Source organism: Falco cherrug, chromosome 1 (assembly GCF_023634085.1).
Source record: "Falco cherrug isolate bFalChe1 chromosome 1, bFalChe1.pri, whole genome shotgun sequence".
In the NCBI taxonomy this organism is placed as follows: Eukaryota; Metazoa; Chordata; class Aves; order Falconiformes; family Falconidae; genus Falco; species Falco cherrug.
In genome coordinates, this window is record NC_073697.1 from 67,441,836 (window position 1) to 67,586,014 (window position 144,179).

Below are 144,179 nucleotides of genomic sequence, written 5' to 3' on the forward strand. Positions count from 1 at the left end.
GGAAGTACTTTCACTGAATGCATGGAATTTAATTATAACTTTTGAAGAATATTTCCCAATATATTCAAATCAAAAATATTTTGAAGATTCTGCCCCCTCCAATGACATGAATTTTAACTTCAACAAATTTCACATTATTTGCTGAAAAAGACAGATCCTCGGCACCTCACATTTGAAAACATAAATCTTTTCACATTGTTTAAATAAAAACTATTATCTAGAGTCTTAGAAAGTCTGTAAAATTAATGCACCTCTGGGCAACAGCCACTGAAGCATTGTATAACATGAGACTAAATAAGCAAAAGGTTATCTCAAGTGGAAGGAAGGGGAATGCGGTGGGTGACTTATACTCACTTTTGGTAAGCTGGCCTCTAAAGAGTGAAATACTGTACGGGCAAACATTTGAGCAGGTCTGATATCCTTCAGCAGTGGGTAAGGGCACTAATCAGATGCTAGAAAGATTCTCCCTTATTTATATTTTAGTCCTACATGCATAAACACTGATCATTACATTTGAGAATTTGGTCATATTTGTTTGATCTGACCTACGGATGGGACGTATTCAGCTAAGGCAAAGATACTGGTTACTTTCTTAATTACAATATATCATTCTTTTTTCCTTCTAAGGAAGAAATAAAGCACTATTATTAACTTGAAATCTAAGAAAAGTCTGTAAGAATATTATAGAAGCTATTTTCAGTCTTATATATCAAGTCAAATCAGCCAAATAACTTTTGTTAATTTCCAGACACTTTCTAGCTGTCAGATTCCCCTTCCCACTGTGTCCCTCAAGAGAAAAGGGAGAAACTCACATTAAATCTAGAAAAACTGAATAGCCAAAGTGTTACCAAACACAGAAATCTGGAAAACTGAGCAGCTGAAAAAGATTCTAGCCCAAGGGTGCATTTCCATGAATGCCTCTTTTGACAGCAAAGCTAGTTTAACCCCTACATTCACCATCGTGTTCACAGAGCAGCCCTACAAACAGCACGTCAGCTTAACAGAGAATGAAATTACACATTACAGACAACATTAATACCTTGCAGACACCAGTACAGGAAGATCTGCCTTCCCTTCTTACTTTCAACTACCGTTCCTCCTCCAGGCTTGACCTGACCCTTCCCATGAGCCAGCAGGAGCATGTCTCTGCTGAGCCAGTTCAGCCCAATACTCCCTACAAAAACACACAGACACTTTTTGGTAGGATTACTTTTCTGCCAGCTTAGTGAGTTGAATCAGCTCAAGTTCCCCTGAGAAGGGGAGGGCTGTGTGGCCGTCAGAGGGGAGATGGGGGAAGGAGGGGTACAAGCTTTCCCTTCTGGAGACACTGCAACAGATTTAGCCAAGCTCAAAGAATAATGTGCAACTTCATCCTGAAAGGCAGTTGCAGAGAGAGCATTGCCAAGAAAGGACATACAGAGCACTGTATCCTCAGTTAGGGTATGTTTCATTGTCATTGTTTCAAGATTTTTCATTAACATAAATGACATTAAGTATTTATTATTTTTAAAGTAAGTAACAAAGGAGCCTGTGCCTTATTTTTAGAAATTATGATCTTCACAACCACATACAATCCTTCAGTGACTCCTAACGGGTCTTCAGTAACTTTGAACACATTTACCTGCTCAGAAGTGATCATAAATGAGAAGTGGATTTGTGCTCTTTCAAATCTCTTGATAGAAAAAGAGACCCAGACTGTCTCCTGCAGACCCTCAACTTAATGTTGCTTCCTAGATAGCAGTTCATGGTTTAAGATATACTGACATATCTAGAAAAACATTTAGACTACATAACTTTATGAATAGAATTGAATGAGGCAGAAGTTGTAGTAACATAACATCACGACAGAGGAAAGATATTTATTAAGGCTTCTTCTTGACATTATCAGTTTAGTCCAATTCTGGCTGTTGCAACTCAGGTGCTTTCACTTTGCAACGCACTCTATCATTTAAGAATAAATGGGATGCTGGTGCATGAGCCTGGAGCTCAGCCTAGCTTTAAGCAGCAAAGTTTTGCACTGGTGCAGCTTCTCAACAGCGGTTAGAATTGAGGAAAAGAGTAAAATTCACATCTCCTACAGCTTGCACACTGGTAAGGCCAAACTTCTCAGCCATGTAACATGAAAATTAGTGACAAACTATGTAGGGAAGACCAAAACTGGTGGTTTTTCTGACTTAAAATTATGAGCAGAAAAGAATCTGACAGGAGAATAACCATGAATATTCAACTGCTCCTGAAGCCTTTGTGATCAGAGAAAGCAAATAACAAGAAACCCCCCATCATTGATAACATTTTCTAATATGTTCATCAGTAAACCATATATGCCCCTACATGCCTCACTCTAGATGGTTTCAAATGAGTTCCCTCTTGATCCAGATTTCACTTTCTAAAAAAGCCATTTTTTAAAAAATATCCCCTACTATGTCTTTCCATTGATAACACAACTGACTATCAAATTAGGAAAAAGAAAATCAGAAACAGTTATAAAGCAAATCGAGATAGAAAGTTCTATTTCTCACCTTTCTCATTAACCAAAATCTTGTGCTTTGTTGCTTGTATTTAGACTCATATATCTGTAAATGGGCCTCTAATTTTCTGATCACTACATGAGTGTGTGATAGTAAATTAATTAAGAATTTAATAGCACCTTTGAAAAAAATGGCGTTCTTAGGAAACTAAACCTGATTCAAGTCTCTAATGTCAGGCAAATCTTTCTGTCTCTGCATTATTGCTTGAGAGAACATAAACAAACTATTACACACAACTGTTTGACAAGGACACACTCTAAATTGCTACCTGCTTAATAAGCCTCTGTGGAGATCCTAAGCTGTTTCAGATGAGAGTAGATGTTTGATCAGATGCATGAAGGTTATTTTAAGTAAGCATGCAACTATCTTGTCCAGTCTTTCAACAGCTAGATACTTCTACAAAGATCCATGGGAATAGGGGGAATTCTATTTTAGTAGACTTTGCAAGGGTCCTGGAGGACTTGCTAAGAATGCTAAATAAACAAGGACTCTCATTCCACCCAGCCACAAAGAGCTAACAAGCCCCCGCGCCCCCCTCCCTGTCCTCTGGCAGGCTATACCTCCCACCGGCAGCCCACACTCATCAATACGCAGGAGCCCCAGATATCACACACCAGACCCTGCTGTGATGAGCAAACACCAATCAACAGCCCCATTAGCCTCCAGAGGACAGTATAGTTTGTTTACAGTAAATACTAGAGCACTGCCAGCGGAGGGCTGCGCTGAGGCGGCTTCTCCTCCTGTTTCAGACCCATTTGGGTCTGCATGCAGGGGAGCCCTGGGTGTCCTTTTCTTCTCAAAAAAACAAAAACAAAAAACAAAAAACAACTGACGAAAATGCAATCATTGAAAATTAACAGCAATTTAGGATTGTTTTTTTGTTGTTGTTAAAGAGCCTTCAATCAAAATGACTATATTTTCAAAAGCAAGTAACTTATGATGAACAATATATAGCATTTGATACAGGATTTCCAGTGGAGAGTGCTAACCTTCATTAACTAACCACTACCCAGCTTTCATCAGGGGCTTGGTATTGTTCTCCAGCACTTCAGCACTTTGCTGTAACCTGTACTAAGAGCATGGAATGACCAAGTTTTGCTTCCAAAGCTGGCAGACAGTGGAAGGGATTTGAGCGAATGCTACAGCTTACCAAAAAGAGCAAGGCGTTCAGAGAGGTTTAGGAAGAAGATCCAAGAAAGTCTGAAATCCACCCTGTGTGTAGTTACCAGCTTGCTGGCACATCAGGGTGACTGCTTCTCTGCAAGATACCAAGGGGGAAAGACTGCTTCCTCCTCTGCATACGCTTTGCATACAGCCTAGTGACTCTGCTCTGTTTGGAGACTAGATTCGCTTCTGACCCTTTGTTAACAAAGACAATATAATTTATTATTCATACATATCTGTAGTCGGAAGACGTGCGCTGCAAGTAGCTGATCTCATTCTTTGCTCAAGCAACACGTGACTCGGACATCGTTCTGAATGTTGCTCTTTTCCTTGGAAGCAAGGATTGAATCAAGAGGAAAGTCTTAGTAGCCTGGCAGACATTAACTTGAGCTTGAGCTTGTGGGGAGAAATGAGGTTTTTATCTGGTGGGGCTGAGGTGAGCTGTAACACCATAGTTGAAGAATGACTACTAAAGCAATCTCTAGAGTGGTTAAGTACCTGGGGAAAGGTAAGGGGAAGCAATTAGTTAGGGCAATGGAAATTAAGCTGTATGTTTTGTTAGTTGTTTTTCAGAATAAAGAACAAGCAAATAATTTGTGCAAAGTGTCCATCATGAGTCATATTTATCTTACTAACACGCTGACAAAATTCTTCCTAGCATGACTCAATGAAGTTTCTGTGCAGGACATGCATCAATTTCTTCTGAAATCCCTAAAAGCTCTGAATCAACTGCCAGGCGTGTTTGCAACACTTCAGATGAGCCCCTCTCATCACCTCAAAAGAATGCCTAATTTCCAATGGCAGGGGGAGGGCGGGGTGGGAGGGAAGTCTGTTACTACAGTTAACCAAACAACAAATTACATGTCAGCAACTACGTGACCACAGCATTCAGATGTCAGAAAATAACTGAGTAAAAGCATTCAAATTTCAAAACTAATTTTCAAGATGCTTCAGCATTCTCGTATGTATTTCTTTCTATAACCCCTGGCTGCTGGACACTTTTCCAAGTCACATCTACAATACGTTCAAAATCCTGTGTGTTCAAGTACACCAGCAGAAGCAGTTTTACTACACAGCAACACAATGATAAACGGACAAATGTTACATAGTAAAATGTTTATAGAAACTGGATTGAAAGAGCTTCTCAGTGGTTACACCTCTTCATCCACCCTTCCATTAACTTAATTAAGCTAACCCGTAGGCTTACAAGCCTGGGGGACTTAGAGAACTTGATCTGAAAAGAAAAATAAAAGGTTTAATCACCAGGCCAGGTTTTCCAAGTTGTCATGGCTCTAGTGTTTATACCCTGCACACTTACATAAACCCAAACTTCCATTACTTGCCTGAGAGTCTCAGATCAATATTATAGATAAAGGTAAAGCTTAAGGTAAACGATTACCCTATAAGATGATGGGAATAGTAATTTTAGTGAACATCAAACACATTAGGATACAGTAAGCTTGCACAGACATAATAAATTCATCAGCTATTTCTGCTGATTGATTTGTATTCCAGTTTAATTAGCCATGAAAGAGTCAATTTTTTTCTGAAACCTTCCCTCCCCCTCTTTTTTGTTACAGATCACTGCCACAAAGGATAATCCCCAGCTGTCAAGTTAAGGAAATTTAAAAGGTAGGTGGAAAAAAAATCGTTACCAATCATGAATTCATTTTCATATAGACCAGTTATACTTATTTCCCAATGACTTTGGTTGGAAAATCACATCTGAAAATAAACTGATGCCCTTAAACTATTGTTTTAAAATTGGCTTTAAAATACTTTGCAAGCAGAGTACCTTGATATAGTGGAGATAATGACATGCAAAAAGGCAGAGGTGCTGTGCAGTGGCACAAAACCTTTAATCTTGCTGTTGCTTAACTTTCAGCAAACAATTTTAGACAACGCAAAATAAGCACTGCAGATATGTTTGGCAGAAGAAAGAAAAAAATCATTTGTCATAAAGAGGATACTTTGTGCCTGAGAAGGAAAGAGATAAACAAACTAGTGCCACAAATACGTTCAGAAAATTCACAAAGACCATCCATATTTGTTTCAACTTGCCACTACAAAAGAAGAGGCAGGGAACAATAGTGAGGTCCAGCTGTTGTTTTTCTTGAAGAAGTCCCAGCTCCCCATGCAAAGAAACTACACTTGAGATGAGCAGGCTGAGACAAATGTTCTGTCTACACTTTAAATGGCAGCTGGTTATTAAATGACTCCCAATAGGATGAACACTTGCTATTGACAATAAGGTAATATAAGGACCATGCAGAGCAATCAGGATGGGAATGTGAATGAAAAATCTTTAATCTGAAATTACAGCTGTCAGGGTTATATTATAAAACATGAAAGTTGCATCTGCACTTAGAATTAATGTGTCCCAAAAGCCGAGTTTCTCATAAAGTGCATCTTGCAGATACATCTTTTATAAATAGACTACTGGTCTTCCATAAATCAAACCAAACTGTAGCCTATCCTAAGGAATTAAAAGGGTCATCTCTTCTGGGGTTGGTATGTGTTGAACAGTATTTGGGAAAAATGAACATTGATTTACAAAGTCCAACAGACACTGGTAGTAGTATTACTTTCTAAAGATATTCACTGACGGCAATGTGTCAAACAAATTACTTCAGTTATTTTATTACCAGCCTTAATGTGTAAAAGCATCCTCTTCAAAATAAAAAAGCATTTTCAAAAGAGCCACTATTTAACAATCTGAGTTAACAGTGATGAACAAACAAATATAGTTCTCTTAATTTGCACATAGTTCAAATAAACGGGGTAAGCTCCATGTGCATGCACACTAAGCCTAGTTTGATGGAACCAGTTTAGGATCAGACATAGGGCAATATTAGTTACTTGCTTTATTCCCTGGCCTCACAGCTCACGAGGATCACTTTAGTTCATTTCCCATGAAAGGGCAGAGCCATTTCTGTAAACTGAATCTTTGCATATGTTTTGTGACAGCTCATCAGGTGATCGAGCGTGACTCAAGTATTTAGTGATACCTGTATTTTGATTATTTCAACAAGGCAGTATCAGAAGGTCTCCAATGCCAAATTGCCACTCAGAAATTCTTTAATGATTTGTGAGGGAAAAAAACATCTTTGATACTAGTCCCATGTATACAGTAACAGGTGACAAATTATCTGGGAAGATGGGCTACAGCCAACAAAAGCTTTAAAACCAGTAACTGTAATGATGCATGTTATGAAAAAGATGTACACCCACTCCTTCAGTCTTCATACAAACAAATTTTCAAACAAAAACTCTGTAACAAATATGGACCTAAAAGTAGAATTGCAGCATACCTATATTCTCTCCCTCTTAATTGGGGTTTGGCCAATGGTTTGGTGGAGAATGAGAGACCACGAGCTTCCTAGTCCATTCTTGGTTCTTGTTAACCAAGTCCTCCGCGCTCCTGAGGAAGCTAAGGGGCTCAAGTCTAAACATCTGACTCAACTTCCACCTAAAAGCCAATTTATTACTGTGTGAGTTCTTCCTGTCTTATTATGCTCCACCCAAAGTGCTGTCAAGATGCAAAAGCTAAATCCCTTGCAAGAAATCTGCTTCTTCCCCTAGAAGGAAGGAGCCAGCATACTGCATGCCAGCGCTAACAGACCATTGGGTAATTGAGATTAAAAAAAAAAGCTCAAAAAGCATTTCACTGACAATAAATTACAAATCACCCATAAAAATTATGATCAGCTATATTTGTCATGAAGGGATTATAGCAAAGAATTAGTTAACCTTACATAAACAATTCTTTGTACTCAGATATCAGGTATATGTTATTTTCCCTCAATAGAAATACAGTAGATACTTTCAAATTGACTGATGAACTTTTAGAACATAATTGCAGAAATCAGTTGCCTGGCTGCAAACCAGGAGGTCCACCATTTCTGTGATATCACAATACCAAAAATCAGGTTCTGTAAGCCAGAAAGTAATGATTAACAGAAAAACATAATGAAAACATTTTGGAACAGCAAATTAAAAGTTACTTGTGTCTTCACTGAAGCCTGATTGAGAGTAAGCATATCATTCTGAAATTAACTCTGAATTCAATTAAGAGCTTGTTTTCCCCTCTACTTCACTGCATTCAGAAGGTAACTTACATGTTTTCTGGCATTATCCAGAAATCCCAAGCCTTTTAGATATGGCAGGCAAAATTCTGAAAAAGTATCCCAAAGAAAAAAGCGACAGAAGGCTCCAAAATTACATTTTTTTCAGAAATTAATTTGCTCATACAGTTTCAAAGCTACAATATTTTTCTCTTTACATTACGAATTATTTTATAGTGTCTCTCAGCTTTGTTAAACTTACCACGTTTCACCCTTGAAGTGTCTCAGACCAGGGTGTTGAGTTCCCTCTAGGTATCAGCTGAAAAGGATATTAGCATCTGTACTGCAGGTGCATATAACCATTTTCATTTGCTAAACATTTCTCTGATAACTCTCCCTCAGACTTATCAAATACAAGAGTAACTCAGCCTGGAATAATGCAGAACACCATCTGTGAATCTAACTTTGAAGGAAGAAATCATGTTTGATAAAGAAATTAAACTGCCTCAAAAACACAAGGAAACAATTTCAGGTATATGATAGAGATTGACAGAGATCGATGAAGAAAGACAAAAATATTGTTAAAGAGTTCCAACCAAACAAATGAAGATATTAAGTTACCAAAGTCAGTAAATTAACACAGTCTTCCTAAAAACAGGTACCAAAAAAATCTATATAATTTCATTGTTCAGTCAGTTCCCTATGAAATGTGGCTGAGGAAATCAACAAAGTTATTAATTCATTATCAGATCTGTGGGTAAGGATTTATTCAAGGACAGGCAAACTCAAGCATCCTTCCTATTTACAATGAACAAACCCCCCCCCCCAAAAAAAAAAAATTCACAAAATCGAAGATGAAAAGCAGAGAAGGCACATGTGCATTTCAGTTTTGTTACCTGGCCCATTTATTTGTCTTATCTATCTGGGAGGTCTTGTCTTTTAAAGATTTTAAGCTCTTCAGAGTGGAGGCCATCATTAGCTTATATGTTTGCTCAGTGTCTAGCATAGGAGAGTAAGACTGGCTGACAGCTCTAGACCACAAATACAATTAGGATTTAAATAAAGAGCCAATTTGGGTTTGCAACCAAATTCATTCAAAAGAGCACTGCAGTAGTGATGCCTCTATAACAGACAGTGAAGCAGAGTCTTTCATACTTTTAGAATAGCTTAGGAACTATTTGCAATAGCAAACAAACAAAAAAAAGGAACAGAAAAAACCTTAAGGCAGCTAAAACAAGCAAGCAAACAAACAAGCTTGAGGCTCTGTGAATGAATACAATTTTTTCACCTAGGCAGTTTCTTCAGGTCACAAGCACAGCTGTGTTCAGCATGGTCAGAAGTCCATGAACCAGTTAAATAAAAAATGTAGCATCATTTTCTTAAGAGGAGAATCAACTGCCTGAAAATTAAAAATCTTATCCATATGGAAAAAAAAACAAAGCCAAACAACCAAAACCTCCAGGGTGTAGCCTCCTGTATCTCCATTAAAGCGGAATGAATATCTCAGATTATGGCATCTTGCATCACATATTCCCTTTCTGAGATGCTCTGTGAATGCTACTTTGGGCCATTAGGTCACGTTTTCAAAGCTTCATCCTGTTGCTCCTTTTAGATGATGATAAAGCTTTGTTCTACCAACATTTTAAGCACTGGATTTATCTTCCAAGAACTTTGAAGCACAAAGAGAAAGGCATGTAACTCTAATTTGTAAATCTCTCGACAGTAGGATATGTAACTGAGCACTTCCAACCAGAAGAAGTGGTCCCACATGCATTTAAGATCTCAGACAAACCTTACTGAGTACCCAGTGATACTTGAATATTTTTTATTCCACTTGAAGGAAAACTGCAGACAATTTGTTTGCTCTCTAACAAATGCTACCACACAGTTGAAATATCAAAGTGCTCTTTGTATCTGAGACATAGCTTCTTTGGACACCATGTTTCCCACTCAAACGAGTGGCCACATGTTTTCTTCTTAATTGTAAAATGAGGGCCAGAAGTCCCACAGTGGGAGATGTACCAGGCAAATAAATTACACAGCAAATGCAAACAAGCTCTTCCCTGTCTACCACCTAAAGGCTGGCTGTTGTCTAATAGTAGTAGTTTCAGCCAGTCTTTGACGTGAGGAAAAGGAACAGAAAAGAGGCAGGAATAAGGGCTGATGCCCCAGAGATGGGCATGACATTGTACCATTCATTGAATGAAAAAGCCAGTCACTTTATAAAATAAATTAGTTTGATAAAATGAAATTCCTTGTGAACTGAGAGGCACATCCTCAAAATGAGATCTCGCTCTGAAGTAGAGCAAATGGATACAACAGAATAGATTTTGCCATGATAAGTTTGGACTTTGAAGATGAACCTCCAGCCAGAGAAAACATTGTTCCCTGCCTTATTCATGTTATCCCTTTTGTCCAGGAAAATAAGTCTTCCTTTAAGCAATATTGCACAATTCTGGCAAGAAATACTTCCTAAAAGAACGGATTTTCAGCTTTAAAGAGCTTCTATTATTCTTCAAGGTGAACATTTTTGAAACAACATTTCCAACTTTTCCTTAGTCTCAGACTAAATAAGTCAAAAGCTAAAACTTTTAGCACACCTGGTAAATCTGCAGCTCTTAAATCTGACTGACTGCCCCCAGCATCTTCTCTTTCTTCTTTGACCACAGTGGAACCAGAAACAGAGGCTGCAGCTGCCTCTGGGGCTGCTCAGCACCTCCAGAGAACCCCAGCCAGGCGATTTTTTTTCAGATTCCCAGAGCGTTTAGTAAGGGACTCCGTGGCCCCGAGCACTGTCATGGGAAAAAGGAGAGCAGTTGTCCCGCTTGCAGACGAGCCCAGACGACCGACACAGCGGCACCCCACTAGATCCACTCTAGAAGGGGAAGCGGGGCTCTGTTTTCTCCCTCTTGCCTCTCCCACTGTTCAGGAGGTGCTCACATGGGAGCACACGCAGGAAGAGGGGCTGCTAGGGCAGAGCAGGAGAGGGAAGATCCCACCATAGTTTTGCTTCAAATATTTTGAAAACGACCTAAGAAAAGGGTTCCTGCTCAGGTTGATGTTTATAAATAAAGTTGTTCAGCCCTGCCTGGTGCACTAACCGTATTTTCCACACTGGCATATATTTCATTTGGAAAGTAATTTTTCTGGATAGCTTGTTTCCAAGAAAAGTATGCCAAAAATCTTAAATACATTCAATGTCATCTTACTGTGGACCAAATTAATCCTGTGAAGTTATTGTTATTGTTATTGTTTCAATTATATGAAACAAACCACTGTATGGGACTAAATTACCAAGAAAATCAATTACAATCCAATCAATACCATCAAATTTGTATTACAATTCATACTTTGAATCATGAAAAGTTCTTGCATGAGCTTCAGCTTATTTTCTAGAAAGGGTTGACATGGCATTTTGTCTTGTATTCGAAAGCTATTTTTTCCTATTAATATGCTTTGAACAAACAAGCAAAAGACGAAGAAAATCAAAAGGAAGTTCTTGTTCATGCTTCTCCCACACATCTTCAGCTGTGTGCGCAAGCAGTTAAAACATGCAAATGCAGTTTGGAGGAAATTCGACATCTCTATTATAGATGAAAGGTAAACAAAAGCAGATGAAGGATTAGTGCAATTCCAAATTTAAGATATTGCTCTCAGTGACTTATAATAAAGTGGTGTTGCATACGGTGGCATGTTTTAGATGACATTTCAATTGTACAAGCAATTTGCATTCTATCTGACATTAAATAACGTTCTCATTATTATGAATTCTGGCAGCATCCCCGTCTCCACAGCATAAAGATATGAACTACGAGGCACATCTTAATGAAGGGAGTAAGTTTTCCCGTCAATCTGAAATGCGAGACAAGGCTGTACCTGGGCTAAACCTCTGGCAACATTATTGTGAGTTGCCCACTTCTGACATAGTACAAATCTTCAGCTAAAGCATTCTTCTTATTAAATAAAGATCTATAACTGAACACATGTATCTGTAATATCACTACAATCCAAAGAAAATTAAAAGACAGATTATGTCCAGGATATTACATGCACCACCACAGAGCACTGCGAGAATCTGGTATGATCCTGTTGCTAAGATACCTGGCTAATGCCACGGAAACAAGCCCTTCGTACTAATCTAGCACAATCCATGCATGCTTCCACATATTTTGGCAGGGGAAAGTAGGAGTCCACTGACAATGGCTTGGGATATTGCTAGCCAGCGCTCCTGAATTTATACATTTTTTTTATCTCTTGCTGGTAAGCTTCAGCAATCTGAGTGAAATAAGAAATGTAACACTCTGTTAATGGCATTTGGTTGCTTTATGCCATTTAAAACAAGTAAGATTACTTTTTATCCTCCTGCATAGTCAATAAAAGTTGCTTAAAAAGGTAATTATTTAAGTGCTTTTGGTTGCAAAATTGCAGTGCTCCCAAAAATGACTGCCCTTAATCTTTGTGATTTATACTGTAATATGCACATAAATGACAAACTGCATTTACTTTCTCCATCGCTGCCTTCAAGGAGACTCTAATAGAACAGTTTCTTTGGGTGCACACTGAATAAGCAATCAGAAGAATAAAGTGGAATTATTTTAACACAAATAACTCACAAGTCTGTACTATTTAAAACTGCTTTGCGGCTCTAAGCCTACCAGTAGCTCTTTGCCCAACAGACTAAAAAATGAGTGAGGAAAAAGGAGAGGGGAAGCAAAAAAAGAAAAAAAAGACTAATCATTCCACAGTATGTGTAAAAATCTTACATAAAAGAAAACTGCTTCAACAGCCCAGCTAAACTGCAAACTTATGGTCAAGCAATGCAAGTGTTACACCTATCCTCTTTAAATACGAGACGCGACTTCACTGATGAAAAAGTACACTAATAAAACGTTCCTACTGTAAATCCAACAAGAATTTATAAAAAAAAAAAAGATAAAGTCAACGCACTCCCTATCTTTTTTGCAATGTGATCTCTCCTAAGCATCAGTGACAGTAGCTCTGTTGAGCTCAAGTTATGATAACAATAACTTTTGCAGATGTTCATAGCTGTCAAGTGTTATTCACTAAAATGTCAGAAGATGTGATAAAAAGTAAAAACAGAAGAATTCCTCTGTAGTAACCAGTTGAAGTCAGGAAGGCAGAGGTCACACATTAATCTCTAACTATGAAACAGTGAGCTGCAGAGGAATAATGGAAATATTATATTAAAACAAGCAAGCAATTGTGCATGTGTGTGCATGCCTACATGTACATGAATAAGTGAAAGAAAGATGCTTATATTTCCACACTGCATTTGCTTCCAATTCATTCATAGTACAGACCCAATGTACTTTTTTCTAAAAGGAGCACACACCTCTCAGATAGCAGCACCTAAAAATTGTGTTCTTTTTATTAAGTTTTTAAAAATTTTGATTCTGTTTTGGTTTATTTTTTTAAATTGTTTTCCGCTCCACGGACTCGCAAGGGCATTTTGCAAGCTTTCTCTGGCATGGGACCTTATGGATTCCCCACATCATTTACAGGGTTATGACAATTGCATGTCATGCCGTACTCTATTACTGTTGGAAAAAATATTACTCTCATTGATATAGGCCACATAAGATGCAAAAAATGGACAAATGCCGTTCCTTTATTTAGAATGCCTTATATATTTTTAAGTCCTCTGGGAATTTGTTGTAGTAAAACTATTTCTGAATATCTACCTTAGGGCAGCATACAAGGGTAACTGTATTATAAAACAGGAGATTGTTCATGACAAAGAAGAAATAAATCAATAACAGGTGCAAGTATCTCAGAAACTGTTACTTCAACATCAATTGTCCCTGTAAGAAGGACAGAAAAATGTTTTTACAAACCTTTTACTTTTTTCAATTCTCACTGGAATCCAAGTCAGAAGAGAAAATGGCTGTTTGCTTAGAATATAGTGTCTGAGCTATCTATGTGAACCTGACTGTAATGGCAAAGGATGGTGTGGATCAATATCCATCTTCTTCATTCCTGAAGTAATAACTTTCAATAGGAAAATCTATTTACTTTTACTTACCTTTATTTTATTTCATTTTGCTTTAAAGAAGTCCATTCCAGAGGGAGGGTTTAGATTGCAAACAGCAGTTAACAAACTGATGATTTAACTAAGGACTATAGGCCAGTAGGTATGTTACCATTCTCTGTAGCCATTGGTTAGGGTTAAGAAGAAACACTTTTACTTGGAAAACATATTTATTACATAGACAATGAGTAATAAAAGCCATTTAATGTATACAACCTCCATACGTAGACCACATATTGGAAAGGTCAATCAGAACCAAAGGGTAATTTGTCTAATCCTTATTCACAATGTGCTCAGAACTGGCCAGGCCTCTCTTCTACAGAAGTGGACGTTCCCAGCAGCGACATGGCCCCAGACAGCTTCCTTCCCACCCCGCGCCCACGGCAGCCTACCCCACCTCAGGCACTGACACAGCCTTTCCCAGGAGCTGCTGGCCACCAAAGCCAGCTCGTATCATTACACGAGAGGTCTGTGGCATGCACCTGGCCAGCATGAAATCATTTTTTCCCTCCTCAAAATGATGGGATGGATCCCACTGTTCCTCTGGACAAAGGTCTCAGGTCCACATATTTTCAAAAAAGGCAAATGAAACAAATTGAAATGGGAAGGGAGAGACAGAAAGATAAAGCAAACGTGTATTTCCACTTACATGAACTCTCAGCAAATTTGCATTCTCAACATAAATCATATAGCTGATGTGACCTTTAATTTTGTATTTTTCCTATCAATCAAAACAGTATATTTGTTTACTTTTCTCTCTACCTTCCAACTGACTGTCAGAAATAAAACAAAACTTTATGGCAGCGCTTCTGGCATCACTTGATATTCCCTATTATTAGGGGGGTTTATTTTAATTATGCACTAAAATGGTGTATCAGATAACATGGCACCTTTCTAGTAAATACTGTTTTCAAGCTTCATTATCTAGAGCACAGTGAAAGGCTTACTCATTTTAAATTCAGTTGAGAAGCTGAAGCTCATTAGAAATTTAAAATATTTAAAAGTACATTTGTGTTTTCTGCAGTCACTGCTTTCACTCCCTACTGCTAAAATCACCTCAACCAAAATTAAATCAAGACTGCAATTTACCCCTTGCTTAATATTTACCAGCAACCATCTGTCTTTCCATAATACAAATTTTTGTGACTGTGGTAGCAACAGCATCCCTCTCTATTCACAACCGTGTCAATATTGAAGTCCAAATAAAAGACACTGCAAGAGAGACTGGAAAGACAACACTTTATTCACACTGCGAATTTTATTAATAATAATTGCTAATTAATCTTAACTGAAGAAGCAGTGCAAAACCCCATGTCTGAATTCCAGGTTCTTACATAAATCTCAGAGCACTCAGAGTGTGTATTTGTAACTAAGAAAGAGATCACCAGCATTAAAACCCTGCTTCTATCAACAGCAGGATGGGAAATAAATTAGACACTCTACTCTCTTTAGAATTTGAGGGGAAATATGTACTAATATAGATGTAACCTGGTAAGACAATTAATTGCAAAGTAAAATTTGGAGAATACTAAGGATAAGCAAGATTTCATTGTCACTAATGTCTGCATATTTATTGGAAAGCAGATAGTGTGTGAGTGTGTGTGCGATGAATAAATGAACCCTTAATTGTACAAATTTCCATGTAGGTTATACAAGTAGAGCCTTCATTTTTACATCTTCATTTTCTCTGTTATTCGAATAACAGGGGGGGTGAAAAAAAAAAATACAACCACGTACAGAAGTATTACTGCATATATCGCTGGAACACAGAAGACAACTATTGAAGCTAAACAGAAGCCCCAATAAATCTGAAGAAAAGGCATTGACAATTTTATAAAAAATAAAAAATAGTTCCAGTTGTTAAAAGGCACCCAGGGATTAGAAAAAATATTCAGGGTCTTAAAGGTTTTAGAAGGTTGGTGGGTTTGGGTCTTGAAGATAGTAATTTTTATTCATTGGTTTTTACCTGCAACAAATTTTGTTATGAAATTTCATCCACCATTTTATTTCTCTTAATATTGAGCTGAAACTCAAAATAATTGAAACAAGGTGGAAGCATCAGGAATTAATTAAGGTTATTGCAGGAAGATCACAATATGTAATCAATGTTTCTGAGCTTAAGTAGCCCAGGTAAAGGATTAGTGCTGCTATACAGAAGGAGCTGTGTTACAGTAAAACACAGATGAAATACCTACTAGGGTAAGTAGTAAGTTAGAGGCTTTAGACATAATTATGCTATATATTATTTAAAGCTCAACTTCAAAGCAAGTTAATTGCTATTAATTATCCTCTACCCAACACAGCTCTTAAAACGTCAAATTAAAAAAGACTATTGGTAATTGTATAAGTTATGGCAAACTAGCTCCCTCCAGCAGTGACAGGAGACAGCAGGAAAAAGAAAGCAAGATATACCTTTCTTTTCTGATATTTACAGCTACTCGTTCTTCATGCAGATCAAGAAATAATGTTTGTACTGAATTTCCTCAGCCCCCTTTCAGGGACTGATCCTGCAAGTAATCCCTCCTGTGAATAACAGCTGCCAGGTCAGGTTTTTATTTGGGAATTCACCAAATGCTGCTAAACTGACTTTTCTCCACCACATCACGTGTGGGACATTCGTACCTGTGTGAGGGGGCAGGTGCAGGCGGACAGCGTGGCCCCCCGCTCCCAACATGTAGCCCAACTGTGCTCCCAGCTCCGCCACTGATGCCGAGGTAAGGGATTTAACTTGTTCCTATGCCGCAGTTTCTTAACTTTCTGACTCAGTTTCTCCTGCAGGTGGGCAGAGCAGGAGGCAGAGCAGGGAATGTGCTCTTTGGGTTCACCGCTCACGTCCCTTTCCCTGCAGTTCAGAAGTTTTACTGAGGTCCTTTTGCAGCGTGAGTTTGGCCAGATCTCAATGCCCCATGTAAAGGGCTAAATATGATAGGCAACTATAAACACATGGGTTAATGTGCATAGGAAGATTGAATTCTATAAGCATTTGCTTAAAACAGAAACACTTGCATATAATTAAATATCAAAGGAAAGAGGAAAAAAAAAAGTTTGAAATTATGTATTTAACCTGTGCATTTTTTCCCTTCTGAGGCCTGTGTTAAAATTTGGGTTGCATGCAAAGTGAAAAGATTTAAAGGAGCTCTCAAGCCTTGACTATACACATATTTATACGTATAAAATCAGCGTCAAGTTTTGTAACCTCAAGTTGTGGGGAAAAAATTTGTCATGACAGAGGAAATAATGTGCTGGGCAGGGAAGGTTGTGCACTATATTCATCTTGGCTCTTAGCCATTGCTCACTCATAACCTCTATAATTCACCAAAATTATGTATTAAAAGCACGTAATGAATGTTGAGTTATTTTGAGTTGAATTGCGGAGTTAATACATGGTTGTCATCATGCCAGATTACTGGTATGGAGTAATTACATTAAAGAGCTAGCAGATCCTTATCCAAGAATGAATCTTTTAAGACCTGCTTTCTGAGTAAAGCTGAGATGCACAGTAACTTGCAGATATCCTCCCAATTCAGATCAATTGGGTCTTTCGTGCATTAATATTCCAGGAGGCACTTCTTCAAGAATACCGTCCTGGGAAATAAGATCATTTGATGTAACTTTTGTTTGATTTCAGGGGGAGCCCAGTACCTAAGGATCTTTAAGAATCTGGCCCTTAGGCACTTTTGAAACTGAGAATTAGACATTCCAATTTTGGATTAATGCCTAAATACCTTTAAAAGTGTGGGCTTTGGAAAATCCCTCTGGGTGCCTATCAGCACCCGTAGGCACCTGGATACCTTTAAAAATGGCCCCAAATGCCACTTTAATAGTTCACCCTTTGCAAGAGGGGCTGACACCCCTTCTCTTTCTTCCACGTTCCCACAGGTGACTTTTTTCCACCTCAATGGCTGCTGCAGGTGTTTGGACTGAGCACAGCGATAAACCCACTTGCACATGCAGTCAGATAGGAAGCTGTCTCCAAGGTGTGAGGAAGGGACAAAGCAGCGATTCTCAAATGCCACAGGCTGCACAGCCAAATGAGTGCAATGGAAGGCACACGTTAGTTGTCCCTGGCCTTCAATAGTAGCAGGCAAGGTAGAAGGAGAAAGAGGAAATGTCTCTCAAAGTCACAGCTCTTCCCCAGGCTTCCCTTCACCATGGCACAGTTCCAGTTTTTGGCCTTATAATTAAAGGTGCTTGTAGAGCACAGCTCCACCAAAATGCAGCATTCAGGTTATTAAGCATACCCAGCATGGCTACACTGAGTCTTTGCTTAGAGGGAGCATCTCACCAAAGCAATCATGAATCTTCACTTGCAATTACAAGCCTTTTTAAGGGAAAACCAGGGATGCAGAAGGTCACGCAGTCAGTGAAGTCAGAAGCAGTCAGGGAATGGCACCTAAACCCCTTCTCAGACCCTCATAATTCAGTGGCTACCTGCAAGAGCTCCTGCAAAAAAAATCCTCGCAGCAGCCTCCGAGGATCAAGAGTAAAGATGTCATAGAAAAGCATGTGCGCAGGTATAAACAGTTGCAGGACCCAGCCCTGTACACACGGCAGTCCATCACATTTTGTGTGGTTCCCACTTGTGTCACACTTCCTAGCTATGCGCAGTCAGAATTTTCACATGCAGCTCAGTCACCTTTGAAGCTTCATCTAGCCCTAAAAAGTGAATATTCATTATCAGTTTCCACTGCTTTACCTTTGATAAATGTTTCTGATGTAGATGTTGACAGCTAGCAAAGAAAACACATGTGAGGATTTTAATACATGATCAGGTCATAGAAATTGCCACATAACCACAACCATCCCCTGATCCCAGACCTAGCACTCCTTAACAGTGGCTGGACGTGTCTGAGCATTAGTCTGGTTTAGACGTATTTTCAATATCTTTACTTCCAATGCGAATCCCTTAGACTTCCTCACACTGCTTTCTGCACTTGTAACTCTTTAGCATTACATCTACTGAAAATTCTGGAAGAACAATGAGTTAAGCAAGTGGTGAAGAGAAAGTGAATGGTACAAGGGCTGTTACATTACCCTGCCCTTCTCACATAAAGCAGCTCTGAACATGTTGTCAGACACAGCACTTTATTCGAAGGGGTTTCACACATGCATTTTTAATCAGGGTTATATTTCACACACATCTATCATCGCTCACAAATGCAGCAGGCTAGTCCTCCTTGAAAACATATCAGCTCTCTGTGTTTGCCATCAACCTTTTTTTTTCTTTTTTTTAAATAAATCTACTGTTTGGTGACCCACTAGACTATAACTGATGTATTAGGGAAAAGAAAAAAAACCTGCTTAGGATCAACAATGAAAGCAGCTATACAACTCCCTTAATACAGCACATTTTCTGAGATCATCTTTATTGCCTCACAAACAGTCTTAGTAACTGACCTTAAATTATTCACTAAAATAAAAATATGACAGGTTATCCTACATGCAATCATGTCAGAACTAGTTTGTAAGCTATATGGTTTTACTGAGCCTACCAATTTTGTACTTCACCTTTTTTACTCACTCCCATGACTATTCCCTACATAGAACAGAGAAGATGCAAAACATTTGCTCTCTGGTACTAGGAAACACAGAAGAAATTCCCAGGTACCTGATGTCAATGAACCTGAAGCCAGTGGGGAGCAAATATATAAACACATGCAAACGCTTAAATCCTTCCTGCTCCATTTAAGGTGGAGAGAATTTACCTGAATCCTTTAAGCAAAGATGCTTGCCCATGACAGAAATCCTTAGATTTAAAGGAAATTAACCAGGACTTGAAAACTAGAAAATTGCTGTAATATTTACATTTGGGGCTTTCCAGAGTTAGTTCCCTGTACAAAAATTCTGCCATTCTTTGGTAATAGCCCAAAACAATAAACACTCAGTACTGAGAACAGCAGCATGCACAAACTTCTTCTATAGACTAATGTACTTATTTCTATTTTAAAGTATTTGTGACTAATCCCTGTTATGAAAACTGTAAAAAACTACAGGCAAACATGACAATACAAAACTAAAAAAAAAAAAAAATACCACACCAAAAACCCTACTGCAGTCACTCTTACTTATTGTCCACTCAGTGGGGGAAAAAGGTTAAAACAATAATCTCAAATTCCTCATGAAAAAGGAATACAGTAAGCATAAAATTGACAGAGTTCTACAGAAATTAAGTGGGATTTTGTAGAAATTAGTCCAAAAAAAGTAGCATTTACTGTGTAATCATATACTTTCTATAGGCTCCCCACCTCCTCACAACTATCGTATGGCATGCAGTGAGGATATTTTCCTAAAAGATGATCCCAAATTCCCATAGAACAAAATAATTTTTCAAAGAAATATCTTTTGGAAAGAATACCATCAATTTTATCACATGAAGTAAACCTATAAAGATTTTTAACATTTCTGTTGACACTTTTCACTTTTATTTTTCTTTCTTTATGCTAGATTTCCCCTTTCACCAATACAGCCTTCTTAGCAAAAGAAGCTTTCTAATTTTTTTGATCGTTTCCTTTTTTTGTTTGCTTTCATTTTTATTGTGAAACCACAATAACATCCTGTAAAAGATGCTTTAAGCATTAAAATGCTGCACTACTAGGCCCTGGCATACCTCAGATTAATAAAACTTGTATCTTAAAATAGATGCAACCTAGAGAGGATGTCATGGAAGAGTTTCAATGAAAACATCACTTCACCATGTAAAAATGCACTGCAGCAAAGCCCTTTAAAAAAAAACTCCCTCAGCTGGGAACTACTGTATATCAACATATGCCCTGAAAAATACATACCAACACCAATTGCACAGGGGCATTGTTCACATGAAGTAACTATATCTATACGTTGTCAAGCAACTGGTCATAAAAGCACAGAATAAAAAGGCATTTGAAATATGAGATGACTGAAAATACCACAGCTGATTTTTTTTATATTCTCTGATGGTTAAGAACAAAAAGACTTTCAGACAAAGAATTCAGACTCTATACCATGGTGTTTGACTTCCAAAATGTAATGTAAAATATTGCCAAATGTCTGAAAGAACAAAAAATCACTGTAAAATAAATCCTTTTTAACAGTGTAAAGACAGTATTTTGGAGTGAACCTCTTGTTCCGGTAGAGTCACAGGATTTTTAATTACACTGTATCTTATCAACTCAATCACAACATCCTTATGAAACTCTCTGGAATCACACACCACTAGCAGGAAAAAGAGTAATAATATTTTTCCAGTGTTATCTCTGTTTCTAAAAAACAAATAAGTAACTTCAAAATGGCAGGATTTTACACTTATCGAATGCTACATAAAGACAGGTCTTTCTGAGTACTTGCACTTGTAACACCTAGATTAAAATCTCCTCAGAGCTTCCCTGAATTCTTATCTTTAGCATCATTACTCACAAGTGCCTCTACAAATTCTCTTCTTCAGTAATTTAAAACTCCATTTAGACAACTCTGGTCTGGACTTTCCTTCTAGGAGGTCGAAGCCTGGGAAGGAAAGGTTCTCACTCTTTCTCTGTGTTCTTTGAACAATAGCAATGTATGGTTATTAAAACAGACACCCAAATCATCTCCAGTCCTTTGCAAGCGAGAAGGGGTGATGGTCATGGTGGGACCCCTGAGGCTCCCTAGGTATGGGGAGCTCCCAGAGGAGAGCTGTCAGCCTCTGCCTTGCACCAGCTTGGACAAGATAAATCTTGTAGTGAGCAACAGCTCAGAGGAGGACAGAGGGGATGGGCGGCTGTGTAAAGAGATGGGAGAAAAGAGCCCTCACTTCTATTTCAGAAATGGTGGTGGGAGGGAGACTGGCAAAATTTACAATACATACCCAGGTACTTTAGCCCTGAGAGGAAATTGCCTGCGTAGCTCTTCAGTGCTCAGCAATACAGTTCCTAACGGGTTTCAGATTTAAGGCAAAGGGTATAAATTTGGCTGGCAGCTCTGTCCTGGAAAGTTATGGCCAAAAAGAAACATGAAGCAGAATATTCTTTCATCAGAAATGCAACTTCTTTCCAAACTGTCATGGCCTTTTCCACTGGCCTTATCAGACAGGAACTCAAAGTATTTCAAGGGCAGGGGAAGGAGGAGGAATAGTTTTGCTCTAGCTGTACCACACTTACTTCTCCAGAGACTGGGCAAAAGGCATCGCAGCATTTGACACAGGCTGTATGTAGGACTACATCCTGACACAGGTTAACTGCCACCCAAATTCCTGGCTCAGGCTCTTAAAGTTATAGAAGTTTTGCAGTTTCAAGCTTTCCTTTAGCATCACCCTTCTTGCTCTAGAGACATTGAACTGGAAGTTGACCATCTAGCAGCATTAGAGTGGGTAATAAAAACTTTTTTTTTTTCAAAGGTAAACAAAACCAAACCCAGAATTTACCTAACTCTTTCCAAATCCACTCAAAGACCTTTTTGGGGCAGTATGAAGTCAAAAGAAGAATGAAAAATCTATTGATAAAATAGACAACATTAGGTTAAAAACTAACTGCTACCAACAGTGACAGTTGTGCAAAATACAGAAGGAGCTTAATACAGCCTACTGCTTAAAAAGGAGTATTTTGTTAATAGTAAGGAAATTTCACATGTCAAATGGAGTTGATGTGTCCTGAATAGTAAGGAAAGCTTAAAAGTTTCTGGAAGACAGTAAGCAAGAAGGAGATTGCTCAACACTGTTACAAAACAATAATGAAATATGGCATAGAAGTCCTCCTCCAACAAGAATTTTGTGCTATTCAGAGAGAGCAGGGGAGAGGGGCACCCAGCAGGGGCAGGAAGAGTGCCATCATGTCAAGAAGAGCAAAGTGAGTAAAATGAAGTCATAACTGACACTGAAAGGAGACTGCAGTAGCAGTCAACCTGGATGGGTGAAGTGGAGACTGTAAGGGAGATCCATCAGCAACAGAAATGGTAGTCACTTCATCTGGCATGCAACAGCCCGCAGCAAACCAACTTGTTTGATTTTCTTCAGTCTCCACTGGGAAGAGTGGATATGGTTTAGGAAAGGCTCCTTTACAAGTTTGTCTGGTTTGATTTGAGCTGTCACTCGTGATCAGAATTATCAAGAAAATACAAGTGACAACTACTGGCAACTGAGCAATGGACAAAAGATTGGGATGTAGGGGTTAATATCTTTCTTCTCCACATCCCTTCCCACTCCAATTTCTCTTGACCCCATCTCTCACAACCCTCAGAGTTTAAACTAATGATGAAGTGGTCTGTATAGAAACTACCAAGTTGAAATACCTGCTGAGACTGGAAGAAAGCTTTATTCTGCTGAGGAAAATAAGAGTTCTGTTATGAATAAAGTGTGGACCCAGGTTTTCCCCTCTGTTTTCCCAGAAAACACATAGGTTTGTCTAAGACTTTTCTTTTTGTGCCTCTAAGCCTCATCCCAAGTCCTCTCCTTTTGTATGAGGTTGTCACTTGAATTTGAGAATGGATGTTCTTGAAGGAAAAAAAAAAAAAAAAAGAGAAAAGAAAAAAAAAAGATGTGAAAATCTCCATCTGTCCAAGATGAACTGAAGTAATTAAAGTTCATTACCGCAATACTGAAGTGATTCAGTCTGCGTGACCCTACCATACTTGTTACAGATTTTCAATGGTGGTTTTGGAGGGGAAAAGATGAAAAGGTAAATATAACTCCTCTATATTCAACTAGTTGTCATGTGGAGGTATGACATTGCACATCATCTGCTGCCAACAAGATATTATCCTGCTCCATTCTCATCTGTATTATATGAAGTTCCACCTCTGCTGGAATAGCAAAACCACCTCTGAGCTCTTTATCTCACAGAAAGATGAACACAAACGCACACATCTAGTACAAAGAGCTCAGCTCATTCCCAGCTAGTCTAAATTTAAAGTGCTACTTTAAAAATCAGTCAATTTTCTTTCCTAGTGGTAAAAAGTAACTTTAAAAAGTTGCTTTGAAAACTCTTTATGAGAAAAAATAAATAATTCTCATTGAGGAAACAGTATCTCCAGGTATCACACAAATTTCAGAGAAAAGAAAAATATGCTGTTGAAATTGATCTTTACAATGGAAACAACTGTATTAACATTTGAGATGAAATCCCAACCCTGTTGAAGCTTACAGGGGTTTTGTCAATGATTTCAGCAGTGTGTGGAATTCATCCCGTATACAGCTTTGTTCTGCACTGAGAAGAACTGTGAAATATGATCGCATAATACAAATGACTGATTGCAGTCAGAGTACCGCGATGCACGCCCATATGCATATTACTTATGGATGCACCTCAACAGGTTTGGAGGATGGGTTCTGAGAAGAAATGCCGAGACAGCAAGTGATTATGAGAATACTTCTGAATTTTCATTATAAAAATGGGGCTGTTTTCTTTCATTAGAACAGATTATAAAGTTTTCCTGATACCAACTTAATCAATAATACCAGAACACTAATTATAGCCCAGCTCTTAATGACCATATACCTTGCTGTTCTCACTGACGATAAAGAATATATAGTATTCTAGCTCAGCATACTAGCCACTCCTAAAAGCAGGCTTCATTTACACTTTAATTTACTTCTGAATGCTCACATGTTTCTTCGTTCTGACTTTGAGTCTCCCACCAGCTCAGAGTAAATAGCTCTCATGGAGAGACAGGGAAGGTGGAACAAGTATGTAGAAGAGAAATCCATTAGGAAGCATTAGATACACAATCTGTAACAAGCTCTGGATATCTCCTAAAATGATCAGAGGCCAAGATGACATTAGAGTGAAGTGTTGTTATAGACACTACTTCTGTTCCTGCTTTTTGCTTGGTACACACATAAGGCCATCATCAGAGACAGAGCACAAGGCGAAGCAGATGTTCTTGAGGTAGTATGGTCATTCTTGTTATCTGCTAGTACATGTCCAGTCCATTTTGCTGGGAAGTTGGACCCACATCATCACTATGATCATTGCAGTCTCTAATTGAGGTTGTTTATTACCAATTCCATCGCTTCACTGATCTGAGTATTCTTTTATACCAGCACTCAAAATGTAACTGCCTGCTCTCAACCCTCTCAAGATCCCAACTGAAAAAAATTAAATGACTGCTTATGCCAACAATTTATTAATTTTAAGAGAGAGAAAGGCCACAGATCTAAAAGTCATTCATTTGAATTCATATTCAATATATACAGCTTTTTACATATATGTATTCAGAATTTTACATTTGGATCTTAACTTTTGTCTGAGGAAGTAAAGATACGAAAAAGCAAAGCTTTAGAAAGACTATGAGGTGCCTCACTGAAGTGAACATGCATCTATTTGCAAAAGGTATCAAATTCAGCGAACCTTTAAGTAGATGGCCTTTGTTATTCTGAAATTTTCTGCTCTCACCATTGTAATGCAAAAAGACTTAAAAAATCCAATATATTTCAAGATTCATTGAGCTGCAATGAGCATAGTGATTTAATAGCTGATAGCTTTAAAAATTCTTCCAGAGGATTAATAGAGAACTTAAAGTATTCTGATAGTCCTGGCAGGAAGCAACCTCCAAATGGTCATATAAAATGATCTGAATTAACAAGGCAACACCATGTAGATCTCCCCTACCTCAGCACAGTGCTACTTATACTGCACCTTCTGATGTTCAGAAAACTGCTCTCAAGGCATCTTCTGTTGCATACACTGTTGCACATCCTGATAAGTTAAGTAAGGTGCAATATGCCACTTTCATAGCCAAAGCAACAGTAATAAAACTAACCCAACCAGGAAAATATAACAGTAAATCAACAGCTGTCACATAAGGAAGAGCAGACAAAGTTGATTTGTGCCGGATTTTTAAGGTATGGCTAACAAAAGTTTTACTTTGTTGTAACCCTCTTTTTACCCCATAAAGGTACTTTTCTTTAAAATACTTCATCAATTCAATAAGGGAAAAATATTATACAACTCACTTCTGGGATCATTTATTAACTTCCATTCAATTCCTTTGCTTCCCTATACCCATATACCTACATACTCCAAATCCCTAACCACATTTTTTTGGCATGCTTTTTATTTAAAACAAGTACCATGTTTCTAATCCAGACACTACAATTTGTACGGTTTACTCAGAGACTTAAGTAACAAATTTCAAAGTCTGGGCCAAAAAAAGGAAACAGAAGAGGAGTAAGATCCATTTGTTACAGCAATGGAAACACGCAGCCTGTCTATACTATTATGTGCTACCACTAAAATGTACACCTTGCTGAGTCACAGTTTCCCAGTTCATAGCAGTAATAACTGACCTCAACCACTTGACTGATATCAAGGAATTTCGGTTTTAAGACTTGCTTCTTTTAGCTGAACAAAGATGGTGTATAAACTGACATCCAATTCATTTTGCCAAGTGCTACTATATGTTAATTGTCAAACAGATCCTTTAAATTCATTGCTGATAAGGTTTCTACTTGGAAAAGGTGGGGGGAGGGGGGGGGGAACGATACATGGGACAGGACACACGGACAAACAACCCACAAAGAACTCAAAACCACACAACTATTCCCCATTTCCTAGTGTTCTACCTCAGATATTTGTCTTGGATCTAGACCTTACCCAGCTACGTCTCTTCCCACTTACTGTTACGTAACATATAGAAGGACAGACATGGGGGACGAGTATTTTGTATTTCTGAAGTATCCCAAATTTACAAAAGAAGTATCTGAGTGCACCACAGGCCTTGCACTGAATGACTGGGAATGATCAAGGCTGCCATTTGCAGCTCTGAAATATTTTGATCATCTTTGTGTTTGAGGTCCCAATGCTTTAGTTTTATACTGATACAAACATGCAAGGTTCTTGATGCAAGCTATGAAGAATTTGTTCCACAAAATAGGATCTGACAAGACTGTACAGTGTCCCTGACACCAACAACCACAAGACCAAACAGAAATACTGAGTTATCCTTTCCCTGCTTTTCCAAATTCAGGCAATCCACAGCCTCTTGCTCTTCAAATCCAAGAATAAATTGTTGCTGCTTCAATTCATCTGACTCTCTCTCCCCTCTGAATTCATAAAATAGACAACAACAGTCATCCAACATTATTGTGCACTTAGTTTGCAGGAAACCTCTCCCTCTAGAAGTGTTTCTTTCTCTCAATGTGCCAATGAGCAGATATTCCAGTAAGAAACATGAGTGGTTTCTACACATATAGTGCCTTCTGCAGTTGAGAACCAAGTTTATCTGCCTGCTTGCACAGGAACAGCCATGTTTCTCTTATCATCCTGAGTTAGGTTTAGTTTTCAGCCACTGAAGAAAAAAAAAAAAATGCACAAGGTTTTGTTTTGTTGTTTGGGGTTTTTTATTAAACTAAGCCTCAAGAAGTTTTCACTTTGTTGCTAACAAACGCCTATTTTAATCAAGCCCCAGACAAAGCAGCCAGCAAATGCATTTATTATTAAAACAAACCTCTTTAAAAATTCAAATCTTGGCTTATTAAAAAATATAATAAAGACTTTTATGTAGTTTAGTATGCAAGAGTTAGATTGCTTGACCTCTCTTTTAATGACTTAATTAGCTGTACTAAAGCCCAGCTGGGCCTCTGCTGACAACATAGCTAGATATTTCAATCAGGCAGTGTTATGGAGAATAAGTAATAAATGCTACCTTGTCGCCATACAGTCCCAAACCAGAGTGCATGCTGGTAATGCTAAATTTGATCAGTATGCCTCATATTTCAATTAGTCGTGGTCTGAATCACTAAAACTGTGTAATGTGTATGAATTCCTGATATCAGATACAGAGCTACAGGCTCCCACAGTTAGAACTCATTGAGTTTGCTTTTATTAGCAGCCAATTAATGGCCCAAATCTACATTGCTTTTAAAATTTATAACCTCTATTCCAGCTGCATCCATGGCTCCTAGTATACTGTATACAATCAGATCCATATCACTGTCGCAAGTCAAACAGCTGCAAACTGTATTCTGTCTGCAGAACTGAAAAATCCTTCTATACAGAAGCTTTTTTTTAACCTCTTAGAAGTTCTTTTCAAAGCCCAGCAGCACTAGTCACTTTGCGACAATGAGCGATTCAATACAGAAAGAAAGAAATCTACACCAAGGTAACCTCTTGGGATGTGCTAGGTTTTCAAACGAATGAAACCCTATCACTTTGGCACAGCACAAGGGCAAGCAAAGCCACTTCTCCTGACCAAGGCTAAGAAAATATAAACATATAAAACCCGACCCTCGTTGAAAATTAACCCATTGAAGTCTAGAGAGTCATTAAAAGATCCTGCCAATGCAGAGATTAATATTTTAAACTAACTTTCACAAATTACTAACACTGGAAATTGTAATATGGAGTCTAGTGATCCTTAAGAGATTACTGCAGAGAAAGAGGCTCATGCATGCTTCCCCCAAAAATGGTTTAATGAATACTTGAAGATTTCTAGACATTATTTTTAGGAACAAATCTCTATTTCTGTTACACGAGATGGCAGGAAATTTTGATGTGATCCGATTCAGACATAAAATATAGTAGCTTTATGTACTGGTAATATCATGTCATAAAGCCATATGATAAAGGCATATTTGACATCTGAAATTATGCTATTATTTTTAAAAAGTAATTTACCATATGTAAAAATGTGCAGGCCTAGAACATTTTTAGACATCTGATCTTCCAGTGTTATCCGAGACAAACGCTGAATGTTTCTGTTCTTTCCCCCCCTATAAGGCACCGACCAAGAAAAGAAGGGAGAAGGAAAACAACAAAAATAAGGAAAGAAAGATAAAGGCCGTATTATTTAAAATTCAGCAATGTGACAGTGAACAACAGACAAAAAGTATTCACCTGTTTAAGTGCCTCTTTTATACATGGGAGTGTGAAAAAGCACTTCTCAAACAGTAATACATGGCAATAAAAATGTTGTGCTTGGATAATACAAACTGCTGTCATGGCTATTTAAAAGACAATAAAATCCTATTTTACAAAATTCAACCACTAATAACCAGCATTCTTTCTAACTGCTTAAATACTGCAGTAAGACTCCTAATGCCACTGTGAAATCATAAGCTAGTACTTCAAAGGTGTTCTATCTGTTACAAATTTAATCTTCACTGGTATGTCACAACTCATTTCATCCCAGAAGCTTTGAGATGCAGCATAGCGGCATTTTTGTTGTCCTAGGCAACCTGAACCAAACTGTTAAATACCTGTCTGATGCCCCCCAAAATGATCGCAATAATATTTCTTACAGGATTTACAATAATGGCTGTCTTGAAAAATTACAATTATTCTGCTCCACTCAGTTAAGAAAAGAATCATCTTGTTTGGTTCTTAACAATGCAGATTAAATCTGTTGGAAACGTTCTAGTTTTTAATGAGATTTAAAAAAAAAAAACATTTCTTATCAAATATAGTAATCACACAGCAGGATGTTTATTCCGTAGCTCACTTGGCTCCTGCTGAAGCTAGGAGAGATGAGCAGAATGTATGCAATAAGAAAAGGCATCATATAGGTGTAAAACTGGTGCAAAAAGGGGGAAGAGTCACACCTGGGCATAACAACGGATCATTCTTCCTACATTACATACACTATTACACATAAGCACATGTGTGATATACATCCCTAGACAGGCACCTTTTTGGTTTTCCCCTGGGAATGCATCACTTGTATTTTTGGATTATTAATTTGAAATTATAGTAGCAGAACAGACTAATAAAAATATGCAAGTAAATTAAGGTATGATTTCATGTGATTGGCTTCATTATCTTCCCTGTATGCTCGTATTACAGCTTTCTGAAAATCTGAACAAAATAGGTTGTTGGAAGACTTGAAAGAAGCTGTTTTACGTAAAATATGATGAGGCAGTACACAGATATCTCCCAAAATACATGGATCCTCTTACATTGCGTACACACAGAAGGAAGGACCTCCCTAAAACACAGATTTTACTTAGAAATGAACTTCAATTTTACTTAGAAATGAACTGTTTACCTCAGACCTCAAAGATAGGTGCTGCTTGCCGAAATGGAAATTAATAATTTCCTTGCCCCCCCACCCCACCAAAAAAAAACCCAAAAAAAACCAACACAACCAAACCCAAACCAACCCCCCCCCCCAAAAAAAAAAACCACACAAAAAGAAAATAAATCACAAAAAAACCCACCAAACAAAAAAAACCCACACACACACAGAACCACAGTACTCTACCAAGTTTAGGTAGGATAAATATATGTGATTGAGACTACTTAGCTGTAACCAACAGGGATCCCTTTGACTTTTGAATTTTTACACATATTTCGGATAAAATCAGGGAGGAAAAAAAATCCTGCACTCAAGAACATCAAGTGGATTTGTGACTCTCTCTGGAGGACTCTGGGCCCTTACAAACATATGAATGGATTATGCTGATTTTATACATATTTAATCATTGTAATCTGTATGTTTTGATACATATAATCTGTAACCCATATTACAAAGGGAATAATTCTATTCGTATTATAACACCTGTGTTATATACAACAAAATATTCCATATAGTAAATTAGTTAATTCAATAAAATTAAGGTGAAAAAAATTTACTTAACATTTTACAATTACTTTACTCTTTCAGAATTTCAGAGACAATGAAGAAAAAAAAATTAGACTGAAAATTGTTTTTATGGTTATATATTGATGAAAGTAACATGACATTGCTGATTTTCTTACATTTTTATTGTCTTTGTTTGAAGTACTATATACATATTTAATAAAAACCGACGCTGATCTCTTTGTTTCTGTATCTAAACCTTTGAAATATATTTCATTACACAGTTGATCACACTCAAGATTATCTACATGTTTGGACCCTACTTATTCTCCAGAAGACTGCTACTGTACAAGGAATAATCAATTACTGTTTTTCTACTCATCTGTATACAATTAATGAACTTATAAAAAGCTCATTATAGGTTGCACAATAATACATATGGAAGCTACAAAACCCAAACCAACCAACCAACTAACAACCCCAAAAGACTGAAATTAACGGCCACACATAAGAACAAATACAGGTAAAACTTTTGGCATATTGGCAGTATGAGCCAAAAGACACAAATGTGAAGTCAAAATACAGATGTGCACAAAAGTACTCATGAAAATCTAAAAGCAGAGTGCCAAATACGCTCTGCTGCCTTATCTACAAAGGGATTTGAGTGAGAATGAGGAATCCCTACACACTGTCCTCTGAGAAATGCAAAACCCCCCAACCTTTATAAACATATTATTGGAAAATCACTTTGACAACTGAAAATGAAGGAGAAGGGAATGCCCACATAAAATATCTGATTTAAGTATAACCTGATGGGCAGTAGGTAGTTTGCACATTCATTACACGATGTCCACGTGCAAGTCCTGGCTTGACTTTGTTCTGCCATTCATGAATTATGCAGTCATCTCTATAGCAGGGAAATGAGAGTGAATTATGCTGCCCACTATCACATATTATCTCTCTGGACACACACACTTTAAAACTCAGGTTTCAACATGTTTAAATGCTGTTGTGACCACCCTGAACATAAACTTGCTCTGCGATTTTCATTGTCGTGTATGTTGTGTGTACACACACAAATGAGCTCACATACATGTAAGCAAACAAATCACACAGATGTTTGTAAATATAAGAAAGACAAAAATGTAATAGAATGAGGCATTTCCTTGAAGATTTGTAAATCTGGAAATATGGTCCAGTTTAAGTGCTAACCATAAAAAGATAATGGGAACTCCTTTAAATACAGAACAGTTCCTGGTCAGCTTTGTGATCATTAAACCTTTTTTTTTTTCCCCCTACCAAAGATTAAAACCTTCCTAGCATATTTTTTCTGCATCTTTTTGCATTTTTAATGGCACCTAGCCTTTCCTAGCACAGTCCTAACACTGGCAAGGAGTATTTTATTATGCATGTTGTTATATCTGCTCTTACAAGGCTGACTCTATTATCATTTTGCAAGCGACTTTTTAATTACTGTTACATCTAATCTGAGATTTGGAATTTAAAAACATGCACACATGGGGTTAGGCTGGTCTTTGATTATTAAAACCTTAAGGTTCATAGACTACAAGGGTCAGATGGGACCACAGTAATCCTCTGAGGACTGCAGGGCTGGAATCCACAGTCATTGCTCAGAGAGAGATCCCATGGAGTCAGGGCACAATCCTCCTTGGGCAGTCAGGCAAGACCCCCAAATTCTGGGAAGGAACTTTAAAATGGAAATCTCTCGATCTGTATATTTTCTGATAGGTCTTGTCCATTAAAATGCAACTCTAGTATGCATTATGGATAATTACTTTTTATTTGCCATACAATAGGGATTCTTGGTGTTTAAATTATCCCCAGAATGTACCGAATTGCGCTTTTTGAAGTAATCCTTTGTAATAAAACAGAATGCATTTTGTCAGATAGCTGGGTTTTTATCTGTGCTGTAATAAAGGTGCTTAAAAATGTAGCCTCAGGCAACTAAAGCAGGATTTCGCTTCTTGAGGAAAACCAAAGTAAAATAAAAATTTTCCCACACTGCACAATGTAGTCATTAATTTTACTGTAGGCAGCCAGACATGCATGCCAATGTTTTCACTGAGTAAATGTGTGGTTTAACCATTATATTCTCTATAACTGAAGATAACTCCTACCAAATATTTGATTTTTGTTTCCAGGTTTTTGTATCAAATTAAAATATAGTATCATTTCATACCTCTTAAACCTGTTATGATAAAGCTAGTATACAGTGATAAATATTTTCCTTAATTTTGACAGACATGCAGTCTAATATATATAAATTCACATTACACTTTTTATCATTTATGCATGCTTAAGGAAACAGAAAATGCTTCTTACAGCACTAATTCTTTTTTTAAAGTAAATATGTGTTTGACATGCTAGTAAGTAAAACAGAAACCATGTTCAAAATCCTGTATTTTTCCTCTAAGGAGTAATTATCATAATATATGTGTGTATTTTGAACGACCAACTGAGGAATAACTTAGTAACAAAAAGTGCAGCTTATGCAAACACTTGTTTAAATGTATACATAAACACATATATCTAACAGTCTCCTAACTTCCATTACATTCAGACATTTGTTATGAAACAGAAAATTTTCTGCAGATGTCTTGCTTGGTATATGCTCTCTGACACCAAAAGCCCTCCAACTGAAAGAACAGAAAGGAGCAGAAATTCTAACTCTACAGAAATATCGAAAGTAGGAATCAATTTAACAACAAAGTGAAAGGATTTAATAATTCTCTGGTATGCTCTACATGACATTTTTTCTCTCAGCTGTGGTTAAAAAAAAAATCAAAGTAAGAGCTATAAGCATATAGCATAGATGCAACGTGTTTATCATAGTGTACATCTATCAAATATGTATACATAAATTTCCATATAAATATTTTCTACACACCAAATATCTCAAATTGAGAATAATTTCAGACAAACACAACATCCCATTATTATCCAGCACTTTCACTTACATCATAAATGAGGTGTGACCAGCAGAAGGCAGTGTTACAATAAATATATACGCAACTGCTCATTTACAAGCCGGTTTGATATCGAGATTTAGAGTTTTCCTAACTTTTCACAATACAACTACTGTTTTCCCTAGGCACTTAATACCAAAACCATTTTCTCAATGTAAATAAGCTTAGAGAAGTACTTAAAATACTTTGGAAAAAAACATTTCTTTTGTACTACCTTTATTTTACTTTAAAAGTTAGCCTCCTTAACTTTTATTACATTGCATCTTTAGCTTTTTAAGTTCATCAGAGAATTGTGTTCACACTTACCATTTCAACACAGCATTATGCTGAGCTGTCCCCTCATGAAACAGGACTCACACACTGTTGAGAAGATGGGCATTGCTTCCACAGCAGTTTAGCTTACATAATTCAGTCCAAAAAAAGAGCTTCTAACATCATTTCATATTAACCTTTAGTGGTTTGCTCATCATCTGGTAGAATAGTATCTGGCATACTCTTAGTGGAGCTACTGTAGGCATAATAGAACATACCTTTAATTAAATCTCCATCAAATGTTTAAGTAATAATTTCGTTTAGTATGTGTTAGTATACAAAATCTGTTGGATACCTCTCCAAGTTTACAAAATCCATGTTAAAGGAACCAGCATTGCAAAAAAAATGTTACAGCATATGTTTGGATTTTTGTATTTCAAAGTCCTGACTACTTTATCTGAATTACAGATTTAGAGCTTTGTTATGTGTGATAGTTATGATAATATGATCACTAAAGGCACAGAGACAGGGAGACTCAAATCCCTTTGAAAATCCCTTTCTCCATTTCCTACAGCTGCTGCTGGAGTTTAATATCTGATAGAATGATGAAAAAGAACAGGCCGAACTCCAGTTTTAATAAAAATTTTAACAGGTCTACATATAGTTATGAAAAATGTTATTTGCAATGCCAATCTTTAATAAAATTTTCTTAAACCAAAGAAAATTCCCTATGGGGAATCTGTTATGAATGTGTTTTTCATATGTACTATTTAAGGCTGTTTAAAGGTTATGAAAGTGACTGGTAAAATAAGTTCTATCACAGCACAACAAAATCCTATGTGCGGTCTCGCTTTTGCATTTAATCAAATCGGTAAGCAGGTCCTTCATTTTTTTGTGTTTGCTCTAAAACAAATATTTTCAGTTTGCATTAAAACTTTTCTCTGAGTGAACGGTAATAATTCTTAGTATGGATGTTAGCTCCAAAGAGAGGTCAGCTTGGCTCAAAATTACCTCACTGCCAAGAACGTATTGATTTTGAATACTCTTTTCAGCCGGAATCCTTGCAACTCACACACTTCCTAATGCAATATTCTCTGCCATAATCAGTTTGGTTTAATAACTGCTTCAATACTATTTGAATAATTACATCTAGATAAAGTTAAAGTTAAAATACTTGCAGAATATCACTTCCAAACTTTGCAACTTGTGTGATCACTATGTGTCTCAAGTAGGTGCATAGTGACATATTCCAACCGTACTATATCCTTGCTTCTTGCAGTAATACTATTGAACATAAATTCCAACTTGTCACTTATGATGCTAATTCAAACGAGAACTTTTCTGGATGATAGTTTAAATGCACCAGAGATCAAATTATTCTTCCATAAAGCATCTATACAACATTAAAAATGACACATTTCCTCTAACAAATATATTAAACACTAGCCATAAACTATATCGCAATCCTTTTCAACGTGACTCCTACCATCACCACCAATGTGCATATTTAAGGTGACTGTCTAAGGGTCTATATTTACTCCACCAACTTTCTGCTCCTAAATCTTTTATCCTCTCCCCCAAAACCTCATTTGCATCTCTATGACCACCTTAGAATATACTATGAGAGCATGATGTGTGTACAATATTGACTTCCTTAAAAAGATGGTAATTTGTGCAAAATTATTTCTTTTACAAACAAATGTCAGTTATCATACATGTACAGAAGACAGAATGTGCATCTGACGTAAAGAGATGATCTTTTATTTCTAACTCCAGACTAACCAAAGTAAGGAGAGGGGGGAAGGGGGGGGGGGGCTGTCACAGAAACATGCTTATGAGGTTCAGTCTCCCCCACCTTAAAAATCTAACTGCAGAACTTCGTTCACAGTTTGGTCTGTGCCCATCTGTCTACAAGAGCACACGTTTTTGTACAGATTGACGTGAAATGACTGAAGCCAACTTTAAACTTCCTGGAATATTTTAAAGCTCTATCTAATAAACAAAATCTGAGAATGTCCAGGTTATGGAGATAGAGTAAAAAAATTTGACTACTCTAAATATGACTAGCAAATTCAGAGAATAGTTAACTATGGTAATTAAAGTTTAATGTTATTTAAAATAATCTACCATTGCTGGTTTATGTATTATCAACCTCTTCATTTTAAGGTTTTGGTGAGGTTCATATTTCCTGTAACGTTAAGCAGGGGATTTGGAAAATTTTGGAGGAATCAAGGTAACAAGAATGTATAAAAGAATAATTTATTGCTGTGACCATTTTGTCCTCTGATTTCTGTTTTGGGATTTAGTGGATTATCTCTGTCTAAAACCTATTTTTCATATCCCTGTGGAAATTAATTGACAAGTTCACAAACAGGAAAGCAAAATGAAGAGATCTAATCAATATTTAAATTCAAACGGTTATGTTATAACTTTGAACATAAATTTTATAAAGTATTAACTGCTGCCTCAACCACAAAGCCTCCAGATGAGATTTTAAACTAGCAATAGAAAAACTTCAAAAGGATATATGAAATAATTAGTTTAAAACAAAATAATTTTATTACAATGAAGCAATCTTGGAAAAATTTCAGTACCTTGAAGCGATCTCAGAAAACTTTCAGTACCTGTATGGGTTACATTTGTCAATGTTTTATTTCTTATTTCTGATGTCCCTTTTTAAGAATGATAATTAGAAGTTTTGAGAAAGCTATTCTTTTCAAGGAGAGGAGCAGCAATGCTATAAAAAAATTTCTAAAGTATTTAGACTTTTTATGCTCAAATTAAATTACCAGGAAAAATTCAGACAAACTTATAACGAATTGGATAAACACTAAAAAAACTATTTTATTAATAGAAAAATTATTATTGGAGGTAATTTTTCAAATTAAAATAAAAAGAATAATTTCATTCAAACATTGCCTAGTCATATTTCATCACTAGGCATTAACAATAAAAACAGGATTATATAAGAATCAATTTAAAACTCTAAATATCACTTTTTACTGGAAAATATAAGAGACCATCATTTTTTAAATCATTTGTAAACAAATTAAAAATATTATGGCCCTTAAATGGTTTTGGTTTACCTTTTAATCTTAAAAAAATAATAATTAGCAAGCACAAGTGGTTTTGTTCACAAAGCTGTTTTAGTATATTTTTTAATCTTTCTAGGTATGTTACTGCATTACAATCCACTAATAAAGAAAAGAGGAACCCTGTGATCAGGCTTCTAAATGAGTATACATCTCCATCATATTGAAAAGTGTTTCCCGACTCTTATATTGAGATTACTTCAAGTGAATGAAGAAGATATATTAAATACTTTTTTAAAAAGGTGTTTCGTATAAGATTTAGTTGGTGATTCTTTAGACATTATTATCTCACCTTTTTTAAAAAATAATTTAGAATTTGGTTTGAGTTTCTGCAAAACCCACTTATTGATCAGCCATGCATTTTCCTGACAATGTATTAAAATACTGCTTTTTTAATTGATTAGTCTCCACATGATGAAAACACAGATATTATTTCTTCCTATTTCTTTGAAGAAGTTTATTAGTACAATTTTTCCTCCCTTGTTTCTGGAGATTAATAACCTTTGGATCTTGTGGAAAGCTTTGGTAACAATCTGATAATCCACAATCGTCCCTCTTATTACTGGGAAACTGGATTTAGGAATGTAAAAATTACTTCTAATTTCTTGTTCCCAAACTGCATGTATTAAAAAGTTTCCATAGCAACTACAAAGCATAATACCAGTCCCCAAGTAACTCTCCAATAATAGCCCCCCAAAAAAGCATCTGTGATATTTAAATGCTTAGTATTTTAGCACAACTTTCTTAAACAGTAGGATGAATTACTTCTCAGACATTGAAAGTTTAAGTTCAGGTAGTTCTGTGAAGCAAACCTAGTTTGCATCCAAAGACAGATACCATATCATCCATTTTGTGGATGCTAATAAATGGTACGAGCCAACAAGCGCACTTTTTAAAAGGCAATGAAAAAAAATTGAGCTGCTTCTATGGAGTTGTCCCTTTTGCTTCTGCTAGAGAGCTAACCACCTTGGTCATTATCTCCGCACAGCTACGTACATGGCTTTTCATGACTTCAGGCTATCTATGACCAAGATGTACCACACTGCTCTGTTTTAAGAAATGATTTTATTTTTTTTCAATTCCTAATAAGAAAAAGATCACTTACTTTTATTGCCTTCTATATTATCTGCCCTATAGACTAAAGAATACATAGAGAGAAACATTGTCTTTTCTTGATTTTGCTCATCTTTAAGAGCTTGGAAACATGAAATGCTGATTATTTCTAAAGAATAAAATCAACTCTACAGAACATATGACCATTTATAAATAAAATTTTGGGGGATTTCACCCACATGCAACAGAAAACAGGGAATAAAAGAGACAGGGAATAATAATGTCATCATGCCTTTTTTGGTCCACTGACATGGTTTAATGTTTACAGATTCTATATACATACATTTTCTAAAATCTAGAACCAAAATTTAAATTACTATTTAAATTCCAGATGAGGCCTGGTTCACCTTCACTGCAGTCAGTAGAAATCTTTTCAACAACTTCAGTTTTAGTAGAGTCTGTGTCACTCTGCAAACTTACTAGCATATTTTTCTCATGCTATTTGAATCCAGAGCACTGAATTTGTGATTTAACACGTGGAACAAACCCACACATTTTAACAGTAAAATCTGCAGGACAGCCCTGCAAACATTTAAGGTATCACCAACTTTACCCTTGTAAGCAATCCCATATAATTTCTTATGTTTGCTTGGGTTTACTTGCATGGGTAAAGCTACTCATTCATTTAAACATTCACAGAACTGGGTGCTAGGCATGTGTAGTTTACTTCACATAGCTACATATATATGTGGTAATTTCACAGGACATTGCAGCATATAGGATTTTGCAATGGTCCATAGGATTTTGCAATGGTCCATAGAGTTTACAGTCCCTTTGAAAACTAATGCTGCAATCTTGTGAGCACTTACTCACGTCTGTAAGTGCACTCGTGTGAGTATTACTGGACTGTTCTCAAGAATAAAGTAACTGAAACGTGTAAGTGTTTGCAGGTTCAGGACCTAAAATTGTAAATGCCATATAAGTCCTGTACAAGTGCTGCGTTAAGGCGCCATCCTGAAAACACTTAATCCTGAGTATACAACAGCTGTGCTTACTCGTGGGGCTAACCCCTTTGAAATCAAGAGTAGTAAGCTTTAAACTCCCTACTAAATATTTAAATGACTGTACTCTGAAACGTGTTCCCTCAGACATTCAGACAGGGAGACCAGAAGAACGTTACAGTATGAACTTAGTCTCTCATGTTTCCTCAGATGATGGGAACCAGTCTGAAGCCACAGATTATCCTGAACAAATGATCCAGCTCTGTCCAAGATTTAGCTCTATCAAATGAAGAAAGTTACAAATTATTTAAAAAACAATGTCCCCCTGACTCTAGTTTTATTGGGAAAATAATCCTCTAACAGACCTCATCCTGACCAGGGCACTAAGTCCCGAGCCACTCATAAAACTGCTCGTAATGACCAGCTTCTTGGGGATTATTAATTGAGAAAAACATTTTTACAGAAGTGCCATACAAAACCCCAAAACTCAGACAGGTAAGGCACGTTCAGATTTCACGTTTGAAAAAAGGTAGTGAAAATCCATTAACTCTATGCTCTTCCTTACCTACCTCAGTAGCTACTAAAACTAACCACAAGCAAAGCTGCATTTGCAGGGCAGTGGTAGCTGCAGCGCCCGGGGCAGCCATGCCCCTTTCTAGCACCAGCACGCCACCTCCCTCAGCTTCCCCAGGAGTTCAGCAGCTATGGCTCCTTCGCTTCCACATTTTGCAACCCCTGCCTGAGGATGCTGTTTTGGAATAAAGGCTGTGTGAATAACAGCACCTGATGGTAGATACTGTTGGACCTAATAGAATACTTCTGGTTTACACCCTTTACCAAAGCAGGCATTTCTGTTTATTTGCACTGTTTGGTTCTCATTGTGGGTTTTATCTTGGCTCAGAGATCAAATGCAAGCTTGCAGACCTAGTGAGTGCAGACCAGAATTAAAACAAGATGCCCGCACAGTACTTGCCCGTGACACAGTTCACCTTACTAAATATTTTATCAAGATACGTATTAAAAAACTGAAAACAAGAGTGCTTCTTTCTGTGTTGTTTTATAGCATCTAGTTTTATAACTTTTTGTTTTATTACATGTATGAACTTATAAAACGTTTAAGTATGTCCACAGTAGCTGCACCAGTGCTACAAGGATAGGCTCCTGCATACTAAAATTTTAAAATTATACGCCAGCTGGTAGGAGGCTCGATGCTGCACAGGACCAGACAGACAGTCGCTGTATTTGTTCTAACACATGCTGACTATTCTGGAATTGAAAAAACAGTGTTCTACCTATAAAGAAAAATACAGTAAAAAAGTTATTAGCATATCACATGTAAGAAAATTAACACTGCTCCAGATATAGGAACATTCTTTTTTTTATAAGAAGCAGGAGAGTGAAGTTCATTAAAAGTGCATCAGTGTAAATCTAAACAGAGCAATCCTTAAGATACCTTTGTGCTTCATGTAGATGTATTTCACGTTCTCCACTGAGTTATTTTTTCCTGTGCTAGTTTGGATTGCTAAATAACACAGCATTGGTTCTCATTTTTAAGTAGTTTAGAGATCCATTAAGTTTTACAAGCACCTGAATAAAAATTACCCTACTAATACAGGACGTACAAAAAAACTTTGAATCTTCAGCAAAGATATAGAAACATGCTATGTAAGGAAGGCTTTGTATGCCTGTGTGATTTCATGACTATCACATTATTGACCACACATTATTTGAATATATTTTACCCATAAAACCTATCTTTAGGTGGTATTAGTGCTATGGGTGTTACTTTGTACACATGCATATGACTTGTGCTTTACCTGTCAAAATTTTTCCTTTCCTTCATTTGGCAGAGGTAAAACAGAAACATGTCCAGAAGTATGGCACATTGTTGACAAATGATTTCTTTAAAATGGTCTTTTTTCCAAATGGGTAGAAGATGGCATCAAATACTAAAAGACTTTCTGCGTATTTCAGTTAAAATTAAAGGGTTTAATTAATATAGTCAATTAATTCTTGAAAAGTAAAATTTCAAAACTATCCTGAAACACTTCAAGCATTCTTTTTTTTATAGTCTCATGGGTTTAACACTAACAATTCTGCCATCCACTTGAGCTTCCTCATACGTATAAAGCACAGATTACCTTATACAAGGATTTCTGGTTTTAAGCAAAAATTTTTTACCTCTATTTTCCTCTGAAGATAATACACCACTATTAAGCATTTCAGATCATAGCAGTGATCAATTCTATATGGGAGTTCTGAAGCTTTCTTTAAAATCCAAGTAAAGGGGCAAGACAATGGAGGCCTACTGCTATTAGTGTTAAGGAAGAATTTTGATAGTAGGTATGTGACTTCTTTATAGGTACAGGTGGAGTTGGATTTGTTTTGGTTTTATTTTTTTGGTAGTTAATTACAAATGCAATGGAAATAAGGCTCCAGTTGAGACCTGGACTTTTTATTTCCACATGAATGCAAGTGGGACCAGAGAATGTAAGATTTCTACCAGCTTTCATTTTCAAGTGCATGGACCTACAACTAATAGCACATTGGAACTACTGGCTACTCCACTACACGTTAAAGATCAAAAAGCAGGGGTTAGAGGATGCCCAGACTGACACAGCTTTGCAGTCCACCATACTAGAGGCACATTACTACACTACAGCAATATTTAAGGATAACATTTGCAGTATATGGCATAGCACAGCCACTGTCACAAGCTCACCAAAGGGTCAGTCACAAGATCCATGTCTCTAGCTTTCACAGACCCTCCCACAGGCTGGCAGTGGAAAAGCATTTCAGGAACAGAGCCAGTCCCTTCCACAGTCTCTCTCCAGCAAGCCTTTCTTTCGGTTTCCTCTCACCAGGGGAATCTGGAGCCATAGAGGGATCCTCTTTGGACCTTTAATGTCTCCATTACTTGGAGTCTCATAACATAAGCTGTGCTGTGTTACTTGCACTGTTGCAGGTGAAATCAGCCTCTTTTTCAAAATCATAAAAAGAGAGAGGGAGAGATGCACAACTCCATTTACTATCACTCAATCCGCACCTCCAAAGAGAAGTTTGATTCTGTGAAACCGCCCCAGGGACCACTGCTGCACCACAAAGTCACAGGCTCCAGGCTGTGCTATGCATGGATTCCCCCGGCTCCTGTGCCTGTGCCCATGGGAGCAGCTGTCCTGTGAACTCGCTTGGACGTCCTATGCAGCAGCCTGGCAAGCGGCCAAGTACGATAGATTGATATTATTAACTGCTATACTTTAAAGCATAAGCAGGCATAAAGTAACAAGGATTTCAAGCACTAGTAAAAAGTGACTTAGAGAAGGATTTGCGCATTCAGCAGCAACCTTTTCTTACAATTATATCAGTCCTAAAACTGCATGTGCATTCTCTACAAACTTTATTGTCCAAGACCATCAAAGTAACAATGCTACTGCTAGTAAGCAGTAGCAACTCTAAAAGTACTTTTTTTTCAAATGCTAAAGTCTTAAAGCAAAACATCTACTCATAAGGTCCAGGTTAACCTCTAATAATTTTAATGTCAATTTAAAACATCTCTAACTGGGAACGGAAAATAGCATTTTTTTACATATAATTGGTGTATGCACTTGCATGAGAATATTTCTCCATGAACTGCACCCCGAGGGAGAACTTTATTAAAGTATATATAACAGGGGTTTTTTTTCTTTTTTTAAACAAGAGGGGCAGGAGGAAGGGAATCAAATCACCAAAACACTAATCTCAATTTCTTACTTAAAGATGTGGGTTGGGCAGGGAGGAGCCCAATTCATTTTCACATCTCACTTCTATGCTTTTTTATCCTGCTCCTTGCTTCTTTTATTTTCTGAAGTTAGCTACTTTTCATTGACAAGTCAAAACACTTCTGTTCAAAGCTCAATTGTGCGTCTTAGAGAAGATTTTGCATCTGAACAGCCATTCATTTCACTCCTTTTTTTAAAGTGAGTATCCCACACTTTATGGACCATGAGTCACTGTGCCATTGCAGCTGTGACTTTGAGACCAGTTTTGGGGTTTTTTTTTACTGTCTAGGCAAAAACCATTCTTTCTTGGACCCTGTGCTAGTCTTTATTTATTGGTATGACCTAAGTATTTCCAGAACATCCCATCTGCTGCTCAGGAGTTTGGAGAGAAGGCGCTTTCGCATATATGTTTCCCCCTCCTCTCTCCTCTGACACACCCTTCTAAACCTCCCCACTCTCGGAAATTTCTTCTAGATAAAATTAATCTTGAGGACACTTGTCATGCCAGGACCATTTTTTCTCCTCTGGGATCAGGAGCCCACTGAATATTTCAAGTCCATTTCTAGACTCTTAACCCTTTATTAGCACCGAGCCCTGAATGAAATCACAGTTAAGAAACTGGAAATGGGACGTGCTGTGATTTTGATTGTAAATGAAATCTTTTTAAACAAACAAAAGAGGCAATGCAAGGATATAAGTATCTTCATAGTACTGACCAAGTCTATCTGTTTAAGACTTCCCACATGATGTTCAAAGCCCCAGCTCACACAATACCAGAATTTAATTCAACTTTCTAAGAAAGAATGGAATATTTCACATTAAAAAAAAAAGAAAAAAAAATTGACTAAACAGTTACAAGCGTATAAATGCTTGAAATCAGTGGTACACCTTGACCTGCCCCAGAAGAACTACTGATTAGGCTTTACATTACATGGGGCTGGTTTTTGGGGGTTTTTTTTAGTTTTATGTTTGGTGGTTGATTTTTTTGTTTGTATGTTTTGGGGTTTTTGTTATTGTTGTTGTTGGGGAGGGGGATGTTTTGGGGGGCTGGTGGTGGATTGGGTTTTGGGGGTTTTTTTTGTTGTTTTTTAATTCTTTAGTTTGTTTTTGTTTGTTTGGGGTTTTTGTTTCATTGCTTTTTTAACAAACTAGATTATTATACATCTTGGACACTTGGAAGGGACACTTACTTCCATAGTCGTGGCAGACACAGCTGCAAGTCCTCTCCTCTGCAAAGAGGGACCCTAAGAGTTATTTTTACATAATACACCACAAAAGTTTCCAAAATATCTTTCTAGTGCCTAGGTTCTGGCTTTAGTCTAAAGTTGGTTATTGAAATCAGGACTGACAGTTAAGTCACAGAAGGCCTTACACACTTCTCAAAGAAAAAAAGACAAAAATATTAACATACAGTAACATTAAGTCAGATTAGCTATGCACGGCTGCATCCTCTAAGATAAACAAAAAACCCTAAAGCTACAAACAACAGAAGAGTTAAAAATCAACACGTCTCTTATTCTTATTTTGTTTGAGAAGATCTTCTGGACTTTTTGCACAGAAACAACAAAAATCAATTCAATACATCAAAAATCAGAAAAATTGTAATATAAATTACTCTCTATTGTCATAGATTACTAAAATACAGTGTAATTTTGTAATTATATATATTATATAAAATTAATACATAGTACAATTTAATTTATACTAAAATACATCAACCAGAATAAAAAAAGTTTAGGATACAGCCAACTGTTCTAACAGTTCCCTCTGGTGCAATTCTAATACCAGAGTTCTTAGAATATTATTTAAAATAATTCTACATCCTAGTTCTACTATTCCACTTCCTCATTTCATTTATTATAAATTTCAGATTAATTTTGGTAAGGTTTTGTTTTGTTTGGGGTTTTGTGGTCTGTTTTTTTTTTAAGTGATGAATGAATAAGAAGAGGAAAATATCTTCAGATACAGACAATGGTATATCAAATAGTACACTAACATTAGTTTTGAAAATCTCATTTCAGAAGACTCACAGACTGAGCTGAGAAATATCTAAGAGTTATAAAAATATTTCTCTCCATATAAAAGAGCCAAATTTCTTGCACTGACATTAAAAATCAACATCTGCTGAAAAAGTTTATGCACCAATGTAAATCACACTAAAATCCTACTTTGGACTTTACAAGATGTACAGCCCCTTTGCAAGTCACACAAATATCCTACAGGTCTGCTGGGTCAGCACATGATTATCCGTGTCATTTATATCCTGCGTTATGGCAGCCGGAGCTGAAGGGCACAGGCAAAGCTGCAACGCATGGAGGCTTGACATGAGCACAGACAGGGGTCTGGGCGCAGCCTCGCTGCTGAGGGCAAAGCAGGAAAGGAGAGGCACAGGATGTGTGAACATGGATCCACTAGATATATTATTCTATACCCTTGTATACTCCAACTTGTTTAATTCTATGGCTTTGTATGAAGCAGAGTTATGTCAACAAGAACCTAACTAGTTTAAATGTCCTTCATGTGCACGCGTTCTGATCCAAAGCTATTCCTAACCTTAAGAAGACCCCCGATACAAATAAATTGTGTATTTAATTTCTTTCAAATAACCTTTCCACAAACTGGAACATTTTCTATATATTTGATGCAATAATACAACCATTCTATGTTCTATGTAATATCAAGTGCTCTTACATTAATATTTGCAAATAAAATAGATTAAATGCTAGTAACGATAGCATATACCAAAGGAAAAGTTGCTGTTGTGGGAGCCCAACTTAAATTTTTACCACTCAAATCTGAAAAGAATCATCACTTTACCGTATCAGCCAAGAGTACCCTAGTCACATCCACTTGACAACTTGGCATAGCTTAGTCCCACTAGTGGTACATTAAAGCTAAAAAAGTGCACAATGTAGAAATTACAGAGCCTGTCAAAAGTTATGTTTCCAAATGAAAAGGCTTAACATGAACCTTCTGAATCAATATTTAACTATCTAAAATAAAAGTGCCTACATTTCCAATAAGTTATTTGCAGAAGTGCTGAGCACTGTGGAGCCCCTTCTATGGGAGCCACAGGAGTTCAGTACCTTTGAAAAAAACAGGATTATCTTAATTAGGTCTGGGAGGTGAATTTAAGAGCCTAAGATTTAAAATTATGAAAACATGCAATTTTCACAAGATACACCTAGAAATAGGGGTTGGAGATGAGGATGAGTGGCAGATAAATTGACAAAGGAAAGAAAAGAAACCACCCCAAGCCCCAATGGAATGATAGATTGATTTAGAGAAATTAAGTACAATATAGATTACAACATGTTAATTGGAATCTGGTTTTTTTATTAGAGATAAACGATCTCATTTACCAATTGCATATTCCTATACTGCACGTTCATTAAGGTTATTACAGTGCTTTTTATAAATACATGAAAAGAAAAAAGTATGAACCGCTGCCTATAATTACAAAAATCCTGAAAATCACGTTCCTGTTTTCTAATCTCTTTAAGTCATACAATGTATCTTTGCAGAACTAAGTGAAGTATAAAACTAGAGATTAATGTCATTACATTTGGAAGTATATACTGTTGTAATAAAATGAAGACATAGCTTCTTCTGTTCATGCTAATTTGAATAGTTTTCACTCTCTTTAGTGGAGCATGTTGCTTTTAATTGCACAGAGAACATGCCTGGTTTGTAGTCTATATCCAAGAGCACAATTTCACTTGACCTTCAAAAGATAATATCAGAATTAGTTTCTAATAATGTTGGGTATTCTTCTCTGAGCTACAGTGCTATAAAAATATTTCCTCTTCAAGCTAGACTTTTATTCATTTTTAGATTATACCTCATGAAAAAGAAAACCGATAAGCTAGACTGTTTTCTTTTTCTTCCTTAATCTCTCATTCTCTGCGTCTCGTTTTTCCTTTGTTCTTTGTCTGTCATCCTCGTATTCTCCCTTACAACTGCTAGGAAAAGGCTGTCTCTAGTCAAATGTTCTCAGCACTGCTATTACATACCATGTATGTACCTTTTTATTCACAAGATTTTTTTACGAACTCTTCCTTTCCTAAATGAACGTGTGAAGGAGTATTTTGCCAGCTTCTAAGAAAAAGCATAAAACTGTCTGCTCTGACAGAATCAGTACTCAGGTTCTGAAACAACAGACTAACTATCCTTAAAAACTATTGCTTTTTGGCCTTTGTTCTCTACTTTCCCCTTCCCCCCCACAACATATGTACTGGAAAAAAAATATAAATTTTGCAAAAGTCTGATCTGAATAAAAGCACTTCCATATTTATCGTATTTTTCTTAGTAGGATCTTTCATTTACAAAATCTGCAAAAGATAATTTGCTTTTAAATAAAGAACTAAATCTTCTTGTTGTACTTTTTAAAAACAGTTCAATCAACTCTTTCCTGGATAAGAGAAGGTTTTGACCAAGTCATACATAAGTTTTCTCCCCTACACCTACCCCCAATTACTTTGTGAAGATCTACTAGCTTCTTTTTTTTTTTTTTTGCATAAATTGATCAATTCATTCCCCACACATACAAATGACAACGAAACTGCCTTTAATAATACCATTTTTGACAGTCAAATATTTAAGGAATCAAAGAATGGTTGATATGTACAAGTACACAGAATTTCTAAAGCAACAAAAAGAAAGCGTTAATTGTCACTTCTTCAATCACCAAAATCAGTTTTACTTACCTGTCTACTTATTATAAACATCCAAGAAGCACCAGCAGTAAAAGGAATAGCCCAACAAATAAAACACAGAAAGAAAGAAAGAGACACTTTTAATTAAAAATAAGTTAAACATTTAAAAGTACCACAGAGGTGGCAAAGAACTAGTAGATGCAGGCATCAGGAAGGCTATTCTCGCGAAGTTAAAACGCAATCTTGGAGAAACAAAGAAAGAAGACAACAGCTTGCATTCACAGTCAAACTCCTTAAGTTTCTTACTTTCTAGGAGATAGACACAAAAATATCTTAAGAATTGAACAAAGTAAATACTATGTGATTTAAATAAGGAGCGTATCTCAAATCATATTTTTTAATAAACATTTATTATGTGCTTGAAAAGAGTGTTTACATATAAATTTTGATGTATACTTTCTCTGTATCTCTGTATCAGTACATGAAAATTAAATGTTGACTTTGAGAACAAAAATTTTATTGACGTGAATTCCATTATGTACAATTCAAAAGCTTAGATTGAAACTAGCTTTCATAACAAACTTGTTATTTTGAAACTCAAAAAAAAAAGTATATATTTTCAAGTAAATTATAGTTGAACGTTTTGTTAAAAGAACCCTACATTTATAAGTTCACTAGTTCTTCTTGTGGCATTTCTTCCATTAAATTCACTGGATTGCCTAAACATACCACAATATTATGTTTCTTCTATAAGTATATTAGAGCTAGCACCTTAGAAGCTTTATTATTAATTTTGACTAGTGGAGGCCTAAATATACCTCATATTTTAATTACAGAATGACTACTTTTTATGTTGTTATAGAACAAAATTTTTACACTCACTTTATAAGGAATAGAACTATAAATCAACTGTGCCATTTTCAGAACTACTGTAGGACTCCAAATTATTTTTCAGCACCTCATTTATACTGAATAAACATTTTGGAAGTGCTTCAAATTTCTATTCACAGTACTTGCTGAGGATTTTGAAGGGTTGCATTTGATTTTCTTTATTTAATGCAAATATAATCAAAAGCGAAAGGAAAACAAGCTTCCATTCCTAGAGCTCGATGGCTTTCATAATTTTGAAGTTACATGCATTACAGTCAGATTCTGAAAATCAAACTGCTACGAAGCTTGCCACTCTCTTGGCTTCCCAAGTCTTGTGCCTTCTTCCTCTCCCTGACCTTCAACCTGACTATTAATATTTTACACTGTTTCTCATCTGCTAAACTGCTTTCTTCTTCATCATTGCTTTTATTCAACCTCACTCGGGCTTGTAAAACTATTTCCTCTTCTGTGTTTTTGACTATACTCACCTGTATGTGGTACCCCAAAATGTTTCTTCCGACATGTTTCTTGACCAGGTGATATTCAACAATGTGCATAATTTTTGGAGAGCTTGTGTACCTAGTTTTCCAGAGGGTGATTTTGGTAGAACTCCTTGGAGGTTAGTAGAATGAGTGAAATTGCAAAAGCAAAGATTGATTTTTATTTTTGTTTTTATTTTCAGAGGAGAGTGTGTCTCCCAACATTTTGACCTCTTTGGACAAATTTTTATTTTCAGAAAAGTTTTTTCTTTTACTTTGCTGTTTTGCCTCAACAGCTTGTGAGTTGGTCTTCTCACTTTAAGGACAGAATGCACAAAGACTTGGTTTCATTTGCGTCAAAAGTCAGGCATAATTTTTAAGTAACCAGTGAAAATAGGCACTCATTTCAAGTATTTTGCATTCAGCTTGACAGAATTACCAAAGTTTCCAAAGCTTTTGTTGCTTTAATTGCTACATATAGCAAATCTGCTACCAGGTCATGGTACAGTGACATATATAATAAATAGCTCATACATATTACAGTACATAAGCAAATCAACTTCCTTTTAGATCTTTTGGAAAGATAGTGATATGTTGTAGAGCAGCATTAACTACTTGGTGCTGTATTCCAAATACACACATGAACTAGCTAAAACAGCAATATTTAAGCAGCCCCACCAACCTGTACACAGTTATCCACGTGATCTGTCAAAGTCACATATACTCACATTTAAAAGCAAAATCATCAGATCCAGAGCTGCTGATGTCCCCATTGTATGGACTCAAAACACTGGGTGGTCAGCTTTTCAGAGACTTCACACTGTGACTCCAGCACGTGGTTCTGCATGATACAAGAAAAGACTGGTCATTTTTACATTTTTGTTAAGTCACAGGAGACTTGGAATCAAAAACGTCACTATTTAAAGATTAGCTGTACCTTTTCCTGTTGTTTTTTTTTTTTTAAATAAGGTAATTAATGACTTGTATAAATGCATTTTTTGTAAGTTATAACTTGCAAAATAATAATGCTAATAAATCACAGAATAGAATATTTCAGTGAATGTTTACTTATGTAAACCCTGTTGCAATTTGCTCAAATGAAAGTTCGAAGCAAATTTCCATGAAATTTCATGCAAATAGTTCCATAATTTAATTCAAACCTCTTTCATGCCAGAGATACTTTACTTCTCTATAAAATTTGGTGGTACAGCTGTATACCATGAGGGAATGTACAAAGGTGCGAAAAACATCTTTTATTGTTATAATACAGAGAAATATCAGACTTCAAAAGATTAGTTTTTAGCTTGCTTTCTTCTTTACACAGTGAAAACAAATGCTAAAACAATTATTCTGCATGCATACATACAGGCACACGTTATTAGCTGGACTAGGTGGTAGGAAGCAATGGAAGGAGTGGGAAAGAGATGCAGCGTTGAAGCTTACACACAGCTGAGCCAACATAATAGCTTTTTGCTCCCTGTTTTCCCCATCTTTGCCCCCAAACCCCCGGCATCACACCTTCCTTTGCAATGAGCGTGGCACTGACTCCAGGAATCAATTCAACTCAGCAGTCAAGCAGAAAACTGTATGATTGGTTTTAGTCAGATTATTATTCTACCAGGCTGGTGATTTCAAGTGGCTTGAGTACCAAGTGTGAGGCAGAAAAGCAAAAAACAAATCCAAACAAAAAAATAAAAAAAACCTAAGAGCACATGGCCACAGGAAGAGGTGGGAAGAAGCTGACAGGGAACCTTTCAAAAACAAGCAAGCACTTCAACATGCTCACCTTGTGATATGGAGCTGAGCCTAGGGCTGCTTGACACCATTATAAAAGAAGGTAAATATGAAAGTGTAGCAAGCTGGAATGCATGCTTTAGACACCACACTTCTCCCAAAATTGCTATACCTGTTTGTGCTGAGGAATGAGGTCAAACACCATATGTGATGTTCACAGGGTTTGGAGCAATGGATGTTCCTCTCCAGCAGTCTCCAAACACAAATTCTTTCCCAAGATGGTGTTCAGCTCCCTGAAGGCTGGCAAGGCTAGCTATCACCACTCAAACAAGCGTGTAGACACATCCCTAGATCTGGTTTGGTAACCTGAATTACATAACTGCTGGAGGACCTAATGGCTGCAGGAGAAAGCAGATGCAAAGTGCCAGTTCAAGTACCCAAGCTCCCAGTAACAAGCAAATGCTCTTGGGAGAATGAAGAAAGGACTAAAGCATCCCAGTAGATCACACTGCTTCATCTCAGTGATCCCCATTGCCACCGATCATCCTCACTACTGAGCAACCATATGCTAAGGCTGGATGCTTCTCTGAACTGAGCCCTCTGTTGGAAGAGATTTTGTTACATGAGTCAACACTTTTTGGCTCATTGCCATAATGAAGTCCCTGCACAGGCTGTCTTTGGCACTAGTCAGTTGCTACAGCTCTGTGGAAAAAAAAAAAAAAAAAGAAAAAAGAAACAGTATGTTTAAAACATCTTTCAAAAATACCCCTACTAAATTTTCCGGAATTCAAAGTACTAAACAAATAAAGAGATTGCATACATTTAGATTAATAAAATGAGTAGCTTTTTTCTTCTTATAATTACCACTTTTATTACAAAGGGGCGGAAAACCAGACTTCTACATCTGTTTTCCCATCATATAATAAGTATACAAAATAATTTCCATCTTCCCAAATGTGCTAGTTCTTATTGAGAATTTCTGAGATTGGAGTAGAGATCTTTAGAGGCAAGCATAACTAGATCCAAAACTAATTAATATTTTTTTGCTAAAAGATGTCATAGATATTATTCCAGAGTCCTTCAGGGAAACTGCTAGATTTCCATTCATTTTTACGAGTATATGTAATAATAATAACAACTATTATTGTGTTAGTGTACTTGTTTATGCTGCACAAGGTCAAACCGGACTAAATTACAGCAACCTATTTCTGAAAGCTATTGAGTGCCTTCCTCTCCCATTGATATAAATGAGAAACAATTACTCTCGACTAAGCAATGATGAACTCCAGCTACTCTCACGAAACACTGAAAAACTTTTATAAAGGAAACAAGTCCAAAAACCTTTCTAAGAAATAGTTGTGGTGATGCATCAGCCCATGCCATGTTTTCTACACTACGCTAGGGATGCAAACATGCACTTTGGCAGGAATAAGTGAATTGCTTACCGTGTGCATTCTGCTGTCTATTTTTGCCCAGTGAGGGCAGGGCACCGTGCCCTGCGGGGCTCCGGTCATGTCATCTCCCAAGTGCTTCTTGGGGCAGTACATGTCACAATAGAGGAGTGTGCTGTTCTTATTAAAAATAACTTTCAACACTAGACTCCCAATGGCAATTCTAAGACCTGTTTCCAAATTGCTTCTCTCCTTAAAATGGTGCCCAGATGTGTAATACATAACATCTGTGGTTCTGCAGGCCAGACCCTCTAAGCTTTACAAATCCAGAACAGGGTGGCAGCAAGGTTTCCGAGATGCACAAAAGACGGGCTCTCTTCCCAACCCTACATTCCTAAAGGTTATGAAGCATCAGTAAAACCTAATCACAAGCGGTGTTTTCGCTCTTAAAAGTACTGGATCAGGATAGAAGAGTGAAAAGATGCACACTTCATTGCCTAACCTTAACACCTGACAGCAGCGGCTGAGGTTGCCTTTGCAAGCTCTGAGCAACTGACATTGCTCTACACACTTTATCAGACCAGATTACCTGATTTACACCAGACAGCTTATGGAAAGATGGCTTTACATTAGACAGTTTCAAAGTTACTACCTAAACTGTGATAAAGTCAGTGCAGAGAACAAGCAGTCTCCCTCCATTACATGGGAGGAAAGAAAAGGGAAGGGCAGACAGTGCTAGACAGAACAGGAGCTGAGTTCCTGGCCTCCTCCTGCCCCCAGCAGGTATGTGATAACTGCAGGACCTGCTGTATCTCTGGGGAAAACTAACTTCTGGAAATCGGGCATAACTCCAAGTATGTCCTGTATATCGGGGGACAAGAAAGTCAGTCTTCAAGAAACTGGTAAGAACTGGCGTGCTATTGTAGTGTAAGGGTACTGGTTATTATCTTTATTGAAATACTGAATCATTCAGGATTTAACTGAGATTCGAAAGTGAGGGGAAATATCTTATTAAGTAAATGACCTGTGTAAACAGCCATTTAAAAATCCCCATTGAAAAAAAAAGAAAATTAATGTCACTTGAAACATTTTTCTTTAACAAGAACATCACTTTGCTTAGATAAGGAAAAGTATGTGAGCCACTATGAATACAGGCACTAACAGCGAAATGTGATAGCTACAGCAAGTACCATGGCTCTAGGTGTCCTTTTTTTAATTCAAATTAAAGCAATGAAATCATGAAGGTAACAAATATTTTTTTCATTAAAATATTTACTGTGAAGTTTGAAATTTGAAGCTACTTTGCTTCAAATCTTAAAGCTTTTGTTCAAATGTGTATCGCGTACTAAACTCTGAAAGAAATGCAAAGGTTCAGTGAGGCTTCATGATAAGAACTGAGCACAAAATAACAAGCAATGAAGTCCATTAACATTAAAATACAAGACACATCATTCAATAACAGCAGCCTAGAACTTGCATCTTTGCTGTGCACATAGCCCATGTCAGCAGCTAGGCACTGCTGCACTGGAGGTGGGACTGCATATTTGCAAATTTTACAGCAGGAAGAAGAGCATCTTAAGCATAAGCACTAACTGCAATGGCATTTGTACCACTTTTTGATGTCATCACTTCCTTAGCTGAAAATACACCTGTAAAAACAAATTACTAATGTAATTAATTTAACCTTGCTAACCTTTTTTTCTACCTTAAGGATAGATTAGTTACCATTTACGTTACTATATAATTTTATGACAAAACAAAACCCAGGAAAAGGAAAGCCAGGAAGCAGAATTATGTCCATGTGTAAAAAGTAGCAGCAAAGTCTAAAGTAAAGCAGAGCCCCTTGTTCAAATTTACCATTACACTATCCGACTCCTATCTGAAGCGCTTCCCAGAATACGCATCCTAACATTCTACTCTCACCAGAATATAATAAAAATTATCTGCCATGAGGATATGACTCAAAGCCATATTACTCAGCCAGTTACCAAATAATATCAATTTCAGGATGGATCCATCTTTCCTGGAAAGTTCTGTTATCCAAAGCACAGGCTACCACTTCCACTGATACTTTGGCAGCAAAACCCTCATCAAGTTCAATGAAAGCTAATATCTTTGACAGTAGCACAAAGCAAATTTCTTGCCAAAGGACTCATTAAAAGTATGTTTTGTTGAGCAGGCAGGAGAAACATTCCCAGTGAGCAATTTATTCAGTAAAGAATGTCACTTTGATGTTATTTTCTTCAATGTGACAACACACAAGAATTTATTTGGAACCAGCTGTAATTGCCACATATTTATTTTTCATTTTCACTGTCACTTTAGTCTGTCACCTGTTTAGAAAAAATTGCTGTTTCCTTGCTGCACGTGGTACCATTTCTGCTTCCTATCTGGATGACCAGGTCTATGGTTGTGAAAGCTGCTTCTAGCCATACAAAAACCCTCAAAAGTATGAATATCCAGAGGTATCGATTTATCATGGGAAAAGTAAACATTTTACAAAAGAACCATACGACGATCATTGCTATGCATGAATATCCTCATGAACATCTGTGGGGTTTATGATATTTGCTTTCTGTAAACACGTTCTGAAACAAAATCTCATTCAAAAACACTTTTAAAGTATTGTTGTTTTTTAAAAAGGCAGAGAGGAGTAGAAAAAAAAAAAATCAACTTTGATCATTTGGGTGCATTTAATCACTTCCGATATGCTGTTGTTGCATTAATTCATCTCCTGGTATGACTTTGTATTGTGTTAATCTCCTTCACCTAAGAGATTATTTTTTTCTAACTTATTTATCTGTCATTTTTGTTGCAACTGCAATTCAACCAGAAGTCATTGCAAAAAGACAAGTTATTAGCCATTAAAAAAGTTTATAGCAGAAATCAAACTTCTTTCATTAATAATTCAGACTATACTAATATAATTTAAGAAAAATTATTTGTTTGGCAAACTAAGCAAAGAAAGTAACAGAAGAAAAATTAAGGATATAAGTTTTGGCAAATATCTACTATGAGCAGCTTCTTAGAAGAGCCAGTCAGGTTATATAAAAATTGTGGATATCACCAAAAGGAAAAGTATTTAGGTTTGACAGAAAAAAGGGGTAGGTGGGGTGGGTTTGGTTTGTTTTGGGTTTTTTTCCCTTTTTACATCTGCCAGGAGAGACTTCTTAACGCCCTAAATTGTCTGCAATTAAACATAACATAAAACCAGATTTTGTTACTGCTCCATGGAAAGAAGCTGAAATTCCCAGAGAGGCTGTAAGTTTTCAACAGCCTCATTTGAGAGTAGAGAAATAGTCATAACCATTTCTCTGACAGGTTGGGTGAGAGCTGCCAAATCCCCCAAGGAAAAACATTCTGTTTGTATCAGCCCCCACTCAGAACATGAAAAATATAGCTGCAGAGCTGGTTCTCCTGGTCCTCCAGTTTCACATCCTTGTGGACAAAAGCAGCCAATTTAAATTTGTGGAGCTGCTACCGTGGCACGCGGCTACTTAAGGAAGCAGTTATAACAGATTTGGTGACATGCAGAGTGAAAAAAACCCAAAGCAAAACAAGAGGAAAAGGGCTGGACTGCTAGTGAGGGGAGATGGGAGGCTCCAGAGGTGCTGAGCCCTCCAAAAACCTCCTTCCTCTTTCTTCATTAAATCACCATCCAAAACCCAGCTTTTGAGTACGACACCAAGAAAGTATAAATATATATATATATATATACACACACATTTAGTTAATTACGCTGCCTTTGAGGAAAATGGCTCAAACCTGTCACTCTTGGGGCGACCCATGCCCTCCATATGAGGGACGTTTTGCATTGGCAATTATATTTTCCACAGCAGCAATTTCCCGCAGCACATTTGAAGCGTGGTAGGGGACCCAATTTTGGCAACTGCAGCTGTGGTAGAGAGGAGGAGACGCCTGAGGAGAGGGCCTGCGTGGCCTGGCCTGGCAGCTGGTGCGCTACGACTACCCCTTTGGCCCCAGGCATCAAGCCTCAACAAGAAGCAAGTTCAACCCATGGCTCCCTCCATGGGCAGCCAACAGGCTGAGGCAGGCAGCAAGGGGCATTTAATCTCTTCCTAAAGCTCAGGCTGCTGCTTGTGGGCAGCCATCTAGCAGCCATGTTGTTTCAGCCCCACAGGGCCTCCCTGCTGCAGGCCCACTCTGCCCACAGGTGGCCCTACAGCTCCCCCAGAGTTGTGTCCCCTCGTCCCATTGGGGTCACACTGCCTCAGCCCCACCATGACGCTGGGGGACAGGAGCTGAGCAGCTGCTCATCCCCCAAAAAACCCAAGACACCCTCAAGTCATTACCCTTAGAGGAATCTCTCCCTGAACAGCAAAAGTTTCCAAGATGTCAGCAGGGAGGGTAGGGGGCAGGTACGCCAGTACTCAATACCTACTGAAGCTACAGGGCCCTACTAGAGAACCGTTAAAAAAAAGATCAAGTGAACCCTTTTAACCAGTCCTCCAGCCCAGGGACCACCACTTACAGCATTATTATTATTTTTTTGCAAACTAAAAATAACTGGTTTGATCTAAGCATTTGCTCCATATCCTCTAATTTTTCACCACCACTGACCTGCCCTAGAGCCAGGCAGCCCTGAAGCAAACAGCTGCCATGTTGTCGCTCTTAAGAGCGGCTTTACTTGTGCTCACCGCTGGTCTGACACTTCAGCTGGACGCGAATACTCATGTCAGCTGGACAGGACAGATCTAACTCGCTCCATCCCCTCACACTGCTCCAATTCCCCTGATAGCAGGGAGAAGGAGAGTAGAAAGGAATCCAACATCTGCCATTCCATCATATAGAACTTCTCCATTAATTGCAGAAATTGTCATTCTTCCTCACTCAAAATACAAGCACAATTATTTTTTTAGAAGGGCTGTCCTCTCCTCACCTCACCACCACTTTGTTACCCTGTCAGCACATGTCTCACCTCTTAAGCAGCAGGGAACTTGTAACAGGAGTGACAGTACAGCCAGAATGGAAACACCTGGGGAGGCAGCATGCCTGTCACCTGGCTTACCCTCAGCCTCGGGACTCCTGCTGGGAACCAGCCTACTTCCCATGGGCTGTTGCTGCTGCGCCTTCGGCAGGTAAAATACACCACTGCTACACTGAATGCAAAGCTCTGTACAACGCAAAGGGGCAGGCAGCTTTCTAGAGCAATCATTACAATTGCTGGTGTAATTTCTTATAATCCAATCAGGATAACGTGGGCTTAATTCTGAAAAATACACCTTAGAAAGGTCTGTTACTCCTCTATTTGCCAAGAGTCAACTAAAAGATAAACCTGAAACTGGTGTATGTGGTCACCAGCCCTTTGGTGCATGGGATAAAGCATATCATGTGAAGGGACTTGCTTCCAGCATGCATCTCTGCATAGCAGTTGCCACAGGAATTCACACACATCTGAGACCCATCAGAAAAAAAATTCAGCCTGAGTTTATAAACCCTAATAATCTCTGAACTGATTCAATATCTTTAGTAGTAGGCTTTCCTGTATTGCTTTTACCTTTTGGAGGTCAGGTTTTAGTTCTTAGAAGGTCAGAAGAGTTCCACACATGAAGGTACAGTCACTCATAATTTCATCATTTTATTTCAATTCTAGATTTACTCCCCTGGCTTTTACTAGCAGACAGATGAGGCTGTGAGCGTGATGTGCCACAGCTTCCATCCTACTGTCTCGGCACCTATACATCAGAATGTCATCGCCCTTGGTGCTGCTACATACACCTCCTATTTGTAAGCCTTGTGGGTGGCAATAGGATCTTTTAGCTGAAGGTTTCATCCCACATAGAATATTCATCTCCCTGCCCGTGTCCAGAGTGTGATTTGGTAACTGCTTTCTTTACCCAGTAATATTTGGCACTGCACACAGAGAACTATTTTTTCTTTTCACTAAGATGGATAATACTTATTCAAGGATAGGTATTTGGTTGCAGGTGTCTATAGCACTTCATTTTAGTTGCTCAGACCTATCTGAACCTGAAATGCTTTCTCCATGGCTATGAGGGCACATATCAAGCTTTCTAGCACTGCCACTTTAGCAATGCCGCTGTCTCTTTTTATCTTCCACAGACGCAGCGATTTTTTACTTACTCTCCAAGACAGATCCTTTATAGACTGAATCATTTTCCTCTGTTTCCAAGCCTAGGATATCTGGAAGCATCCCAGGCTTTCAAAAACATCTCTGTTTTCTTTCAGAAGCAAAGCTATAGTGTGTTGTGTACTTTGAGTATGGTTTCATTTAATTTATGAGGCTACCGTACAAATCAGTTGCTGCAGATTTAATGACTTCTCTGTGCTGTTACCTGAAATCTCCAGCAACGTAAAACTTTCTTTTGCATTCTGGTTGCCATTTGCTTATCTCTGAGGCGTTATTTTGTTCATGCCACTGTATCCTGTCAAGTGACTTGTTCTTCTGCTGTGTTTTTCTTCTCTTGCATAAAGTCTTGTTTGGGAATTCCCTGCTACCCAATTTACTTGATTGTGAATAGTTGCTTTGCTATTATAGCCCAAATGACAAAGAACAACTTATTTTTGCTGTTCCCCATTGCCTTAATGCTGTATGGGTACAAAATCATTCTCTCTGAGCAACTTCATTTCTTGTATCCCATTACATTTTTTCCCCCACTGGTTTCATTATAGTGATTTTCTCTCCAAGCTTTTAAGGACTCATTTGAAAAGTTTTCCGCAGAGGCTGCTGTAGTTCCAGTCATCATTTACACAAGTAGGTTCATTAACTTTGCACATCTTAACAGCACTTAGTAAAGTTAACATAGACTTTTTTACCCTTCTCCTTTGAGATCTTCCATCTTTCATCCTTTTTTCCCCCTAAAGTACCATAAATTAATTCCTCATTTAAAGATCATCATGCAGGTCTGCCAGAATGTACAACAGAGCAATATTCTGAACTGTTTCTGCAGTTTCTTGATCACACTTGAATAAAATATATCTTTCCATGGCCAGTCGTCTTAATTGCTGACTTTACATATCCCAAAAGTTGACTCCTTTTGACCTCATATTCAGGGGAAGAAGGAATCACCCAAACTGGGTAAAAACTGAACTTCAATACATCTTATCCCAGTGAGCACTCTTCTGGAAGAGAATTCCACGCAGTACCATGTATCCTCCAACTTGTAGCCCCTCACCCCACCACAGCCCTGGGACTTACAGAAAGCTTGGAGGCAAAGAGCCATCAGTCTCCTCCTAAGACCAGCACAAGTAGCTGGGGGCAGAGGGAAGACTGATCCACAGAGGAACTAAAATTTCCTGAGAACACTCTGTTCCTGATAAGGTCATCTGCAGATTTAATTTCTTGCTGTGGAGTTAGCTGCAAGTTTTCTCAAGTTTCATCACACTTCTCATCATTGGCAGCTGATCCCTGGCCACCTCCAGCACCTAAAGCTTGTCTTTACTTTTAAACTACTTTTTGCCTTCACAATTCACAGCATTGAAGAATTCTGAAAAAGTACGATGCCAACACAGCAATCCAAATAATCTGTATCTTAATATACAGAAGCATGCAGGACAGTTCATAATAGGCGAGGTTTTTTTTAATTATGATGTTCACGGATGTAGGTATCTCTTTTTCATCTCTTAGGCAGCTAGACTAGATGACCATTGTATGTCCCTTCCGACTGAAATATTCTACTCTGTTTTCATTTTTTAACTCAGAGCTACTCACAGCTGTCCATTAACAGCTTATACCATGTAGGTGCCAGACAGAAAACACCTATAACCAGTCACTTTTCAACAGAAAGCAAGAATGGTGTGTTGCCTTAAAGGGATGGGGGGACTTTTATGAGCTCTGCATTTCTGCATATGCGCCCTTGATTTTGCTCTCTGATCTTTTGAACAAACCCAATGTATGGAAAACCTGAATGGCAAAAACAGATACCACGTACAATTTTTGTGGTCTCTTCAGCTGCCCCTTCATCCTTCACAGCGATGAAACTAGTGAAAGTAGCAAAACACAGTGCAGAAATATTATGCAGTACGTGGTACACATGTAACACACATGCAAGGAATGGTGCCTTATAAAAGAAAGAGCTCTTTTAGTGCTTAGCAAAGCTCTAGGACTGTATTGGTAGTCACATGAAGTGATGATCTATAAAATATGCTATTCTGGATTTAGGAAGACAGTGCCACATGGTTTTTTCTGGTCTATTTACTTGCCTTTGAGGCATAACACCTCTTAGCTTGAGGAAAGAGATTCTTAAGGACTAAGGGTGGGTGATAAGATAAAGGAAACTCATCAGTTTGCAACTGATTTCTCCAACATTTTCTCCTTCAGGTCACAACATTCCTTCACAGCATTTCTTTCCTCACCTTCACCTTGTCCCCAGATAATTAATTTCTTATCTTAGGCTTTAAAACAATCAGATCCCCCATGTGTCTTACTGAAAAACCAAATTCTGCTGGAAGCATCATGAGTACAGCTGTTTTCTTGGGGAGAATTCTCTACAGAATAACCTTTCTAATCTTGCCTCAGCACCAGAAGACAACTGGAACACACAACTTAGGAGCAGAGAGAGAAAAGTCAAGCAGTATGACTGCCTTCCAGCTCTCCTATACCACTAACACACTGCAAGTGAAGAAACCAATCATACTTCACTAACCATGGGTCTCCAAAAGGAATTGATTTCCTAAGCAAACAAAGGCAAAATTCAGTCTCTACATTCCCAATTAATCAACTGTTCAGGAGATTTTATTTTCTGGTTTGATTTGTCTCCCATGACTTCGATTGCTCAAAATTGCCATGAGGTCTGAAGAGGTCTTCATTTCAACTGAGCAAGGTCTGAGAGACTAAGCTCTTCACTCTCTGGGCACAGTAAATATAACTACAGTCCTGGTCTGCTTGCACAATATGCAGTGGTTTTGCTTTTGTTGAAAATATTTTTTCAAGGTTTTATTTTCAACAAAACTGTAGTTTTTTTCATATACTATAAAGAAGTGCTTTTCTATACCATAGCAATTTACTACACTTGGCAACACAAGTAGGAAAGCGTCTTGAACCACAAGGAGGTTAGGTGTTATAAATATTTTCTGCTTGTCTCCGCCTCATACACTAGTTTTTCTCTAAAAAGCTCTTCACTCAACACAAAAGCACATGCACTGTCAGCAAGTTCAGTACCTCAGAGAAAAAAATGCATTAAAATACAGTTTGGAATAACTGATTTTATATTCCACTGTAATGCATTTTCAGAATGTGAAAGATCTTTAAAAGGTATGGGCAAGTTTGCCTTTGGTCACATAAGCTTCCACATAAACTTCTGTAACGAAGCTTACCGCTTGACTCACCCCGTGGCAAGGCACAGCAGTCTCGGTTTCCCAGTCATCTTGCAGAGAGCAGATTTAACACTGCTTTCTCTCTCTGTCTTAGTAGCACTTACAAAGTTCTCAAAACTTAAAGATGGAGTCCCTCAAAGGCATGCCTCAGTTTCCTCATTCCCCACCCAAAATGTCCTTATGTCCAGGTCTTGGCCAGCTTGCTGGTTCCTCCACACAAAGAGGACCTGCATGTCATGCTTCAAAACACGCTCCAAGTTCCCCTCAAGAGATGCTTCTCCCAACTCCCTTCATGCCTCCAGCAAACTGATACCCAAGAAGGGCTGCTACAGGGTCTTGCGTCCATCCTGGATCCCACCAAGCTTTTTTTTTTTTGCTTTTTTTTTTTTTACATCATTTCCCCAACCCACCAAGCAGAAACTGCTCCCAACCTCATCTCCTCACCCACCCATTTTTGAAGGGGCCACCTCCAGGCACACATTGTGCTTTCTTTGAACTGACTGGCTATCAGAGAGAAAGAGCTTGCACTCACAGTGATAATTAAATGGGCTGTGAGGAGTGAGTATTTAAGGCATGTGGTCATAGCAAACTTTTTAGTCTTTGTAAAACAGAGAAAATAGTGGAATTTTAAGATATTAAACTAAGGGGAGAACTATTTCTCCCTGCACTTGAGCAAAGCCAACAATACGTTGAACGTGACTGCCCCATTGGACTGCTTTAGGTGATTTCTGAAGTCTGGCAAACTTTATACAGACGTAGCAGCCTGCAAAGCACTGCAGGATTGGGCCAAGGCCTGGCTGCAAGTTTCCTGCAGGACAGGGCTGTATTTCTAGAATTAAGCATTGTGAATCAAAGTTCACAAGAATTCTAAAATAAAGTTTAGGGAAAAAAACCCCAACATATAAATGCTATTATTTATTAAAGCTAAAATAATCTCCAATAAGCTCAGGAAAGTATCTTGATAAGGTTTGCAAACTAGAATTCAGTATTGTCTGGAGATTCAAATGGGACTCAAATTCAGGAAAGCATTTTGCTACACCTGACATGGTCACAAGCACCTCAGCAAACTCATTGTCATTGTTTTTATCAGATGCAACATTGACACAGCCACAGTCACTGTTGCAACTGAAATGGATAAGGAGAGAAATGGTATCTAAAAGGAAAATAAGCCAAGGTATTTTACTGCAATAAGACCAAGTGGTGTCCTATCATGCAATTCCCAAAGGTTTGCCTTCTCCTGGTTGAGAACTGACTTCAGAAAAGAATTAGATTCAAAAGAAGTGCATTCCCTTGATCCTCCATGAAAACAGAGAAGGCAGTCCACTAGGAAAAGCCTGAATTTTTTATACATTTCCCCTATGCCTATTCACAGCCTACCCCTGCCCAGGGCACACCTCATGTAGTGCTTGGCCAGATGCACTGCAACCTCTGCACACAACATGGAGAAGACCCTGAAAGCGCCAGCAAGAGGCCCAGGTGAAGGAACTCAACCAGTGAAAGTGTTCAGGAAAACCTGAAAACAGCAGTGTTTAGCAACGACCTACCTCCATGCCTCTCTTTCAGGCATTATTATGATTTTTTCTCTGACAACAGGAAAACTTTGCAAATAGTCTGGCTGGAAGAAACCCTCAGGAAAACCCTTTGGCTTCCTGAGTTGAAAAGAAGTTGAAAAAAAGCACCCGCACAGCTCTGTGGTCCCCAGGGCAGATGGGGGCTGAGCACCTCGCTTGTGGCTTCAGGCAAGGGCTCTTCTTTCGTCCAGCTCATGACATTTATTCTCAGGCTTACCTCTAACACCCACCTAAAACAAAAATCTCAATGCTCAGTGTTTCCACACAGAGGCTGTGTCCCTGGAAAGAGTCACAACAGAGAACATCTTTGAGCCCCATGCAGATGCTGCACCCCATTCCCCACCAAGGGCTCCAGGGCAAGGTTCAAGCCCTCCTATGGAGTATTTATATACAGGGCAAAATATTTTCCTGGCCCATCTCAGTTTTTAGTGTGGTTTTCTGAACGAAAGGGAAGGCTGTTAAATCTGCATCAGCTGTGAAGCTTGAGCCGCACTGGGTGTGTATACACACACATGCACACACACACAGAGGAATGTATGTGGTAGCTGCAGGATTTTAAAAGTGATTTGTTCATGCTTTTACATTATGTCCACTTAAATCTGAGTGCTGGTCTTAGATTCACTCTAAACACTGGTACGTATGTCACTTGCATGCCAATTTTTTTAAAAAATAAATTATGAGTGAAAGAGTAAAGGCTTTTCAGTGAGTAATAAAAAGAACACATTTTTTTCATTTATGCAGGTGCAACTTGTTTCTGTTTAACAGGACACTGCCTGAGCTGAAGTAAAAGCATGAAATGTCACTTCAGCAAAGTATCCAACACTTTTCAGTCATGACTTAAAGTTACTATCAAATGTAAACAAAAAAAAGACAAAAGCTTTCTAAACCTTCATTTCCTCAAAAAAAGGGGGAAAATATATTTGTTTTTAAGAAAGCAACACTTAAACATTTAATCAGATGCCATTTTTCAATAATATAATGATATGCAGAAGCTTCCAGGCCTGGCAGTTATTTGGACAGCTGTCAATCAAACTGTCGCACAGCTACCCTACCGTGTCAGCCATCAGCTAACCCACACTTTCCCAGGGACGTCTTAGCATGGCATCTTTGTTCTGTTTTCAGATAAACAGATCCAATTTCTCAACAAACAGACTGCTACAGTCCTTTTGATAACAATGTAATAATTCAAAACAAATGATTCTAGGCTTTGATGATAGCACTTTTATGGGTCATGAAGAAATCCTCCCACCAACATCTGTTTGATTTTATCTACTTGAACTTTATCCTCCAGTTGAAGATTTATAAGCTGAAATCATCCCAGCCTATTAAAGTCAGACTAATGTTAAAGCACTAACACAGAGAATGAAAGTGCATTTTGCAGTCATCCACCTCTTGAAACCCTGTCGTGAGGAAAAGATATCAAAAGTTTGAGAGATGTATGTTTAAATATGCTGGAAGTCTGCATTCTGCAGAGCCCTGGATGACTGAGAGATTAAGGAATCTTAACTGTTGCCTTACAGTGGGGGCAAGATATTTACAGAACCATTATTTAGAAAGACAACATGAAAAATACAGATGTTGTTTACATTGAAAGACTGTTTTCATAGCGAAAACCACTATGGGTGATGGAAATTTACTCCAGATTGGTCTCCCCCTCCTCTCTCTTAATTTCCGCATACACTGTAAATAAAAAGCATGACAGCAGACTTATTAGAGTCACTTGTTACTTATTAACTAAATGGCAAAATTTAGTCTGGATGCCTTTTAAATATTAAAAAAAAAAAAAAAAAAAAAAACACTTTTCATGAAGAGTCTGATAAAACATGCCAAGAGAAAGAGTATCACATACTTGCTGCCTGAAAACACTTTTCTATGAAAGCCAGCAAAAAAGAGAAAGCATTCAGCGTTGTCCCAGTCACAGAAATTTTCCAAGAAAAAAACGACTCTTTCTGCTAGTGCTGACACTTCTACAAACTGCTGCAATTTAGCAGTTGTCGTCTGGAATATTCCTTTGGAATAGATTTGCTCAGTGTACTCCAGATGAGATTTTCTTTAACCTAAAAATACAGTGCCATTTAAAATATATAGTATATTGTAGAATGTAAGTGCATACTAAAACTTTGCACTAATAACAAGAATATGCATCTCAGCTATTCACAAGAGGAAAAAACCCCTGTACTGCTGTACCTCATTTAATACTGCTTGAAAGAGAAATATGAAGACATTAGTGTTTGGAGGTGTGTGCCTCAAGAAGCTTAACCTTGTGTCTTTAAATATATTTATATATTTACACACCCCTACACGACTGTCAGACCCTCTTTGTATGAAACAACTCAAACTTTCTTTCCACACGCTAAAACTATTTTACTACAGTAGGAAGAGATGACCCTGTAGATTACAGGATGCCCTTATCACAGCTAACGTATACAGTACAACTGGAAATTGCACCAGCTTGGTTCTAAATAAACCACTTGGCAAGACCACTTCTCCACTGGTCTGAAGCACTGAGATACATGCACACACTGAATTACATTTCATGCCAAAAAAAAAGAAAATCTGCTTAAACAGTAAATGCTGAGAAGCCTCAACACCAAGTTTACTAAGCCATAGTGAGACGAGTAAGGAAAAAGGTGGAACAGCATCAAAAAAGGAATCAAATGGCATCCCTGGGGGAAGCCAAGTGTGCCCCCAGAAGGGCTGCTTCACCTCCCATGGCCAGCATGTCCAACTGGGGTCCTCAGCCCCACGCTCAGGATGGGGGTCAAGCCAAGTCTGCTGCAACAGGGTGTGATTTCTCAGACACCTCCCAGCCAGGCCAGGCCCCTTCCTCTTCCCCCAGTAGGGAGAGGGGCAGAGAAGCTGCCACTGCTGGCGGAGAGATGGAGAGATGCACGCTGCATCCTTCCCACCCGAGGAAGCGGCTCCCTGCTGCTGCTGGAGTAAGCAGTGGAGAGGTGATGGTCTGCCCACCCCAGGGATTTCTCCAGGCAGTTATATTTGTGAACCGGGAGACATTTTCTTTCTGAAGAGGCAACAGTCTCGGTTTTGCTTTGCAGATATTTTGTTTTGGGTGTGTGGGGGTGGGTGCAGGGGGTAGAGGGAGTAAAGAAGCAGCAGAAGGGTTGTTCTCTTTCTAACAGGAAGAACAGCTCAGGCATGGCTAAAGCTCAGTGGCAACAAAAAGGAGCATAACGAGAAGAGGGAGACCAAAAATCCTGCATACCTTCCATTTGACTCTGTCTGTTGTATGACATTTACCAGATGAGTATATGTAAAGTACTCTGTAATTAAGTTCATCTGAACACAATAACTTTAAGGAAACTTCAAAAACCACCTCAAAACTCAGAAGCCAGAATAATTTGTATTTATTCTAAGTAGGTGAGCATGTTGCTCAAGTGTAAATTACATTTTGTTTAGCATGAATCAAGCCAAAAGATTTGGTAGTGTCATGGAACTGCATTTCAGATGTGACGTACCGCTTGCTTTACTAACTGTGTGGAGACCCTCCCTGTTTCCAACACGTAGTGTGTGCCCATCTGCCTGGCTTGCCCCTGCCTGTGCCTGCTCCTGCAGCACCAGCCAGACACACAGCCTGACAGAGGAAGAAATTCAAAGAAGTTGAAATCCCTGAAGGCATAATGACAGGTGAAAATACCAAACTCCATTTGAACTTGGGCTCTCCTCAGGCATTTCATAGCTCCTGTCTCATGCAGGAACCAAATTCTGCAAACACATCATTGCCACAGCTTTGCTGTATCATCTGTGTACGCTATGGCTGCTGCACTGCTAATGAGAAAACCACCCCGTATTCAGGGTGGAAGAAGTTTATTAGGGAGAATAAATTTAGACACCAGCGTTTCAGCAGTATGTACAAAAATAACAAGCTACAAAAGCTGTACACTAATCTCACCAGAAAGAGAACTAAAATAAAAAAAATAAAGTAATAAAAAAAAAAAAAGAATGAAAGCATCCATCAATGCATGTACAGGATTGAATGCAGGATTGAAATTCCTCCTTTTGAAATCCCTAAATTAAATTGTACATGTGTGTTTCCATCCTTTTTATTATTTTTTAGACCTGCACAATTGGGTACTTATTGTTAAATACCAAAATTTCAAAGTCAAGAACTGTTGTGGAAAAACAGCTATAACCTGCACCCCACACACAAAACGGGATTTGTTGTCTTTAGCCAGCTAGGCTGAATGAAACACTCATCGATAAAGTAGATCTACTCATCTCCATTTTCTCCCTTCATGGAACAGATTTTCTGAATAAATACCATGTGTTACCTAAAAAGCAACATAATCAGAGTTTAATGCTGGGATAGGTTTGCAGTAACTTTGCTACCTTACACTGTATTTTTGGCAACAAGGGTGCACGTGTTGCCCTCAAAGCAGCGGATGCACAAAAGAGTGGCAGCACCACCAGCCGCACTGCAGCAGAGCAGAGCGGAGCACTCCTCTTTGAGGGTGCTGTCTCTCCTCAATCGACTTGGTGTGCCTCTGTCTCTCTTTCCTGGATCTGTAGAATAGAGTGTTCTGCTTTCCCATCTCAAGGGACCACCCCAAAATCTGCAGATTAGCTGTTCTTTATTAAAAGGGAGATACTGCTAGTATGCTGTGTGGAAGATGCATAAATGTTTTACTTATTTTTATATTTTCTGTTTGAAATACAACATGCTTTGAGAAGCACAGTTTGCCAGTAAGCATAAAAATACCACTAAGATGTTCAGATTGTCATATCCAAAATCTGAAACTGAATCTATCATCAGCTGTGCTAGCAATATGTTTTCTGCCAAGTTGCCACGGGGTAGCAGAAATGCATGATGACAGCAATAAATAACTTTAATGCCTGCTGATAATATCATGAAAAGAGCTCTGTGATACACTGACATCATTTAGAGGTTTACTAGCCATTATTAAGTGTTGCATCATGCCTCAGCTTGTCAGCTAATCATCACAAATCACTTGTGTATACACATATTTTTATTCATGTGCATGTGTATGTAAAACTAAATATTATAAACTATACTCTACATAGTTTATTCAATCTATTTTCACTTAAGCTAACTTAAAATACAAGTATGCCTATTACACACCCATGGATGTACCTTTAGATTCTGTACAAGCAAAATGCCTTTTCAAACAAACCTCATTACTATCCTGACAACCTCTATCTAATCAAGTGATGGTGTGATCGAGCACCACGAACCAGAGTCTATTTATCACATGTATTTGTCATTTTTTTAATTGTTTTTTATTTGGCCTTCCTGAAAGTTTGCTCTATCACCACCCCTATAAATAAGCCTTACTGGGATCATCAGGAATAGGATAAGATATTTTCGCAAATACCTGCAGTTAGCAAAGTTGCATAATGAAATCTCCTTCAAATTAAATAATTCAAAGGTTGGCTGACCTTACTATTACCTTTTAAGTTAGAAAATACTGAATGCTTTACATTATATTTTGACATGTCTTCCTCCCTGCCCCCACATGCACAGAACTACTGCTACCACAAAAAAAGCAAAAACATTAAACTAATATTGTTAATGCAACATAGCCCTAAAACACAGACATTATCAAAACAAGTTTAGACATTACATATTCTTCTCATACATGTTTTCATTTCCTTAAGGAATAAAATACTTCTGCATTTTTTGCATCAGTTATATTAAAATGTCCCTTAAAGAAGGAAAAGATCACTATTTGCAGACGTGACATCCTCATATTTGTGATCCACATTAAATGTATTCTTAAATGGTAAAAAAAAAAAGTTTTAAACTTTGTTTTAAATCGTGTACAACTGTCAGAAATACAAATGTGACAAGATCACTTTAAGAAGTGACATTTAACAATACCTATTGACATGGAAGGACTTTGGGAAGATGACAAAGACTTGCAGATGCGCAACAGATCAGGCACTTACATCTGCCTCCTTAACTCACATCATTCTCTTCCTTCCACCATATGAAAAGCACATCAACACAACACAATATGATCACACCAAGCTGGGTTATATATCGTGAAATAAGTTTGCCTGTCAGAAAAGTACAGACACTTCTCCTTCTCCTCCTTAAGCAATTCTGTGTGGGTTAGATATCCCACACCATTTAGAGACAAGCAAGGGGGGTATTTTCTGGCAACTCCCAGTTCTGAAGTGTCATTATGATCAAGATTTATATGTTGTTACAGGCATACTTCAAGCTCTGATTATTAATTGTATTTAGTTTAAGAGACAAGATTTTTCACCTGCACAAACTCAGGAAGAAAATTTAATGTAATTAATAACCATTCCTAAGCCTAACTTGAAGGCAGAGGTACACCTTGCTGCATTGACTTTTACTCTTTTTTCTTTAACCGATGTAGTTAAAAGGCTACAGAAACATGGCATAGAAATTTTAACAAAGGTGTGGAAATAGGCATGTTTTGCATTGTACTGTATGCAAATTGCTGCACTCATATAGCAAAAATCAAATAACCCCAAAAGGCCAGGCTTAGTACCCAAAAAAATCCCAAAGACGACATAGTTTATGACAGGGTGGTCAGTGGTCCTAAGGAAAGTTTAAAAAAAAATTTAAAAAAAAAAAGAAAAAAAATCATTATGGTTAATTATGCTGTCTCAATAACAAGTATCTATTAAAAGAACCTGAGCCTCCATGCTCTTTCTGATAAAGCTTCTGGTGCATGACGAAAGGATTTACAGCTACCAAGATTATGAGGTGGCGGGATTCAGATCCATTTCTGCACTTCTTCTCAAGGGTCATTTAATGGGGAGGAAATAAACCTTGTAGAACCTTGTTTGGCACCTCTCAGGCTGAGGAGCTCCAACCAAATTAAATGAAAACCAAGGTCATTAATGAGCAGCATCCCTGCTAGGAACTCTGAATGAGACTGCTCACGTAAAGCCCATTTTTTAGTGGTGAGACTTTGTTTCCCCTCAGGTTAAGGTGTTTGTGAAGTCATAAGATGCCTCCAATTCTCAAATTCTCCTATGTGCCATCTCTGCCCTCCTTGCTTCAAAGGGCTCTGAATTCGTGCGAGCAACAGCGCACAGAAATTGGTTAGCATTGGCAAACAGTGTGACAAGTGCAACACAAACCCAAGAGGGGAAAATAAACAACCTTTCAGTCATCCCAATCATTGGAGCCATGTGGGCATTTAACATGCTGAGGGTTCCTCAGGCCTTGGAGAACATAAATTAGTGCAATAAGTGATACAATTAATGAATTTCAACAGTCAGATATAAACACAAGTAACTTATCCAGGAATAAATCAGGCAGTCATTAACAAAGAAACCCTGTTGCTTTGGGTTACCGTGAATTCCCAGGCTCTCCTTGGATCCATTCACAAAATGAAATCACTTTCCAGACAGAAACTGTAAACACACGGGGATGAAATTTCCTCTCAGATTCCTTTTTATTCAATGCACCTGTTTCCCAGGCCTACCTTGCACCTCCCCCTAGAGATCTCCTATTTCCAGGACCAGGGGGAGTAATTTTCTTCCTGTCCAGCTTCACCAATGTCTCCCAACTCCAGATTCTGCTCAAGCGAGGAAAGGATTTGCCTATCTAAACACATGACCCTAAGCGTCTGAAATTTAAGGCATCTCATCTCCCTTCTAAAGACTGAATGAGGTCTCTTTCAAAACCTACCACAATAATTTGGGATGAGTGAATGAAGGAGTCTGTGCCATACAAACCATGCCAGATGATCCCATCAGGGGAGCAAAAAGTTCCAAATTTACTAACACAAAAAGAAATGCCCATAAATAATCTGTAAATCATATCATTTTTGTAACTACTACCTATAGCTTCATTATCTAAATGAATGCATTCTAAGATCGGTTCTCTCCAATGTGCATTATCTACCCTGCAGATAAAAATTGGCTCTGCTTAGCAGTAGAGTGCTTGGCACAGCTTACAAAGAGTGCAAAAAATAATAAACAAAGCAACAAAATCACATTATTGCTATTTTCAAATCATTATAACCACAAACAGATAAATGTAGGGCAGAAACTTGTTTTGAAAAATGAATGACTTCAAGACCCACTTTGAAAATTGATGACTCTCCTGCTAATTTTATGTCAAAGTCATAACATTTGGGGTAAGAGCCCAAAACATTAGGAAAGTGTCTTATCAAATCTTGGACTTCAACCATCTGGTTTCCTTTGTTTGAAAACTTAGACTGTTGTCTAATTGTGAATGATCAGCATGGATTTTACACCATTTTAAGACAAGTAGATCTAGTTAAAAGAATCTGAGTCCATTTATGCTCCACTTTGAAGGGAATTCCCTAAAATTACATCATTTTCCCTTCCTGTCAGGTGCGTTAACAAGCCAGAGAACAGGGTAAAGCAAAGTGGAAAAAGGCAAGGGAAGGAAAAATTCTCAGACACTGCAGTGAAGAAAACATGCATATATTTCAAAACTTAGATCAGCCCATTACAGAAAATCTTGCTCCCTAGCCTTCCTGGAAACTTAATCAGTAAGACGACCAGCGAGTGGTACACCCATAAAATGTCAAAGCACTAAAATCTATCACAAACTGACCCAAATAAAGTGGTCTGAAGTTTTGTATCTGGTTAAATCAAAATCCCTGAGAGACCCTAATTTCCTTTTTGGATTTAAGGGCAGAGAACTACAGCTTTTTATCATTTCTTTCCGCCCCCTCGTGCATTTCAGAAGCCTTTGTGCAGAAACCGTGAGGGGCTTTTTGGGAGCCTCCCTTCAGCTCATGCAGCGCATGCAGAGGTGAAAATAACCCATACTGCTTCCCACCACGTGGGAGGAAAGCTGCTCACTGCCAGACCCTGAAAAGAAGTCAGGAGGCTTTCTCGAGGAGACGGCCAGCAGGGTTACCTGAGGATGATGCGTACATGAGCTTTCTACAACACTGGTACAGATTCCAGACCTAAATATAGGTGTGGGCTGTTGCCAGCTTAGCTCAGTAACCCGAGTCCCGAGGGGCAGCTCCCATGGCCGGCACCCTTCCCGCTGCTCACTGGCATGTGTGCAACAGCTACCTATACAGGGCCTGTTCCTGGGGTCTCCCAGCCCATCACACTCCCAACGGCTGGGGATGCTCTCACGGCACCTTCCCCGCAGTCACCATGCAGGCAGAGAGCTGAAGCAGAAGTTGCCTTGCCCAGTGGCTTGTCCCCTCGGGGACATGTCTCGGTCAGCTGGTACATTGCAGAGCAGTCCTCAGGCTGCCTGAGCCTCAACCTGCTCCTCTTCCAGGGAGGAGACAGACTCAAAAAACCCCATTACACATCACTGTGGACACAGCACTCTCCTACTCACATCTCCACACTTCAAAAATTGTTGTGAAATTTGTTATAGAAAACCCAAATTTTGCACAAATCATCCGAGTGAGAACTGGATTCTCACTGTTAGGTAGGGGACATAGGTCTGGTGAAGAATTAAAGCTGTCAAGAAAGAACAAGGCAGTGCACAGCAAAGATTTCCCCTTCAGTTTCAAGGAGAGATTCCCAAAGCATGAACTGCCTCACTTATTTTGGGAATGCTTCACTAGGTGGGGGCGGGGGTTTGGCTGTCACCATGTCTTCTCTCCCCTGCCTCCTCAGCACAGACCCTGCTCTCTTTTTATAGCAAAAGCTCATGTATTTGTGATGCAGAGAAAATAGTCGAGGCAGGAGTAAAAATTAGGAAACAAACCTAGGAAAAAACCCACAGATGACTAGGGAAAATAAGTACGGAAGAGAATAAAGAAGAAGGAAATTAAAGCACGAGAGCACAGCGGAAGGCAATCGAGCGGTTCCAGACACTAATGTGCCATGAGCAGAGGCTACAGCAAGGACTGAAGACAGCTCTGATCTTTAGTAAGTAGACAGGCCTCAGGTCAGCCTAGCTTTTGAAATGGTCCATCATAAAACTATTCAAGAGTCTGAAGAAGACCAAGCTGAGCTATTCCACGTTCATTATATGCACCTCTGCATCCTTTGCTTTTCTGAATGTTGACATTTAAGGTGGTGGCAGTCTGGAGTATTAACTGGTCCTCATCCAGGATTTCTCCCAGTTCTGCTGTAAAACGTCCCTTCATTTAATATGCGGTTTCCTCAGATACTCCCTGCCACAAGCCAGTTTCCCCAGCTGTCAACCACCCCTCTGCAAAGAAAAAGCAACACAAGAAAACCACCACTCTCCAAAACACCACCAAGGCTCTCTGAGGTCAGCTGATTTTTAGAGCATCACTAAAATACTGCACAAAAATGATGTAAAGATACATCATCTCTCCTCTGTCTTCTATAGTCCCATTTGCAGGGTGCTCACTTGGGCTTGTTAGCTCAATTATAGAGAATGACAGCTATGGCTGTTGGAAACTGTATTTGACAAGAAACAGAGGGAACAAAGCTGTCTGCCGAGAACAACATTCAAATATTTCAGTGACATACGTTTTATCCATATTGAGCAAAATATTTGCAATTATAAAAATGCATTACAATGTTTCACCAAATTAACAAGACTGCATTTGTCCATTTTCTATAGCAATCAGTAACGCAGATAAAAAGAGATGAGAAAGGTAAGAAAAGCAATGTGGTAAATTGAATTTATCTATGTATTCTATCTTTTAAAAAGGAAAAGAAACCTTTATACTATAGGTCTCAATATCTTTGACGAATTATTCCCAGTACAGCCTTAGGAAGGATATCAGAGAAGCATATTATTTTGCATAGGTGAATTGCTTCTCTGCACATTTTCTTTAAGATTCTGGAGCTCTTGGATTATGTTTTGTAAATCAGTTAGCTTCCTAGCCAGAGATTAAGGTAAATTCTGCTAAGGACTAAAAGTTGACTTAGAGCATTAAGAAGGATTAATGTTTAGCTGTGGTGAAGCTGAAGTACTAGGTTAGCATGTTTACGCAGTGCTGTAGATCACAATTAATCCAAAATTAGTATAAAAGATCAACAGCAACTGCTCTTGCATGCCAGCTTGGCTTAGTCCTAAAATCAAGACTTACTTTGGGGGCAATCTGTGTGCAAAGTTGCCGTGCGTCTGCCCTAATAGGTTTAAAGCTTTCAGAGGAATCCATGCATTTTAAATGTTTAGCTTCTTTGCCCTCTGCTTTGAGAAAATAAATGTAGAAGTCAGTACTCGAGACGCTTCTGCTTTCTATCTGTGTCACAGATCCATCAGAATAGATTGGTGCTAGCAGCGAACAAAAGCAAATACAATTTCCTGTCTTACAAAGTAAAGGTGCTTAAAATACGTACTTTTGTTCATCATCAAGGATTAATAAAAATAACAAGGATTTTCTGGCAGGAAATATTCATGCTGTCTAACAAAAAAAGATAGTAAAAGTACACAGATGTCCAGATACATTCATATATATAGACACAGGCATATATAGTTTTGAAAAATAATAACTATGTCTGTTCTGTAACTATAGAAAGTTTATCTATAATAATGTATTTAAAGTATTGGAAGATGATTTCAAATGACACGTAACAACATATTTTAAGAGAGCTAGGTGGGCGAAGTTTTCCTCTCTACTTCAAAGTCAGTTTAAACAATGATTTCTAGCTTTCTCTAAAACCAGCAGCATCTCTGTGGTCTTCAAAAGCTGCATGCTGCAGCGTGCCAAGGGTAACCCAGCTCAGATGCCTGGCACAGGGTTGACCCAGCCAAGCCCTGTGCGCTTACAGATCCAGCCTGCTCAGCCTCAGGGACGGAGGGATGGAAAGGGAGCCTGTGGCTCCAGCACAGGGAACTACCACACCTTTGGGGCCATCTGGAAGAGAACAACATACGCTATCAGGGGCTTAAAGGCAATACGCATACAGAGGCAGACTGTTTGGAGGAAACAATCATTGGACATGATGGTCCTACAGTTATGGAGCCAGACTGTCCAGCTAAAGAGTATGAATTGCCCTTAAAGCAGAAAGCAGGTGCCAAATTAAGAGAGTTAACTAACCTACAATATGTGAAATTAAACAGGTGATAGTTAAAGCAAGCCCATTGTGCGGAACAGAAGCCCTGCTCTATGAGTTGGATTTATAAAGGCCTCGAGGTTTTGTCTGGGGCAGGGGCGGGGGTCCACTGTGGGTGTTTGGCATCTTTTTGTGATTTATTTATTTATTTATACTATTTGGACAGAGCCTTTTCAGCCTTGTCCAGAAATACATGGCTTTGCTTACAGTGTTGTATTACTTTGGTATATTGGTACAATCCACACTAATTCCAGAGCTCATTGCTGAACTTGGTTACTAATTAATAATCTTTTCAGCTTTATTTTTATACTAATGCAAAACCAGAAATGGCCGTTCTAAGCATCTATTTCATTACATTAACATACACTGAAATCAAAGGAAAAAGAACAGTGCAGTGTTGTCTCAGGAAAAACATCCCATACTTATCCCAACAACACAGAAACTGCTGATGTCAAACCAAATGAGTTGAGAAATTTAAATCAAGTTACTCTATGCATTTCACAGCTGCGACACATTCTTGATGGGGTGTGCCCAGCAGTGAGGGCTATTTGCAGAGCTGTTTGCTAAGCAATTTTTTCAGTTACTGGGTCCTACACTTACAACACAATTCATTGCTTCCAGTGGCAGCAGCATACTGAGATGGTAACATCTGTGCCTATGCCTAGCTAACCGCATTCAAGCTGTGATGGTGATGACATTTGTGAAACTTGATTAAACTTTTCTTTAATCCCATTCTTTATTTTAGAAACACACACGCGAATAATTTCAGAACCAAGTCTTAAAGGAAGCTGATGCGATGTGGCCTCTTGCAAGGAACTTGAAAATTCCCTTCCTGAGGCCTGTCTCCAAGAGACACACAGGGCTTCCTGTTTATGCAACTATTCATGCCCACAAGCGATGTTTAAAAAAAGAAAGGGGGCAGCGGAAGAAGGGAAAAAAATAAAAAAAAAAAGAAAAGAGGGATGCAAGCATAACCCAGGCGCATTCACTAAAAATTCAGACCAGCTCACTATGGGCTTGTGCTGGATTCCTCTCTTTGATCCTCAGAGAGTTTTCTTTACTAAAAAGAAATACCCATCCTCTACTGACAAGGATTTGACCCACCACGCTAACTCAGGTCTTCTCCAGCTTCTCTCGTGCACTTGGGGAGAGGTCCTGCTGGCTGATTCTCATGCGATGACCCTGTTCTTCTGCTCTACCCTCAGCCTTAAATGAACGGGAGAAACTGCCAAACTACACTTGCACACCAACCACACAGGTTCAGAAGAATAACTTCAGGGTTCATTTCTGTACCAGAAAAGCTCAGCTTAGATACACCATCTGGTTTTAAAAGAGGTCCTGATTTACTTAATTTTACAGCTTGGTGAGTGAGGCAAGCAGAGGTCAGGACGTTTGCCTGAGGTCACGCAGAACTAACAGGAGCGCAGGGTTTGGAGTACCCGGCATCGCCCTGAATCACAAGTCTTTACACTGTGAACACTACGTGCTCGTGGTGTCCTCAGTTTCAGTAGCTACAAGTTTCCTGAGCAAAAGCAGGTTACTTCAAGAGGCCTGTAAAGCCTTGTAAAGCTCTTAAAGATGAAGAACACAAGCAAAATAAGTCTGGTGTATGAGCTGCTTTTCAGGAATCGATGCTGTCTTTGCCAAAGGTGTTTCCTTAGACAAAAAAAAAGCAGGTGTGTGCATATTTATCAGCTTTGTTCTGTAGGGTCCTAAGGCCTCCAAATAACGAGCTCGTATTTTCAGCACCTGCTGGACTAAGTGAAAGAAAACACACCTGAGATGAAGTGGACCCATATTAACCAGCCTGCATCTTCGAAGAGCCCATTTTACTTGGTAATAAAAGACAGTTCTTATCTGAAAATATTAGGTCTTCATTTCAATGTTTTGCACTTGTTTTGTTTTACTATAACAGAGTTATACATCCTGATTAAAAGAGAACTACTGTTTTGTGGTTGAAAAAGTAAACGTGCTTCTCTACAGATCAAAGCCATAATGGCAGAACACGCAGTGGAGCACACCAGCTCAAAAAGGAAGGGTTACTAACCTCTGCTTTCAAGTATGAATGATTGATATGCAAATATGGTTTATGGTAATGCTTATGAACGTCTGCTTTTCTGGCAGCTCAGTGCTCCCGCATGCATTAGGCTCACAGATCAGGGCTGTGCGAGCAAGGCTTCGGGGGCACATGTGCATATTCAGAGACACAGTTTGCTATGGAAGCCTTCCAGAAAGCCAGTTGCTGCTTTGCACCATTAAACTAAACATATATTTTAAACTCCTCAGAACCAACAGAAGCAAATAGTATATCAAATGCCTTTGGTCCTATGCAGCAAGGGTACTGCCAAACCCCAAACATTCAGGATAAATCATGAGTAGCAACCTCAGATCATGAAAGAGACCTTTAACGAAATCACAAGGTAGGAGAAAAACTTGGTCTCTTTACAGTAACTTTTAAAAGCCCAGTTTTGAAAATATTCATTAACTCACATCTTAACCCTTTTTTCTGAAACACTAGGCTCTAGCACATGCCTTTCTACAAAATGAAAGCTGTGACTCAACCCTTTGCCACTTGCCTCCAAGACCTGGGCTTTTACTGAAAAAACACATGAAACAGCTCAAATTTTTGATAAGATCATGAACTAACAGCAGAGAAGTTACACGAGCAACCATCCACAGCGCACACTTCTGAAGCCTGCAGTAAAACCTTCTCTCCAGCTAGTCAAAACATGTTAAGAAAAACTCCAGTTCTCCCAACAAGCAAGCATGCAAACACTGCCCTTAATTTCCTAAGTATTTACCTCCTCCAGTAAGTGCTCTGCAATGTAGCAGAACGAACCCAACTGTTTCCCATTAGACAACGGTGTGCCACAGATTTCCCACACACACACTCGCAGCCGAAACTTATCACTAACATTTCTGCACACACAATATCAACAGCAATGCAGGGCAGGGGGGAACCGAGCCATGAAACCTTAAAACCAGTTACAGTACCTGCAAGCTTCCAAGGCAGCACTCACAACGAAGGCTTCCCTGAGGCAGAGAGCCCTGCAGCCCAGCACCCTGCTCTCCGTGGCCCAGCTGCGGACCTGGCCCTAATATCCAGATTTAAAGAGACAGAGGAACGAAACTACAACCCACCGGCTTTTATCCAGGTTGTTGTACAACCACTTCTTTTTTTTTTCTGTTTTTTTCAAATGGACTATCTTTAAATCAATTCTGCCAATAAAGGATCGCATTTGTGCACCTTGGTCTCTCCTTAGCCAGCTACGAGACAACAAAAAAGCAGCAAATCAGAAGTATATATCACAAGTCCTAATGACTTGAACATGTGTTTGGAGCAAATGTAAATATTCCACTCTCCGAATGAGCAAAGCTCTTAAGTGTAGGCTTAATTTTATCTCTCCTCAATAAATCATTTTTAAGCATGTACCTAAATATAAGCCCTCAGTTTACTCCCATTAATACTAATAGGACTTAAACATGTGCTTAAAATTAAACATGTACTTACGTGCTTTGCTGAACCTGGCCAGTAGACACCATGATTGTGGTGAAATCTCTAAGACAGATTGCTTATTGGACCCTGTACATGTTGTGTATGCTTCACAGTGAGACAAATAAAATCAGAGGATCTGATCCAGTTGGGGTGGATAGACCCATGGCAGGAGGAGTTTGTACCTTCTACTTTTTCAGCTGTGACAGAGACACATGCAGATGCTGTGTCATGAGGCTATAGAAAAACAGCAGATTTGCCAAGGCTGAGCAAATAGGTGTTTCTGCAGCTGTCTCTAACTGAGGCTGGTGCGTGTGCAGGGGAAGCAGCGCCTGGAAGCTCACTGCTGGTGCTCAGCTTCAGCCGATACATTGCCTGCTGCTCCTTCAAAGTCAAGCCAGGAGAGAGTGACTCGCAGTGGAAGCTGAAGCCTGCCCACAACTCGCTGTTCTGCTACCCTTGTCATTGTCCACCTCTGCAAGGCCCCTGCCCTCACCAGGAGAGAGCCCACGGGGGACTGGGAAATCCCAGGGGAAACAGGCTGCCCAGAAGTCCCAGTGACCTCTGTGAGAAGAGGCCAGGGGCTGCCTTGTGCTTGGCACAGCCGGTTCCAGCGCACCGCGGAGGTTTCTTTCTGTCTCACTGTCCAGCTCTGTGTCCAACTCTATTTTAACTGGCAATAAATTAATTTTCCCTACCTACATCAAGTCTGTTTTGCACAAGTGACCTCCCTGTTTTATCTCAGCACATGAGCTTTTCCATCTTATTTTCTACCCTGTCCTGTTGAGACAGGGGACAGAGAGCAGCTGGGTGGGCATCTGGCAGCCAGACAAGATCTGGAGATCCCAAGGTGTCAAGCTGACCCACTTTGGTCAGAATCTTCTTCATATATGTAAACATACATATATACACATAGCCTATACAATGTTCATATTACATTAATGTCAAAGAGCACAATAAAATGCTTTCTATTCATTGTTACATCTTTCAGGACTATAAGATGATGCTCCCTCATTTTGCAATTTTTTTCTTTTATTACAAAATACAGATTAGCAAAGAACCACAGAGAAAAAACTGGGAACTAAAAACACATGAATTAAAAAAACCCAGCAAAATTACCAGTTATACGCTAACCTCAGACTTTCTTCCAGAAAGATTATTTTTAAGCTAATTTTAGAAGCTCCTCATTTCACAGACAGGCACAGATATGACCAACACGGTACTATGCACTATACACTCAAAGGTGTAACTGCCACCATGATATACATATTCACATTCAGCCTAGTTCTCCTGTAATGCATCTATGCTAACACACAGATGTATGGGATTATGAGATTACTGAGATGAGGTGCTTTTGCAGAAGACCAATTTGGCAGCCCTAATTGCAGGAATGGGGATACTAAATCAAAGGATTTGGTATTTTCCGAATACATATTTTGGATGAGTTGCATTACCATGGACTCAATCATACAAGTTGTTCCATGTCTGTGGATCACAGTGCCCAGTTCAGCCTCATGGGTGTGGTGAGCAGTGCAAAATATCCTAGAAAATACCCACTTACAGTTATAATCCTCTGCATCGCTTGCTAATTTTATCTGTCCCATCAGAGCCAGAGCAGAAAGAAGAGATACCGAGCTGTTCTGCACACTGAAGCACAAACCTCACGTACTGCTGGAGTGGCTGATGGGTTGCCTAAATGCAGCATGGTGGGCCCATACGACTGCTCAACACACACATCTGCTATTTAACAGGTTCACCTCAAATTTATATGACTGTTTCATATTTAATGTTTGGCATGTGCAAATTTGCAGGACAAGTTCTGTATTTCCATGTTTATATATATTTACAAGCACACCATAATAAGATTAGGCAGTCAGCTTTTAAAGAGCCTTGAAAATCTCACAGTGAAAATATAAGTGGGCAGTATGAATTTCTGTTGCCAACTTCTTACTAGCAAACAAATTAAACACACATCGTTGCTTTTTTTAAGTGGTTGATTTAATTACAAAGTAGCATTCTTCAGAAGGTCCACTCTTTCCTGCTAAAGTACAACACAAAGTATTTTAGCATAATAAGTATGAATTTTAATTCAAATTTCATGAGAAAGACATAGAGCTTTCATTTTTTATATTACTAAAACAAGAATATAGATAACTCCATCACCTCAGAAATTGTTTCTCAGAAAAAAAAGAAGAAAACTAGCCTAAGGGTTGTCTTTAAACAGCCTGAGGGTTGGATAAAGCACAGATTTCCATGGCAATGGAATGCTGTTAAATTACGTCTTTGGCAAAAGGTCAGAGCAGCAGGCAACACAGGGGCCAGGCCAGGGCACAGATGCCCTTGGAGTTGAGGACCAGCTTGGTGGCCCTGAGCACCTTGTGGGGATCACTGGTGGGAAAAAACTCTGATGTCCCCTGAGACACAGCCATGGCAGGAGCCAGGAGCTTGTACCTCATATCTGAGACAAGATAGCACTGGTTCACAAGGCAAGATGCTGTCGATAATCTTGAGAAGCAGTGATTGCTGGCCACCACCGGGTTTCGGTGGATGAGCTTCAGCATCCAACTTGGGAAAGAAGAAATGCAGTATGGCAGCACCCTCATTTTCACAACGAATTATTATATCACAGATTTTCTAGTTAATAAAAAAATATAAACTAAATGAAACCAGAGGAAAAATCGAGGCAGTACATCTGTTCCAAGGCAGATTCTTTCCTCCCAGGGAGAAGGCCAAATTAAAAGGTTAATAGCAGAATTACTATGGGTCTCCAGTGGCTGGGTTTTTACAAGAGAGGGGAGGCTTTGAGCCTTTGGCTCAGCTGCTCACCCAGAGCTGGAAGTATGTAATACAACTGTTTCCCCTCCTTGCTCTATACCATCGACAACTCAGACTGAGAGCAGAAGAAAGTGGACATGGGATGCTCTTCTGTATGGGGGACCTCAAACAAAGAAACCCCACGCCCAGATGAAGGGCCCCCAAGTGCTAGAAGAAGAATGTTGTGACAGCCACAGGCTGCCCAGCCTGACCACCCAAAATCCAGCCCCTCTCTCCTATGTTCATCCTTGCCTCCAGACCTCAGGTCCATAGTACTTTCCCAGCTGACCCCACGGTAAAAAGAGTATCTAAATGGAAATGCTTAGAAAACCTACCCCCAGCTTTCCTGGGAATAGCTTATCTCCAATTCCAGTTTTGGTAAACCTCTTGTGCATACGCAGATCCTCAAAACTATAGGTGAACTTCACAGAGGCTGGGCAACAGAGGCCATATGTGGCAAAACCCTTCCTGCCTGTGATGAGCAGGAAAAATGTTTTCAGCCTTTCCCAGTTCCAAAACCCATACCCCTAAATGCCCTTCATAGTATAAGTGCTCCTGTTTGAATCCACAGTGTCTGAGGCACCAGCCTGCCTTCAGAACAGCCAAACAAAAGATCTAGCACTTCTCAAGACAATCTGGCAAAAATGTTTCTCCAGTCTAAAAAGTGCCTCTGCATATGTTTTGAGTACATGGTTTGGTTTATTGTATTTCCTGCTGAATAACCTGTGATTTTGCCAGCAATTTAAAATGTGTAAAATGCTTGGCTTTCCTGTTGACAAAACTCACAGGTTGACTAATGCAGAGGAAAACAGCCTCAATCCACAAGTTATCTGGCACCTGAAACTTGCATTGATTTTGACAGGCACAATTTTTCTTAGTGTGGCCAGAGATTCATCCTGCTGTTGTGCAGTCAATCTCTTATGTATTAGCCTCAGTACATCGGCGTTTTCATTTTAGTTGCCAAAATGCAAATTTGTTAAAGATCTTCACCATATTAGTGACCATTTAACTATGTATACCAGTGACAGCGTTCCAGGATGGGGGAAGCCAACAGATCTCAAGTTAGGACTGTAAAAATGAGATCATACCACACATTAATTTACTGCATACAGCTGCTCTGTAAAGTTTGCCATGAAGCATTTTTGGAGATTTCCATGCCAAATCATCTCTGTAAAATTGTACTGCTGTCATTATCGAGTCTGCTTTCACATATAATTGCTCAATTTTACAAATAAAATAACTCTAAGACACTAACATATATACACTATATATGCACACACATGCTAATAACTCTATGACACTCATCATGGTGAAAAGAGGCTGTGCAAGGAGAGATATGTTAGAGGTTGCCAGAGAAGAGCCATCATCAGTAATGTCACATCTTGAAACAGCTATGCATAAATCACAGATACCCTAGGGTATCTCGAAATCTTCTAAAATGAAACACTAGTATATTCTCTTGTACCACAATTAGCAGTACGGAGAGAAAAACTTGCACTAAATATCTGAAACATACAGTATTCTATAAAGTATTCATTCAAGAAAATAAGTGATTTTGTCAAGAAATCAGTAAGCAGATATATACCACTCTGAAACAGCATATGACCATAGTAAAACTCAGTAACCTAATGAAACAGAAAAATTATATTAATTCAAAGCTTGCATTCGATGCCAAATTGAGGTGCCAGTGTGCATATGAGGAGGTGGATAATGCACCTGTGTGTTGCTTGGCCATGAGGTGCTTAAATCAGAAGGCACCAAGAGTTGCGAGAGAAACACTTGGTCCAGAATTGTAAGTCTGAACTTTTGGGGTACTTTGCAGATCAGAAAAGAAAACTCTAATCCAAGAAGCCTGTGTTTTAGGAAAGTCCAGGTCACTGTGAAAGCTTCACTGTGCCAGTACTTCCCTCTCTTCTACGAAAAAGGTGGTTTAATTCTAAACCACAGACAGACATTGGTGAGAACTATACACAAATATGTGCCAAGTTAATTTCTGTAACATACAAGGCTAGAACGTGTGCTTTGATTTAAAAAAACAAAATCAAGACTTTCTGCTCTTCCTCTTCTATCTCATAGCTACACTTCAGGGAAGGTTTTTTAATAACTTGTTGCTGAAAAACTACTCAATAAAAAAGGTTTGTGGAAAACTTTTTTCTATTCTTAAAAGACTTCTATTTGAAAAGAATAAAAATATTGGTTTAATACACATGTATTATATTAAATGTGTTGTTCTGGTAAATATAGATGTGAAAAATTTACAGGAGGATAACTAAATATACTGATTTTTGCATGGAGTTGGTTTTAGTATGTGATTTGATTAGCAGTAGCATATGAAATACTTAGAGGGAAAAGAACCTGAAAGCAGCTACACAAAAGTTTGCACTTTCATCATGTGTTTAATTTGGAAAATTTCAGGGAGATTTTTCTCAATAGCATTTCAGCAAGCTTATGCTTTTCTTGCAGCAGATTGTCACATGTGCATCCTGTTCATCCATTAGGGCATTTGTATGAAAACATTTTTTTTAAGGCAACATTTTCTAGACAGTAGAATTGAAAAATTGGTTGCAGTCTTTAGCAAATAATGCATTAAAATTCCTTCAATTATGTCCTTATCAGCTTAAAAAGAACCAAAGAAAACTGGTACAAAAACAAGGAGACATTGTGTTATGAATGAAGGCTGGTAAACTGACTCCTTTTCAGACAAAGCTGAAAAACATTGCTTTAAGTTGTGACGAGCAGCACAACAGAACCTGCTCTAATCATATACAGATGATGGGAATTTGTCTAATGTTTTATGGTGAATCGTTGATGAGGCCTGCAGAAGGAAAATTTGTAGAAATAAAATCACCTTGACAGTAAAGCACTAGGGTCAAAAAGCAAAGTAAAGTCAGTGTTCTTAGCTTTAATAAAAACAGTATGATCTGTCATCAACACAGCATTTTTACACTTTTGGACAATGCACTCTGGGAGCTCCTGCTGGGTTTCATTTGATTTTCACCAAAACCAACAAAGGACAGCTTATGGCTGGTAATTCATTATGACAGCAGAGAAGTTACAAAAATACACATGTTTAGATCCCTGTAAATAAACAGCCCACACTCCAATTTTCAGCACAAAACCTGTTAGCCAGGCTAGGTAAAACACACTAATAAGCTATAAAGTAGATCTGTTGGCTTGGAGGTTTTTGTTTGATCTGTTTGGTTTGGGTTTTTTTAACCGTGAACCTGAAAGTATAGACTTTTTAAATTTATTATTGTAGTTTCTTGCAGTTAATCTGCCTTCTGTGCTACAAGGGTGTTCAAGGCACATTTTGGGGGGAAGCTTGGCAAAGTGTAAAGAAGTATTGTTAAATACCTGAAGGGGTTGTACATACATTGCATCACTGTCTAAATACTGACTGGGCAAGATCATAAGGCAAAACAAACAGCAGAGTAATTGAAAACATCTATGAACTAGATGATCACAGAGGCAGGATGATAGGCAAAAGGATATAAAATTCACTCTTCAGTGCCTGATTTTACACTGGTGTTAGTCCAATAAGAATGAAAACCAGGTAGGAAAAGGAGAGAGAACATAGTTAAAAAGGGAAAAGAAAAATAAAGAGAGTATTTGAATTTTAAGCTTCATGGGCAACAGGGACATTTCAGAGAAACTAACTCTTTAACTTCCAACAGCCACTCTGGGAAATCTGGACAAAAACACCCTTAAAATATGTATCTTTACTTAAACATTTCTATTTTTAAAGCTGCAATCACCAGCAAAATTTTGTAAAGACAATATATAAAGTACAATTAAAGTGTAATTTTTGCAGAAAAAATTTTAAGTACCTGCATGGATTCCTGTGAGGTGAACCATACATCATGGTATGCACATAAACAGATAGAGAGGGAGACTGGAATAAAGCATTTGAAGTAGTCTGACCTGTGGCCAGCTGACCCACACCAGCAGGAATCCTCAACGCAGATGCAGCATTACTGACTAAGTGTGATTTGGCTGGTGTATCTGGTTCAGTTTGTGCTTCTGATACAGAGCAACGGAGAGCACGGTTTTGCCAGAAGAGACACACACACCTATTGCTTAATTAGTGTGATATAACCCATGTTGCTGCCCCAGTGAAGTGTAAGCAAGCCCAGACTTAGGGGAAAAAAAAAATCAAAAAACCCACCACAACCGATAAACTTAAAAAAAAAACCAAACTACATTTTCACAGAGTGAGGCCTTTTATAAGGACTTGTGCCGTACTGAGGTACTTGCACTGGGACTTACTGTAACATGGGTAGATAGTACAGGTGGTTTGGCACATGCACACATACATATATAACGAGACTTGGCAATTTTCAGCTTTCAGAGGCAATTAGTGATTCCTTCTGTTCTCATTTGTGTGTTGCCATCCAAGCCCAACTGATGTGTTTTCCGAAATCAGGTGATTTCTACAGGTTACTCTGATCAGATATCCAAAGGCACCTAGATGTTGGGCACTGCTGAAATGCTGACTGATACGACCCTCAATGCTGCAATAATTAGCCCTAAAATAATCTAAAATAATTTCCCTTCACAACTTTTCTGTAAGTTTGAGAAGACCCACTGCTACCTTTCCACAGAGCAGGAGAGGCTCTCTGACCAGACAGCCAGGTGTGGGGAGCCCCTCCGCACGCTGCTGCCAGCACCTCTGCCTCCTCCTGCCTGAGGGCTGATGGTGTTGCCCTTGCGGTTTGGGTACAGCCTGCTTGTGCCAGAGCACACCGAGCAGCCCTGCTCAGCTGAAGCCCTGGGGCTTTTCTAATCCCACCCAGGCATAGCCTGTACTACTGAGCTTGTCCACGAGAGCATTTCTGGATAGATGCAAGAACTTGGGAAATGTAAGGTTGCGCACCGTGCTGCCAGGAGGGTCTGTAGGCAGGCAGGGCTCAGCAGAGCTCAAGCGCTCAAATTCCAAGTCCCGCTTTTCAGTCCTTTCTCCTGAGATATTTGGGTTCCTACATTCCTTAGGTTCTGCAATGCTGACCTGAGCAGTGTCTAAAGGCACTTGAGTATCTATGGCAGAGTGAGGAGGTGAAACAATTTCCTGAGTCCCAGCTGGCACATCACCAGTCCCGCTTTTCATGGATGCCCGCACACAGCACCTACACATTGGTATGGATCTTACTTATATTTTTCAAATTCATTCTCTGTAATGAAATGGCAAAAACCTAACACAATACTGACATTAAAAAGATTTAACTTCACTGGGAAAAAAAGACAAATCTCTAAAGGGGGGTTAGGGTGGATAGTGAAAAGGTGCAAAACTAATTGAATTAATTGACCTCATTATACAAATTATACTTGTCTCCCAAGAAAGAAATTCTTCCTCATCAGGCTCCCATCACTTACATGGGAAAGTCTGTTCTGCAACTCATGCATTTAGAGAGGCAAAATTAATGGTGGAATTTTTTCCCCAAATGCACTGAAAGCAAGCATGATATTTATTAGAAGCATCCTGTGCAGCAGTCCTGATTCATCCGCTTGTGGCTGGTTCTGTTTTTTTGTTCTCTACTTCTAAGCACAGAGCAAACCGAATTTCTGTCCAGGCTTCAGCACCCTTCCTGGTTTCTGAAAATGTAATTCATAACTGCATACATGCTTACTTTAAACTTCTGAAGGAACGTGGCTTTCAAAAATGGCAAAAAGCAGAATTTAAAATTGCATAGGGTTTGGCATAACACGTACTTCCACAGTATCCATTCAATCTCCTCCCCAACCAATAAGCAAAATACACAACGTTTGTCAAATACCAAGAGAGCAGAAGGTAGAGAAGACAGAAGCCTCAAACGCAGGCTGCAGCAGCCCCATCACTTATAACTTCATATTTTGTTGTCCAGTCTCAGATACATGCTTAGCACGAATTCGTACCAAATTTGAAGACAACTGTACAGAAGAGAGTTTAAGTTACTTTTCCTCCTCTTCGGCCTCATCACCCTTGAAAGTCCAGCTTTAATGAGATTTCTGCCTCCATAACAACAGCAGAAATGGGCCTTTGTGGAACAGGAAAACAACAGCTCAGCTCGTTTCAGATCTGTGATATTTTATTGAGCTGGCAAAGATTTCACATGCAAGGGTAACCCTGAGAACTAAAATAACACTTAGTAATAGCCTAGCCCAATGGAAATCAATGGGAGCCTTGCCACCGACTTAAACAGAGCCAGAATCTCACTCACTCCTTATATATGTAGGAGCAAAAGATGAGGGAAAAGATCTTAAATAAATCATCTCCCAAATAGGAATGATTGCTTTTCTTTCAGTCCTCCTGGAAGGAAAAATGATTATGCTTTTTAGCTGTCAGAAAAAAACGCCAGGGTAATTCATAACGTATTACATTAACACATATAAAACAAAATGAAAAACAGCTCCAGAGTATGACCTTTCACTCCAGCAAAAGCTGGAGCAAGTGTATTGCAGGCCAAATTAATACCCATTCTACTAGGCAAATAAATTCAAAACAGGGAGTCAGTCAGACTTTCCTCAGTGTGTGGGGAAACAAGCTCAAAGGCAACATCAATTCTGACTAGAACTCAGACCAGGAATTCAAACTGCCACTGACATTTTTAAATCTTGGGGGGGGGGGGGGGGGGGTGGGGGGGGGGGAATCCCAGTGATGTCAAAAATGGAAGATGGATTTTAAAAATGTATCTTGTATCACTGCAGTATGGTCTGCAATTTTGAAATCAAGTCCAGTATTTAATTTTCAGCTCACTGAATCTTGGCATTTTATTAACTTCAGGCAGTAAGGCTAGAAATCTAACTTGCACATGTGAACTTGTACGCACATAGTTAAAAAAGAGGTCTTCAACCAAGACACGTGGTCTGGTAAATGCAATGGAAATTACAATAAATAATTGCAAAATGCTCCATAAAAAATCTAGTCGAATCCCATGACAACTGAAAGAAAATCCCCCAAAACCTTAATAGTAAAATGAATAGGGCTTATGTAAAAATGTAACGAGGGAGCTTTTTAATTCTTAACTGAACAAATAGTGCAAAAAGTATCAATGGTTTAAGTACAGAATACTGTAATGGCATACAAAGAGAGAAGTATATTTACTATAGAGGAGACAGTCTGCTATAGCTCTTCAAAAGCAGATATTTAAAGTTTACTTTCACATGGGTTTTCACTTTTTGACCTGCTCTTGACCCGAGTAATACTTGCAGACCAGTGAGTTTAAGAAGGCCTGGGATCTATTAAAAGAGTAGTAGCTTGACTTTTACTGACTAGCACGCTGATGCTTTAAAGTAAATGTTATGGTTTGTCACAGGAACCAATTTGGTTACCGTTTGTTCTTCCTGCCCCTGCCTGCTGATATTTTTTCAAGTGTTTTTCATTCTTTAAATTCTATAAAGAAATCTGCATGCTATTATTTTAAACTTCTGTATCTTTCTTTTGAGTAGCTCATATTTAAACACTGGGCAGTATACCCAAAGTTTAAACCAAGTGCCATTTGGTAGGACTTGAACTCAAAGTGCACTACCATTATGTTCTTTTCTGGCCACTCAGTTATCATGGTGAGAGATCCCATTTGCCTGATTTTTAAAGGCATAGATACATCATTCTTCTTCCCCCTCCAAATTAATCAGAGGAGAAGCAGTACGCTGTGTATGTAAGTACTTCATAGAGGGCATACATTGGCTTCATCACCTGTTTAAATTTGCACTTCAGTTATTGGCTTATTTTGTTAACAGCACCATTTCCTGTTATACTTTTCAAGCTTTATGCAATATGTAGGATTTTATTACATATGTTGAAACAGTGAGAAACTTTGAAGAGTTTGGCTGGACAGGAGCCAGACCCATCCCCCTAATTTTACAAGGGACAATCTTGTTGTACCTATCTTTAATTTGTTGGCTTAAAAATAGTTCTATTTCATGTAATGTGACAAAAAAGGTGCACAATATTTTTTCCCCCGTTGAAACTGCAAGACCTTAAAATCTCAGGTCCATAGGGAAAGACCAGAGCAAGTCCCCAGTTAGCAACATACTTGAGAAGTCCTGCATTTTTGAGGTAGGAGACGTACATATGAAAACAGAGGAATGAATCAGCTCTCAGCAGCCATCAGCAGATACTTGACATATACACAGGAGAGAGACTGAAGCACAAGCTGGGATGAGGCCCATCCTTTCCTGCAAAATATCATTTTCAAAGGCATAGGAGTTGTGTAAATCCTCTAACTTCTATTTTTTTGATGTCTCATTTTTATTTGCCTCAAAACAAAGGGCTTGTGTACCACTAATGACTTATGTCACAAAATTATATCAACTGTGTAACTTTATGTTCACAAAACTAATCACCTGAGTTCTCCCAGCTCAATGCAGAAGGGGATGGAGCGCAGCTGGGAAGATGACTCTCTTGCCATGGCAGGTTTATTGGCTTGATTCTTCCATGAGTTATGTCTGATATTATATAAAGGGGATTTTCTTTAGACTGTTCTCCAATATTGCGGAGTCTGTCAAACAAAAGAAATTTCTAGGTTTTTGAAGTTATCTGTATCACACCCTTAAATAGCAAGAAATCCAAACTTGAGAGGGTTTGTCTGAGGCAAAGCCACTGACTGACTAGAAGAGTTTAAAAATTCAGTTAAGAAAACATTAGCAACTCTGAACAAGATTGATGAAAATATCCAGTCACAGCATCTAAACCTTTCAGAAAAGAGATGGGGTGCAAACAAACATGAAGAATTAAGCTGCTAAGCAAAAAGGTGCTAATGTTTCTTTATTCTCCTAACCATTTTTTGTTGCTTATGCAAGTTCTGAAACTGTCATGCTTGTGGCCAGAATTTTTAAGATCTTTTCTCCATTTCTAAGGTATAAGCTGAAGATAGCTCCTTTGCCTCTTTTGGCAATTTGTCCTTCATAGATTAGATTTACAGTAAAACAATAAAGGCAAATTTCAATCCTCAAAACTGTCTTTTGACATAAAATACTTTTGGAGGTGCTACCATTAAAATAGACTTTTACTCTGAGTAACAGCTATCAAAAGGCAATTAAATCCAAGTGCAGTTTAGGTGAATAATTTAGGAAGGATTCATTTCTTTCATCTTTGTTAACTGTAAGAAGTGTGTTACCTTCACACAGTAGTAGCACTTTTGAATTACAGATCTGCATGCTGCAAGTTACTGCCGCAGTAACTTTACTGTGCTGTGAAAAAATTCCTGAACCTGCAGACGGGCTAAGAAGTATCCCACCATATAAATCACCTGGTCTTGGTGTTGTTCAAGTAAAATGCTTAATGGGAATGCAAATAACTGAGGTAGACATCGTGATACTCCAACGCATTTAACTAGCAATAAGAAATGTTAAAAATATAGGTATCTTTCACGACTAGAATAGGCATAAAACCGGTGCCTTACCGATGGTTAACCCATGCCCATGTATTTCCCAGTGTAATGGCAATTGCACATGTAAAATGATCAATGATAGATAAATGGAGTCTCCGAGAATTACCAGCATGTCCATTTGTTTCTGGGATTTACTCAGACACCAAGATTCAAATTCAAAGCTTAAAACCATTAAAAGACTGATAATTTGTTAACAAGAGATCAGATGAGATTTTGCAGTTATGAAAACAAAATACTACAAGACAACATTTTATTTTCAATAAACCTACACACTAACTGGAAAAGGGGGTAAATTTGCACAGTTGGAGCAGGAAGATGGAAAAAAGTGGTAACATTTAATTAATTTAAATTATTTCATCAACAAGAGCAAATGGATGGTTTTGCTAATGAGAGTAGAGAGTGTTGGAGAGGACAAGATAGGCTTAGCTTGTACATTCAAAAATATTGAATTAACACAAGTCATGACATTTGGGTTTGAATCCAAACATATACTCCAGCTTTTGAGACTTTGGTGATGTTAACATTTGGGGTTTGAGTTCAGGGTACTGTAAGGCAAGAAACCAGTCATAATCCGCAGATACAATAGTAAATTGCTCTTCTTTCTACAGCAAAGCCAGCCAGTGAGAGAAAGTTAACACTTTACCCAAACTTTAACCCAGACTAAAGGAAGGTAGGAATCCTGGAGAGCCCAAGTACATTTCACTGCTGCTTTCCATCTTGATCTGGAATTAAAATTGAACAAAGCATGTTTGATCCCCAAAACATCTGTAGCTATGACTGAAAGCACAGAGGTTTTTGTTGTTTTTTTTAAAACCTTGCAATCTGAAAAGAAAGCTTTTATCCCTGAACAGGCAGCTCAGCTGTGTGGCTCAGAAAGCCTCTTCCCATGGCTCTGTGGAAAAAAATGAGAACTTTGCCCCTTATTTCAGAGCAACCAGACTTCAGTCCAAAGTTCTGTTTGGGAAACACAGGTAAACTCTTTGGTATCGGGTTATAGACTGCATGAAAAACCAAATTATCAACAACAAAAACTGTCATTCACAAGGGTTTGGAGAAATTTTTTGAACAGCAGAAATGCTTAGCTCACCTTTCCTAGCCTTTGCCTCAAGTCAGTTTAGCCCCCATTTTCCTAATTTCTGACTGTACATTTTTACCACATCTCAAACTCCAAAAAAAACCAGTGCTAAAGTCCAAGGTGTGGGATTCATTCCAAGTGTTTCTCAACATAAAAAACTGCATTATTCAAGACCTACTCTATATGAAGACCTTCTCTTGTCTACTCAAGAGAAGACAAAGCCTCGAAGGGAGTGCTACAGCAAGGCTGCCAAATAACTGGGCTGGATCTCACAAGCAACTTCATTTAGAGGGGATGCATGGGGAAGAATGATGAGCAGGAAATTAAAGCGAAAGAACCACCCACCACCATTTAAAATGAACCCAGAAAACGGGAAATTTAAAGGATTTGAAAATAAAATGGGCTTCCTGGATCAAAGCATTGTAAAGGGGATACAGAATCTTTAACCTTTAGGTAGCCAGTTCAAAATCCAGCTGAGGTCAGGAGGGACAAAAGGTTATCATCTTCTAATGACTTTCACAAACTTAATTAAAGTCTCCATCCAACTTTTTATGTCCAAGTGCATAACCCTAGCTTCCACTGGAGACAATAGCAAAACTCGTGTTGATTCAGAACGGAGCCAGCCTTATACGCATATATCCATAAATAGGCATCGTGTCAATGACCGGAGATAAGGTTATTTAAAAAAAAAAAAAAAAAAAGTGCTGAATACACTCCAGATGTAAAGAGATTTTGGATCTGGACATGCATTTCACAATTTCAGCTGCAACTTAATGAACAATCTTGCTGGGAAGGTGAAGCAACAAGCCAAAAGGAGGCAAGGCCCAAACTAATGCAAAGAATTAGACTGTCCGCAGAAGGACAAACACCACTGAGAGGACAAGAGAATAAAAACTTGGATTGCCTGGCATAAAGTTGTACTGAATCTCTAGGGGTGAGCACTTTTTCCCCTTTACACAAAAAACAGGTCTTGATCTATGGTATCACAGACACAAGCAAAACTGCTTGTCATATCATCATGGTTTTCAGCGTTAAATCCTGTTTCAGCTTGCAAATGCAAATCTAAGGAAATACCATGGCAGTGTGTTGGTTCAGTAAGAAACATAAAGAGAACATTGAGCCTTGGATGAGCCATAACTCTTTGAGAAAGAGATTTGTATTCATTTACAGTTTTGACACAAATACACAAAAACTGCAACATATATTACAAGCCCACACCTCATTTGCCTGACAAAGATTTTGCACCTAAAGTCATTACACTGTAAAGGCTGCATTATGTCAAGGAATCCTGATGAACAGCTTTCCGCAACCTCCTAGTATCCCACTACTTACCACTCAGTTTTTCTCTTATTGTAAGGAACAGCATGAGCTAAACTTAGAACACAAAAAACCTAGGAGGAAGGACTCATGGACAGGTTGCATTCAAGAGAAAAGTGAGGAAGTTGGGAACCAAGACCCCTCTTGAAAAAATCTTATCTTTCAATGCATCATATTTGCTTTTGCTGCTGGAACTGCTTGAAAGCCTCCTTTAAGCAGTGCCACAGCAAAGAAGAATGGGTAAAAAAAAAGAATGGGGATAAGAACTGAAAACCTGGCTTTTAAAAAGTGTAACATTTCAACCTCCCACCCAGCTAAAGGTCCTCCTGCACTTCATGTGAAACTACACCTCTCTTCCCCTCTAGTTTTCCTGTCTTTTTAAATGACAGATGGCATACTTCAAAACTCCTGTCACTGACACAAATTGAAGTAAAGATTCTTAAAGGATCACAGGAGTAAGAGCTGGCACACAGACTCACTACATTTCCTCAACAATTTTGTGCATTGCAAGCATTTTCTTGAATAAGAAATTTTGTTCAAGATAAAACTGAGTCCCCTTTACTGTCTTAGGCTCAGGATTTATCCTTTACAGGAAAGCTGAATGACTTGGAATTTGCCCCTAATTGAAAGGAAAACACATTTCAAATCAGTTTCCAGCAACTTAGAAGTTAAAAATAATTTAAAAAAAAATAAAATCAGGGTTTCTTCCTACATTTTCACTTTGAAATCTGAGGTTATAACTTCAAAATGTTGAAATTAAAAAACTGAGCTTTCTATTTTAATAACCATGGTTACAGATTTGTCTGTTTGGTATTTTTTTCCCAGAAAAATTCTAAGGGGATGAGCACATATTTTTTGCTGGAAAACAACTCTTTATTAAACAGCATACATCAATGGAAAAACATTCCTCCAAAGAATTGCACCAGTCTGCCCCAACCAGCTGTTCTTTCACAGACAGGAAAAAAAAAAAAAAAAAAAAACCCTCACACAGTAAAAGACCAACTTTCTTGCTAGAAACCTTGAAAATATGAAAATGTAAACTAAAGTATCTTTTAAAATATTTATTGATGTTAGAAACTAAAGTATGTGTTGTCATTTATATGCTGAACTGTTTACAGTACTTCTTTTTCCTGAGCATCTGAAGACCTCTTGAGAAGCCAATGGAGGAAACCAGAAAACAGGACTTCATTCCCAGCATTCCTTTAAGTTTGCTGTGGGAGATAACACAGACCTATTTGTGCAAAATCTCACTAATTTTCAATAGTTTCCTATGGAAATGACAACTCATAGTGACATGACACATCTGATGTGAGATCTGCATCATAAAGCATCTGCTTTAGAAATGGCCACAGTAGCCGAAGGATGTCTGGGTTGAATCCTCTCAAGATTTATTGCATCTGCAGAACGTGTATGTAGCTGAGGATGCTGCTCACCCCATGCAGCCCAGTAACTGATACTCCAGCAGTCAATGAATGGAAGAACCAGAAATTCCTCAGATAAGACCCTACTGCTGCTCTATCTGGAGAACCCCTGAAGCTTCCTGCCTCCATCTCCCCTTGCCTTAAATGCAGAGGATAACAGCAACTGCTCCAAAGCCTTCAAACACATAAATTAGTACCAGAAAAAATAAAGCATTGTAGAGACAAAAAGCTGCATGCCTTTTCCAGTGCAGAGGAGTCCTGAATGGTCACTGCAATTTGGTACCTCTTCATAGATAAGTCTCTCTTCTGTTGTCTTTCTGACCAGTCTCAGTCAGGTCATTTATCAAACTAATTGCTTTAAAGACAGGCATTCTTAGGCAATCTGTTCCCTCTCCATATTTCCCATTACAGTCATTGAAAGTTATGTATGCAGATGAAAACGATAACAGACCTCTTGCGCTCTCAGAATATTCCTTTTTTAAACAAACACTGAAAACTCCAACAGCAAACGTGGCTTAGTCCAGTCCAATCTGACAGTAGTCCGAGTAAGAAAATATAATGGAAATATTAGTGTCAAGCAAGTGATTCAAGGCCATTGTTTACCTAGAAAGTTTCAGTGCTGATTAAACAGCTTAAGGTCCAGAAACCTGTTCAGCCATTGTACCTGTGGTGCCAACTGAAGACAAACACTACCACCATCGCCAAGTCCTGCAAATAGTCCCCACCATCCTTCTTTCTATTATTGAAAGATGAAAATTAATTTGACACCAGAAAGTATGAATAACTGCTGAACTTATCCACTATGCAATTCACACCAAGCTACCTGAAATAAGTAGCAGAAATATTTTTATGCAAGACTGAAAAAGATGTATATAAGCTATCCACATTAAATATAGCCGGCTAGCGACCAGGCTTTTGTCAAGTACTGTCCTAGCCCTCAGCCTGCAAGCATCACTGTGAAAGGAAGCAGACATGATACTTGCCACCAGATCCTACATCCAGCTGGGTTGTCTCCAGGTGTTGCGAACCATCATTTCCCCATTGTGGACACCCTGCTCCTTGACAGGACAGTCGGAGCCACCTGTCTCCTTGGGACTGACACCACCATCGCTTACCAAGGGGGCACATCTCTGTTGCACAGCAGATGGAACAGCTTCCTGCAGTCCCCTTGTTCCCATAGTACAGGATGGAGCAATCACAGGCTCATGGCTTTCAAGGTGGATTATAAAAGCTCTGAGTAAAGGAAGCTACATAAACAAGAGGTTCCCCTCCACTTTCCCTGCTTTTTATGGCTTGTTGCTCCTTACAAACAAGGGAACAACCAAGTGCTGAAGTCTTTGAAAAGGATAATTACCAGGCACATTGACTGACCACGTCTGCTGTACAGCTTGCTTATGGATGTGATTAAAACAAGACAGATCTAAAATCACATTAACATGTTCCTCCATTACAATGCTGCCTTACTCAGAAATAAAATACAAAAAGGAACACTAGGCACCATGATATTATCACTAACAAAATATTCAAACATTATATTAATAAATACAAGTAGATGAAAACACACATTCCATCAGAAGCTAAAGCATTTAAGATATATACATCTAAACAAAAGATTCATCTGAAGGCTTAAAGAATGTATGGGTTTTTTATTTCATTTCAAAAGCATCCAAATATTTTTTTCAGCAACATCAAAATTAAACAATGTGACACACTAAAAAAAATATTATTTATTTCAGTCACAAGTTTGGGAAATTGGTACCTCAGCACATTTCTGCACTTAGCCTATGATTTCTTGGGTTCTTATATAGTTTGTAATGCACTACCATTGGCAGGATCTGGCCCTCAATAGTATATTAAGCTTCCAATTAATGTCCAGTGATATCAGTGGAAGGACTTCCACTGACTTCACTGGCCCTTGAGATAGTATGGGGATAAACATGCATATGAATATATTGGTAAAATAAACCTTTATAAAACTTGCACACTGCTAGAAAGAATTACTTGGGCTTCAGAGGACAAATAATCTGCTATGAAATGAACTTATGAGTGTTATTCTCTAATTATTGTAATCAAATAGCTAGAAGCAAAGGTTAACTTGTTAAAAAAAATCAGTGATCGTTTTTCAAATAGACATCCTAGACATTCTCTGGAAATTCATAATTGAGCTAAAAGATTCATTTGATTAAAAAATAAATAAATAGACATTTTGATGCGTTCATGGTGGATTTTCCTATGTTGCACACACTTGAATTCACTCTGGTTCATGTGTGAACACAACTTTTTGATTGGCAATTCCCCTCTTCAATTGTCAAATTTATATCGCCATTCAGAAAGACATCAAACAATCAGATCACTGTGGGCTCTCTCTCTCTACCCATGACTGGTAAATCCCCTTAGATTATACTTTTCAAACACTAAATGACTCAGTCATCTTGGTATATTTATATCAGCTTTGATAGTGTGATCAAGTTGCTGAGGTTAAGCTAGCTTGCTTGTGTCAGACTTCAGTTTCAACGTCAGCTCAGTTTTGAGTCCACTGTTGTAAACCGTTCTGTTTCAAACTTTCAACAAAACTGCTGGTACCATTGAAATATTAACAAACCTTCAGTAAGAAGTATCAGTATCATCTCATTTATATTCACTTTTTTCATCACACGTGCTTCAACGTCCTTTTCCTGCCGTGCCACTAAATTCTATGCAGAAAATTCAATCTGCCCTGCAAGGTAGCTCTCATTATTATTTCTTAATTTGGCTACTTCTGTAAAAGACAAAAATAAAAAATGTTTCTATAAATACATTAGCAACAAAAGGAGCGCTAAGGAGAATACCCATATTTTATTGGCTGTGGGGGGAATCATAGTGACAAAGGATGAGGAAAAGGCTGAGGTAATTAATGCCTTCTTTGCCTCAGTCTTTAATATTTAGACCCGTTGTTCTATGGGTACCCAGCCCCCTGAGCTGGAAGACAGGGAGCAGAATGCAACCCCATAATCCAAGGGGAAGCGGTCAGTGACCTGCTACAGCACTTAGATACACACAAGTCTATAGGACCACATAGGAGCCACCCAAAGGTACTAAGGGAACTGGCAGAAGAGCTCACTGAGCCACTCTCCATGATTTATCAGCAGTCCTGGCTAACAGGGGAGGTCATCCAGTGTGATGCCCATCTACAGAAAAGAGGATCTGGGGAGCTACAGGCCTGTCAGCCTGACCTCAGTATTGAGGAAGGTTATGGAGCAGATCAGCCCGAGTGCCATCAGGCGGCACATGCAGGACAACCAGGGGATCAGACCCAGCCAGCATGGCAGATCCCACTTGACTAACCTAATCTCCTTCTATGACAAGGTGACCTGCTTAGTGAATGGGGGAAAAGCTGCGGATGTTGTTTACCTGGACTTTAGCAAAGCCATCTCCTACAGCGTTCTCCTGGAGAAACTGGCTGCTCATGGCTTGTATGGGCATACTCTACTCTGGGTAAAAAACTAGCTGGATGGCTGAGCCCAAAGAGTGGTAGTAAATGGAGTTACATCCAGCTGGCAGCTGGTCACAATTGGTGTTTCCCAGGGCTCAGTACCGGGGCCAGTCCTGTTGAGTAACTTTATCAATGATCTGAACAAAAGGATCAAGCGCACCCTCAGTAAGTCTGCAGACAACACCAAGCTGGGTGGGAATGCTGATCTGCTTGATGGCAGGAAGGCTCTGCAGAGGGGTCTGGACAGGCTGGACCGATGGGCCAAGGCCAGTTGTATAAGGTACAACAAGGAGGTCCTGCACTGGGGTCACAACAACCCCACACAACACTACAGGCTTGGGGCAGAGCAGCTGGAAAGCTGCCTGGGGGAAAAGGACCTGGGGGTGCTGGTCAACAGGCAGTTGAACATGAGCCAGCAGTATGCCCAGGTGGCCAAGAAGGCCAATAGCATCCCGGCTTGTATGAGAAATACTGTGGCCAGCAGGACAAGGGCAGTGATCATCCCCCTCTACTCAGCACTGGTGAGGCCACCCCTTGAATCCTGTGTTCATTTTAGGGCCCTTCACCTCAAGAGGGACACTGAGGTGCTGGAGCATATCCAGAGAAGAGCAATGAAACTGGTGAAGGGTCTGGAGCACAAATCGTAGGAGGAGCAGCTGAGGGAGATGGGGTTGTTTAGCCTGGGGAAGGGAGGCTCAGGGGGGACCTTATTGCTCTCTGCAACTCCCTGAAAGGAAGGAGGCTGTAGGCAGGTGGGGGTGGGTCTCTTCTCCCAAGTAACAAGTGATAGGACAAGAGGAAATGGCCTCAGGTTGTGCCAGGGGAGGTTTAAATTGGATCTTAGGAAAACATTCTTCGTGGAAAGGGTGGTCAAGCATTGGAAGAGGCTGCCCAAGTAAGTGGTTGAGTCCTCATCCCTGGAGGTATTCAAAAGGGACATGGGTGAGAGGTGGACTTGGCAGTGTGAGAGTAACAGTTGGAGTCAATGATCTTAAAAGTCTTCTCCAACCTAAAAGATTCTATGTAGCTATGATTCTGGTGGTGGTTTTATTTCACCTATTTCATCCTGTGTGACATGCAGGCTAGTTCAGGACTTTCCTTGTTAGTCACCTACAAGGTATCCAGCAAGGTATCCAGTTTCAAATGAGTGTTTTGGGGGGAATTTCTAACCTTACAATAGGCCTTATAAACACTTAGAACACAATTCTAAAATATAATCCCTTAAATTTTTTCACACAGAACCAGACATGTTGCAGGGGCATTCTGAAATATTTATAAGTTATTCCAAAGAGATAAAAAAAGGAAAAAGCTGAAACCATCCCAAATGTTCCCATGCATGTTTGAGTCTACACAAAATTCTTAAGATTCTCCCAGAAAACAGTGTTCTACCAACACAGGGTCATGGTCTTTAGCCTCTGCATTGCCCCAAGCATATTTACCATTATTGTAAGACCTGTCATTCATCTCTTTAGATCTCTGACAGAAAAAAAGTGTTTAGCTATTTTATCTATTTAGACAATATCTTCATGCAGAAACAAGCACTCTCGAGCCTGTGTGTCAGCCATAGAACATCTGTGCTTTTGTGCTGATGATTTTCTGACACTTTTAATACACAAAGAAAAATGTCTTCCAACTTTTTCAGCAAAGATGTTTTAAATGCATTGTACAAATATAGCTAGTGAATGTGACATCTTAAACATTTCTAGTGCAAGAGAAAATCTGTGCACAGCATGTAACGAGACTACCCATTGTACAAACAATTTTTCAGTATTACAAATTTACCAGAGAATCAGAACTTGCACAAAAAAATATTTTTTTATTGAGGCAGCAACTGTTTCAGTTTTGTGTGTGGTGTTAAATATTTTAAGGCAATGACCTTTTTTAGGTCTTCTAAGCACTCCTGCAATATAAATAATCAATACGCTGATACAGTACATGTAAAATACCAGTTACATCCAAGGCCAGACCCTCTTTCTCCAGACATATATCAATTAATTTGGTCACTTGGCTAATGCTTAGTTTTCCTAGTAAAGACAAGGGCACTGAGAACACAGATTCAGTGCTTCAAATTTAAGGCTATGCTGTGTGTGTTGAAAATACAGTATGTGTGAGAGATATAGAATGAAGGATAATAGCAATGCACAGGAACCCTAGCTATGTTATTTCAAAGTAAATTGAATTACCTTAGTCTCAAAGCTCACATAGAATTATTTTCATTTACATATATTCTTACAAGTATAAAGAACTGTGCATGCAAGTCTACAAGTCTCTTAACTCAAAGCCATTAGGCTTTTATTTCTCTTGGACCTTTATCCCTGAGGCCATAAGCTTGCCACAAGCTCTAACATAAAGCTGGCTTGTGAACCTATGAGTTGTTCCATGGATCGGTCAAAGCCAAAACCCTTTTCCTGAAGGATGAAACAACAGACAGAAAGTATGGAAAGACCCTTGTTGTTCCCCACTTTATCATCACCAATACAGCTCTGCCTATACTTCAGAAGCACAAGACAGTAAAATTACCAACACCTTCACCTTTTCTTTTCTGAACCCATCCACTGGATCCTGGCAATAACCTACTCAGAGCAGCAAAGTATGGGAGGTTATTCCAGGGCTGGGGTAGAAATTACACTCATTTACTCTTCTACCTGGAAGTAACACTATGCCTACTGGCTCAGGCTGAACCCAGTTGCTGGGATTTAGTCACAGGCAATAATGGGATATTGCATGTGATGGCTCCTTATCCCAAATCCAGCTGCAGAATTTCAGCTTCTTCCCACAGCCACCTTTAAGTGCTGCAAAACCACCCTCAGAGCAGCAGAATGACACTTGGTAACTCTGCAGTTGACCAAAAAATCCCATGTCTGTCATGCAAGTCCACACACTCGCACACCTCCGCTTGGCATTTGGGTATTTCTGCAGCAGAAAGACAAATGAGGAGAGGAGGTCTACAGTTTTGTTTTGCTGTTGTTTGAAGGCTTGAGAGGATAAGGAGCCATCAGCTATGGAATTACAGTGTCCTATTGAAATGGTGGGAAAGAGAAAGGGGTTGTTATAGTTCTAGAAGGGACAATAAGCATCAGATACAATTTAAAAGTATAAAACCAAGATAGATGACAAAAAAAAATTCAAGTGTTAAAGGACTAAAACAGATGATACAATCTTCATCAAAAATTAACCTGTGAGGTGGAAATCAGACAAATTTAGGTGGCAGCAACAAAACTACAATAGAAAATTAACACATGTCACAGATTCAGTGAAAAATGAGAAATAAAGAGAAGCAAAGCCTGAAATTTGAAAGCCAAGAAAATTTAAAGACGACACAAGTAAAAAGGTCTTCCAAACTAATCCTCTACAATTTCTTCAGTATTTGTAAATTATGTTAGATTGTGGCACTTCAGGGCATACATAAGACTAATTTTCATCCCACACATTCTTAAGCAAATTACCCATTTCTACTCAAAAGATTTTAAAAGAGCATCATTTTTGTTGATCTGACCTATTGCCATAATTCTTAAAGGATGCATGTAAATCACTGCATGCATACTGATCCATAAATAATGGAAAAGAGGGATCGGCTCACCTCCTGTGAGCAAGCAGAGCCACATTAATACAACAGAGAGAAGGAGAACATGCCACTGCATCGCAGCTAAACTGTTATGCAATAGCTGAGATGATGCAAGATCAGGCTTGAAAGTGGGAGCCCGGCTTCCTATTCCCTGTCCTGAGAGATGCAGAGCATTGCAGAGGTATCTGGTGAATCTCCAGGGATAAGGTTCAAGCCTTGTCACTACAAATCACCCTCTGCCAAGCAATTTGTGCGGCAGCTTATAACAGCAGTTAAACAAAGGAATCATGGGGCCATCCTCTGGACTGAGGGCAAGGCAGTTGCTACTGGGGTGAGGAGACTGGGAGATAAAAGCAAAGCAAACACACCGAAGTTAATAGGGCAGAAAAGGCTCAACCTCCCTCCAATCCGGCTGCATGGCAGGAAAAGACGGCGCGTAGGCCATGAATGGGTAAATACGTGAGGGTATCGGCACGAACCAGTCACGCTGACATCCATCATCTTGTTTCAGTGCCCAAACAGGTGGGGTTTTTAGCCACTCTCTGGAGACAGGATGCTTGCATTCATGCCCTCAGACTCTGCGCAGGAGAGACTTTCTACAGACTTAATAGAGCAACTGTAAATTGATTTACACAGAGAAAGCTGTATTTATAACAGAAATGGCAAGTATTTATCCCAGGTCAGATTGCTTTGTACTATCATGATGTAATCACCATCAGTATTATGCAAGACGGCGTTTTTGTCTTAAGGTCTTTAAAATGAAATCTTAGAGGCTGCTAAAAACCATGGAAAGAATTAAAAATGTGGAGAACGTTAGCCTGTTGCTCCTGGGATATTCCCTAATTGCTCTGGGTATTTTCCAAAGCAGAGAATACAATTTCAGAGCACTTGGGACAGGTTTTCCAAAGTCTGGTAACTCAGAATCAAGTTGTGATTCCAAAATAGAAAGGATGCCTGAGGTGTTTTCACTGTAATAAAAATACTCAAACTTCATATACCACTCCAGATGCATTGCCTGTCCTTTTGCTCTTTTCCTCCCCTAAAAGACTGTGAAGCAAAGTGTCTCACTCCTGGCAAACAGACAGTTTTTCCAAAAAAATTTCATAGTACACCCTATGATTCACCAAGCATACTTGGATGAAGCCAAGCATCCACGTACTTAGAATGGCATTTTGCAGAGTATGTGAAGATTAAGACAACTTGACTGGACCCACTAGCCACATTAATAAAGACTATGACCTACAGACCTTACAGACCAACTCGAATCCTTGAAAGAAAGGCTCAGCATCCTGGGTGAGCTGGTGTAGCCTGTACTGTAGCCGCAGTGCCCACCACTGTGCTGTCAGGCACCCAACCAGTTTTAAAGTTCTCTCAGTAACACCTCTGATTGTAGCTCAGGCACACCTGGTATCAATACAGAAAAAACCACCAAAACATCCCCTATACCATCTGTATAGGCCTATAGAGACACATGAGAACCTAGCAGATGCTGGATGGATCTACTGTAGACAGCACAGCAAAGAGACCAAGTAGGGGAGAGATGCATCATTGGTGTGGTGGGCAGAGTCATATTAACACCCACGGATACTCCACAAAGGTGCAGTTGCTGCATATTGGTAGGTGCTGCATCTCCATGCTTCATCCCAAAGCAAGGCTACATCCACAGTTGTAGGCAAGAGGTTTCCTGTGATCACTAGGTATTAGGTTGGAAGCATAGCAGCTCAGTGCCTGAGAGTAAGAAGGTGGAGGGGTTTTTTTTACCCCTTGATCTTTCAGGATTTACTTGTGTGTGAAAAACAGAGATCACTCTAAGCCTGATGGAGTGAAATAAGCTTGGGGCTTAAGGAAGTGGTTTCATGTTATGAAGAGGTTATGAGTGAAATGCTCCGGTTCCTGGCCTAAGCAACAGGTATAGGCTATTAAGGGTATTTTAACTAAATAGTGGACTGTGGTGGAACGAGGTTCATAACAAAGCAGTTGCAAAGTATTCTTCTACCCTTCACCTGAATATAAATAGCTGAAACCAGGGGGTTTGGAGTCTGCAGGAGGGGGTTCCCCTGAAAACGGGAGGCAATGGGAAAGGTAGCCCTCTTCCCTTGCCAGGAGGATTTAGCAAAGTTCGGTTACTGCAGGCTTTATCAGCATGGCACAGTTAAGGTCGCTAATTTTCTTCAGGAAAAGGGAAACTTCTGGGTACATTTCTTAAAGCTTTTAAGAATTAAGTCAGGGATACAATTTCAAAGTCATTAATAAGAAACATCAGGAAATTCAGCAGTCTTGTAGACCTTGATCCAATAAATTAGACAACTGCAATAAGCATTCTTTTCCATTGTTTTTTTTTTTAAATTATTTAAAATAAGGATGAGAAATCGAAATACCAGAAAATTCTAACTTTGCTCCAAGATTTTACATGAAATCTTTCACTTTTTATAATAATACTGAATTGTTCAGATCCTAGTATAATTGTGATTCAACTACTTCGTTTCTACTTATGTGAAAAAATTGCAAGGCATATAAATATTACATACACAATTGGCTAAACTGTCATGCATACAAGATGTTGAAACAGGAGATAAAATATTTCAAAGTTGTCAGAAATAAGCATTTTCCATCAAATTTGTCGCAAAGAACAAGTTCTAATAAGATATTTACATTTAAGCAGCTGGTTTTTAGATAGTATACTCTCAAGTTCTAGTATTTATGGCAGTACCATAGTACTGGAAACACTGTTTTCTCAAAAGTCAAGTCAAAAAAAAAAAAAAATCATACAAGCTTGGCGAGAAAATGTGTTTTTACACACTGCTTTTACTGTTACATATTGTGCCATAAACCTGGCGTGTTCTGATAAACAGTAAAATAGTAAAATAATTTCTTTAAATTACATATAAAAAATACAACAGATATTTAAAAGGAGCAAAGCCCTAAAGTATGACATGTAGTTTTTAGCCAAAGTAACCATTTTCCTCAAGGAACAAAGGTTCTCAAATGGCTTGTCTTACAGACATTTCTGAGCCTCGCTTTAGTTATAAACTGTTAAAAAGGGGTTTTTGTGGGTCCAGTGATTCATTTGATCGATATCACCGTCACCTAACATTGCTCCAAATTCCTGTCTAAAATGCTTGATACTAAACCAGAAGCACTATCCAAAAAACGCTAGCGAACTCTATTGTTCCAGGGATGGATTTGGTACCATTGAAGGAAACACAGGGAACCTCTGAGGCTAGGACAACAGCCTTCTCAACAATCCGCATTATTTTCATTATTTATCTTAGTACCACTGTGATGCAGAGACAAACTGTTACAATATGCATGATTAGAATACCACATATTCACATTTGGAAAAGTTTACACACTGATCCCATAAGCATGTGACAAAAGCAACCATACATGAGGGCGTTGTTATTTTCTAAGGCTGCTCACTCCCACCTTTGACTCTTCTTGTCTACAAGGCATAGGCAAAGCCTTTTTGGTAGCAACAGGGAACTACAAGAAATTGTTATATGTCATATTGAAAAAAGACTCAGAAACTGAAAATAATCTTTGAGTGTATGCATAGAAGTCTAAAGGCCAGTCACTGGGTACATGAGCGTGCAATTAACATTGACTTCAGCAGATGCTGCGAGACAGACACGAAGAGACACTATAAACCCCACAGTATAAGGGCTTCTCTGCAGGTAAACTAATGTAGAAGAGACTTTCAAAGCAAAATCTGGTTTCCATCCTCTGCAACTGAAGCTATTGATTTTAACAGAACTAAAACATCAGGCCCCAGCATGTGAAGTGTTTGCAAAGATTTCACTCAGTGTAGCACTTCAGAATGGCCTTACAGGATAAAAAGCAAAAAAGAAAAATTCCTTCATAGAACAAACAAACATGCCCAATTCTTTTTCTTCACTGAAACAAAGTTTTTATCCTAATTTAATTAACATGTTACCTTGGGGCAACAGAGCAGTTCAGAAAAAGGTAGAAGGAAATTGAAAGGGCAACAGAGCAATCTTACTGAATATTTCTCTAGAGGAAAAACATTAAGGGACTCTAACAAAAGTTTATCCTTTAAGGAAAGATAAAAGAATTCATTCAAGCTGGCTAAATATTTTTTTCCTTCATATGATAACTAAAATGAGGCAAAATCTGAAGACAATCTTATTTTATCACATGGAGAATAGTTTACCAGCAAAGTTTTTAAGAAATAAATATATATATATATATGGATGTTTTGTTTTTGCTGTGTAGAGGCTTTTTCTAAGAGAGGAAGATATATTATTTTCATTGGGATGCACATGAACTGTATTTTTTTTTATGGCCTAACTTCAGGGTTTTGCTTTGTATCTCATGACACAGTACTGCCAAGACCACATTACTCATTTCCTGCTGTAGAAACTCCAGCGCCAATACTTCCCAGCACCTTTGTTTCTGGGCAGTCTCACACTCAAACCAGAACTTTGAAACCCCAGACATGGAAGTGTCCTGACCCAGAGATTAGCTTGGGGGCATCACAAAGAGATGAAAAATAGAAGTGGATGGCATCTCAGAGTCCATTATAGTAGCATGAAACTGTTTGTCTGCCTGTATATCCTCACTTGGGTTGACCAACAAAACATCACAACAAAGCAAACATGGATCTGCTGTTGTTACTCATCCAGCACCAGTCACCACTGTCCTGTTCCTGCTGTGCCTAAATCCAGGAGATTTGGCTTAACCAGCAGCACAGGCTATAACGAAAAGCAGATGTAGACGCTGCCACCTTTTGGTGATAGCCAATTGGGTTATCACACATTCCTTCAAGCTCAGTGATGCTGCACCTGCCTCCCGAAGTGGTGCTGGCACACTGAGAGACCCCTCAGCTCCCAACGAGCTCAGGAGGAAGGCAGAACTTGTTTTCTAGGAACTGCTTAAAAAAAATACAGATATTTTTAAATTATAGTTTTTCTAAAGCCATCCTGCTGTAGCACGAGATGCTGCAGCGCTTTAGATCTCTTTCTGACAAGCAAAGAGAACGGCTGCGGCACAAGCTCACCCCAGCAGCTTGTTTCAAGGTCTTGGCCTGAGGGGAAATTAAATTCTTTACTCCCTAGCCCTCTACTCATTAGTAGCAACTTCTAAGAACAACCTTGCTGGTTTTTTTCCTACAAGCTTGCCCCAAGAGGAAAGGGCAAAGATACCCTTTAGCAGAAAGCAGCTGGGGCGGAACATTTCCACCTTCGTGCACTGGAAGGACCCCTGCCATCCATACTCATCCCAGGCACAAGGGCCAGGCGGGGCAGTAGAGCTCACAGGAGGCAGCTTTCAACATGCACAGCCTTGCCAGGGAGGAGGTTTGCCACAAACCCCTGCTAGACTGCCAGCATCCCTGCTCGGGGACCCCCAGCATTTCACAAAACAGTGCTCCGCCAGGCACCTTGCTCCTGCCTGCTGCACCTGGGATGCTGTGGCTGGGGAAACATCAGTGCCCAAGCCACTCATGGGGGCCTCCTGCAGCACCTCCTGTACAGCCCTGGAGCTCTGCGCTGAGAAGGTTGACAGAGAAAGGGAAGAGGGAGGGAAAGGGGGAAGGTAGCACGCCAGCACTTGGAGTGGCAACATGTCAGCTAAGAGGCCATCCATTTTCCTGGGGGGTATCCGATGTCCTGCTGTCAACAGCACGCAACAAAAACTATCGAGGGCACCAGTAAAGTGCCCTCTGTCACACGTGCCCTCAAGGCCCCAACAGGTAATTCAACCCTGGTCCCTGGAGCAAGGGTTGCCCCGTCTCCTCGCCACCTGGCCTGCAGCGGCTGGGGCACCTCTCCTCCCTCCCCAGGAGCTCCCTGCCTGGACATCAGCGGATGCAGTGACGGGTGGGTCGAGAGAAGCTGCCATTCACCCACCACAGTCAAATAAATAAAAAAACCTGAACGCCCAAAGTTTCGCTAAAAGCTAAAATTGACCTGCAAAATTAAACAAAGCAGGTCATTCTCTCCCGGGGGGGGGGGGGGGGGGGGGGTGCGGGGGAATCCAGGCAGCTTTCTGAAAGCATCTTGCTTATACACAGCATTTATTCACCATTTGTCTTCATTGATATAAGCACACCAACAAAAAACCAAAACAAAACCCCACACACCAAAAGTAAGCCCTCATTTAACACAAGAGGAAATAATCTGAATAATGGAGAAATACACCAAATAGAGGGTCTCCCAGACAGGTTACCAGGCCGGTAGCACAATACCTCTAGCTGTCACAACACATCACCCTTGCCCCCTGATTGCTAATACTTTGTCTCAGTTTTGAGCCCTCTTTGCTAACAACCAGCCCTGCTTGAAGGCTTTGAACTTAATCATTACATTTGTAAGTGGTGATAGACTTTGTCACCGCTGCCCTGACTATCCAGCAACAACCTTGTATTGCTGTATTACTGCAAATGTTCAAAAAGTTCAGAAATAGGGGAATAGTTAAGGATTTTTGTGTTTTGATCTCTGCGTGCCGTAAGAATGTTGACTGATTAATCCTACAAGAAGTAACCTTATGGAGGACCACGGTCCAGTCTTCTTTTGAAGACACACAGTCCTATTTTTTTGTGCGACTGGGTGATAAGAAACACAAAAGTTCCCACAGATCAATCAAAACGTGGCCCATGGGCAAATAAACAAAACTGATGTCATTTAGTGAGTGTTTACATTTATTAAAGTCAGCTCTCACACAATACAACTTTTCCTCTCTCAAGAGCTTTACATTTGGGCTACAGCTAAAGGTTTTCATTACTTTTAAGTGGAAAACAGATTTATTTAAGCAATAGATTTTAAATTTCACTTTGAGAAATAAGGTTTTGAGGCTTTAACTACGGTTTCTCCATCATGTTTAATTGTGCTTTTTTATGACATTTTATTTCTTCATGTATTGGGCCCAGCTGAGCCCCACAGCAGCCCTCCCAGTGCTGTGCTGGTGTTGGTAGCTGGAAAGGTGGTGATAACGCACCAGTGCTCTGGCCACTGCTGAGCAGCACTCGCACGGCATCAGGGCTGGCTCTCCAACACACACCCATAGGCTGGGGGTGGGCAAGATCTTGGGAGGGGACATCACCCATGACAGCTGACCCAAACTGACCAAAGGGATATTCCATACCCTATGATGTCTGCTCAGATGTAAAAGCTAAAAGAAAGGAGGAGGAAGGGGGGGGCATTTATTACTTATAAGGTTTGTCTTCCAGAGTGACCGCGGTGCATACCAAAGCCCTGCTTCCCAGGAGGTGGCTGATCATCGCCTGCTGGTGGGAAGTAGAGAATAACGTCTTTTGTTTTCCTTCCCTTCCAGCTACACAGCTTTTGCTATTGCTATTGCAAAACTGCTTTTATCTTGACCCACAAGTCTTTTTTTCATTTTATTTTCTACATACACACATCCCTGTTCTGCTGAGGAGGGGAGTGATTAAGCAGCTAAGTGGGCACCTGGTGTCCAGCCAAGGTCAGCCCACCACACTTCATGATCCTGGTGAATTAGTTATACCGAAAGGACATCTAGTGCTAATGCTTAGTTTAAAATAAAGTGGAGGCTGCCATTTGTAAACAGATACATCTAGGAGCTAATATTCCTAGGTGTAATAGGTAAGTTGTGTTTCACTTAATGAAATAAAGTTAATCATGTATTTTGTTAAAATATTAGAGGTGTCTCTGGACTTTCTGAGCTTGAAGTCTAACATGAATCCCACAACACAGCCACAGACAGATGATTTTTGTATGTTTTACAGGTTCTTATGCATTAACATCCATGACATTACCACACACCTTTCCAACCCATGCTCCTCTGAACAGTGCTTGTTTGCAATCTACTGAAGGAAACTAGGCAGTGGGGATTTAAGCAATGAAAGCTCCCATCTCCCTCAATCTCTGTCCACATTTTCCACCTTTCACACTCTCAGACCATGCACAGGACAGTTTATAGCTACGCAAGAACAAGTGCCAGCATACTAAAGAATTGGGCATCTGTGTAGCAGCTGGAAATATGATTGTGGCAAAAATGAGGAGCAACCCCCTGCAAATTGCCTTAGCACTGGGGATTACAATCATTACTTAATTCATACAAAAAGTCATTTTAAGTGCTTTCTCACAAAAAAAAAAATTAAAAAAAGAACAAATACCTTAACAAAAACAACCCCACCCCACCCCCACCCAAACCTCCTGTTTTGCTAGCCATAAGGAGCAGCTGGAACCAGGGCAATGGAAGCAGAGAAGCAGTGCCTCCACAGCATGCCACCATGGAAAAAAAAGGTGCATGTGGCTGGAAAACTGTGCGAGAGAGCTGTACCACCTGCTGGGCTGGGAACAGCACGGGGCTCTTCTCTGTCAGCAGCAGGTGCCAATCTAACCTAGCACCAGCCTAGTCACATTTGGATGTTGGTTCATGAGATTCATCTGGTATGAAGGTGGCTGAACTTTGCTTCCACTCTGTTTTTTTCCCCCCTTGACTGTATCTTACCTGTCCATCCATGCTGACATGCTAGATCACACAAATGATCCAGCCACCTATTGTGCTGCATCCCTTTTGCCAAAATGAATGAAATCTCACCAGTTTTAAAGGTTTACTCACAGGGCTGTGACCACACAATAACATGAGGAGCTGACTTCTGAAGCTGCAGCAAGCCAGGGCCCCTGGAACGGAGAAGACAAGACTCCTTCCCAGTGAGCAAGCGAGCTGGCCAGCTCCATCATGTGCTGCTGTAACTCCTGCACCTCACCAGTGCTTTGGTTTTCCTTCACAAATTTTGTGCTAGAATTAATGCTAGCAAAGATTCACTGCTAGTAGCAGTGGAATTAATTTCATAGTATGAACTGTTATTAAGTTTAATTACATTGTGTACACACTGCACTCAGTCATTCACACCACCACCACACCAACTACTCCTCCTTTGGACTGAAAATCTGACCATGTAAGTGAACACCTTTGAGAACCTGAAGTCGTCCAGATTTTCAGCTTTGAGACCTCTTTTTCATTTTTGAGGTCTCTCTCCTTTCTGACAGGAGAGACATCTTTCTTCTCCTGTGGGCAGGCAGGGAAGATTTTGCAAGGTTCATGCTCCGGGTTCTTCCAGGAACAACCTCCCAACACATGGGAAAGATGACTGGAAATTGTTCTTTGAAGTCTTTGCTATATTCCTGCAGCATCAAGTCCTCTGGTGATGGGAAGTGGCATAAGGTTACTGACACTGAAGGTTTACCCCAGGCCAGGCTCATTGCTTTTGTAAGAAAGTTTTTCCAAGTATGGGTGCAGCTGCAATAAGCTGATGCACAGAAATTGGCCAATATCCTCTCAAAAACAGAGTGGCTACTGCAAAATCACGTTAACTCAGCCCTTTTTGTAACTTGCTCCCTTAGAAAATACTGACCTGAATTTAAACATATTGTGTTTTAGCATAAAAAATTTACATCTCATAAAAGAATATCTGACTTTATAAACCTCCTCAAAGCCTTTTACTGAAGAGGGAATTCTTGGTTTCTGTGAAATTGATAGATTTAATGAATATATTCCAGTTATAATATGACATCTCATTTTTCTCTCTCATAAATACTTGTCAGGTTTATGGTTTTTCACTCATTGGCCAGGAATTGTGTTGCACAAGCTCAGATTGTGGGTGCTCATACCAAGTTTAATTTCACTCACAAGTAGAGTTGACAAAAGATCACAGCCACTAAGCCCTGGAATTACCCTAGATATTGCCCTCTGTGCTCTGCAAATGAAATCCTACAGAAGACCCTTTGGAAAAGAAGAACATGATGGTTAACACTCAGAAATCCATTTTGCACAGGGCAACGTCAGTACACAGAGCAGCACTGAATGACAGGCAGATCTGCCAGCTCCTGGATGAGAAAAGTCAGATGCTCAGCATTGCACTCTTGCTGTCTGTCTCAGGCCATTCCTCTCCCGCTTTTTCTTGCTCCTCTCTCATGCCCTTGATTGACTACCAGGTCAGATAAGAAATTAAGACCAGTGAAATCAGAACCAGACCGCACCTGTCCCTGGCACAGCCAGAAGAGAACTGAAATAAAGCACTTACAAAACTGCTGTGATCGTAACCTTCAAAATGCCAAACTCACCCAGCTGTCTGCTCTTACAGACCAGGGCACTACAATGGGGAGCTGGGCAAGAAGGCCCAGCAAGCTATTTCTAACAAAATGCTGTCACTTTGGGAAAGGCTAAAGCAGTCCACAGAGCGAAGATCTGTTTTTAGCAACAAAGCTTCTGAAAATAGACATGACACTACTATTTAGTTTATCAGGTTACAACTCAGTAATAGAGGGATCACTTTACTGCTATTTAATTTGATGCTGTAAAGGGAAAAGATACTGCTGTTATTAACTGAGGACTACTTATCTATAGCCACAATTGTCATGGCAATTGTTTATTCTAGCAGAACATGTTTTTCTTGCAAGTCATGGACAATTCTTCAATCTAAGGATTCAGCTACGTGAGCTGCATTGCAGGTCCCGGTCCTAAATGTGTATATATGTGTAAAGCCACATGGTTCCATACACTCAACACCACAGTTGTCTTTTTGTTAGCAGTACATTTCAAAAACAGCTTGATTTAACAGATGCAGTAACAACAGTAATCAGACAACTCCTCCAGCTGAAGCACAGGCAACTCTGAGCCTTGTAAGACTACTGACCAAAGGGATCCTGGCACAAGAAAAAGCAGTAGGGCTGCTCCAGGGAAAGCACAACCAGCCCGTGACAGTCTTTAAACCCAAAGAGGTACAGGACAATAGCAGTCTCCCTGCAACCCAAGGCAGAAGCCAGGCTCCCAACCCATCCTCCAACCCCATGACAGTGATAGAAGGGAAGGGGGACACTGGACTGGACAAGCAAGGAGGCAAACATCCCACTCAAGACCCTGCTAGGTACCCCAGCAAGGGTCCCACGGGCCCTCCAAAACAGACAGTGTAAATCCCTCTGGCCAACTCTATTAAACAACGTACATTTGCACTTAGAAATGAAAGAAAACTAATCCCAAAAGTACAGATCAAAACCAGGAGCACCCATAAGATGCTTACCACTCCCCAGCATCCAGAAACCTGGAAATATAAATGTAATTCAACAAAGTGGAAGGAGCACTAGCAGAAGTTAACTTTATATGAGTAGATACAACTGGAAACAGTATTTTGATATTTTGAAGTATGAAAGCACCAGGCGTTTGTAGTACACGCAGAAGTGTTATGTACTGTAAAGAAGAATTATCCCAACACAAATGATGTCACATAACACATTGTAAATAAGCATGGCTGTGAATTCCCTGTTGATGAGCAAAATAACTGAGTTGCTAAAGCACATGGAAAATGAAAAGCAAAGCTCAAAAATATAGGCATTGCTGACACAGAAATACAACTTTGAAAATGCTTACAAGTAGCCTTCCCTGCTGAAAACAAATCTTCCTTCAGGTGTCTCTACTGTAGGTACCATAATTAATATTCCTTTTGTGAATGCAGCTACTCCTACTTTTTTAATTTCTGACTGTTGTCTTTTCATACTCAGCAAAGGCTTTGTTAAAGTTCACCTCATGCAAAATATGACACAAGACAATTTGATCTTTTGTTGATCGTAACTTGCTTCTCCTTCAAAGGATTTAAAAGCCTGACTTTAATCATACTAATATACCACTCATCGGGGTCATATAAAAATTGGGCTCTCTGTAAGCAGTACTTGAGGAAAAAATATATTCAATTATTTATTAGTGCACAAAGAACGAACCACCAAAATATTGCTTTTTATAGGACACACAAGCTGCATCATGCAAATGTTCTGCATTACAACAGCACATTCACGAAAGAAGGTGGCTGAGACCCCACAGTTTTAACTATAGTTTTACAGCTCTTGCAGTGGCCTCAGGGTGTGTAATTAGATCTCCATCTCAGCACAAGCACAGAACAGCATCTCAGAAGGAAAAAAAAATAATAATTATAATTATAATAATAATAATAACAGGAGTCCCACCTGTGAAATTTTCCCATCAGCAAATTGTGGATGGAGTAGTAAAAAGCAGGGGATATCCTCAGCTGAGGTGTCTTTTATCAAGGCAGCTCAGGATCCAAAGACCAAAATGTTTTCTACAGTATAACTACCCTTTCTTCTGAAAAATAGGCAAGTATCAGCTCCTTCATTTGAAAGGAGGCTGTACAAGTCAAGGTGGCAGCAATCCCCTTTGTAAAACACCTAATGAGCTAAGCACTTAAATAGAAACAAACTCATACAAAAAAAAAAAAAAAGAGAATATTTGACATATAGTACTCTAGATTTCCTAAATTCAAATTCCTTTCATAAGCCCAAATATTTGCAGCTTCAGAATTAAATGGAGTTATGAAACACTCCTCCCAGCTGGAAAGAAATACTGTCAGATGTGCAACAAATGCTGCACTTCGAAGCAAGAACATGATGCAAACGAGTCTGTTCTGAAAGTAAAAAATAAAACCACCCAGAAAAAACAAATAAAAAAAAACCCCTGAATAAAAGCGACATTTCATTAGGTAGCAGTCTGTTTATGGTTTGTCTGGTTTACAACCATAACGTAACCCCTTTGCTTATTAAGTTGTCAGAGGAACACAGATTAGCACATAGATTAACAAGGAAAACATATACTACCTTTCTAAAAGAATTACCCATTTCAATTAATCACTGAAGTGTGAATGAAGTCACAGGGCATCTGCAAAGTTTTCACATACTCTCTTTTGGCTGCATGCGCAGTTACACGTATTAATGTGTACATTTAAAGATCACGACTGATTTCACTCTTCTACTGAGTAAAAAGTACTAAATGACATGTTAGGATGCAAATAAAAGACAAACTACTTTCTGAGTTTCCACAGAAAACAACAGGGAATCATCAAGGGAACAAGTGAAAATACCTGCATAGGTATGAAAGAGTAGAACAGAATTGCACTGTTAGATCTCAGTCAAGTATTTAGTGCCGCTATGTAAAGATTTTAATGGAAATTAAGGGGCAGCTGTATGCACAGGTAGTTCCACAGCAGATCATTAGTTCCTGCTTATAGATGATGGTTATGACAGACTATTTATACAGATCCTTCATTAGCCTAGACTGTATATCACTGTATCAATATACATTACACTGTTAAACATTTCCATTAGAAAGCCACGTTTAAGGAAAAAAGCGAGACACTGCGATATTTCAGCACCAGTGCAAAAACCTAGCTGGCGATTGAGCAAGTTACTGTATCTCAGACTAACATCAGGATGACATGTCACTAATCCACTGTAATTTGCTATTCTCTAGGGTTGTAAGGCACTCCATAAATGTGAAGTATTTTAAACAAATTTGTGGCTACTTAGTACTTCACAAATAGGTTCTTGAAACCTCCTCTTGCAACATATGTCCCTGGCACCTTAAACTATAGACAACATCCAGCTGTTAACTGCATAAACCTCTGCCACAAGGCTGAGCTCTTCAAATCCCACCCAGCAGGGGACAGGGTGCATGCAAGCATCACAGCTGGCAGGAACGCTGAAGCAGGCTGTTCACCCTCTGGGAAAAGACCTGGAGGAAGAACCTACAGAACAAAGGATCTTAGTTAGTTATGTTTCTTTTCAGTACAGAGCAACAATGAGAAGGAGAATGAGAGAAGATACGCTTTCCATGGTAAGGGAAGCACTCTGCACCTCAGATCATCCACTCCATATTAGGTTCTCCATCTTTATCCCTGTATGAGGATACTTCAGGAAAAACTAAATAGTGTAAACAATTTTTTCTTTCACACAGATTTCAGTGAGAACAGCAGCAACAGAGAAAGATAGATGGATGCACATAAGACTGCATTTTAAGTTTTGGCTCTGGACAATAAAATGCACATAAATGGTAAGAAATTGTGTGCTATGAGGTCAGCTGTTATTTCAATGTTCATCAGTGATGGGATGGTATTGCTTAACATGAAATAAGCTAAGTGTTCAGAAACCCTAATACCCTGAGAATTGTCTTCAGGTTAGGAATACATTGCAGATTCTCTGCCATTTTAAAACAAACATGGATTTAAAAATAAAAACTAGTTATTAATTTTAATTGGTAACGCATAATTACATCTGGAAAAGTGAATTCATTTTACAGGGCAATAACATAGAGCAACAACTGTAAAGGGGCTCAGTTCAAACATAGTAATTGGGACCAAACACGAGTAACATACAGACCCAAAAGTTTTAACATGTGACCAGCTTTGTGCACCGTGCTATTTACCTGCCTTTGACTACTCCTACAGGACAACACCTAAGGTATGCTTAAGTCTCTGCAAGACTGCAGCTGAAACCCGCTCTGTAGTAGTTTCTTCTCTAGTTTCACCAGACATAAGCTATGACCATAAGATTCACATGAAAGAAAGTATTTCTTATTACTCTAGTTGTGTACAGAACTGCATGTTTCTTTGAATCTGTCAAGTGATTTTTTTAAACATCTCCATAACCTGAATGCCATACTGTTAACCATGAGATCTGTTTTGAATTTGAAATAAGAAAAGGTGGGGGGAGGGAATAGGACAGGAGGGAGAGATAAATCCTGTGTTTTTCTTTATATTTTACAAATTTTATTACTTCAGTCAAAAAATGTGACTGAAGCAATAAAATGTTACTGTTGCTCAGTGTAATGGTATGTGTTTGAAATACAACCCATTTGCTCTTCATTCACTTCATCAGAGTTTTGGCAACTGCTAAAGGCTTCGAGTATGTCTGTAGAATATTCCTTATGCTATCATATCCATATTATTTCTCCGCTTACCATTTCTTAATGAGCTATTTTTAACAGTTGCCCACCTATCAATTGTCTATTTATGGCTACGTGTCTTCCCTCGTCTAAAAACTTTTAACAAGATTTGGGTTTGAAACCTGTTTGCAATGCTTTGAATGCTGGCAGCAGCTACAAGAGGGAGAGCAGAGACCATAGGTGCAGCTCTTCCTCCAGATCCCTGTCGTGACTACAGACTAGCTGTCACTGCCAGCTTACGTGAAATACAGTCAACTGTGCAATCCCAGCAATTATGCAGATGACAGGACACAGTTTGAGATTATGTCACGACATTGCTCCATTGACCCTCTCGCTGACGTGTAGGGACACCACCACCAGGAATCACGGAAAGCAATGGGAACACTGAGGAGGTAGTACTCCAAATTCAATTGGGTATTTGGGTAGCTCCAAAAAGCAATGTGGCAAGTTGATACTTAGCTACCTTGTTTATCCCTTGTTCTGGCTCCCTTTTATTTATCTAGCTGTTTATGGACACCTAAAAGCTCCAAAAGCTGTTTTCTTTGGCTCTGAACTACAGTCTATAAAATACTGCTCAGTAAGGGGATCATATTTATGTCCTTTAATACCTAGCCAGGTGCTCTTCAGAGTTGGCAGCAGTGCCTTTACTGATAGCTTTGACTGCGTTTTATGTCTTTTCCTTTACCATTACAATGCAGACTGCTGTTCAGCTATTGCTCCCTCTAAATCATGCATGATTTTAGCTCGTGGTAAAAGTAATTCAAAGACTATTTCCCCCAAGCAGTATGCCATACCTGTTAAAAAGCAAATGAACAAAAAAGAAAGGCAGTACAGAAATTCCCATGCAGTTAAAATGTGTGGGGGTTTTTTCCTTAACTTCTTAGTTACTTAAAGGGTAAGAATTACGTTTTGCCAAAGCTTGAAAAACTGCATTTCTAAACCCAAAACAAGATCAGTACAGGAAACACTACAGAGTGGTCCTACAAGAACACATTTGGGTGCCACCATCAATACTGCATTGCGATCTTTCTAGCACATTTTTATTCCTAGTGCACATTACTGTAAAGGACCAAATGCTGTTGATATATTTTCCTTAGAAGAATGGCAATAAGACCAAGACATAGCAATTTCACAAAGCAAACCCCATCAGAACAACAAGGCATAAGTCTCTGCCACAAAGTTCTGCAAAGGACAGGGATTTTCATTCAGGCCAGTTTCAGTAACTTTTTTTAATATTAAATTTCCTGCTCACTGACAAAGTTCAGTGATGAACACAGTTCCCCTCCCCACCCATTTCCTTCTTATAGAATTGCACATTTCAATTAGATTGGGTTATGGTGAGTTACTGAAATTTTCTTGTATACTTCTTGTTTCCCCCTACTGCTTCATATGAACAGCTCAGTGCATATCTGTGATATGTGACAGCTGTCAAGAAGGGCCATGTTCCTGGAATGCAGCACAGAATGCCATCCACAGCACAAGGATCATCTCTTCACATAGCCAGGAAGGGTACACAGACCTTGGCTCAGTTCAGACACAAGAGCTGACATAACAGGTTATCTATTCACCAGAGTCACCTAGGAAAACTTGTGTACTATGACAAGGTCTCAGGAGGTCACTCGTCCCATTTAAGAGAAGCATAATAGGACATCAGTGCCTAGGAATGACTGTAAAGGCATTTTAAATAATTTACAACAATTTTAAAAGAAAGCATTGAACAGGCTTTTCCAACAATCACTTGTTTTTTCTTGAAGTTTGGCATAAAGCAAATACGTATCAGCAGTGAACAACTGAATTATTGGCCAATAAAAAGTGAATAAATTCACAAGGGTGGGGTGCTGCCTCAGGCCAAACATACAGATAAAAAAAAGCTCTGTTATTGTCCAAGCACAGCAGAAAAGTAGAAAATTATGAGGCACATTTACTTCAATGACAATTTACATTCAAGAATCAATGACAAACCTCATAGGAAATGTGAAAATAACTGGTTTCCCCAAAATGTTCACAGTATTTCTTTTCCATAAAATAACCTGTTCCACAAACAGTTCTGAGCTGCAAAAAATAATTTATAAGGAACATTCTCATTTACTGATCATCTCCTTTGAAGTTAAGCATTTTTCTCTATTCCACTAGCATGAAGCAGAACATAGATCACTAAAAACAGTATTTTGGTGAAAGAACACATTTCTTGAGAAGATCAGAATGTTAAGCATATTTGCAGCTCGATGAGGGTAGATAAAAATGGCAAAATAGGTAATTTCCATGACACAATATCCATGGGCACTATCCCTTGTTGACCTTGGCAATATTTCAAAGAGAAGCCCTTCAAGGATTAACTGTTCAATCAATCAGATTTTATGACATACGCCAACTGGCTCAGAAATGTACTTGCAATCAAATTGCAGGAATAACAATAAAAAAAGATTTAATCTATTGTTAGCTCTTGCACCAGAATGCACACAGAAAAGTTGCACACTTTGGCAGGATCAACCTCCACATTTTAGAAACTCCCCACCTGCCTCAGTCTGTAGCAAGAGTAGACTGTGAACAGCCCTTGCACAGGTGTTTGGAGGTATGTTCATATATGAAAGTGCCCTTCTATGCCCCACTCTGAACACACAGAACCAGAGCTAATGAGAACTGACCCCTTTGCAACCAGAGAACAAAATCCTTCCCAAGCACGTATCCACCCACAGTGCTCTCTTCAAGACCCAGAAGGTTACACGTATGCAAAAAAAAAGAAGGCAGAGAGAAGATGCAGCCTGAAATCAACCTTGTGCACAAAACAAGGTCTGTATTATTCCAAGAATAATAAATTTGTATCAATAAGCCCTGATCAGGGCTGTATGCCCCTGGAGATTGTCATATGCACAGTCATGCTATAAAAAGACAGTACGGTCCCCAAAGAGCTTAAAACTGGAAAACAGTAGCAAACAGGTACAGAGAAGTCAACAATGCCCCCAAGCCAGTTCCCAAATAATGACAGTTATCAGACAGATGGAAATACAAGATGAAGAACAATCTTCCACCAGCTCTTCATTTCGCAAGTCACAATTTTAGCAGGAGGAGGGGAAGAAATCAACTATCAATTCTGCTCTACAATATTTCCTTAGTAGGAGCACAGCCTGTCATGACACAACAAGGTGTGCTTTATTTCACATGTATAAGCAATGCAATTGATTCCAGGTGATGTTAACTTACTTCAGGTTAAGCAAATGGATAAGTGCTTTGTTGAGTGAAGGCCAAAACCCACATATTTCATTGCAAAACATTTGTGTGGGATCAGGACAAACAAGGATAGTCTTCACATGCTCAGAGAAACCCACAAAAAGCCTCACTAAACCCAGTGAGAAACCCAGTGGTAACAGCTATTTGGTATCACAGTTCAACTGTTCCTAATGCTTTCTGTAAAAATAAAAGCAGCCAACAGAGAGATCTCTTATTTAAGGGGTGAAGGGAAGAGGTTTGGTGAAAAAAATAAAGGTAAGGGTAAAGCTGGGGTGCTCTGGCCCCTGACTACTCTCCCTGCTTTAGCTTTCTAGGTCACAGGCCAGCTCAGAGTATGAGCCTGGAAAAATCTTCCTACCTTTCTGCTTGAGTCACACCAGGATATGGAGTTAATCTACCATACATAAAAAAAAAAATATATCAAATACCCTTGTAATAGATACTATTAATATATGCAAATTATTCAATTTATTTTTCTTTAAAATTATGAATAATTTTCATTCTAGCACTTTGTATCAAATATCTTGATGAAAACAGATTAGCCAAATTTGATATCTCTGTTTGATTTGCTTCCCATTCTACTAAGTCTGCAATTGTAGCCAGCAAGGCCAAAAATCTGGGTAGAAAGCTGTTTGACATGAACCACAAGTAATCATTCACAATCCATAACTTGCCCTGAATGACAGCTGTGAAGTCACCTTGGACTGCAAAATGACAGATTTAACAGCTTTTCCCCCATATTTGTAAAAAAAAGGCTCGAGGACCTTCCTAGAGCCATAGCTTTCCCAGTTTTCTGTGGGGTTTTCCAGAAGTCAGAGTATAGAAACTCAGTGTTCTTTGAACAACACAGCACCCTCTCTGTAGCATCAAGGACAAGATCATTAGCACAATCAAACCTTGGGAACCAAAAGAAACTTTTTCGTGATGTTACTTGCATATTTTTATGTTTACAATTTATATATTCACATCAACTACAGTCTTTGCAAACCCATATGTGGTTCAGCATCTCTTCCTTTTGAAGACACTAAATAAGGAATTCTTAAGATGAAGGTTTGAAGCATAAGTTTGCGCTGGTGTTAGATGGAAGTGAAGAACCATAGAATAAATCGGGCTGAAAGGGGCCCCCGGAGGTCATCTACTCCAACCCTTCACTCCGGGCATGGCCAACAAGACAGAATCCATGAAAACTGAAAGGAAATTAAAATATGCACCAATGCTACAACCCTTTGGGTATCCAGGATTAAATGAGAAATTTACACTTTTCTCACAAAGTAAAAAAACACTCCAGATTTCTTCTTATTAGGGCAAATTTTCATTTACGTTTTACCAGATATTGCACGATCGAGCAGCAGCAGTGTAGCCTTTGCCCCACACTGCTTACAGTTTGGACTTAGGTAAAGCTGAAGTAGTTGAAAAGCTCTGAAGCAGACTTGATTTCTTTTTAAGAGAGACAGAATCAGGGTTCAGTTATACATCTACATACATACATAGATGTACATAAGAAATAAAGCACTTTTCCTCACTTCAATATATTTTTCAGCTAAATATCTTCCAATAAAAACAGCAGCCTATTGTTGAGTGATTTGTTCAAAAATCTACATAACTATATTAAAAAAATTAGTGGGATAAGTACATCCCTCTTGTAATTCTACTTACTTTCTAGTCTCTACAATCCAGACACTTGGGGAGGGGGAGAAGAGGAAAAGAGGGGAGAGAAATCAAGAGTATTTCAAGCATACTCTTTGGCAAAAACTCTAGATCAAACTGATAAGCCTGCAGACTGCTGTGCATTCTCCATCACAGCCTTTAAAAAGTGAAACAACCATACTGTACTTCCAAAAATAATACTCAGCAAGTACGAGTCAGGATAACAACCCAGTTTTATAACAGTCCTGATAGTTTAGTCAAAAATGAAAACTGCCGCCTTGTCTTCTCGCTGTGCTTTTCTTGTCACCTTACCAGGTCTAAAGCCTCTGTTACTGGAGAGGAGAGCGTGTTCCTATCAGTCACTATTATAGAAGACAAAACAGTACCTGACAAGGGGGAGTAACTATCCTCAGACATTTGCTAGTGCAAAGACCACCGCAGCGGTGTGAGTTGTAGTTCAGCTGAGGAAAAAATCCCTCCTGAGGATGAGTAACCTTGTTCTCTATAAACACAGACAACTCCTGCAGCCCTCCTTTGGTTTCCCCTGATACATTCTCCTACACGTACACCCAAACCTTCTGCTTCAACTCCACTACCACAGCTCAAACGTTGCAATAGTAATAGTTTTGCTCAATCATCATTAGGCTTTTCCTTATATACGTGAAGGAGGCACAAAAACATGAAGGTTAGTCAAATCAACAAGCTACGAGTGAGGAAGGAATAAAACTTACTTCCTGACCCCAGGCTTCCTTAAAGCTCCTTTCTATGATGGTTTTTACCCCAAAGTTCTTTTGGAAAGAGAATAAACTGAAAAATGCTAAAGCATGGTTTTTCAGAATAGGAAGGAAAGGAGGAAAAAGGCTGGTACCTAAGTCAACAACCCAGCTAGAGCTTGGGTTAAAGCCTAAGAGATCTGTGTTTCAGCAGTCCTGTGGTTCTAAGGAAGAGCTATGATACCCACTCACAAAGCGTACCTGAACTGGCTCTGCCAAATGCACAATGCACAGTGACAGCCGCTATCCATTGCTCCATTTACTCCAGCGGAACAGTAGGAGACCTGGACACTTCAACAGAGCAGTTGGAAAACACAGGTGCCAAAATGATATCCCTTGATGGAGGTTTGCTTAGTTCACTTTGTTATGTTTATGTATGTGTGTATCACATGTATGAATCACTTTTTAAACACATTAAAATTACATTAAGCTTTCACAGTCAAGCATTCGAAGATGCAGGAAAACACCAGAGTTAAGGGTTTCTGTACAAAATAAATTAGCCTCATAAGACATAGGCATTACAAAGCTTATCTCTATTGTAAGGTGCCATCTTTCATTACTTAATCATTTACTTCTCCTCTTTCCTCCCCCCCAAGTAAGATCAAATGCTGCCTGCCAAATTTCAAGTGGAAAACCATAGACTGTAAGGTTCCTTCCCTGCCCTCCTCCAACCCCCAAGTGAAGCAAGACGCAGGACGTTTTCCCTTTGCAATGTGAACAAAAGCTCATCCTGAGAAGTACATTGATTTGATTTAAGTTTGGCTTAAAGCCCCCCCTCCCCACCTCTCCTGAATGAAGACACCCGTCTGGAAAATCTCAGCCTAAACTATTTAAGCTTTGGCAGAGTTAACACAGGCAATTAAAAATGACCTTCTGGCTGAAAGCGTTAAGCAACCTTAAGCATAGGTACTGTTAGCAGTCCTGTCCATCACACATAAACACAAACAGAAGAATGAGATCGTAATGTTCTGAAGTTTTTACAGAGTGGGAAGGACATCCACTGTCAGAGCTGTGATGAATATGTTTAATGCCACTTCCAGCCAATGCAATGACATCCTTCAGTAACAGGATTAACAATAGATATTTGCATATTTTCCTACAAAAGCTCTGCCAGAGCAACTTGGCCGTGGCCTTCCAAATCTTCTTTTATACCCTCAATTACACTACCCCAGCTCCAGGAAGACATAAAATATTTCTTTCCTCAATATATGCTGAGGAAAAGCTTTATAGGGTTGGGGTTTTTTTCTTCTGCCCACATTTGTGGTTTTCTTTACCACTGGAAGTCTACCTTTAGCGAAAGTTCAACGTCCCAGATATCCTTCTCGTCTCTCTTACTTGCACCCATTTACTATTTAGCTGGCTGCTATTCTACGTCAGGTGCTGCTTTACATTGGAACATACAATTACAGCAGTCATTTCTCCTCTGACCAATAAAAGGAGATTCCTTATATGCATTCAAAAATTATGCTCTGCTAATTCAGTTACTGAACCAGCTGCAAGAACCACCGAGGAAATGCACTGTCTCTGTCTCATGCAGTATACACCATTTACGGTCCCTTCTGTCCTCCAGAATTATAAACTTCAGACTCTCACTAATAAAAGAATTATCCAGAAACCTGTTCTTAGGTTTGTACTATTCAGTTAAGATGTATATAAGATCACCAATATTACCAGGTCGTTTGGTTTTGATGCTGGTTTTTGGTTTGGGTTGTTTGGTTGGTGTTTGTTTGTTTGTTTTTTTTAAAGAGAGGGAGCACTGCTACTTCAAAAGAATTACAGCCAGGTAAATGGTAGGAATAAGAAGGTAATGTTCGCTCATCATCAAAATGGGATATACGCACAACCTTCATGTCAAGCAACACCATAGGGAAAAGCCCTGTCTGTCCCTCCCTCTCCGTCTCCCACTGCAGAATAGGTCCAAGCCAGCTGAAACTGGCTGTCAGGCGTTTGCTCCCCTTCAGCTGGGGCACCCTGAAAGCTGCTCTGCACTGCCACTGCACAAGGGAAGGACCACCAGCAGTTGCTAGAGCTCCACACAGGTGGCATCTGCATACATACACCAGCAGCTATAGGAGCACTGAGGAGCTGCTCCTCTAGCGCTGCTCTCCTGCTTGCTTGCACCGGGAAGGAGCTGAGCAAATTCAGCAGTGAGCAGGGGTGAGTAATTTTAAAAGTAAAGCTCACCAGTGTGCATTGCTGGTGTTTCTCAGGCTGGGAAGCATACCTCCCCCACCCTGCTCTAAAAATCTACATAATTTATAATCATCCCCCAACTCAAGATTATAAACAAAGTAAGCTGATTGAGCTTGGGGACAGCTTTACAAGCAGCAGCTCTCTTCAAACCACCTCTTCCTTTGGGGCACTCCCTCAGTTTCATTCAGGATGGTTCAAGTTCATGGCCTAGATGATCTCCTTGACCCCCTGGCTTCTGGGTCTGCGAGCCACATCACCTGCCTCGGGACATCAGCAGAGGCCCCGTGAAATCACCCCCTGCCAGGATCAACACCTCTGAACAGCCTTGGTGCTGTTTCATGTAATCACTTTGAGGCAGCCACAAGGTCATTTGGTTGAAGAAGGAAAATGTTTTGTTTGTGTTACCTAAAAATTAGTCAGCAAGTGCAAGGTATTTTCTACTCTGCTGTTAGAAGTTTGAGAGTAGCTGGATGTTCTAAATGGAAAAATTATTAATAACAAGGAAATATCTTCCTTCAAAAGTGCCGTGTATGTGCAACAGCACTCACCACTGTCCTACACAGAGCAGGGCTTTAAACACAGCAGGAAGACTCTGGGTTTGGGCTTTTTTTTAAAAAAAAAAATTAATATATTTTAACAAGTTACTGCATTAGACTGTTACTATTGTCCAGATAAAAGCTAACTGGGAAAACAACTGTTAGGGGTAAAAAAAAGACCAAAACATTTAATGATGAACAATTAATGTATTCTGCATTTACTTTTTGCTATTAGAAAAAAAAAGAATCAAGCTTTTTTTCTTCCCTTATTTTTGCTTCCTCAGAGAAAGCAATTATATAACCTGTATGCAGAAGTTAAGGAGAGAAGTACACTTACCATATAACAGAATTAAGTAGCAAGCATTTATTTTCTTTGTCCTATGATGATGTCACTTCATCTGCAGACAGCTTAAAATCAGAGCTTCCATAGATAACATGTCATCTCAGTGCCCACAAAGCTTTCCTATACATTGGAGAGTCCCTCTTAGACATGTGCACTCACAAGTCCCTAGTCTGGTTTAGGCCACAGCAGCTTTTCTCCCACCAGCGTGCTGATAGAAAGCCTTTGCCTACAGAACATGCCAGTGGGGCTGCAAAATGGGACTAGTGCCCTTAGTGGTGTATATTTGATTATATGTTGATATAAACATACTTCTTCATAGACTTTCAACCCTATGTGTTCCTTAGATGTATGGTTATTAAGGGCACAGAACAGTCCATTGCAAGCAAAGTTTGACATTTAAAAAGATATCTTCCTATCATTCTACCCATCACAAAACCAGAGCATAGATAGGCAGCCAGGTTTCCGTTCCTGCAGCCCACCTTCTCTATGAATTGTACCTTCTCTGCCTTTCTCCCTTTCGTGCAGCCAGTTTCCCTCATCCTCAGTGGGTCCTGATCCATCCACTTTCCTGCATAGCTGGCTAGGAACACACAGAAAATTCTGTGTATTCTCTTTGGAGGTTTCCTGGTCTTCCTTCAGACATGGCCAGTTCCAAGGTGGCCCCATTCAAAGTGGGAGATGTGAAAGGTAAATGACAATTTACAGGAGATAATTAACCCTACTCTGCCAAATATCAAGGCACTACAGGGATGATATTGCAGCATTGTAGTTGTCAGCAGGGACTGACAAGCATATAGACAGATTTCCTACATTATAACAGACTCAACATTCTGCATATGGGAAATCGGGGGTGCTTTTGTTTTCACTTACTAAATATGAAGTTACATCTATAACACGAGAGTTAGTTAACTTGTCCATTAATTTCACTATTCTCTTGGAAGTATAGTATTTCAATAATTCTGCCCAGGATAATCCAGTATTTAGGATTTGCAGTACTGAACTTTTGAGAGCTAGAAAACCACTTTATTATGAGGCCAAGTGATGAAAAAATACAAAGAAATTACAGCTTGACAGACTGACATTTGCACTCCGATACATTTATACGCAATGTTGGTTTTGATGTAACTTGAAGTCTTGGTGTAACTATGCATCATCATAAATTACTAACTTCCTATTTCTATTCATTCCCTTTTCACTTCAGAAACTGTTTTATTAAACAGATAGATGCCTGACTTTTCTCTAATTTGAACTGACTTAAAGAAATCAAGTCAATTATTACCTACTATTCAGTCCACTTCAGGAATCTGATAATCTAAAGTGTATCACAAAATATCCTAAGTAGCAAGAGCTGTGGGGGGAAAAACTGCATGCCTCAGTCCTTTCAATGTAAACAGAGGATCACGCCTCAAAGTAAAGGTTGCTGCAACATTGACATGATTCCAGTATTACATCAGTAGCAACAGTTTTTACAGCACGGAAAAATCAAGCCCTGGCACATCAGTCCACCTTTATCAGCCAAGTTGCCTCCCCAGCTTTTCACTTAGCCTAAATCTCAAACCCCAAAATACAAAAGCTAAAGGTGCAGCCTTCCTTACAGAAACAACCCAGAATTCAACAAGACTTGGAAAGCCTTAAGTGGTTAGCTCTACATCTGCTTCCATTTGTTGGCATTTTTTAATTCTAATTGAAAAAATGAAAAGCTGTAAACTGGATGACAAACATGGACATCAACTATTAGAGTTTCTGTTCATTTGCCACACAAAACAAGAAATCCAGTTTACTACTTTATTTTTAGATATTGCTTGCTCATAAGCAGCCTTGTACCCTCATCTGTGGGTTTTGAGCTTGAAAGTTACACTACAGATTGCATTTACATTTTGCAGTTGCTCTAGGTATAACATTTTAATGTAATTTCAAAGGATACCTTGTATTGATCATTACATTCTACCAGCAGATATGCAAAAAGTAGAAGAGTAGTGAATTTCCCAATTTATTTTTTTAGAAAGGAGAAATGTGTTAGAACCTTTCTCTGTGTCAGAGAAGTTTTTGCTTAGGAAGAAAATAAAACAGATGAGAACAACTATAAAAGGGGGGATGGAGTGATGACAGAAGCGTTGAAGTGCAGCTGCTGCTCTCATCGTGTCTTTGAGGTTGCTGGAGGGAGTTATAATGGACAGGCAACTTGACATATGCTCTTAAACACCAGCCTGCAGAAACGCAAACCAGCGGGTTCTTGTTTTACATGTGTGGGGAGGTGAACTCGCCTTTGCAAGTTTGGCAAAACTGATCTTAAAATATTGTACATACTGGGGAAGAACAACTCCAACAGTGCAGATTCCCCATGAATAAACAATGGGGTGGGTGACCACAAGCCTTCTTTTTCTACTCTGAGAATGTATTAAGGGTCAAAAATTAACCAAATTACTGAAAAGTGTAATAGAAATCCACATCTGGATGCTGAAGGCAAACAAATTGGAGAAAAAAGTCACAATTTTTTTCAGTAGAACTGGCAGCCAATGGCACAGTTCTCTCTTGGCACCTTCCCACACAAACTAGATAACTTTTTTTTTTTAAACTAAAGTAGCCAATCTGAAAAGGTGTGGAGTTCAGTATACATATAGTGAAGGGGCAAAATATAACACTTAGAACCTTAAGGAACCTTATACAAATAGTATTTTCTCAACCTCCAAGTCTTTGAATAACCTCATCAAGTTCAAAGAACAGATTAAGAAAAAGTTGAGGACAGCTACTCCTCTACAGAGCTATAACGGTGGTATTCTTTTCTCTTTTTTGTTTAAGTGATTTAGCTACAGAACGTAAATGGGGTTGGTCCATCGCATCTAGCCATAAACCAAATTCCTTGGGACACAGAAGCAAGAAATCTACTAAAAACTAAGTAGTAACATCAACACCAAGAGAAACACAGTCTAGCTGTCTTCTCTTTAAGAATTTTTTGTTTTATTTATGGCCTAGTCTTATTATAGCAACATTCTGCAGATTTTTTCTGTGTCAGAATATTTAATAAATGTATATTCTTGAACTATAGGTGCATGGTATCAATAAACTATGCAGTGAATGTAACCTTTGTCTCCTAACCCATGTTTGCAAATGACTTTCTAGCATTTCACTGAACAGGTGAGCAACACAAACTGACACACCAGTATTGTGGCAATCAAATACTCCAGTCTGGACTACAGCAGAGACTCAAACATATGAAAGAAGCTATTGTAGCTAGTTAAAACTATCAATTGAAGATAACTAACATTTTAAAACACTTCATCTGAGAATACATCTTATTTCATCTGCAGGCAGGTTTTGGTCCAGAAGTTGGATTCTACACTCACAGAGAAAATAAATGAGTTAAAAGAACAAATAATAAAATGCATCTAATTGAATGCCTCATTGCTGAAACCAATTAACATCTTCTTAGTCATGCTGATATCTGTGATCATATCTAGTTTGGTGACTTCCAATCTAGGCTTTTTTTGTTAAATACCAACAGTCAGACATACACAGCTCATATTATAAAAAAAAATAGTGGAATCTAATCACAAAGCACACAGTGTCTCTGTAGAGCAAAATACTACTAAAGGGCCACATCCTCCCAAAACATGCATGAAATTGCTATTGATGTCTTCTGGGACTCAGCGTGCAGTGAAAAAGCAGGACGTGGCCTTGTGAAGTAAACTGCTTCAGAGTTGTTCAAAAAGAGCATACTAGTTTAGGGGCAAATCCTGCACCTCTTGCTCATACAGAATCCCCACAGGTCAGCAGGATAGTCTGGAAAAGGATTTCAGGAGTCAGATTTTTATACTATTAAAAGCCAGATTAAAACAGATGCAGACTTAGACTTTCATTTAGATTATAAGAAATGCTTTCCTTAAAATCTGTTAAATGTTATAGTATTGGGCTATGTCCCCTTTTCCTTGTACTTCGTACTTATTAAATACAGAGTAATGTGAACCTAACCGTAGTCTTCCCCTTTAAGCTAAAAAAATCTGGATATTCTCTCTATCAGCAAATAAAGATAAGAGTAGCATGCTGAAAATGCGAGTTTTACTGCATATTTCAAGAGGTGATAATGCACTTTTCATAGCAAATTCTTTTTTCTGTATCCAAAAAAAAAAAAAAAAAAGAAATCAATAAGGTAACCATGCTCCTTTTTGAAAAATATGGAATTCTCAGAAAATATAATTACAGAGCCATTTCTGAATTATTACAAATTTACATCATCTCAAGAGCACAAATAAATTGTAATTACAGCATACTAGAAAATGAGAAAATAGCCAACTATTTGTGGTAGGAAAGCTTTCAAGAAAAATAAACTTACCCAAGTACACATGAAAATACTGAAAACTAATTGAAGAATGTGAAACAAGAGTGCTTTTGTACCTATGCAAAGGTTCATACTCAGCCAAGAACTCTAATTGAGGGGACGGAGCCCACAATGACTGAATACATGACTTTTACAAATAAAAGCAGCTGGCTATGAAGAGTCTCTTAAAACTAATCTATTTTTCAATACATTTTATTATGGTTGTCAAAAATCCAATGATGCAGGTTAGTAGCATGTCGCTATAGAAACACCACCACCATGGTAGCCGCATAATCTTTGCTTATTTGAAAGTCTGACAGTTTCCCTTGATTAAAATAAGGATACTTCATTATGAGTATTAAGCAATGCTTTATGAGTTATGTAAAGTTTATGATTTTTCATTTATGGTTTAGAATCTTAACCACATTGTCTCACTTATGCATAATCCATCAACCCAGGTGACAAATAGTCTTCTATATTTACACACCAGGAATATACAAGGAGTATACTGTATTAGCAGCTGAAACTACAAACGCCACTGTCAATCAACTGGCTGGCATAGGACCATATTTCTTGTCACCAAGAGGCTTAAAGCAAAGAATCTGTGCCTAATTCTCTTAAACCTTACAGGTCAAAAGGTTTTAAAATTATTTTTGACACCATTTCTTTGCTTTGTCAACAGGCCTGAGTACTTTTTAACATGTAAAGGATATCAAAAAGCTGCTCATCAGAACAGTCTGGCATTAGCAATTTATGGGTTTAAAGTCTGGAGTGCACAGTAATTCCACTGGTGTAACAGCATGCCATTCTGGAATGAGAGGATGGAGATGCAGCTGTACAACTGTAATTTTTACTAACGTAAAACCTCCAAACCAATCACTTGCACTCTGGGCAACCAGTACTTGCTGAGTCAAAGCCACCTCACCACCTACAGTTGCACTGCAGTGCAGAACACCCTGCTATCGTTGCATAACTTGTCATGCAGCCACTTTCCTTCCCAGCGTTTTTATGCCTTTTTGAAGGTCTTGCTTCCCCCACACACCCCCAAACATGCATACAGGGTCTCTGAATTGGCAGCAGTGATGTCATCCTCGTTTGCTGATCTACTCTGCACAATCATGAGAAGTGCCACCCTGGAAAAGTCAGGGCTTTTTAAATTTTTCAGGAACCCAGCTGTTTTGAGCCTTTCCTACTAGAGCTGTTGTCTTACAGCAAGTTCAAAGCCCCAGCTGAAGCTTAGGCCCCATCCTGACAGGCCAGCAGAAGGAAATGCAGCTCCTTCCCAGCAGACTTCCCAGTCCAGAAACTCTGGAGATACTGAATGACTGGAAAACCATCCCCCAACACAAACTGCTGGCTACGGCTCTTGGGAACTGCAGCCAGCATCTTCTGCACTCTGCCCAGCGCTTTCAAGACACAGTTCCCGTGATGTGGTGAGGAGTGGAGACGTGCCATGCAGCAGGCAGTGCAGCACTTCTCACAGAGCCAAGAGCTCGCAGTGGCAGGACACTGACCTGCCACCTAGAAATTACTACACAAACCTCTTCACAGTTTGTCCAGCCTGCTGCACTCTCCCAGCAGAGTGGAAAGCTGCTCAGCTGAAAACAAAGACAGCAGACTGGGCTGGGAGATGCTGTAAACAATGGGGGCAGGGGGGACACCTACATGCCGAAGACAAATAAGGTGAAAGTTGATTAATGCTGGGAGAAGCTTGAACTTGGTGAAGGGAACATAGATTTGAAGAAGAGAGAGAAAAGACAATAGAATAAGAGGGGGAGAGGGGCGCACAGGAGACAAGACACCAAATAGGGAGAGCATGGGAAGGACTGAGGGGACAGAATAAGAAAAAAAGGAAAATACATTGTTTTTACGCTGAAGAAATCATCAAAACTAGGGTCCAGCTCCCCAACATTACATTCAGACACCAGAACAAAAACAAGTGCTGAAGGAAGCTTAGAAACTCTGGAGCAGGCATGCCCATTTGCCTTGCCCAGAGTTAATTCTAGAATCATAGAATCATTTAGACTGGAAAAGACCCTTAAAATCATCAAGTCCAATCATAAACCTAGCACTGTCAAGTCCACCACTAAACTATGTCCTTAAACACTCTATGTCTTTCAAACACCTCCAGGGATCGCGACTCAACCACTTCCCTGGACAGCCTGTTCCAATACTAGACAACCCTTTTGGCAAAGAAACTTTTCCTAAGATCCAATCTAGACTTCTGGGGAGAAAAAAACCAACATCCACCAGCCTACAACCTGTTTTTAGGTAGTTACAGAGAGTGATAAGGTCTCCCCTGAGCCTCCTTTTCTCCAGGGTAAATCACTCACAGCTGCTCATGATACAACTTGTTCTCTAGACTGTCCACCAACCTTGTTGCTCCTCTTTTGACGTGCTTCAGCACCTCAATGTCCCTCTTGCAGTGAGGGGCCCAAAACTGAACACAGTATTTGAGGTGCAGCCTCACCAGTGACAAGTACAGGGGGACAATCCCTTTCTTAGTCCTGCTGGCCACACTGTTTCTGATACAAGCCAGGATGCTGTTGGCCATCTTTGTACCTCCCGAGACTTGTTGTGAGGGGTTCCCTCCTCTCTTTTTCAGGGAACAGGAATTTGAGATCGCGTAACAAAGGACATTACAAAACTATGAAAATCTGTTTCTTGCACAGGAACAGAGCTGATGCCTTAACACTAGTGAAATTGGGAGTGCTTCAAATGTGGTAAAGGAGGCAGTGATGATGAGAACAGGTGCTGGTGTCCCTGCACCTTTGCTTTACTGCAGATTTATCATTGCCAAAGACTACGTTCTTCCCTTATTTCCAAATGACTGTGTAACACTAACCTAGACTTGTCCCAGGCTTTCCTAAATGTTAAGTTAAAAGCAATTATTATTAATAAGAACAAGAATAATATGCAGCCTTGAAGACCCTAGCCTTGCTGGAGCAGGTACCTTCTCATTCTTCCCCATTCTTACAAGAGTTGATTCTCCTGTCTGCCAAACTACTTAGTTCAGACACTGGAGCAGAGGGAAGAGGGAAGGAGAAGGGGGGGAGGGTAGCCAACACAACAACACTGTGCAACCCCCAGCAGCACTCTGGGTCTGAATTTTGGCCCACAGCCCAACGCTAGTGAGTACCACTGGCTTCAGCAATATTGCATGAAATATTATCATAAGGTTATATCCATTTTCCTCCCTGCGCTGTATGTGTGCGCTGAGTCTGGTTTTTATTTTGGTTAAGGGCAAGGACGCTGCATTCAACAACCCAAACCAAAACTCCTGATTAAAACAGTATATTTCATCATAACATATGCATAGAGACATAAATATCTAAATAAACATGGATTTGATAAAAATTGTCATGAACCAAACCAAGACAATGAGCTGCAGAACACTAATGCATAAAAGGATCACACTTTAGCCTTCCTTAACTTTACCCTGCTTCAGCCTTGCATCAGGACAACAAATTACTTACCACTGTTAGACCTCCCTTCCTTTGTTCCACTGTTTAAATATGTCAGCTTGCTGCTCTGACATTCAGAAAGCAGCACAGCCACGAGCTTCTCAGATCTCACTGTAGACAAAGAGATAGACACAAACCTCATCCCTAGGTCTGACCTTTGTAAGGGTTGCAACCTGTCTGGCAGGATAGGGTAAGTGATAGATAACAGCCCATCTTAAGGGGTGGGAAGAAGAGAGCGAATAAATACATCTTCCATAGCAGGAAGCAGGAGAGATGAAAGGCAGAGATACACGATTCCCATCAAGAAGTGAGGTGAAAAAGATACATGTATCTTGGAAGCAGAGACTGCAAAGTTCGTGAAAAGCAGGAGAAACAGAAACCCTCAGTGAGAATAGAAACAGTCCAGATAATGACAGCAGCCATATGATGAACCCATTCCAACTTCAACAAAAGGAAGTGTAGAAATTTCTACTGTTACTGGAGGACCAAAAAAAAAAAAAAAAAGAAAATTCAGTTGTGTACAAGGTAACTAAAACACTCTTGGTGGTGGACTACAAAATATTTTTCATTTCAAGCAATTTCTGATCAGTTTCAAGGTTTTCCTTTTCTTCCCTCTGATACTTGTTCTCTTTACCATGTTCCTTCTCCTATTCCCAGATGAATTAAATTTTTCTTTTTCTATAAAATTAAAGTTTGGGTTACAGCAAAATAATTATCTCCCTTTCAACAAAACTGCAACTTTTACTTCTTTCTCTCCTCCACCTTGAACAACTCCTGTGAGTTCCAGTGTGCTCCTTTCATCCTTACTGACATTACAGATGGTTTTGCTTTGAAAGCGTAACCTTCTCTGCTGAATAATACATATATTGCTTACAATACTACAGTTTTATGTGTGACATAAAACTGCTTTTGATTCATCACATCTCTTCAAAAAGTGAACTAGAGCACATTTTTATATTGAAGGAAAGGGTAACACAGACTGATAGAAGGACAATTAAGAAGCAATTGAGGATTACTTTCCTGTACATATGTAAGAGAACAGTCAGGTTTAGAGCTGACAGAAAATTCAGGGAATTTCCAAGACAGTGGGAATCAGAAGAGCATACAACGCCCTAGTTCAGCTTTGGATAATTACAAGTTCCTTCTTTTTATGGACGCGTCTTGCAATTGAGTACATGTCACACCTGGTTGCTGACACTACCTAGTGCCTTCTGGACTTCTCTTGGTAGGGAGCTCTGACTGCTTTCAACTCTTTTTCGGTTAAAAAAAAAATAGAGTGTAAGGTGCAAAAATTTTTGGAAGTGTTTCCCTTTGTTAAGAAAGGTACCAGGAAGTCTTACCTGCAAGAAAAACAAGTTACAAATTGGCAACATCAGGTTTCAGTAATAATCCCTTTTCCATTCTCTAACTAATTCTGTCTAAATCACAGGCCTTTTGCTTGTCTGAGTTTGAGATGCTTCAGATGTTGATCATGCAGAAGAAACTCCCAAACACAGATCTGAAGGTAGCAGGCAATGCAGCAGGGCTGTCAGACTTGTTAAGACACATTCAACATTGATTCAGTGTATACTTTGAGGGGGGCCCAAGAGCAGGCTTTTATCCAAACCTATTGAATTCTAGTTCAATTTGACATTTAGGCTGAGGTTTGGACATGTTCTTATTTTTTGGGGAGTGATTCATCCACAAGTTTAAGTTATCCAGGAAAAAAATGTGGGATTAAATCAATCCTAGATGTTAGTATTTAAAAAGGAAAAACCACGTTTAATATGATCTGAATGGCAGTAGAAACCTGAAGCCGCAGAAAAACGATACATATATGGGAACAATAGCATAAATACTAAAATCAGTGTATCTTAAATACAAAAATGTATCCAGAAACAGTTTCCAGGAGCAGGATCCTATATTGCACAGAAATGGTTAAGAAAGTAACTCAAATTTTGCCAGCACCAGGACAAAGCAGAGCAGGAGGTGTTTCACCAGCCATGTATCAGATTAGCCCCCCTAATCCAGCTGGGTACTCCCATTAACAGCTGCTCTTGGTTGTACACACAGTACAGGCAGGCATGGAGACCCAGTTCCCATTTACTCCTCTACACCCAGCCCCCAGTAACCCACATAGCAAAAAAAAACCTGCTATACTTTCTTGCCAAGATCCAAGACTCTGGGATTTTAATCTGGGAGGGAGGAAAGGAAAAGAAACAAAGTGAAAGCTTGCAGCTGGTTTGGGTCTCGGATGGGAAAAAAAAAAAAAAGAGAAGCCATAAACTATTCTATTCTTCAAAAGAAGATGGGCTCAGGAGTTTGGAAAGAGATTTCTGATTGCATTGGAAAGATTAAAACAATGATAACAAAATAGGTTTCAGAAATGGAAAATGGTCTGGAAAAGTCTCCATATCTGCATATCTAATCTGCTTTTCTTCAGCTGTCTAACCAAATGGTGATTCTGCACTGTAGTTTCCTATTAACAAAATCATAAGGAAGGGATCGAGTGCCAAAACATTTATTTCCATAGTGAAAGGCAGATTAAGTGTTGAAAAAATCATCAGTTTTGTTGATGTTTACATTGTGAATAGTTAAGCTGTGGTAAAGTCTTAAGTGATCATTTTTGTTATGAAAAGCAGTGACAGGACATTTGTATTTTGAAAGCATCTGAGTTTATCAGATTATGATTTGTAGCATATCTGTGGTCTTTCCCTAGAGCATGTTGTTTGTGTGTGCACGTGCGGCTCAAGTGTTCTATCCTGTTAGCCAAAGCATGTATGGAAGGAGGCACTTTTATTTTCTAACCAGGGCTATCCCTCCGTACATCACACGCTGGGCCTTCCCCTCCCCAGCTGAACCCCACATGCTGCAGGACCCTGTGCTGGGAGTTGCACTTCTCCTGGCCCAGACCAGCAATATAAGGAAGCCTTGAAATCCACCTTACATGAGTTTGAAACAGCTCAGTTTATTTTCCCATTAAACTCTCCCCATCAGTTTCTCTGAACGCACTCGCTTTGATTCACTCCAACTTCCATTCCTTTAAAGACACATAGGCTTAGGAAAAAGCAAAAGGGAGGTCTCATCTGACCATACCAGATCCTGCAGAAAGTATTTAGGATTCAGCAAGTCAATACAGCGTAGCAAAGCATGCACTAAAGAGCTCTAAGACCACAAAGACAACATCTTCTCCTCTATATGCTATTGCCATATTTGTCCCCTCAACAGACTGTCTGAAGTGGGGGATTGACACCAGGCTCAAAATCCTGGTCCCATATGAGATTAAGGAAGTCATTGTCACATTGCCCTGGGTGCGCGTGTCTGGGGGAAGGGGGCTGCCATCAGTCACCCAGCAAGGGGTACCAGTCTCGCAGGGCAGGCTGGGGATCAGCCATCCCAAGTGCAGCTTGCCTCAAATCCTTTTTCCTCTCAAAGTGATACACTACTGTAATACAGGACTTTTAACCAGAAAAACTGCTGAGCACCACAGGCTGACAACACACAGGGACAAAGCCCAGCTGCTACGCAGACCTCTTGTGAAGGAATGCGCTTCCGTGAATGTTTGCGCGCACCCAGCATGTCTTAAAAACAGAGGGGTGTAACAAAAACAGGCCCCTTCTTCCAACCTGTCAAGTCACACGCATTCAACATGCGATTCTCTGATCCAATTCCTTCTTCAGGCTTCCCCCTGCTGGCCCCAAACCCTGCATATTTCCAGCCAACTGACATAACTGCTTTCTTCCCCACTGCAAACACCACATCAGTAGAAACCGCCCAAGACAGCACAGAGCGCCCAGTATAAAGTCACCGACTGGGAGAGAGGTAAGACCTAAGTAGAGCCCCACATTCACAGAGGTCTGGTAAAAGGCAAGTTCTGCACTTGTAGTCAAGGGCCAGAGCCTATGTGCAATGCTCCTTTCCAAGCACACCACCCCTTCACCACATAACCCTTGTAGGAACAAGGAAGCATCCACCCATGTCTGTGGGTCTGTCTCACTCCAGAGGAACACAACTTCGCCATCCCCTGGCTGTGGTATTCTGCAGGGAGGGAAGAATTGTGTTCCCAGCCCTGCTCCAACATCCTTTTATCCACCACCATGAGATGAAATCAAGACTGATATTATTGTCAAAGTGTACTGTTTCAGTTTTTTCTAGTGGATGAGAGAGGGCATTTCAGTTTTAGCACACTACACTCAGTACCAGTTGAGAGGGTGATTTTACTGCCTTATGCCTAAACGAAACTGATAAGATACTTGTATACTTCCCTTCTTGTACAGGTATAAATACTTGTAGGAACAGATCCATTTCTATAGTCTCTAGGCATCCAACCTAGAGGCAAGCTGAGTTCAACAGAATCTGTATTGCTTTATGGATATGGTTAAAAACCAGACCTTCTTTATTTAGCTGAGCATGGCTCAAGACTAAATTCCTCTGAAGTAAATTCACTGCCTGCATGAAACGCAGGTCAGCAAGCAAAGAATCAGACCTTAAGGTCTGAACAGTTACCCTATGTGATCAAGAAAAGGAATACCTATTCCTATATTGGAAATCCATGTTCAATTACATCATCAGCCAAACCCTGTCCAAAGATCAGTTCTCACACACACACGCTTTCCATATCCATTCCAGACTAGGAACAGCAAGAGCATTGAGAACATACTGGGTCTCCACATCTGCTCCCTTATCCCAGATATAGGGCAGCACAGGTATTTCCCTACTCATACCCATGTGGTCTAAGGGAGCTATCGAAAAGGGTCCCCAGCTACTTATTCAGTAAGTTTAGGACAATTTTCTTTAGACACTTAGGTCAAGACTGTTCCCAGCAGAGTTCTCCAAATCTCTGGTTTTAAGTAATACCAGGACACAAGCAACAGCTATTTAGAAACTGATTCTATCACCCTTAGGCATTTAAGGCAGCTAACGATCTGCATCACCTTTTATTTTGCAGCACAACATCACAAGATCCAGACTCTCAGATCTAGATGAGCAAAACCAAGATGATCTCAGAAAGAAATGCACTCCAATGCCTGTACATTGGGGTGCATCCCCTTGTCTGAGATAATCTTGGTGGATAAGTACACGTAGAAATAACAGTCTTAAGGGCTAGAGCACGAAAAATGAATTTGCAGGTGTTTACACACGTAAAGCTGTGCACACAGAAAGGACACTGATGAGACCCCTTTGCAAATCAGATCTTTACACAACGTAAGTTCGGAAGTAGTAAGGGGTAGGTTTATTTCCTCTGAACTACTGGAGAGAGACAAGGGAGGAGGGGGTTATACCGATATTCAGTGCTGGCTTCCAGAGATTGAATTAAAGTTCAATTTATATAGTTCCCAAAATTCCTCAATATGTCACTACCAGCAAGGACCCGGGGAAGTGCCAAAACACAGCTGCCCCGCTATTTTCATTTCCTTGACAAATCAAAAATTGCTTTTCTCCATTTTAATTCAGCTAGTGTTGGATTGTGTTCACCCCAAAAATCAAATTTCTTTCTTCCAACTTAACTAGTTTTTTACTTCTCCCACCCATTCCACTTTTTGTTATTTAAAGATTGGAATGAAAATATAATTTCCAGGTGTATTATTTTTACTTAAGTTCCATTTGGCCTGTTTCTCCCTCACCCACAGACATCCAATATTCCAAATTTGCAGTGAATTTGCTGTTTATCACACAAAATCCCTATATTTTTAAAAGATACCGTAAAATCGGAGTGTGTGATAACAAAACTGCTGAAAGCGAGGTAATACAGGGAGAAGGACCTTTACAAAGATGGAATTTGAAGCAGTTGGATGTATTTCATATGAGAAGCAACTAGAGGCACCACAGAAAAAAAGATTGTTACAACAGCTATTTTCTTATCTAAAATCAAAATCAAGAGGTTTATTCAAATTTGTTGGCACCTGACAAATTCAAAATCATCCAACAGAAACACTGCCATGTAGAATATTATTAGATCAAAGAATTATATGCTGCAGGAAATAAGAAAATAAAATGAGCAATATTCAAACAATAGGGTAGCTGGATACGTACAGGTGGATATACAGTTAGCACCGACAACTGATTTCAGGAAGTTATCAAATCACATCACATAAGGTTTAAGAAAATTTCAACTTAAGAAGAAGAAAACTTGATGAAACAGATTCTTCCATAACCTGTCTCAAAGTTCTTACCAAAAGCAGCAGTCATCTGTCCTAAACTGAAACAAGAATTATATTCAATAATTGAGAAGAAAAAAAACCAAGGGAGGACAGGAGAAAATTATGTGCCAAATTCACATCATAATCCTGTTGAATCTTTGCTCATCTTTTATCTCTCTACTAATGATGTATTTTTTTTTTCATTGCATCTCATCACATGGAAAAGGTTCCTATGGAATGACACATTAAGAAATTCAGGGACTGTGAAAGAGTTGAAGAGGAAAAACCAAGCCAAAATCCTGTCTAAGAAATACTTCCTGCTCACCTGCATTGGGGTGAACAGCAGAGCTGGTGAAGCTGAAGATTTTGGTAGCATAGATCTTCACATTACTGTTGAAGAGATTATATGAGTGGAAAATCCCCTTCCTTACGGATCAGGTCTGTTGAAAACTAACTGAACAATGTTACCATTGCAAGGCACACGTGCAGAGAAAGTGAGGTAGGAATCAGTGGAGCAAGAGAAGGATGGAGGAGTAATTAAGCAAAGTACAGTCCTATCACTGAGCCTTGAAATAGCCAGCTCCCTGGCCAAGGGAATATAATTAGCCAAGGGAACCTAAATGAAAGATTTAGGCAGAAATTGCAACTGAAAATTGAAAGTCCCAGAGATGTAATTAGTGAGTTTGATTAGGGGGACAAGTACCTTGCCAATTCAAAATAGGTTGATAGATTTAGAGAGAAAGAAAGGGAAAAAGGTAAGTTTTTGTGGTTGAAATCAAAGAATTGAAAATATTGCATAAAAATCCAGGATGCGGATTCTTTTTAAAATATGTTAGGTATGTAAAAGGGTGCAGGAAAGAGCCACAGAAACATTTTAAGGACTGCAGAAAATGATCAAACTTTAAAGGTTAAATCTGTTTAATTTATTAAAGCAGAATAAACTGGTATCTTCACATAAAGAGTACTAGATCCTCAAGGACTACTTTGAACTAATGCTAGAAGTTTTAAGTAGTACCTTGCAAGTAAAGCCAAACACACACAGATAAAGTAAGATAGTATTGGTTTGGTTTTTGGACAGTGAAATTGGTTAAACATGGTAGCAACTACAAAAAGAACTAGAAAAAATTTCATCATTTCAAGTCAAGACTGTTTTGGTAAGATATGTTTCAACTAAAAAAAAAAGCAATGGGGATCGATCAATGCCTGTGTATTGTTTCTGTCAAGTTTTCTGTCTTGCTGGACACAGGCAGTTAGACCAGATTATATCATATTCTCCTAGCCCTTAATTATCTGCATCTTGTACCTGCAGTTCTGGTTGCATGTGTTGTAAGACCCCAAAACAGATCTTCCATGTAGTCATACTTACACCTAAGGCTAGTCTACATTTTACTAAACTTTCTTCTCCCTTTCTTGCAGCTGGTAGATGAGATATTACCATTTTCCACTGCCCAGCCAAACATTGCTTTAGTCTTTTGTATGTAGCTCTTTATTGCGTAAGTAGTACTACCACATGTTTTACATCATCTCCCTCCAAAAACAAAGATGATGTTAGCATAGAGCTACACCATCCTGCACCTACCCTCTGCTTGTGTGTAGTTCAAACAAATTTGAAACATTATTGGAAACCTAACACGGATCCAGCTTTTGAAGTTACTCTACACAGAAGCATAAGACCAGGACTGTGTTAAATCATCTCTGCAAACAGTTGATGCCGAGGCAAGATTGAGTATACCTAAACTGTTCTGTTTAAACCACCGTTAAGACCTACCAAGAGAAGGGACCCCACAGCCTCCTAGGTAACCTAGTAAAGAACAGAATTAAATTACTGTTGGGGCTAGATCACTAAATCGTGTAAACAAACACTGATCAGTGGGCCAAAGAAGTCATCCAACTACAAGAAAAGGTCTGACACATGGATGATTAAGATGCCTGCCATCCCAACAGCTTCAGTCTCAGAAGGCTATAGCAGTGTAAACTATTGCTCTAACTCTCAGTAGTGACTGCTGCAGAGGCATTCTCCCACCAAGCCAACAAGGACTATGAGCAAAATGAGCAATAAATACCTCCGCTGCAAGTCCACCAACATCTTTCAGGGCTGATATTTGCCTAAGCGAGCCCTGAATTCCAAGCACTGTGCATTAAAATGTGCTGTTTACAGAGAGACCTCAGCATTTCCAGTTTTGCATATTTATTTTCTCTGTAAAACAGCCAGGTTCTAATATTATGTTTCATAGGGTGCATTGCTTCAGTAACCCTGACTGATGCTCAGTAGCACCTGGGAGAAGGCCAGCTATTCTCATCCAAGTTCATTCATTAGTCTTTAGTGGAAAGGTCAGGCTATTCAAGGGAAAGCTATACCACAAGAGTTATTTTTGCAGCTCACAGAAAGGGTTTCACCAAGATCCATACTATCACGTTGCATACTGCTTGTTTTCCTCACACTTACTTGTCCTGTCAGCTAATACATCGTTCACACACGATGCTTTCAGCTGGTTTAATTTGTGCCCCCACAATGAATTAGAAATGCAAAGCTGAATGCTCTTGTTCCCAATTACACTGTCAGCACCAACAGCCAAAGAATTATGGATTTAAGTACTCAGATTTATACCACAGTTTAAAGCAGCAAAACTGAGTGAATTGAATGAAACACCTTAGGAAACCAGTACCAAGCTATGGAAAGTACAACCAGAGCCACTAATCTACAGAACTGCAGCAGAACACCAAAGTCTATGACATGTGTCAATAAGGGTATACAAGTGTCCTTCACAGGATTTACAATGTATATATTAAGAAGCCAGAAGGATTTTAAAAAATTGCTGTACTGACAACCTTAAAGCTAACTGCATATGTTTTGACATCATATATGGTATGACAGGATACCACCACAAAGAGGTGCATTCCAAACAACTCATACCAGTGTTTTGAATAAGATATGATTTATATTTACTTTTGTTTTGTATTTTTAGTAGGGGATAAATAACAATAAAACATGTCACATTTTGTTTATTCTTTTTTGGCCTTCCCAGCCAAGCATGCTCTCAGTCTGCAAGCATTTAATGTTTCAGCATCAGTGCTTTACCACAGAAGACATCTGAAGGTTATCCTCTTCCCTTTACTCTAATAAATTATATAACTCAAAGGTTGATCAAAGCACTCTCTCAACTTGAGCAAAGTAATGAAAGAAAAGTTTAAATTAGAATCATTTAAGTTTCCTCAGTATTGAAAATGTGGCTATGCCTGGCAGAGGGGAGGGGGTTGGGTTTTGTTGCTGATTTTTTTTTATTTATTTTTAAACAGACATAATCAAATCTTCTTTTAAAGTTGCAATTAATTGCTAGCTGGGAGAGGGCACAACCCATATGGAATTGAATTTCTCTTTGGAAATCATGTGTTTGCATTCCTCCTATATGATGATTTTTACCACACCAGAAACTTCCTAATTAATTGCAACCTACTTCACTACCCTGAAACAGATGTAAATAAGAACTTTTTCTAGTCACTTTAATCATCCTTCCTACACATGTATGTAAAGGAGGGTACTGGAGGCTTGGCACACCTACAGACTAAATTGCATTTCACCGTCTCCTGAAGAATATCAGGAACTATTTCCAGTTGAATGAAGGACAGAAGCAAGATTTCAAAAACATTTTATTCACTGTTACTCTCATTCTGCTCCAAAGGAAGTCAATGCTTAGAGCTCTTTGAACATCCCACCTGAAGCAAAATGGCTCTAAGGGATGAAATGCAAAACATGACTTGAGAAAGCCACACTCTCCATGTTGTGCTTCAGAGTCAGGGGATATTATCAGAACCTGAGCATTTGGGAAAATCTGCCAAGTGATTGAGCTTGGGTTTAAGCAGAAAAAGGCTGGCAGGATCACAGGAGAGCTTAAATTATTGAAGAACTTAAAAGTGAGAAAAAGCTAAAGCAGTAAAACCCAATGAAAACAAAATAGTGGAGACTGAAACATGCCCAGGAGAAGCAAACATGGCCTCACGCCAATCACCATCAGCTTGAAAGATGGTACTTATTAAGGAGGGAGTTTCATACTCAAGAGACTGTTTTGGAGTAAAGCTGTGGAATCAGGAAGAGGGTAGCTCAGATGATGGATACTGCCAGTGGAAAACTCACAATAGGCTTGCTAACAAAGACCCCTGCAAATATTAAAAGACTGAATAGGAAATTGCAATAGTCTCTCAGTCTAGCTCTATCTTAGTATTTATTTTCCTATCTAGAAATCATCAGTTGTAAACTAATCCCTTGCCCCAACAGGACTTTCTTTTGGGTTGGAGGCCAAAGGCCTCTATAATAAAGAAGAGCTGATCTTTTGAAGCCAAATGATCACTACTATCGCCACATAATTACTGAGGTAGCACCCTTAGTTTATACAATATAACATATAAAGTGAACCATGACTTGCAACATCATACACTTTAATGCAGTGCAACCCCAAAAGGAAAGTAACCTCCTGCTACACAGCCTACGGCACTTCTGAACAGAACATTATTAGGTTAGGAAAATTCAGTCAATGTGATTGGTATGAATATCTGATTTTTAGGTCTCTTGAGGCACTGGATCAGGATTTGGGAAATCTGCATTCAATTTCTGTCTCTGCCAGAGACTTCCTGTGCAACCTTGAGAACATCACTCCACTTTTTTAGGCCTCTGACTGCTCATAGGCAAAACACTGATAGATACTACTTCCCCATTCTTCCAGATATATATATACACACCAGTTGTAAATTTATATTGCAGCCGTGTCAGTCACTGCCATAGCACTTCATACCAGGTTGTCTCAGGCTCTGTAGAATATGAGCAGAAATGCTAAAACTTGTTTTAACATCCACCGTTTCAAGAAAATTCTAGCCTTTTAAAACTTCTTCATTGCTTCAGGATAGGGATGTCTGTCCTACAGTGATTCATAGCTTGCAGGGGAATGTATCCCCATGGATTTTGTACATTTTAAAGGGGCAGGTCTGCAGATCAAGGAAAGAAACCTGCTTTCCTAACATCAGAACCACTTTACCACACCACCTTTTCCTACTTCTCTTCCCAAAACTATTTTTGTTTCATCACATGCAAGGGCTGTCTGGGAGCAAGAAGACAAACTGAAACTCCTTTTGATAATAAAATCATGAAATTGTGAAAAATAGGTTTTTCAGTTGACTAATTTGCCTTGGCTTTTATTCAGTTCTTTCTCTCACAGACTATATTCAGGACTCTTAAGGGCCACTCCAATACGTTGAGATTCATACTCAAGATGTCTCCTCACAATGCAGTAGGCTCTCACTTTCAATTATCAACACATCCCATTCCTCATCATCTGTGTCAGGGGCTGTATAAGCCCTAACAGCAGTGACTTCAAAAAAACATAAAAAAACCAAAAACCACACCATATTTAAGAACATCCAACTGTTCCACATCTGCACTGTGCTCAGCCAGACTGAAAATGTGTTCCGAGTAAGTGATGGAAACAGGTCAGTGTAAATACTTGGCAACAACAGCAGACATGGCAGTGTCTTGCTTTTTATTTCAAGAACTAGCGCATAGCCTCTGTAATGGAAAAAAAAAATCTCCAAGGGCAAGGTGATTTGCTCCAGATAGACATTTAGCATGCCTGTTTTGATGTTCAGCCCTAGAAATCTTTTATTATGTAAACACACCTCCCCAGAGGTAGGATTTATATTTCTTCATTTATTTGATGATCAGAAAGGTCAAATATACTTAATTTCTTCAAGTGACATTAGAACTAATGTCCTATCATTAGCATTTTGAGCTGCTGTCACTGCAGTCAAGCATTTTAACAGCAGTTATTCCTCTCTTTCCCATCCCTTTTCTTTCAGGATGCTCCCAAAATATTACATCAAGCAAAGTTATCAGTGTGATTATCTTTGACTTGTACTTGGAAGGAACCTAGATTATTTTTCACACATAAAACCTACTCAGCTTGTTTAAGTGC